This window comes from Osmerus mordax, chromosome 11 (genome assembly GCF_038355195.1).
Source record: "Osmerus mordax isolate fOsmMor3 chromosome 11, fOsmMor3.pri, whole genome shotgun sequence".
NCBI classification, from domain to species: Eukaryota; Metazoa; Chordata; class Actinopteri; order Osmeriformes; family Osmeridae; genus Osmerus; species Osmerus mordax.
In genome coordinates, this window is record NC_090060.1 from 15,025,475 (window position 1) to 15,167,240 (window position 141,766).

General features: G+C 46.1%; 8 protein-coding genes and 1 long non-coding RNA gene across 21 annotated transcripts in view; 5 read left to right on the top strand and 4 right to left on the bottom strand.

Annotated features, from left to right (window-relative positions):
• The window catches only part of aldoca (aldolase C, fructose-bisphosphate, a), a 2,426-nt gene extending 398 nt beyond the window's left edge, over positions 1-2,028 (top strand). Inside the window, exons 2-8 of the mRNA XM_067245959.1 lie at positions 122-333; positions 485-539; positions 660-820; positions 924-1,007; positions 1,094-1,268; positions 1,531-1,730; positions 1,942-2,028. Coding sequence (XP_067102060.1) covers positions 122-333; positions 485-539; positions 660-820; positions 924-1,007; positions 1,094-1,268; positions 1,531-1,730; positions 1,942-2,028 — 974 coding nt within the window. The remainder of the gene's footprint in view (positions 1-121; positions 334-484; positions 540-659; positions 821-923; positions 1,008-1,093; positions 1,269-1,530; positions 1,731-1,941) is intronic.
• Positions 2,029-3,654: 1,626 nt separating this feature from the next.
• On the top strand, positions 3,655-5,498 carry srsf1a (serine and arginine rich splicing factor 1a). Its single transcript, XM_067245973.1, has 4 exons — positions 3,655-4,042; positions 4,510-4,691; positions 4,899-5,071; positions 5,301-5,498. The coding sequence occupies exons 1-4, from the start codon at positions 3,852-3,854 to the stop codon at positions 5,496-5,498; spliced, it is 744 nt and encodes a 247-aa protein (XP_067102074.1). The 5' UTR covers positions 3,655-3,851.
• A 2,119-nt stretch (positions 5,499-7,617) lies between these two features.
• Positions 7,618-9,748, top strand: dynll2a (dynein, light chain, LC8-type 2a). Of its 3 annotated transcripts, none has more exons than XM_067245974.1 (3): positions 7,618-7,729; positions 8,485-8,624; positions 8,762-9,748. In XM_067245974.1, exons 1-3 carry the CDS (start codon positions 7,618-7,620, stop codon positions 8,897-8,899), a joined length of 390 nt encoding a protein of 129 aa, XP_067102075.1. In that variant the 3' UTR covers positions 8,900-9,748. The 3 variants fall into 3 exon arrangements, with proteins under 3 accessions (XP_067102075.1, XP_067102076.1, XP_067102078.1); XM_067245975.1 differs by having other exon boundaries at positions 8,488-8,624; XM_067245977.1 differs by lacking the exon at positions 7,618-7,729 and having other exon boundaries at positions 8,493-8,624.
• A 16,989-nt stretch (positions 9,749-26,737) lies between these two features.
• Positions 26,738-39,299, top strand: hnf1ba (HNF1 homeobox Ba). 3 transcript variants are annotated; one of them, XM_067246561.1, is made up of 10 exons: positions 26,738-27,253; positions 29,347-29,546; positions 29,865-30,135; positions 30,319-30,542; positions 34,605-34,759; positions 35,969-36,086; positions 36,340-36,507; positions 36,788-36,906; positions 37,420-37,464; positions 39,279-39,299. In XM_067246561.1, exons 1-10 carry the CDS (start codon positions 26,883-26,885, stop codon positions 39,297-39,299), a joined length of 1,692 nt encoding a protein of 563 aa, XP_067102662.1. In that variant the 5' UTR covers positions 26,738-26,882. The 3 variants fall into 3 exon arrangements, with proteins under 3 accessions (XP_067102662.1, XP_067102663.1, XP_067102664.1); XM_067246562.1 differs by lacking the exon at positions 37,420-37,464 and having other exon boundaries at positions 30,319-30,557; XM_067246563.1 differs by lacking the exon at positions 37,420-37,464 and having other exon boundaries at positions 26,895-27,253; positions 29,946-30,135; positions 30,319-30,557.
• A 6,739-nt stretch (positions 39,300-46,038) lies between these two features.
• Positions 46,039-76,200, top strand: synrg (synergin, gamma). Of its 7 annotated transcripts, none has more exons than XM_067245949.1 (24): positions 46,039-46,084; positions 50,435-50,475; positions 51,741-51,877; positions 52,447-52,574; positions 52,739-52,844; positions 53,143-53,254; positions 54,797-55,090; positions 56,143-56,415; positions 57,719-57,799; positions 57,969-58,165; positions 58,824-59,066; positions 59,154-59,296; positions 60,284-60,402; positions 60,571-60,633; positions 61,598-62,554; positions 66,541-67,101; positions 68,274-68,437; positions 68,676-68,729; positions 68,830-68,926; positions 69,485-69,633; positions 70,955-71,065; positions 71,196-71,234; positions 73,684-73,716; positions 74,960-76,200. In XM_067245949.1, exons 1-24 carry the CDS (start codon positions 46,050-46,052, stop codon positions 75,089-75,091), a joined length of 4,269 nt encoding a protein of 1,422 aa, XP_067102050.1. In that variant the 5' UTR covers positions 46,039-46,049; the 3' UTR covers positions 75,092-76,200. The 7 variants fall into 7 exon arrangements, with proteins under 7 accessions (XP_067102050.1, XP_067102051.1, XP_067102052.1 ...); XM_067245950.1 differs by having other exon boundaries at positions 57,722-57,799; XM_067245951.1 differs by lacking the exon at positions 73,684-73,716.
• A 4,421-nt stretch (positions 76,201-80,621) lies between these two features.
• dusp14 (dual specificity phosphatase 14) lies at positions 80,622-85,516 on the bottom strand. The gene is made up of 2 exons (XM_067246407.1): positions 85,473-85,516; positions 80,622-81,363 (listed from the first exon to the last, which is right to left on the bottom strand). The coding sequence occupies exon 2, from the start codon at positions 81,263-81,265 to the stop codon at positions 80,639-80,641; it is 627 nt and encodes a 208-aa protein (XP_067102508.1). The 5' UTR covers positions 81,266-81,363; positions 85,473-85,516; the 3' UTR covers positions 80,622-80,638.
• A 6,211-nt stretch (positions 85,517-91,727) lies between these two features.
• Positions 91,728-99,790, bottom strand: tada2a (transcriptional adaptor 2A). The gene is made up of 15 exons (XM_067246158.1): positions 99,679-99,790; positions 98,984-99,090; positions 98,837-98,896; positions 98,517-98,608; positions 98,235-98,392; positions 97,940-98,028; positions 97,504-97,576; positions 97,300-97,363; positions 96,390-96,433; positions 94,283-94,393; positions 93,742-93,813; positions 93,497-93,629; positions 93,172-93,215; positions 92,646-92,725; positions 91,728-92,338 (listed from the first exon to the last, which is right to left on the bottom strand). The coding sequence occupies exons 1-15, from the start codon at positions 99,701-99,703 to the stop codon at positions 92,153-92,155; spliced, it is 1,338 nt and encodes a 445-aa protein (XP_067102259.1). The 5' UTR covers positions 99,704-99,790; the 3' UTR covers positions 91,728-92,152.
• A 512-nt stretch (positions 99,791-100,302) lies between these two features.
• LOC136952162 (uncharacterized) lies at positions 100,303-102,966 on the bottom strand. Of its 3 annotated transcripts, XR_010877810.1 has the most exons (5): positions 102,462-102,966; positions 101,407-101,496; positions 101,038-101,142; positions 100,568-100,694; positions 100,303-100,411 (listed from the first exon to the last, which is right to left on the bottom strand). It is a non-coding gene; the product is annotated as an uncharacterized lncRNA (long non-coding RNA). The 3 variants fall into 3 exon arrangements; XR_010877809.1 differs by having other exon boundaries at positions 100,314-100,676; XR_010877808.1 differs by having other exon boundaries at positions 100,314-100,694.
• Positions 102,967-138,611: 35,645 nt separating this feature from the next.
• traf4a (tnf receptor-associated factor 4a) overlaps positions 138,612-141,766 on the bottom strand; it is a 30,252-nt gene continuing 27,097 nt past the window's right edge. Inside the window, exon 7 of the mRNA XM_067246996.1 lies at positions 138,612-141,036. Coding sequence (XP_067103097.1) covers positions 140,404-141,036 — 633 coding nt within the window. The 3' untranslated portion in view covers positions 138,612-140,403. The remainder of the gene's footprint in view (positions 141,037-141,766) is intronic.

The window sequence follows — 141,766 nt, forward strand, 5'->3', positions numbered from 1 at the left end:
GTCAGAACCTTTTCACGCAACAACCATAGGAAACATTCTCCTTTTCTCATGCACATTAGTTCAATCTGTTTTACTGCGTACATCCTGTGCATGTATGGTTTGTGAACAATGCCGGAAACAGGTAGTATTGCGAAGCGTCTGAGCCAGGTGGGCGTTGAGAACACGGAGGAGAACCGCCGCAGGTACCGCCAGATCCTCTTTAGCGCCGATGACCGCATCAACAGCTGTATCGGTGGCGTCATCTTCTTCCACGAGACGCTGTATCAGTACTCTGATGACGGTACCCCCTTCGTCAAAATGATTAAGGAAAGGGGCATCTTGATTGGAATTAAGGTGACTGATATCAGGAGTAATTGTCGAAATGTTTCTGGTTCAATGTCAGAAAGGAACAATCAGACACACAAAAGAGAGCCTTAAAAAACGAATGAAAATGTGTTAGAATTGGTGACATTTTGCACTCAGTTTTCACCTTTTACCCCTCCAGGTTGACAAGGGGGTTGTGCCCCTTCCAGGGACCAATGGGGAAACCACAACTCAGGGTGAGAGGGGCGGTACCTGTATTCACCTCCACTGAATTCACTGTTGATTTCACACACAGTTCATAAGAGATTGGATGGAGAAATATCTGTGTGCAACAATGACTGTTTGTTCTCCCGCAGGACTCGATGGCCTGTCTGAGCGTTGTGCTCAGTATAAAAAGGACGGAGCAGACTTTGCAAAGTGGCGTTGTGTCCTTAAGATCAGTGACACAAATCCTTCTAAACTGGCGATTGAAGAAAATGCCAATGTCCTGGCACGCTATTCAAGTATTTGTCAGCAGGTAATGACTCTTAGAAGCTATGAGGAAGTATTGTACCATCAAAGTGATTTGGCAGATCCTGTTCAGATGAAACGTACGATCACGTCATTTATCTGCCATGCAGCATGGCATTGTGCCAATCATCGAGCCAGAAATCTTACCAGATGGAGATCATGATCTAAAACGCTGTCAGTATGTCACAGAGAAGGTGAGACTTCTCTAACAGGTAACATGCGTGTGCTGTTGATGAAATAACTTGTTAGAGTGCCTAGCTGAACATGCTTTGTCATCTAGGTCCTTGCTGCGGTGTACAAGGCCATGTCAGACCATCATGTGTACCTGGAAGGCACTCTGGTTAAACCCAACATGGTAACCCCTGGCCATGGCTGCACCACCAAATGCAGCCCGGAGGAGGTTGCCATGGCCACAGTCACTGCCCTGCGCCGCACTGTCCCTCCTGCTGTGACTGGTTACGTTCACTGAATGGCTACTACCTTGCCTAGTGTTGAATGAATGAATGAATGAATGATAATGTACTCATTTAGCAGAAACTTTTTTCTAAAGCAGTGTGCAGTACGGGTGGGAGTTGAGTGGTCTAACCACTGAGCTACATCCCCTCCGATGTGTGAGTGAATGAATGACTGAATGAATGAACAGCATCAGCGAAGAAACTGAGACAGCACTGAGGATCCGCAACCACATAAACGACACTTTGGCTTCTTTGTCTACAGGGGTGACATTCCTTTCTGGTGGTCAGAGTGAGGAGGAGGCCTCCGTCCACCTAAATGCTATTAACAACTGCCCCCTGGTGAAGCCGTGGGCCCTCACATTCTCCTATGGCCGAGCCCTACAAGCCTCTGCACTCAAAACCTGGCGTGGGCATAAAGAAAACGAGAACGCTGCAACCGAGCAGTTCATCAAGAGAGCAGAGGCATGTCTACTTAGTAGAATTATCAGCCTGACTTTGTTAGACACAATCTTTCTGAAAATTTTCAACTCCAACATGGGTGGATGAGTCATGAATATTTTCTATTTTAAACCTGAAATGAATTGGATTTCTCAGCTGACAACAGTAAGTTTGTGCCTAACCTTTTTCTTTTTTGCATGTTTCCTCTCACCACACTCCTTTGCTGGGCCTTCAGGTCAATGGTCTGGCTGCTACGGGAAGGTACCTCCGTGGTGGCGATGAGGACGGCCTGCATGACTACGGACCCAGTCATGCATACTGAGCAGCCAGTGATGCCTACACATTCCAGTTTTTGCCCACCAATAGCAAGGTCCGATTCCAGTAACGGCTGAGCTCTCACACACAGTTTTATTCAGAGTCATAGCATGGTATATAGGTCATAACAATGTAGTGTACTGTAGTTAACGCTGTTGACTATTATGGGATAGAATTAGCCACTGGGAATGTGTATGAGTAGTTTTTCTGGCCTTGACTCTTTAGGACAATCAATAGATAGCCTTTGGGTATGCAAGTGTAATGTACAAGACGTGATATGGTTTCATTTGTAATGGCAGTTATTCAGTTAGGTCATATTTCACCTTTTTGTTTTTTACGTTATTCCGTGAAATAATTTAACAGCAGTGATGCAAGCGGTATGCTTACTTAAATTTTTATGGCAGTGATTCGATTGTTCTACTGCAATTCTTCTCTCCTATGATGATGCTTATTGTGTGCCATTTGAGGTTATTGATTCTTATGAGCTTCTGTGCTCTATCATCACACCTAGGTCACTGCAGGAGAGCACAGCAGCTGAGCCCATTATACATGCTGAAAATGTGTATTCTAGAACGTTTTTAATTCTCATGTTCTGAAAAATAAAAATTCTAGCAACAAATTATGTTTTTGTGTAAATCCACACTGTATGTCTGTGAAGACAATGTTTCTGGTTTCGCAAACTTTTTGTGTAAAGGCATTTCTTTCATAGTTGTGGGACCATGACATTTATATTAGTTAAATTACCATTGTACATCCACTGACAAAAAGGTGAAGAAAAAGAAAAATTACAGACTGTAGGCTCTAAATACTCATTGTTTGCACCATAGTCCTGGCACCACCTACTGGCATGTGTTAGTTCAGACTGTCGATAAAAAAAAATATTTCCACGTCAGTGTTCTGGTATTTGCACCTTGGCTAAATTTGATTTGAACTTAAAAATCATCATTTGAAACAAGGTTAAAAGTCAACATGTTAAACAATACATCTGATTTACAGTTTATTTATGAATCTTCTGTGTGGAATTATGTTGCATTGCTGTGCTTACAGAAACTGAACAGCTTAACTAATTACACAGTATTTTGCCATCTTAATACGAAATAATGTCGTGCACCTGTTCATGTATGAACTACTTTGTTTGGCGGACGTGGCGGCTTTTGTAGTCCCCAAGGGTTAATGGCCTTTCGGATCACAACTGAGAATGATTCATTTTCAGTTAATTCTGAAGATTCAAATCTGAGCCGTTCACTTTGCTGTTAGCTTCAAAGAAAAAGGTTTTTCGGAGGGAAAATGACCGTCAGTGTATTTTCCTGATGTGCAAGAATGTGTCGATTGTGTTTCATACAGAGTCATTACATCAATGGTTTTTCATGTTTGAATTTGCCCTGTTTTTTGTATAGGAGTGTAATTATGTGTAAAACGAGTCCAAATACAAACATTTCAGATTGTATTATATCGTTTTTCTAATAGTGATCACTTCGCTGTTAATTTTAGACTTTACATTGAAAGTATCATTCAATACCGTGTTCCATTTGGAAAAGTGACTCAAAACAATCGGTTCAGTGAAAAGATCCAATCACCAAGATATGCGCACATTTCCGGGACTCCCCAACCAAGAAGCGCGGTTCCTGAAGAAAACCCAGCGGAACACAGCACGGGGGTTGTTAGCTTGAGAGGGAAGGACAACTTTTGTGTGCTTGGACGTCGTTTGGTTGTTGTTTTAAACCAAGTTTTGTTTTTGTGGTATTGGGCAGTTTTTAGCGTTAACTGTTGAACTACCACGTCGCGTTTCAACCTTAGCCATAAGAAACAAACGTTGGCTTGCTAGCTACTATGTCGGGAGGTGTCGTGCGAGGCCCTGCTGGAAATAACGATTGCCGAATCTATGTCGGAAATCTACCCCCTGATATTCGCACCAAAGATGTTGAAGATGTGTTCTACAAATACGGGGCGATTCGGGATATCGATTTGAAGAATCGAAGAGGTGGACCTCCTTTTGCTTTTATCGAATTTGAGGATCCAAGGTAAATGCTAACACTTACCTAGCCAGCTAACTAGGCTATTAGCTAGCGCGATGGCGCTAGCTAGATAACGCGTGCGCTTCTCCGACTTCCAACGTTGGACAGTGAGTAATTCACGCGACCTCGTTGATCATTGTGATTGTCTAGCTATTCTCCAGCCTGAAATGTAACTATGCAAAATTTTCTACGTTTTATCCATGGTTACCTTAATGAAAAATTCAATTGACACGATTTATAAATTGAATGCATGGTTCATTTCAAGTTCAGATTGCAGTGTCTTTGTTTCCTGCAAGCCGTCGTTAGCTGACACGCTGGTTGGTTAGCAAACGTTAGCCGGCTAGCTACCTAACGTGGATTAACAGCGGGGAGCAATCTACTGTGCATGTTTGCATAATGCCTCACAAACTGCCTGTCACGTTAATGATTTATAGAAAAAAAAATCGGAATACCTAAACGTGATTGTATATTAGGGATGCAGACGATGCAGTGTATGGGCGGGATGGCTACGACTACGACGGCTACCGTCTGCGTGTTGAGTTCCCACGCAGCGGCAGGGGTTCAGGACGGGGTGGCTTCGGTGGAGGCATTGGTGCCCCAAGAGGGAGATACGGCCCCCCATCCAGACGCTCTGAGTACAGGGTCATTGTTTCAGGTGAGCCGATTACTCTTGCTGATTAACCTTGTCCGTAGCCATTAAGAATTACATTAAGCAGTACTAGCTTGCAATGTACAATGTAATGCAACCCACCACGTTTTGAAGGGGTGGCTTGCTACACTTGGTAGTTTTTCCATGAAGTTTCCTCCTATTGGGCAAACGTGCCTCTTGTTTCAATGTATCTGTTGTGATTCTCATTTGAAGGGCTTCCTCAAAGCGGCAGCTGGCAGGATCTGAAGGACCACATGCGCGAAGCTGGGGACGTTTGTTACGCGGATGTTTTCCGAGATGGAACTGGAGTCGTGGAGTTTGTGCGTAAAGAAGACATGACCTACGCAGTGCGAAAGCTGGATAACACCAAATTCCGATCACATGAGGTATGCTAACATTTGGAGTCATGTCATGGATAATTGTTTTAGAAACCACTCCCCCTCACCCTTCCCCTGCAAGGTGAGTATAGGGCTAGCATGATACTTGATGTGATGTTAGCGGTTGTCTTAATAACCCATCTTTGATTCCAACAGGTGCAGCTTTATTGCAATGGAAAGGAGGTGTGTGTGTGTATATGTCTTTTTTTTCAAAGTTGAGTTCTCTTGTGTCTACCAGGGAGAGACAGCGTACATTCGTGTGAAAGTAGACGGCCCCCGCAGCCCGAGCTACGGAAGATCACGATCCAGGAGCCGCAGCAGGAGCAGAAGCCGCAGCCGGAGCGCCGTCAGCCGCAGTCGCAGCAACTCCCGCACCCGTGGCAGAGGGTCTCCACGCTACTCTCCTCGTCATAGCCGCTCTCGTTCCCGTTCCTAAACTCTCAACCGTCACCGATGTGTTGCCGTGTTGGTGAATTCCTTGTGTACCACCTTTTTTTTTTGTTTTTACCTTTTTGTTTTTACCCTCCCGATGAGTTTCCTACCCCATTCCCCCCCTCCTCCTCCCATCCAAGCGTCAACTAGAGATTTTTGTTTTTGCATTTCATCTCCCGATGTCCTCGTGGATGATCTGTGTAGGTGTCTTCCCCCCCACCTGTCCTCCTCACACTATCCCTTTTGGTTTTTATCCACCCCCGTAAACTCATTTTAATTGATTTTGTGTTTCCTCCTCAATTTTTGCAACATTTGAATAGCACTGTGCTGAACTTCCAAAAGGTTGAGCTCCGACTGGTTAAACTTTTGGAAGTGTTGGAAAAATTGAGATCTTTTCATGGGATGGCTGGGGGCGGGGGATCACATTGCTTAACTGTATTTTACCCTTGTGTCTTCCTTTAGACATCTGAAGATAAGGATTAAAGAATGATTTGGAATAAACGATTGTGGAGCACATTTCATTTGTTTGATCAGGATAGGACATCTTATTGAGGAGGAGTCAGGTCAAGAGGCAATGGTATGCTTCAGTATCCATTTCTGTCAATGTGTAATGTGAGGACTTGGTGGTTGCAACAGGATGCATGATAAATCGTATGGGTTTAGCACAGTTCATTTCCTAAAGCTCCAGCTCCCATCTTTTGTTTTTGCAACTTATTAACTAAGAATTGCATGTCTTTGGCTCTGCCAGGACAATCGGTCCCTCTGAAGTGTACATTACTGGTATTGTTTTGTGTTTTTTTTCTTTGTGTTTTTTTTCTTTTCTAAATAGAAGCTGGTTGATATTAGACTGGGGCTCTGGGCTTTAGTACAAAGGTAGACAAATATCTGTAAAGTACAGGAATATTTTACTTTTCTGTAATCAAACTGCTGGCTTTTGGTCCTCAATGGCATTTTGATATCTAGCCACCTGTGATGAGTGCACTGAGTGAAAAATTGGGTTTGGCCCAAATATAACAATTCTAATGGTTTGCCTCTGATTTTTTTTCTGGTATTTCAAGGTTTTGATTGGAGGAGGGGCTCAGTGGATCCCAATCCTTGGAGCCGGATGAGTGGATCGTGTAGGGAAGGGATAGGCAAGGAATGGATGGATGCTTGGAACGGGATCCATTTTCCAGGAGTCAAATGAATTGATTCGGAACTAATTGGAGTCCCAGAGCAACTAGCCCATTTATATCTCAATTTTTAAGTGATAACGTGCGCAGTCAAAGGATATGGCTTGATTTACTTTTTTGGAAAAGAAAAACAGGACCAGGAAGTTGGATCAAAGGATGGAATCGTAGCAGTCTGGTAAATAAGGGAATTAAATTGGGGTGGTTGTTGATTACATTGGGTAGTTTGTATTCTTTGATTTAGGTTTCTCCAGCATTTTCAATAAAATCCTGAAAATATGTACCTGTTTTCTTAGTTATTCACTTAAAAGAGTTACATGTTATTTAAAGGGATATATGGTACACTGGGAAACACAAACATGTTGACCACTGCTTCCCTTCACAGGCTATAGGATAATAGTTTAACCCTTGTGCTGCCTTCGGGTCACATGACCCAAAGGTTCATAACGAACCATCGTTGTGTTTACCCAATACAAAAACATATAAAATAATTTTCTTTTAACCTTTGCAATGTGGGGGGTCTGAGACAGCCCAACGGTTAAAAGAAAATGCTTCACTTTGTTTTTGTATGCGGTAAAGTTGTCGCAATACGACGATGGGTCACAATGACTGATGGGTCAGAACGACCCGAAGATAATACAAGGGTTCCTAATCGACAAATTATATAGACATTGGCCAACAGACATTTTTGGTAAGCATGTGAAGAATCTTTAAGACCGAGGTGCGTCTTAGTCAAAGAATAGCAAGGGTAAAAAAGAAACACGATTTATTAATGGTATTCACAGTAAATCATTTGATATATCCGTAGACTCCATAATAGGCTACATCAAGTGTTTTATAATTTGCTCATCGCCGTCAGTTTCAGCTGCCAGGACAACCAGTCTACCTCTACCGTATTGACAACGATGCATTGTGGGACGAAATAAGATGCTGGTACAGAGTGGCTGCTAGAAAATGCCTGCAAGAACTATGAGCACTAGCCAATGGAATTGTATGTGGCGTGCAGCAGAGTCAAGGGCGGGGGAGGCAGGCTATTTCAGCGGGGCAGAGACCCACATTTTTTGCAGTGAGTAAATCTGATCAAATTACCAGTGTCCGCTAGAAAGCAAAACGGAAGACATCCAGCGAGGTGAAATACGCATTTTTCGAAGGCTTGAAGCGTTCACTGTCTCCCACAAAAAGGTGAGCGACAATACGGTATCTACTCGCACATGCATGTTTCATGATTGAAGTTATTTGCAAATGAGTTTCGATTGGTGTGCAAACAATTCACTTCATTCTATTTCGGCAAATATATTGGTGAACCAGTTATTGGGCCTGCCCATGTTGTGATTTAGGATCAATCACATTCTGCAATGCAATACATCCAATCTACCCTAGCTCAGAGTTGTGTCATTGTTTAACCATGTCAAGTTTGAGATGTCACTGCGCTGTGTTTTCCAAAGTGTAACGACTAGTATCCGAATTATCCGACCTTTCATCAAGTTTCTTTCAAATCTATGCCTAGAACACTTGGCCTGGGTTTGTCACTGAAGGCAAACCGGTCACAATAATTACCGAGAAAGGGTTGTAGTTCGGGGTATCAGCGTTGACCTGTTTAAGTTCTCAACTGTTGGCGCATAGTTTAATCAATTGGCAATTTGATCTCTATCACCTGAGTTGCAATAGTCTCACAAGTAGTTCAAGGCCTACATTGTTAAGCAGGCTAGTAGGCCTAAACCCTCAGTTGTTAAAAGGACTAGGTAACGTTCAAATGTTTAGTTTAAGATCGTTTTTGTACGATGTCGAGACCAAAGGGGTGGAATAAATCAATTTGTTTAGCAGGCATCATGACTGACAGAAAGGCTGTTATCAAGAATGCTGACATGTCTGAGGATATGCAGCAAGATGCTGTGGACTGTGCAACCCAGGCCATGGAGAAATACAACATAGAGAAAGACATTGCTGCCTACGTCAAGAAAGTAAGTGCAAAATAACTGCTATAGACCTGCATACCCTAAAGTCATGTCAATGAGTATTACATATGAATATTGGAACACTGCTTGTATGCAGAATTCACATACAGCAAACTGACCCTTCTTTTAACCCCTTTTTGTAGGAGTTTGACAAGAAGTATAATCCCACATGGCATTGCATAGTTGGGAGGAACTTCGGCAGCTACGTGACCCATGAGACCAAGCACTTCATTTACTTCTACCTGGGTCAAGTGGCCATCCTCCTCTTCAAGTCTGGCTGAGTTCCCTCAGTGAGGTTTTGAAAGCCTCTGATTATGAACTGCAATGCACTGGAGGCAGATGAAGCCTTCACACACACACTTAAATAACGTAAACATACCATAGAGATGCAAAATGGCTGTGTGCAACTGCATGGACTATGTACCTTATTATTGTGTATGTTACAGTCAAATTACTTTACAATAGTTGCCAGGAAAAATGCAACGTAAAGAGTTTTGTTAAACAGGCTCTTCATATTTTGTTATACTTCGTATTAAGTTGTAAATGCTTTAACGATGGCCCCTTGATTGTGTAATAAAGGCAAGCTAGAAGAAGTAGCTGTGCATCTGCTTGAGAAGTTGTTGTCTTTAGTGACTTGTGCTGCTACTCATGGCAGAACTTCTTCAGTTTGTTTTTTCAGTTAGTCGTTTATTGATGTGGATGACGGTGACAGAAATTGAAACGTCTCTTTTTGAAGGACAAGGGTTTTGGGTCCGTTTTGAGACTACTGTGAAAATATGATCACTTCCTGAATTACCTAGTCTGAAACTGTTTCGACCCAAACTCTACAGTTACTTTTAATAAAGCATAACTATGCTTTGTTAGGCAGAACTAGAGTTACTGTATAGGACTTTTAATTGAGCACCACATGAGGCACCAGAGCAAGCAAGGTCATCCAAACACTGATTTAGTTAAAATGTTTGGGTATTTTTCAGCCTTGTAAATTGTTTTTTGTTTGGAAATGTGAAATGTAGGTTACTTGGTACACACGTCTAGCTGTTTAGTTTTGGGGGCTTGGGTGCAGTTTACTTAAGACTATTGTGGCATTGTACAAAACTGTTAAACTTGCTCAATCAATAGAAAACATGAAATACTTGTGTCTTGTACTTCATTTCCTGTTGTGAGTGGTTCCATAACCTATTATTCAGTTAAGTTCCAGCTGGAAGCCATGATGGCTATAGTAGAGTGTCCATGTGCTTGATAGTATGACTTTACAGCTGTTGAATGAGTTTCACTGATTTTCTTCTGTTTCTGCTTCTGAGAGTTCCACTTGCATTTAAAGTTGTGAATAAATGCCAACTGGGTGAAGTTTCAGGCAGGAACCTAAGTCTATAGACCAGGGAGTAAGAAACTTTTCTGCAAATAGGAGGTTGCAGATTAAGGGAAAGTGGCTAATTAATTATTAGTGGGAGCAGAAGAAACTACTCTACAGTAGAGGATCTTATATTATCTGCACTAGACTTTCCCCTGTACTTGGGTAACAGAGAACTCTTAGCAAGGTTATACTTATGCTGTCTTTGTTCCCTTAGCACTGTGTAAGCAAATTACAGGTCTACAGAGCCTGCTTAAATCTCCAGAAACAAAGAGGTGTTTCCGCTGGGTTCAAAGTGTGTGGTTAGCTAACAGCCAGTTGATAGAAACATTCAGTACGGATACCTTATTGTGTAGAGGCCCCAAGGATTGAATAACTAAAGAGATACATGATATTCAGTACATTTCAGAGGGTAGCGCTTGACTCCTAGATAACCCAGGGCTGTAATATTTTGGATTATTCGGTGCTTCTCAATTGCTTCATTTAAATTTTTGTATTGTTTGTTATGGATTTTTTAGTTGTTTTCATCTACAACGGCGATTCCCAACCTATGGGCCGCGGTCGGCCCACTAGTGGTCCATTAGGGTAATGCAGATTGCCCCCAAACCAATGCAAACTAAAATATGAAAAATACATATCAAAATATAACAAATATATACTATTGGTAAATTATAAAAAATCTTAATTTTTTCATCATGACCAAAACGCCAATTTTACGCTTGGAACGTTGTCAGTAACCCAACTGGCATACGCCCACTTCGATGTTTTAGTCATTTTTAGATATTTGTTGTTATCAAAATAAATCTTACAAATGCCTTATAATTCCATCACATATACACATTTTCCCCTGAGCTAATACAGTAAAGAGTGCTTACATACAGATACATACAGTAGAACGCGAAAAAATATAATGACAAATAAAATTCATCGAATAATACAAAACAGAAGCAAACAACAAACTAATCCATTTACCCTCCTTTATGGGGTCCAGTCAACCAATTTATGCACGCATCACTTCCGCATATTGCGTGAGTCAGGTCAATCACTTCCGGTGGCTAGCATTATCTTCCCAAAAGGACAATTAGCGATGTACATGGGATTCTATGTTGCTGCCCTTCAAGCAAGGTCAAGCGGGTTCAAGTTGTATGTTTCAAGTTACATCAACAATTTTTAAGGTAAGGTCTAACTCACACAGTAAAAGTAGCTAGCTGACACTAGCTATCCTCAACGGATTTGAGCAGCAATGTTAGCTAGGCTAGCTAACAATTTGTAGCTACGTTATAATTGAGCCTACTCAATTATCTGATTGTCAGCTTGCTTGCTAGTTGTCAATGTTAACACATAAATAATTGATCTGTCATATTTGTTCCCTACGGATAATGTAATGTAACATGTATTTCTCTGTTTTTAACAACAAGCTGGAAAGAGATCTCCATGAAGGCGATATTAATGAAAGGACACTGTGGCGCTGAAGGACACATTGTCTTCTTTGATCGCTCAAATAAATGTAGCTCTGAAAGCAAACTGTTTGGCTCCCGTGGTGGGAGCTATGCAAGTGGTCTGCAAAGTGGAAAAGGTTGGGAATGGCTGCTCTATGATGCATCCTATAAGGCCAGTGATCTTTTCCTCTTATTTCATGACAGAGGGCGGCCTCATTCCATAACTGACCTTGTTCACCACCATCTCAGTGTCCCTGCCACTGGGCTCTGTCAGACAAACTCAGCATCATCCTCTGTGGTCCTGCTTGCCTTCTCACATTCACATCCTTGCACCACAGGGTTATGTAATCTATCTCTCTGTCTATCTGTCTCTCTCATACTCTTGTCTTTCTGAAAACATGCACTGGCTCCTCAGGCAAACTTTTAGGCTTTGACTTAGTGGTTCTTGCTTGTGGATCTAGTTTAAACACCACATGGTCATGCTTTGGGGACTATTTTCATGACTAGGATGAGCAGGCAGATACTGTTTACCGTAGGAACTCATTCTGGATCATGTGGAAGGTGTGGGATGATTCCCATGCTATTTGTATAGTTGTCCACAAGAGGGGCACCTTCTCCTACAGTTGTAATACCATGCAAGGGAAACATAGGCTTTTGGATCCAAATTATGTGCTGTCTGAAGGACAACAACAATTTGTATTAAGATCGGATAAATAGGATTAAATGTAATTGAACTTTGAACCTCGGACTGGAGACAGGCCTACTAAGATTCAATATAAAAATAAAAATAAATGTGCCATTTAGTTTTTTTTGTGAAGAATGTCATACATACACATACACACATTCACACAAATTCCTTACAAAAAGCTACCAAGTACTAAATATGACTCAGTCATGGTAATGATAAGAATGTTCTTCTGTCCAAATAATAATGCTCATTCATTCGAAGTTACTACTTCTAAACAGTTAATCTGATGAGTTTACTCGACCAAACTATTTAATTTATGTGTTTGCCCTCTTTTCAAGACACCATTAACCCCAGAATATAATCATCTCAATTGTGATACTGATCAGGTCTGTAGAACAGTCTTTGGATTCCTTTTACAGCTCACAGAGCGTGATAAGATGTGCTTTGCGGTTCTCCTCCTTTTACAGCTTTTGTAGATATGCATGTTCATTCGCTTTGCAGAGTAAAAAGCGTAGGAGTGTCTCTTTCCCTCAAACTAAGGCCAAAGACTGGTGTCAGTCCAGACAGTCTTCTAGTTTGTCTGGCTTAGTAGATTTTCCCACTATAATCCAATGTTGTGCTTCTCAGAATTACTGGCCATTCATACCAGTCTCCCGGTAACAAATACTATTAGGAAAACTTTCAAGTCAAGTTTCAAATAAATTAGCTCCCCAACATTTCCACATTTCCCAAAATGTCATGGAAGAATGGACAAATGGCCCTATGGTTACCAGGAAGTAACGTAAACGAAAAATTATTGTGCTTCTCAGCAATGCAGGGATTTCCCTAGACTGTACAGTGAGAGAGTTAACGATTATCCCATTGCACCTATTAATACTGGCTGATGCCTCTTCTTGAGGGAGTGAGAGGAAGAGACAGAAGGGGAGAACAGACCGAGAGCAGTGGTTAGACCTTTGGTACAGTATGTAAGATGATAAAAAAAAAAAAATCCTCCTAGACTGATATGCCATTACGTCGATGGAAGGGCCCTAGTGTCCCTCACCTGTCATGCACTATTTCTGAAGGTGTGTGGACTTGGTTTGTCCTTGCACACAGGGGACTGAGGGGTGATTAAGTTTCTAAAAGTCATGACCGGTCTGCTGTATTGCCCCCGAGAGCAGTTTGTTCTAATGGCTTCCTCCAAATGGACTGGGCGGCTATGAAGCTGAGCAACACAATGCAGGAAGTCTCTGGGGCAGTCACGCTGTGCGGGTTCACTGTGGCCCAGTCTGGCTCATGTGCCACTGTCTCATTAATATACCCATTTAGAATAATGAAAAAGCAAACATTAGACCTCAGAGGGGGGCAGCGTTTCTCATGGCGGTGATATGGACGAGCCAGAGGATATCTAGAGAAACAGACACACTGTGCATCATCGAGGGATCTGTACGGAGTAATCTTCTGTTTGAGAATCATCTGGTTGCTTTTTAAGTGTAGCTCATGTCATGTCCGTTTCCATTGGTTGATCCTGTTTTACAACACATAGTATATATGAGTAAACCTGCATAAGGGTCATGACACAAATCTACAAAGGAGAAAAGAAAGAACTTTGAAACATTCAGTAAGAGAAACCCCTGTTGTAATCTGACATACGGTATAAAAAGGTGGAAAGCAGGTTAAAGGTTGAAATTCCGGTCTTTCATTGCCCGCAAGTTTTGTAACCCCAGACACTCGCACACACACACGCCCTCACACACACACACACACACACACAAAAACAAACCAGGTTGGATACTCTGGCAAAATCCTATGGGTTATTTAAACAGGTTGTGTCAAAATGTGATCCTTTTCTTGTTCGTCAATAAGAAAACATGGTTGCTATTGACCAAAATTCGATCACCGGCTCTCCCTGTCACTACTACGTACCCACCTCCAGTCTTAACCACATCTGTTTATGGTCCTGCAGCTTGTAACCCTGCCACTTTATTGCCTTTTGCGGCTGTCAAGGATAAGGCAATCAGCTTGTCATAAAGACATGATTTATAGAAGCTGAGCAACAATTGCATCTGAGAGCTTCACGGACCTTCTTTAAGAGAAATATACCTGTCTGTGGTGGTCAACAGTAGCCTACAGAGTTCCACATGGATCTGTACTGGTCGTCTCTAGTGGTATAGTGGTCTGTTGTGGTCTGTGAGGGGCTTTTCTAGTCTGTAGCCGTCTTAGGTTATCTGTGGGGGTCTGTTGTGGTCAGTAATGATCTGCGGTGGTCTGTAGGGGTCTATGGAGTGGAGACGGCAGAGAGTGTGTGAAAACAGCAGAGGGAGTAGGTGAAAAGCGTAGAGAGAGCTTGGCATTTGACTCTGGTCTTATCTCAGGTCGTATCCAGCCAGAAGAGGCATGTGATGTTGTGCAACGGGGTCATAAAGCGATGCAATGCTTTATGAGAGTCCCAGTGAAACTCCACTCTGCTTTCTCCTCCTTGTCTTCCTTCTCCTCCTTCTCATCCTTCTCCTTCTTCTCCTCCTTCTCTTCCTTCTCCTCCTTCTCTTCCTTCTCTAACTTCTCTGCCTTCTCTTCCTTTTCCTCCTTCTCATCCTTCTCCTTCTCTTCCTTCTCCTTCTCTTCCTTCTCTTCCTTCTCTGCCTTCTCTTCCTTCTCCTCCTTCTCTTCCTTCTTTTCCTTCTCGTCCTTCTCTACCTTCTCCTCCTTCTCTTCCTTCTCCTTCTTCTCTGCCTTCTCTTGCTTCTTTTCCTTCTCTTCCTTCTTTTCCTTCTCCTCCTTCTCTACCTTCTCCTTCTCTTCCTTCTCCTTCTTCTCCTCCTTCTCCTTATCTTCCTTTTCCACCTCCTTCTCCTTGTTCTCCTTCACGTTCTTCTCATCTTCTTCATCTTCATCCTCTGCTTTGTTTTATTTCTCCACCTTCACTGCTTCATCTGCCACTCAGACAAAGTTGGAGCCAGTGTTGCTCACTGCCACAGGCCACACTCACAGATTCATGCACCCTGAAGTTTACAAATATCTATTATGTATAGCATGTGTCGAAATGAACTGAAACATAAGAATATAGGGCTACTGGGTTCAATATTTTGTAGGCCTGTTCTCCCAATAGAGGCATAAAGCACTCCCAAAAGTGGATTGAATTTAGTCTCAAGACAATATAAGTGTTGCCAGATATAATTTAAGAGGTCTTCATTGCTCTCTTAGAATTTTAAAGGTGCTATAAACAGGATCTTTTATCTAATATGAGCTGTTATAGGGCTTTACCTGGCCCTGACTCTCCTCAAGGTCTATTTGAGCATGCAGACCAGCCAAGGATTAAGGAGAGGAAGGGAGGGGGGTGGAGGGTGGACTGGGTGGGTAGAGGGACCGAGGGTCATGCAGGGGGTCGGGGGAGTCAGAGGGATGAGGAAGTCCCACAGGTAGGGGGTACTCATACAGTTGGTGGGTCGGGGCAGCCACCATGTCTCAATCTACAACCCAGCCCTGCATGACTAGTCCAGGACATGAGCTAATGACCTCCCAAATAGATTTTCTCTGTCCTCCAGATAGCAGCCAATGTAGCGTGACCCAGTGCAATGACTTAGGCCCTCAGGATGGAAATAATGGAGATGGACTGCTATTCCATGATGGGTGCATGATATCAGAGAGATCTTGGAGATATCCATGTATTATCTTCCCACTGGGGGGGGGGGGGGGGGGGGTTCCTCATACGCAGGCCTCAGTGAAGTCACGGAGAGCCTGTGAGCAATGAGCTGGCATTAGAGCTCTGTTAAAATGCGGATGAAGCAAGTCCAAAGTGAGGGGTTGGAGGAGGAGGAGGGGGGGGGGGGGGGGGCTGGAGAGGTCAAACTGATGTAGCACTGAGGGACATATTTTCCAGGAGGATGCCTCCCGTGGCCAGGGTTAATGTGGTGTTGGAGAGACAGAGATGTGCGGATGAATTCATTTAAGGGAAGAGCAGAGGAGCGTGAAGAGACGGGGGGCCATAGTCCAGTTGGGGGGAGGGGGGGAGGGATGAGCCAGGCGGGTGAGTTTGAGGAGGGGACGGATCTGGGCACTGGTATTGGCACCTTCGCACAACTCGATCACGTCTCTCTGTCCTGCCTGCACTCTAGCCTCAGTGATTGTCACTGCCTTGAACACTTGACTGGAGAGTTTTGGAGCCAAAAATAACAAAAAGAAATGCACAGAGAAAAACCAATAACCAACAGAGAAGTGACAGACTTGGGTACTTATTGACCTGCCTCAAATCTGCCTCAGCTATTCCCCCTGCACATCAGAGTCTCCTGATGTTCTGCCTTTAACTGTTCTCACAACATGTATAATAAACAACTGTAAAACTCATATTTAACCATGAAGACGTGTTTGCCATTATTTAGCAGTTTGTCACACGTCGTCAGTCATCAATTGATATCAGAATACAGATCTTCATCTTGAATGACACAGAAGGCATCAGATGACTAACATGTCATTGTGTCAGAGCAGGGTGAAGTGGATGGGCTGGGCCTGAGCTAAGAGTCCTGCCTGGTGAAAGCAGCTCACTGGAAGCTGTGGCCTGGTACTGCTTGAGAGGGACTAGACAGACGCCACGGTTGATTGAGTGTGAAGTTTTTCTCTTTACTCATGATCTAATAGATAACTTTGGTTTCACATTAGGTGGCATGGGGCCAGAGAAGTATTTGTTTTAGTTGGAAACCAACTTAAACAAACATGGTAGAACCAGGCAGCTCTTGAGTTGCATAAAACTTAAAATCAAAACCAGTGTTTTGTGCAAACAAATAGTAATAAACTTCAGAGAGAACACAGTGGCTACCACCCTGCTTTATCTTGTGATCAAGTGGCCCGGGTGCGTCTAGATCACCATAACTTCATTCCAGGATGACAGACCTACACTGACTGTGTTTACCTGGCCCATGTACCCCACTGTTGATCTGCGGTCTAAAATGACACATTCATCATCTCTGTTTCCCTCTCCATATGAAGTTATTATTTTGTAACCGTACAGATGCCTTTCAATTTTATTTCTGTGCTTCGCTGTCACACAAGTTGGAACATCCGCACAGAGGATGCTAAGTGAGTTACGCAATTCTTCTCATTGAATTATAGGGCTTACAATCGAATACTGCCTCAAATCTTGGGCAGGGTGTTTATTTTCTGTGACAGGATGGATGAGGTACAGTAAACACACCCAACAAAGATCCCATTTAGCCTTGGCTCCATGAGGCCACACAGACATCGATTGGTGTCTGAGGAAAAGGGAAATGTGCTGATTCCTCACACATTTAGTTATACATTAACACTTAACAAAAAAGAGAAATAAAAAGAGCTCATAGACTGGAAGAGATAACCTGCTACTGTGGCTGTCAGAGCAAGGAAATAAATTGCTGACTGAAAAAGATTCTTGACACTAAAGGTCATTTTTGCTACTGTCACATTTTCAGGTTATTGCCCTGTTTATTGGCATCCTTCACAGGTTGTAAGATTCTGATGATGGAACAAGCAAAAACTCCTAAGCGACAGTATATATACTAATATATCGGTGTGTGGGGCCTTTAAAAAAAGGTTCTTGATTGCCTGTGCCTTTTGTGCTAGGTGTTCTCAGTCTGTGTATGTGTGTGTGTGCTTGCCTGCCTGCCTGCCAATGTTTGTTCTGCAGGGTCTTAGTCAGAACATTCCACTTCTTGTGGCGGCTAACGGCAGGTGTACGTGCCTCTGCATTAATGAGGGTGCTGTGAACCGGCTTTAATCGCAGAGGAAGCCAAGCAGGTAATTACCTCTGAATCTTTAGTTGTGCAGAGGAGGAGAGAGGGAAACAGGGTGGTGGTGGTGGTGGTGGTGGGGGTGGGGGTGGTGGTGGTGGTGGTGGGGGTGGTGGTGGGGGTGGTGGTGGTGGTGGTGGTGGTGGAGGTGGTGGTGGTGGAGGTGGTGGTGGTGGGGGTGGGGGTGGTGGGGGTGGTGGTGGTGGTGGTGGTGGGGGTGGTGGGGGGTGGTGGTGGTGGTGGGGGTGGTGGTGGTGGGGGTGGTGGTGGTGGTGGTGGTGGTGGTGGTGGAGGTGGTGGTGGGGGTGGGGGTGGTGGGGGTGGGGGTGGTGGGGGTGGTGGTGGGGGTGGTGGGGGTGGGGGTGGTGGGGGTGGTGGTGGTGGAGGTGGTGGTGGTGGGGGTGGTGGTGGTGGTGGAGGTGGTGGTGGTGGTGGTGGTGGAGGTGGTGGTGGAGGTGGTGGTGGTGGAGCAGAAGAGGTGGAGGACTGAGAGGGATCAAAGTCGCATGATCTCCTGACGCCCGGCCAAACATCAACCCGATGCTGGTATACCAGCTCTGGCCAGGACAGCTGAGGGTCACGGAAAGTCACGGAGAAGAGCCCGACACGCTCCACACCGTCCCAGGATGGGGACAGCGGTCAGGAGGGTCTGTGGGGCGGCACTCATGCGGAGCAGTGGGGGATTTAAACTCAGGAAATCCACTTGTGTTTGAATCAGTTCTGGGAGAGTAACCCCCCCACCCCTGCACCGCACCCCAATAGGCCCCCTGCTCCCCTACACACCTTCTTACGTAATGGCTTCATGCAAATCCAACGAAGACAGGAAATTGGATTCCACGTGTTGATTGGGTTGAGAGTAATATAAGTTTTCTTTAGCAGTTTCCATCAGTCTATCTCAGTCAATAGTAAACGTAATGCTGTCTGGGAACATTTCCAAGGCTGTCGGCTGTTTGCTGTGGGCATGTGTCAAAAGTCAGACTAAACTACAAATATATTTTTTTAATAAAACGAAAAATTTTTCGTTTCATCACATGCTGGTTGCACGTTGGTATTTCTAACCACTGAGTGGGTGCAAATGAGTTGTCTGTCATCTAGAATCTCTCTAGTGTGTGTATAGGTTTCACTTAGACAATGCATTACAAATGAACACATCTAAGCCTGGAACTGTCAAACATGGGCTGTCTAATCAATTTGGGGTTAGTGTGTTTGTGCATATTGTGTTCTGGGAGTGTTTGGCTCTTTATTGGTGTGTGTGTTTGGGGTCTGTGTGGTTCTTTGCTTGTGTGTGTGTGTGTTTGTGTGTGTGTGTGTGTGACTGACCATGTATACTGTGCGCTTACTTTCCACTAGGTGGCAGCAATGAGGTCAACAATTGTATCAAGGCACAGCCAGATCCGACACTATACCTACATATGCAGTTACAGTGCATGAACAAAGGAAGCTTTGAGTTATTTTGAAGGGTTTCAGAGCCACATGTGTCATGGATCATTGGTTTGAAACCCACAGATACCATCATGACACTGTGGAGGGCTTGAGCCAGCGACAAACATGCAAAAACAATTTTGGTTTTACCAGTTCAGCATCAGTGATGTATAACTACATCACAGGGGAGTCAGGTGGCTGAGCGGTGAGGGAATCGGGCTAGTAATCCGAAGGTTGCCAGTTCGATTCCCGGTCATGCAAACTGATGTTGTGTCCTTGGGCAAGGACACAACGGGGGAATGTCCCTGTACTTACTGTAAGTCGCTCTGGATAAGAGCGTCTGCTAAATGACTAAATGTAAATGTAAACTAGGGAAAGAGGTTGCCATTCTATCATGGGGATGGGGAAATTGTCTATCTTCATGCTTTCCAGTTTGTGTGACTTGCATCAATCACTCAATCAACTTTATTTATATAGCACATTTAAAAAACCACAGGGGAAGCCAAAGTGCTTTACATTGATACATAAAAATACATAAAATAAATAGATATAGAAAACGCAAACAAACAAGCTCATTGCAAGAGATTTCTAGGGAATGACGGAACATTTAAGGTAAGTTAAAAGCAAGGGAGTAAAAGTGCATTTTTAAAAGAGATTTAAAAACAGGGAGCGAGGAGGCCTGTCTGATATTAAACGGCAGCGTATTCCAAATTTTGGGTGCAGCAGCGGCAAATGCTCTCTCACCTCTGAGTTTCAGCCTTATGGTTTCCTTTTCAGAACACAGGTGGAAAATAAATTAATAAATTATTATTTAAATGAATTTCTGTATGTCCTAGCGAACTTTTGGAATATATCAAGAGGCCAGTGTATGTTTAGACTTTATGGCCTTCAAACAAACAGGAAAAAGGAGACAGAGTTTGCAGTTTGGATTCAACTGGATAGGGATGGATGCAGTGTGTGTGTGTGTGTGTGTGGGGGGGGGGGGGAGTTGGCACTAGACTCCAGTGAAGGTGTGAGATCTACTTAGTGAATTGTCTCCATGTCTGTTTTAGTCATCCATAGCAAACAGAGCACAAGAGCCAAGCTGACACATTTATCTAATTTGACCTTTCACTCAGCTCTGGGACTCCTCTAGTTTCACCTGAGGAAAAAAAAAAGAGTTTTGGTTGTCCCGGTGGTGGGCCTAACACTTACCTTGAAGTTTTCTTTGTCATGCGTCTGTGTGCATGTGTGTTTTTTAGCCTCATTTATTCTCCCTGAGTCACTCCGTTTGATGCTGGGACTGTTATGTCAGAGACCTGGTTTTATTGGCCAGCATAAGATGGTACGAGGCAAAGGTACGGGGCAAAGGTAGGGATTTTTAAAAAGTGTTACACTGACAAAATAACATATATTTTAAGCAAACCATGACTTGACTGAGCTTATTAGCCAAAGTAACTCCATCAGGATTGAGACGGTGTGTGAGGAAACCTGCTCAAGATGGCCAGCCATGTTGTCTTTTCACCTGGAGTCATAGAGATACTGTCTCCGGGCCCCTATACTCTGACAAAGTGGCTGTTGCTTCAATCCCTGAGTCAATATTGACAGCCAGCAGGCCGGCCAGCCAGAGAAACAGCAGCAGGTTGCAGCTGGGGTGGATGGAGAGGGAGGGAGGCTGGGGTGGGTGGAGAGGGAGGGAGGCTGGGGTGGGTGGAGAGGGAGGGAGGCTGGGGTGGATGGAGAGGGAGGGAGGCTGGGGTGGATGGAGAGGGAGGGAGGCTGGGGTGGGTGGGTGGGTGGAGAGGGAGGGAGGGAGGCTGGGGTGGGTGGGTGGAGACGGAGGGAGGCTGGGGTGGGTGGAGAGGGAGGGAGGCTGGGGTGGGTGGAGAGGGAGGGAGGCTGGAGTGGATGGAGAGGGATGGAGGGAGGCTGGGGTGGGTGGAGAGGGAGGGAGGCTGGGGTGGATGGAGAGGGAGGGAGGCTGGGGTGGGTGGAGAGGGAGGGAGGCTGGAGTGGGTGGAGAAGGAGGGAGGAAGGGAGACTGGGGTGGAAGGAGAGGGAAGGGAGGATGGAAATCCTCTGGTCTCTGCCACACAGAAAGGTTCCTGACAATCTCAACCCCACCAGAGAAGACAAACTTTGTTTGGCAAATGTTATCAGCTGTTCCAATAATTGTAAAATGATGTTGGATGCGTATTAAAATGACAGGGTGGAAATCTATAAAGGCACAAACCAAGCAGTTGTTTTGAATAAGAGTTTGATGATGTTGGGAGGCTCCGTGTCTAGGCTGCCTCTGTTCCCCGGAACTCCAGTGAATGCCTCTGCGAGGGCCAGGCTTGCTGAAGGCTGGAGGCTTAAGGCTGACAGAATGAATCAGTGCTGTGGTGAGCTGCCTGTCTCGGCTGGTGCCGGGAGCAGACCGCGCCTGCAGCTGTGAGGTGGGCGTAGGATGCCAGGGGTCGCACTGCCCCGACAGGCAGGCTACTTCACGCTACCTCACGGCTAAATCCTTTATGTCCAGTAGATCAGATGCAGGGGAGATGTCTACCTCCTGCACACCTCACATTTCAGTCAGACTGAGGGAGGAAGAAAAAGACAGAGAGAGTGAGAGAGGGAAAAAGAGAAGAGATGGTCTGGGAAACGGATGACATTTAGGGAGAGATAGAGACCAGGAAGTGAGAGCAAAAGGAACAGGGAGAGCAGGAACAGTGTACTCTGCAGCTTAGCTGATGAATGGCCGTGTAACCTCAAAGCTTCTGTGATCTGACAGGATTGAACAAAAGGAAAAGAAGGGGAAAAACTCAAATCTCTGACCACACACACCTCTTGCACTCATGAGAGCAAACACAGTGAAAAGACTTTCAAGTCTTGGACCGGGTTCAAGAAAAACCCACAGAAACGCACGCCCTCGAGGGTGTGTTGACAGAGCCAACACGGTCCCTGTCAGACCTGCACTGTGGGCCACAGCCTTGCAGCCTGAGCCTCTCGCTCTCTCGCTCTCTCTCCCAGGCAAGGATCAGACACAGGTCATGTTTAAGAAGAAGGAGGAGCAGATAACACGTTTTGTCATCTTCAGTGTCTTCCTGAATAACTGAATTTGCGGGTTGATGAACTGTGTATCTGTGGGTTTGTGTGTGTGTGTGGTGTGTATGTCTTGTGTGTGTGTGTGTGTGTGTGTGTGGGGGGTCATCCCTGTGATCCTGGCAATAACATCCCATTACAGAAGCTTCCACATCCTACATAGAAACCAATCTACATAGAAACCACTGTGAAGCAATCACAGTACTTCAATCAATCAGTCAGTCAATCAAACCACTGATGGATTTATGACAGATAGCTTTAGCTTTCCGTAATCATGAAATCCTCCAAAGCCAATTGATTACAGGAAGACTTATCTGGGCAGAGGGGGTCAGCCAGGCAAAGGTAATACAGCCAGAAAAGACGATCTTAGCACAACAACAGACACGCAGCCTTGTTTTCCTCCCAGATAGTCAATGTAGAAGTGAGTCTTACATTTACATTTAGTCATTTAGCAGACGCTCTTATGCAGAGCGACTTACAGTAAGTACAGGGACATTCCCCCGAGGCAAGTAGGGTGAAGTGGACACAACGTCAGTTGGCATGACCGGGAATCGAACTAGCAACCTTCGGATTACTAGCCCGATTCCCTCACCGCTCAGCCACCTGTGGCACATCCTGGATTAATAAAAAGGTCCCATCAGCATGTTCACTTGGCAGATTTGTATGTAGCGTACAGCGGTAATCAAACTGTATTTCAAGCATGTGAACCGCTCCTCCGTTCATGTTTTATTAAACTTTCCCTTTGTTTGTGTAGGTGTGAATAGTTGCTCCCTTTCATTTGCCCTGAGCCACGGTAGATAGCAAACACATATAAAATGATATCGATTTAAACGATGCTATTGTTGAAATGGTTAGGACTGAGGCGACCTTTGTCAACATTCTTTCCAAAGTTGGAAATATAACTTTGTTGGCGTAGGTACAACAAAAGTAAATGCGTTTCCAAACGTGGAATAATGTTGAAATGGTGTTGCTTTAAAGAGGCAGGGTAGAAGGACAGGAAGGATCCTTGTCCTGTGTGTCACAAGGAGATTCTGACGGTGGTCAGGGAGGGCAGAGTGAGGGTAAGGTCCAGGTTACTCTTCGGAACAGGACATGGTCTCTGGTTCCCCAGTCTCACGCACATGCCATGCAGCTCATGCCCTTTTCAGTCAGTCAGTTTCCAAACGTTCCGCTCTCTGCCCTGAACTGGAGTGTGTGTGTGTGTCTGGAAGAGGGGTGTGTGTGTGTGTGGGGGGGGGGGGGGGGGTAAGGGGAGAGAGGTCACTGACGACCTGAGTGGCAGTTAGAAACAGGTTGGTTCATCACCTATACTCATCATACCTTTCATAACCCTTGGAATGATTACATGCCATGAAAAGTCACAACAGTTAGGCCTGGACTGGATGTACACCCCTTCTCTGCCCTCTCACACTACGGCATGTCTCTCTCATATAAGCCACACATTGTACTCACACACTTTAAGTGAATACGTTGCTGTCTTTTCCCCTCCCCAGTCATTCTTTTTCATTTCACGACTGGGGAAATAATCATAATAAATATAACTGTCAGAAGAGACACTCATATTGTCTGTGACGCAGGTAAGGAAGTTTGGTTGACTTTGACCAAGTGAAAGACAACAGTGTAGTCTAGGCAAAAAGGCTGGACACCTGGACACGGGCATGAGCAAGGGATTTGCATAAACTTTAGTGGTCTTCTTGTTTTGCCCTGAGTACATTTTAATATTCTACTGGACATCCAACAAATAAGTAACAGTCTAATCAGAAAATAGTTCTAGAATGTGAAGCTCCATTCCTACATTCTCATCCTGGCCCGCAGTCCAGCTGTCATATAGTGTCTCTGTCATAATCAGAAGCCTAACGACGGTGGACGGAACCATAGATATATATATATATCTATGGACGGAACTGTGGACGTGTCACAGGGGACACTCTGAACGGGACTCTTGGAGCCTCATGTCAAACTCTAGGTGCAGCTGTGGCGTTTGAGCTGAGGGGGCCACGGGACTTGCAGGTACTTGGGCCTCCAAAGGTCCCTGTCAGGATGCTCACTGTCCCTGTTGCCCAACCCTCCCTGTGTCACTAACTCATGTGAGAATGCAGTGGTTGTTCCGTGTTCCTTGCTACGCTCCAATGCTCGGTGCTGCTTTCACAACAGGCCTTGTGGCCTGTGTTCTGGATAAACAGTTTTTTGTGGTTTGTTATTATATTTTGTTAATGGTTTACAGATATCTAGATGAGGGCTTGTGAAAATGGAAGGATTAAGAATGAGCCCAGTCATCTTCTAAACATACATCTCTAGGCTACCATTTTTGATTTTCTTATGCCCCATTGTCACATCAATGTTATTTAAAATATAAAACTTAGCAGAGCCTTGATTCATTAATTTCTCACATAGGAAAAATACATGCACATGTTGTTTGATGTACAGGGATTTCTTGATTGACAAGTGTCCTGGATGGTGGCCTCTGGTTTAATAATAACATTTCACAAAATGCTGCAAATTGACCTGCTATTCTCTAGTCTGCCACCACTAAAATCTTGATATAGGCCATACACAAAGTCTAATTTATGTTTTCATAGGCTTTACCCAACCCACATGTTGTCTAATTAGGTTTACTTTTATCCAGGCTATTACTTTAATACCTAACTCTGTATTAACTTGATTTGAAATTATATTTAATTTATCTCACGTGAGATAAAATACAAAATCCAGTTTCCTTAGACGTTGGTCTATACATTTGACACGAAAAACTATCATTCCTATCAGCCGAACTTGTCATTTGAAGGGAGGGTCTGTGGACAGTGTGTGATTTAGCTGTAACCCAATTACTTAGCTCAGCGTCGGGTTATCAACTCCACCCGCAGTACAATATCGATGTCATTTTACACCAGTTCGAAGTGCAGGTAGAAAGGTGTGCATCTTAGACAAGCTTTACAAGACAGCGGCACTGAGAACAATGGGAGAGATAAGAGCCAGATCGATTGAATTAGGCTACATTAGTATTTCTTGTAAGATCACGAAAGCCAACTCCTGAAGTACAACTACGACGACATAAGTGTCTCATCAACGACGCCTTATAAAGTTCAAATATAAGATACTGCCGTAGCCATGGAGTAAACATGGGGGCGAAATCTGCTGGGGAGTCTAAGGGTTCCCTCCTGAGAACATTTTACGTTTAGTTATGAATATGATTACATTTGTTATGATAATTTCGGACAGCGTGCGTGGTTGCCTATCGTAGCGTAGCACGTTTATATTTTATGTATATTTTTATATCAATATATTGGGGGGGACATTTTGAGCAGATTTGAATATTGTGATATAAAAATATTGTGACGTGTCCCCAATATATATTATGATTACGGCCCTGCTGCTGAGTATGGTAGACCTGAAGCCATGAACGACCTTAGGCCATTCACAGAAGCGTACCTATTCGTTAACTATCCCGCGGCGTCCATAGGCCTAATGATCAACTACATTGATACTACACTGAAAGTTAGACTTAAAGTAGCCTACTCAATAATTATTGGCAGGCGCAACGTTATGCCTCAGTAAATACTAATTAAACATGCATTCAACATGTATTTAACCCCAATATCCATGGGAAATATAGCTACACAATAGGCTAGTTCCTTATGATAAGGAACTACGTGCAATACTTTCATGTTTACTCACTTTGTTTTGCTCTCCAGGAGGTCATCGAACCTGCCCAATAATATTGGTTCAGAAATGCAGCAGCGACGGCACCTGCTGCTTGCATCAAGTTTTCGTGCGTTAAGGCGCAGCTACCACAGTCAAAGCAAATTTAGGTTTGGACGGTATAGGCTATGCATTAAGTATTTGTTTTATTTTTTACTGTGTTGAAATAAATAAATAAATACAATCTTTAATTTATTTATTTTATTCTATTGTTTCTCTGTTGAAGTCTATGTTTGGCAAGTAAAACCCAATTCAAAACAGAAAATTAATGAACAGGTTGTCAATCAACCTCTTCCTTATACAGGCATATTTGATATACATTGAGCATATATGCCTCTACGAGAAATGTGAATTAGGCCTACAATTATTGTTGTGAAAATCTTAGGATAAAGACAACGACGAAAAAAAACTTAACAATATATGCCTAATAGCCTAATTATCAATCTGTAACAGAACAGTCTATCCCCTTTCACCAAACTCTTTAGCATATAGTCTACGACAGAGTCCAAAGTTCATAAAAGTTTTGCTGATAACAGAACCCAATAAAAGCAACTGCGCTGCAGTGTAAACACATGTCTACCTGCCTCGCTGTCAGAGCGGCCTTCTTCTAAGGATTTGCATAAAGGCCCCATCAGCCAGCCCACTAATTACCATGTTTTATATTCCCTGCCCTCCAAAAGCATCATGGCAAATGATATCACTCTCCTCTACAGGGAAGTGAACCAGCCCCTCCGAGCAGGTGTCAGCAGTGGATAATTCACATCAACACTGGACAGGAGAGGAAGAGAGATTTTTTTCTCCTCTCTTTCTTCTCCACCAACTTCCCTTCCCTTTAGTTAGATTATTTGTTAATTTAATTTTTTTTTTATGTTCTCGAAAATGGTTTCAAAATTGACCTCCCTTCAGCAGGAGCTCCTCAGCGCCTTGTTAGATTCCGGAGTTTCCAAAGATGTCCTAATCCAAGCCCTGGACGACATGGACCCTAGCCCGAACGGCTTTGGAGTTAAATTGGAGAACCTACAGATGTCTCCCCCAAACTCAAAAATGAACGGAAACGATTCGGATTCAAAGCCGATATTTCATCAACTGACAAATGGTCACGGAACGGGTAAATTGTCTGGAGACGAGGGATCCGAGGACGGGGATGAGTTCGACACTCCGCCTATATTGAAAGAATTACAGTCGATGAACACGGAGGAAGCTGTGGAACAGCGAGCAGAAATTGACCGCATGCTAGCGTAAGTGACAAAAATGTCTTTAAATGTGAAGTGTTCTGTCGAATATTGTAGGATAACTAAATCCAACAGACTTCATCCAGGTTTAACTGTTTCGGGGTTAGGCTATTAGTTTTCTGGACTGAGTTTATAGCTGTAGATTTGTAGTTTATTAAATCTGACTTGGTTGTAGCCCATTTCAAATAGAATAGGCCTACATAAATAGGCCTTTTATGGCATAATTTGCGTATAATAATCAGTTGTTCACAAAATATAACTATAGGCCTACTGTGTAAATATTTGAGAATTCTAAATTAGGATAAACTAAAACGAAAAAAGAGAAAAGCCATGCCTGTGTTTACAAATTTGAAACATCGCGCCAGTAGCTAATTTTCTGGTTACTAATTATCAACACGGGTTATTATTTCTTTGAGCTTTGCAAAATTCTGCGTAACACGCTCTATTTATTATTAACTCACTCCACCTCTCGCAAAGATAAACACTGTAATAGCCTACAAGAAGAGAAAGTGAATTATTTGTTAAAAGGCAGACCTTGTTTTGTCTGTTGTCAACATATTGGTTAGTAAATGCCATCCTCATAATAATATAGCATATCATGTCAATTTGTGATAGTAGTCTAAATAGGATATGGCCTGCCAATATAGCCAAGGCTACATAAATAATATCAATACGTTGACATGAATATGCCAAATAATAAAATGCCACGTAGTCTCATATAGCCTAGACCAAATAGCCTACGCTTTTTGGCTACGCTAGGCCTATCGAAAAGAAACATGGCCTACAAGTTTCAAATGTTCTTACCTATAGCCTTCCCATGTACAAACAATTTTTCAAAAGTTCATTCATAATTCCAAAACCGGAAGAAAATCAAAACTAACCCACGTGTAGTTAAGTTATTATTAATTTTATTCTATAAATCATCAACTGAAAGATACACAGTGGCGTATGATTAGACTGAATGGAGATCTGGTTATTCATTGTCGAAAGTTATAAACCAACATATCTTAACCCACAGATTTAAAAGGCATTCTCCAAAACAAACAACAGTAGATTTGTGAAGTCAATAGTCGTTTTAATCTCAGATTAGTAGGCTATGTGATGGTAAGTGTGAATTTTACTGTAATATTTTAGAACAAGAATACAGATCATTCCGAAGAGCTTGTTTGGTTTTTCGACTGAATGGCTCAACATTTATTCATGTACTTTTATTTAGAACAATCTTTTGTCTTAAACCTGAATTTGCTAATCATAGGCCTATACTTTCTTTGAGGTTATTTCTATTAAAAATTAAACTTCTGATTGATTGCCGTTCTTCCTACGATTAGGCCTCCTGAAATTAAATCCGACAACCTTGATTCGCCTCTATTTACGTAATCTCATGTAATTTTGTTAAATGGAATAAATGATAAATTGGAACTTTTCGAATGTCTCGAGAAATTATCCAAATTAATAAGCGGAGAAAGGGTATTGGCTACGCTAAATGGCAACAACTCGTCTGTAGCCTAAATCAAACGTTTTCCTTTGACCGTGTCCGAACCATCAGCCAATTTTATATTATGATTAACATAGGCTATGTGGCTTATTTGTTAAATTACATTGCTAGAGATTGTTGGTGCCTATAGCCCAGTACAATCCTAGCATATATTATAGCCTAGGCAAATTGTGTTTGAAATGGAATAATACGTAGGCCGGACAGTCAATCAGTGTTTATGCAGTATTTTCGAGTTTCAGAACTTTGTTCGGAAATCTCCTAGTTGGATTGCACCAGCTCAATCAGTTGGTCTAACCTTTGAAAGTATTTACAGCCCATTGAATACAATGATTAACGGTCGTTTATTAGGGTGCTTAACAGTTGCTCCTACAAGTCTTTAAACTTGGGGCCTTACGAAACAGAAAAAAACTTAACTCCGAAATCACAGAGGAAAACATGGAGCTGTTTTCCATTAGGAAAATAGTGCATTAGGCTACGTGCATCGGGTTGCAGTTTAACATTTAGACTAGTATTATTATCAGGAATAGGCATAGTAACCGTAATGCTAGGTTGGTATGCTATGTCATATCTGATATTAAACGTATTTCCTTTATGTTACACCCAGTGAGGACCCATGGCGTGCAGCCCGAACGATCAAAGGCTACATGCAGCAGCATAACATCCCTCAGCGCGAGGTAGTGGATGTAACGGGACTGAACCAGTCTCACCTCTCGCAGCACCTCAACAAAGGCACACCGATGAAAACTCAGAAAAGAATGGCACTCTACACCTGGTACGTCAGGAAACAGCGGGAAATTCTCAGACGTAAGTAAATATTTTTCTCACACAACTTTCGATATGGTTTAAGTTTGAGGTTCTTAACAATTCATTAATTACAATTAATCAATACCCTTTCAAGATCAAATTATAATTATTTGGATATACTTATACATATAGGCCTACTTATGCACAGCAAAGGCTTATAAACCATAACCTAAAATGTTGGTAGCCAGTTGCATATAAGATCTTTATATATTTTATGGACACAAGTCAAGTCAATGATGCATATCTGTATTATTTAATTGTGTACATGGTCCGAGTATGTATTCTATACCATCAAATGTGCCCTGTCTTATTTTTCAGAATTCAACCAGGCAGTGCAAGGTTCTGGCAGCAATATGACAGACAAAGGCAATCAGGATCAGGTGATGTTTTTCTTCCCAGAGTTTAACCCACCTGGTCAGAATATGGGACAGTCCAGTGACGAAGTGGGCTCTGAACCATCCTGCAAGAAAATGAGACGCAACCGTTTCAAATGGGGGCCTGCATCCCAGCAAATCCTGTACCAGGCTTACGAACGCCAGAAGAACCCCAGCAAAGAGGAGAGGGAAGCCCTGGTGGAAGAATGCAACAGGTACGAGGGAACACCTTAACGGTCGCCCATTAATCCACTCATAATTGAATACGAACACTACACAATTATTACGTCACACTGACTACACTCAGCACGGTTGTCTCTATTAGTGTTTCGATGACTCTATTATTCATTAAATTCATTCATGAAAATAACTAACAATATTTACATGTGTTCTTCCAGGGCTGAGTGCCTTCAGAGAGGCGTGTCTCCCTCTAAGGCCCACGGCCTGGGCTCAAACCTGGTTACCGAGGTGCGTGTTTACAACTGGTTCGCCAACCGGCGGAAAGAGGAGGCTTTCCGGCAGAAGCTTGCGATGGATGCTTACAGTGGGCCGACCCACGGCCTCAACCCCCTCATGGCCCACAGCTCTCCACACCACCCGCAGAATAGCGCTTCTCCACCCAGTAAGATGCTAGGTAGCGTCACCACACACTGGAACCCGCCCCAGTCACATGACATTTCCCTATTCACATGTGCTTTTGCATTCTTCCTGTACAGAAATGAGGATCAAGCAGATCATTTAGTTTTATAATTTTATGGTGCTGGGATTCAATCTGCCATGGTCCTAGCAGAACATTGTCAAAATAACAATTTTCTCCTAATGCGTCAGTTAGAAGAGAATTGAGCAGCACAGTTGACGAGATGAGAGAAAGGAGAGTGAGGCTGGGTGATCAATGAGAGTGAGTGTTGTGAGAGAGCTGAGCAAATGCCATTGTTATTCTGATCTTTGAAGACACACTGAGAACAATCCACATTGTACCTGCAATCTCCACTCCAAAGTCAGCAGGCAGAAACGTGGCACAAAGCGCAGCAGTCTTGTGACAGGCTAGGGTCAGCGTGAGGTCAGGGAGGTCTGGCCCTATGGCCCCACCGATCTTGTTCAGCTCCACCATGGCCTCACTCAGTTCAGGTAGGCCACTGTTGACTTTCTTCACAATCTCAAAGTTACTGAACCCAGAACAAGGAAATGCAGCATCCAAGTGTTCTGATCTTTTGACCTCAAATTGTTGTTTCCTGAAACTGTTGTGTTTGAGCAAACTATCTTGAGCATTCTACATAAAACCAAGCAGGTACTTGGACATAGCACTATCCACCCACCACCATAAAATTAATGATTTGGGAGACTAAATCAAAGTCAATTGTTGTCCTTTCATGTCAGACCACGAGGTCAACCTTGCAGAGACAACCAACCATTTGTCGTGACTCTACTAGTTACTGTTGGATATAGTGGTCCCATTAGTGGATGGTCTGTTTGCTTGTGTTTTTTCCCCAACACACCTGACCAGGCAACGACCTCAGGTTGGAAAGCCAGGAAGGTCGCCAATTGGCTTGTTACGGCGGAGAGGGAGGGAAGTTGATTGTGAGGCTATGGGGTCAGGCAGAAGATACTCTGCTCTCCATGGAACCGGGTTTCCCTGCTTACAAGGTGTCCTGCTGGCAACATCAGCTGTTTTTCAGTGTCGGCCTCTGGCCTGACAATAACCTCTCAGTGGGCCCTCCATCAGGTTGCCAGGGCACGGCCTGTATTATGCATGGTTAATGGACAATTAAAATCCCTGGCAGCTACATCTCCACAGTCTTTGATAAGGAGCTCCCCTGACTTCTCCTCTCTATAGCCCTGCCTGGAGGGGGGCCTTATTGTCTGTGGTGTATTAGAAGACTGCAGTGACTGTAGCCTAGGTTCATTTATCTCCGCTGGGGCTTGGGGAGGGACTGTTTTTTAAAGCCTCCCCCCCCCCCCCCCCCCCTCACCTTTATGGCCGTCAGTATTGTGGCGGAGGCTGGGCGCAGACCCCACCAGCAGGAGCTGTCCTGTGGTATTGGTTCTTTTCTGGCCAGACAGGACTGATGAGGCCCTCTGTGCTGCCGGTGTATAGAGAACAGGGGAACCCCCTTCACAGCCTCGCTGGCCTGGGTATGTGACGAGGTCAGTGCTGGGTCAGGGTCTCTCTCATTCCATACATTTGTATCGATCGAGGTTTGGTTGGTTCATCACTACTGCAGAGATAGGCAGCGGTTGTTTTGGAATAGGGTAACTTGATGGATGCCTTTAAATCAGATAGGAGGCAAACCGAAATGAAAAGCTAAAAACTAAATTGTTTTGTAATTTTTCAGTTGCTGAGGGATTGCTTCTATTTGTGAGTAAATTAATGTGCTGAGCCAAGTGTTTTAATGGAAAAGATAAGAGGTGGGCACTTGAATTCAGCAAACAAGCAGCCAATGTGACGTACGTGTGTGTTTATGAGCAGGTTCGCAGACAGAAAAAAAATTCTCATTGGAGAAATGAGGGCAGTGCCAGACAGAGTATGTTGTGTTGGTTAATCTCAAAACACAGCATGGTAGAACTGGTTACTTGATCTTACACTGAACATAAGGGATGGTATCTTTTATTGTTGCCTTTAATCAATGTATTGAATATTTATGTTGACTTTCTTTGCATTGCAAGCACAATTTTATTTACGGTTTCATGCATCAAAGCGGAAAAGCAACCTTGATAGCGACGCCAATCAGCAAAGATAATCCAGACAGAGTAACATCTTTTATTTTACCAAAAGTACCAACAAATTAAATTCAATGCCTGATAAACCACACTTCTGATTGGTGGTTTTCCAGATACAAAGGTGCTGATTTAGTGAGTGTGTAAGCAGGGTGGTGTTTCCCTGTGTCAGCCCTGTGTGCTGCTCTCTGCAAGGCCCTGACAGGCACAATGGGCCAGATACGTCCTGTAGAGACCCTGGAGGTCTTACATATGCACCATGGTCACAATGAGCACTGCCTGGGGATGGGGAGAGAAGCTTTGATTTTACATGGCTCTCACAGAGAGCTGAGGCCTTTTCAAAACCTGCTGCACTCTACAGCTACCACTCCCCTTCCAAAGTTCTCGCCCTCCCCCTTTCTCTTAAAGAACCCTGCTCCTGTTAAAAGTTCAAACGAACTCGCTGTCACACGACATCGGAAGCCTGTGTGCCAGATTGATTCTGTGAATCAACTTCATGGATTTACATTTTAGGATAATCCCCAACGTCAAGTATTTGATGATGAGCTGTGAATCGCTACTCCAACCCTCCTACGTTGTGGGGACACTCGGGTTGTTATACGAACCCTTCTTCCTCGCTACAGTTGGCCTAGATATGGCCCCCTCCCCGTCCCAGCTTCAGACGAGACGGCAGAGGGCTTCCTGGCTGACAGTGGGGTTCCCTGCAGCCAGAGTTACTGCTGGCCACTGGGAGACTGTCCTAAATAGCATCCCTCTCCCCTTGACACTTTTAGAGGTGGCCCAGCTCAGGGATTACTGCCTGTTTATGAGTTCTCAGCCATTGTTTGGCTGTGGGGGTCATAGGTCCGGGTGGAGTGTTTTATTGTTTTGTACCAGTGTTTACAAGGCGCGGTGGAGTGCTATGGGGTTGCTAGTATGTTGCTGAATACAATTTGAGGTCTGTAGTCCTCTTGTGGTCTTGGCAGGCTGGATGATATGCGGTCAGTGGATGAAATACGTATCTCTGTCTTTCTCGGCTTTAGATCTGCAACAATCAATGTACTAGTCGTTTTCAAACTGATCGTGTATTTGCTCAGGGTCAACTGAAATCCTGCTTACAATACTGTATTTTAATTCAATTATAATTGTTGTTCAGAGTGGACCCGGTACCAGCTCCCCCTGTTGTTTATTTAATCACAAACGGAGCGCTGTGTCAGTGTCCGCTGTGACCGTTGCAGAGCCCTCGGTGTGACATGTGTGGGTCAGGGACAGAGAGCTCTGATCTGAGCTCTGACGATCTCAGATCTGAGAGCAAACAGAGCCTGTCTCCCCACGGCCAGGACAATCCAGGGAGCCAGGGACCCTCTACAGACCCTCTGTGAAGGGCTGAGGTGACAGGATAAGAATGTGTTTGACATTGTTTGTAATTGTGTAATGTTTGCACTGTCGGTATCAGAAGGGGGCTAGGATGGGCAAACATGCATTTGATAGGTGGTAGACAGGCATTCCTGAGCTTCAGCAGTGAGAGAGGAGAGACAGCACAGGGGTCTAGACACACTGAGTGTGGGCTCTTTAGTGATGTCACAGAATGCATTGTCAGGAGAGACCAGGCGCTGGATGTAACGGCTGGATGTCTGGTGCTGGTGCTGGCCCACCAACACAGCCCCCGTGAGCTCAGAAAGTCTGGACGGGGACGGGGGGGACGGGGGGTGGTGGCGTTGTGTTGTGTGTGTGTGTACACACCGGGTGGCCTTGGCTGGGCTGTCCCGATAGCAGCGGTGGAGGGGTCAGTGTTTGTGTTTACTCTGGTTTCCAGTCAAAGAGCAGGTGAATCTGACGGCTCAGAGCGACGCAACCACTGTCCTGCCCGCCCATCTTCCTGCCCTATCAACTATACCCCCATGACAGTTGTTGTTAGCCACGAAAAACATCCCAGAATCTAATCTTTCTCTCTCTTTTTCCCCCCCACTTCCTACTTCTTGCCCTCCAGTGCGTTACAGCCAGGGACCTGGTGAGGTCAGTTCCTCGACGACCATCAGTCACCACGGCAGCAACTCCATGGCAACCAGTCAATCCGTGTTACAGCAGGTGTCTCCGGCTGGCTTGGACCCCAGCCACAGTCTGCTGTCACCTGACGCCAAGATGGTGAGTGAGCACACCTGGGCCCTCCCTGGCCTCAGATTAGATAAGGCCCAGGGCCTGCGTTTATCCTAGACATACAAAGCAAGTTCCAGAGCCATGCTCCCATGCTCCTGTCAGCAGGGTTCAACAATTAGAGCATTGTGCTTCCCTGTGTGGACGGTGGAGGAAGGTGGTGAGGAGGCCTTGGTTTAGCACACAGCTGGGCCCGAAGTTCAGCCTTTGCCAGCATGGGCCCGGCTCGTCAACAGTTTTGCCAATAAACCTGACAAAGAAACATTCTACTCTTATTGATTAAATGCCCTGTAACAAGGGGCGGAGGGTGGAGGGCGGAGCGGAGAGTTCAAGCTGCTCTGCCAGGTATATGACGACAACCGGCGCTAATGCTAAAGGGGGTTTGTCTGCCTTCAGCAAAGGGAACAACCTTCTCCCCTCTGCCCTGATTCAATATTTGATCAGTGAAAGCGAAACTTGCGTGCAGGGATAATCAAATTCAGAATTACTCTTTAGCTTAGTCAAGTAAAGTAGTCGTGAGTATTCTGGTGGTTGAGAGGGAGGTAGCTTGTGGTGTGGAGCAGGACTGGCAGGGTTTTATCTCTCGGTCCAGATGAGAGCCTACCCAGTCCCTCGTCTCTGACCAGGCTGTAGTCAAATAGATCCCATGAGGATTCCCATCAAGATACCCATTAGATCAGACCGCACCCGTTGAACTGTAGAAACATTTAGTTTCTACAGTCTGCTGAGGGAACATGGATGTGTGCACCTGCAGGCACTGTGCATACTGTACTGTGTGTGTGTGTGTGGGGGGGGAGGGGGGGGGGGGGTGTTCAGCTTGTGCACTTGCACGGGCATGAAAACACACACTGGCAGACAAAGCTGCACTCAATGTATGTTTTATCGCTTTCTGATTTTTTCTTCCGTATCAGTATTTGCTAGTGTAGATGACTGTAGTAACACAAGCACAATATCACACAAAAGCCACATTGCTGAGTCAACATTCATGTTGTGACCTGCTTTGCTGAGAACATGTAGTTTCACTTCCAAAATACAATTTGGCATCTACATGCGACTCCATGCCCGGACTTAAGAGTTAATGTTGAAAGCCCAGAGTTAATATTGATATTATATAAGCCTACTGCTATTTCTACAAAACCAGCTCAATATCTACGTTTTACCACTAAATATATTGATGTTTCTCTCTTTCTCTCTCTCCAGATCTCAGTGTCGGGTGGAGGTTTGCCACCAGTGAGCACGCTGACAAACATCCACAGTTCTCACCACTCCCACCAGCAGACACAGAACCTCATCATGCCCCTCATGGCCATAGCACAAAGTGAGTCGGCCATTTTACTTCCTGTTTCGGGCCCAGCTGTTTGATGTCCGAACAGCCATTTTATATCCCATGCTCAGTGGGAGAGCAACATTCAAGTGATGTTCACTTTACACCCGAAGTCACATATAAAATGACAATACCAGGGCATTGTTTGTGTTTTGTGATGTTCTCATTGTCAGCTATTATCCTGCCTACATATGATTTTCATGTTAGCGATGTGACTTGAACTAACGGACGTCCGCCTGTCCCCCAGGTATGAACACGTCGCAGTCCCAGTCGGTGCCGGTGATCAACAGTGTGGCGGGAAGCCTTGCGGCGCTGCAGCCAATCCAGTACAGCCCGCACCAGCAGGGCCTCATGCAGCAGTCTCCAAGCCACATGAGTCAGCAGCCCTTCATGGCCACCGTCACACACTCACACAGTCAGTACCATCACTGTCTCTCTTCCTGAAACCGTACCACCGTCCTGTCTGCTCAGCCTCTCTCCCCGACGCTGTTCCCCTTGAGCTACTGTAGTCTGAGTAGGAATGGGGGGTCAGAGGAGTTATAAGGGCTCTCATATCATTACATGTGAATGGTTAACACTCTGGAAGCCGTATTCATATATGTTGTTAATGCGTGGACGGGATACTGCATTTTTTCGGTACATTTGACACCGTGAATCATTAAGCATCCACTGACGGTGTGTGTGTGTGTCTGCAGTGTACCCTCACAAGCAGGAGCCTCCACAGTACTCCCACCCGTCTCGGTTCTCCTCAGCCATGGTGGTCACGGACGCCAACAGCCTCAGCACCCTCAGCTCCATGTCCTCCAGCAAACAGGTGAGTGAAGCCCCCCCCCCCCCCCCCCCCCCCCCGCACGCTCTCCTAACTCGGGCCTGGAGCCCCCTGCATCTCTGGTGATTTTTTCTCTGCCTTTCCGGCCGCCTGCACTGCTGTGGTAGCTGTAGTAACAGGTGATGTGTTGTTTAGGCATCAGATGGCATCCACTATCTTAACTGGGTGATTTTGAACAGCATTGAACAGCTGCAGTTTAACAAACACAAGCTTTTAGTAGACCCTGTATTTTGTAGTTAGCGCTTTACACTGCACTGTTTTTGGAGAAGATCTCCTATGAGAGATTAATATATTGAGATCAATCCATTTGTACTTAATCTACTAACACACTGCATCTTTCACAACTCAATCATCCTATTCACAGAAATACAATCTGAGCACACTCTAACTTTATGATAAGATCAGGACAGAAAGACAGATAGACAGGTGTGTGTATGTGTGTCTGTGTGGGTGTGTGTTCTGACTGTGTGTTGACCTGTTTAATCCCTGTCGCATTAGGATTCTGCAGTAAACAAGATGGTGCAACTAGGGGGGCTCTCCTGGGTAAATACGACTTTATTAGTATCAGTTATTACAGTCACTTAGTTTGGCATTGTGAGTGACCTTCACATGCACCACAAATGGTCAAATACAATCTTTCCATGTACATGCGTGCCAATCTGTTTTCCATAGACATCAAAAACATTCAGTTGATATCATGGTCTCATGCAGCAGTGTGTGGCATAATAAACATACTTGGCAGACGGAATTACAACAGAAGATTTCATAGATTTAATATTGATAGGTTTTAACAGCTGGCTTTTTCGGTTTACTCTTGGTGCTCAGTTTGACCCTACACATCCCAAATGCTTTTGTCAGAGCATGTGGACCGCAAATCTCAATCAGTGGGCCAAGCGGGTGTATGGATACTCCTCTGAATTCCTATTTCCTTTGAAAGACCCAACCAATCAATCACCTGTGCCCTCAGCCAGAACGGTACTTGATTAACGATGCCTCCTTTCGCTTTCCTCTCCCTGGTGAGAGAGTGGCTCTCCCTGGCTTGGCAGATCAGGAAATGAACCCCACTGTTAATCAAAGTTGTGGAAGCTCGTGTCCTGCTACTCAGGCTTGCTTCCTTGATTCCGATGAGGGTGGGGTGAGGGTGGAGTTTACAGTAATTACAGCTCTTCCCCTATTCCACTTCTCCCTACTCTCGGTGATCGCTCTAGCCTGAAATGCTGTCCTGCTCGCTGCTTTCACACGCTCAACTTCCCACGCTGAGAGACAGGGCTCTCACACCACGACATTGTCGCTGAACGGCTGACCGGCTGACCGGCTGAGGCGCTTAAAAAAACCCTCCTCGGAATAGCTGGCCCAGTTTTATTGCTTTTGTTACCTCTCAGATCAGGATTGACTCTATAGATTGTGTAAATAGATATAGGTGGATTACTGCTTACTTTTTTGTTGTGGTATCGTAAACACAAGCCTCTCCTTGCTATTCTAGTTCGAGTCCATTTTCTCAGGTTATGACTGGGGCTTTATAGAAAGGCATGTTGTGAAAAGCCAGCGTTTAGAGAGTAATTAGCCAACAGGCTCTCCTAGTCTCTATCTTATCAGGCCTCTGTTTGGCCTAGGTAGTGTAGACAGAAGGCAGGGGGGTCTTCTCATGACACAACCGACATGGCCAGGCTTTATAACAGTCTTGTTTACTGAAGACCCCCCCCTCAACACACACACACACACAACCACCACCGCCCCTGCCCCCACAAGCACCCCCCCAGTGCCAACCACCACCGCCCCTGCCCCCACAAGCACCCCCCCCAGTGCCAACCACCACCGCCCCTGCCCCCACAAGCACCCCCCCCAGTGCCAACCACCACCGCCCCTGCCCCCACAAGCACCTCCCCAGTGCTAACCACCACCGCCCCCATTTAAAACCCACCTCCATTTAGAGCCCTGTGTCTAATGACTGGGGTCTTAGCAGCTCCACCTTTATCAGGTGAGGCTGTTTGCTGTCCGCGGGGTCGTTCCAAGGTCAGTGGCCTCCACCCCTTCTGAGAAAGGGAAAAATAAATTCCACAAACATTTTGAAAAAGGCTGTTTCTATGGCAACACGGCCCTCCAGAGAGAGCGGAACGAGGATAAGGAATGTATTTGGTCAGGTGTGGCACACAAAGGTGCAGGGAGGACTCGTTTAGAGTTGGTGATTTTAGACAATCTCACACCTAGAGGAAATGCTTCTCAGTGTCACACAACAATGCATCTTCACAAGCAGCAGTTACAATGTTTCCCCTGTTTCCTGTTTTGTTTGACTAAGTGGTTTGTTTGTTTGAGTGACGTTGTCTCTCTGACGTGGTCCTCTCTCTCTCCTTCTGCAGTGTCCTCTTCAAGCCTGGTGAGGTTGCACACCTGACTTCTTTGGTGCCTAGCAACAGGAGCTCCCTTTTCCACCCTCTCTCTGTGGTAACCGTGACAACTCCTAATAACTACCCACTGGACGATGAGTCAATAAATCAAGCGTGGTGGCGGAGGGCAGAAAACTGCCGGCAAAGAGACAGAGAAACGAACCCTGCAGGTCTGCAATAAGTGGGAAGGAGACACAGCAGGAGTTACTCTCATAAACACAGATGATCAACAAGGATATGATTTATTTTTTAAACACAATCTTTGAAAACAGTATTCATTGCTCTACCTTTCATTGAAAATTGTACATAAATGACATTCCTCGTTTTTCTTTTTTTTTTTTTTTTTGCCACGGCCAATCATTTGTGACTATCACCACAGAACAAACCAAATGATGCTGTGTCTCTGCCCTGTGTACTGCGGGGTTCGTCATGCGAGGACGGGAGCAGAGGCCCTGGTAGACAGTGATACTATGTGATTAAGAGACAAAGTTGCACAGAAGCTGAGCTGATCTACTACTGTCTGTCTGTGTATGGCAGGACTCTGTTACAGGCAGTGGGATCGCCTCTTGCCAAGTGCCTGGACTCATGGCCAGATGTTTCTTGTCTTCAGCAGCCACTGAAATTATGATCCACATTTTTAACTGTCTTATCAATAGCCGAGCACACTAGCAGAACTGTTTGACAATCATATTTACCTTGTTCGAAAACAACTTTATTGATTTTGTAGATAGATATTTCATATAAATGTTCTGTTTCAAGTCTTCCATTTGTTGTTTTTTATATATATATATATTTCTTTTCTGTACAGCATATCGTGCTGTTTTATAGTCTGAAGGATTTGTCACAAAATGTTTGTAATGTCTTGTGTAAACTGTGATTGAGACATTTGACAATCTTTGGAATACATTGAAGGATTATGAAATGTGACTGGACTGGCCATTTCAGACCAAACCCTGTAAATATCTCCAGAAATGACCGACTGTTGTCAGAGCAGCCTACCACATCAGGGTGATTACGAATACACTACAGCATGTACACAAGCTTGAGTAAACCCACTTACACCTGTTTCTCATACTCTTTTTCAAGGTACATAATTCAAAGTCTGCCATGTTTCACAAACTAACTTCACCTTGTAAAATAACTGTCACATCGTCCTTGTGTGCCTTGAAACCCAGTCCTAATCCCAGGACGCAGGTCCGGACTACTGTCCCAGCAAGCCCTGCTCAGTTAAGATGGATTCCTCACCTCCCACATCCTCAATATCCTCAGAAGTCCAATATGTCAGAGTAAAGATAAAAGATGAAATTGTGAAATAATTTGATTTCTTTTCTTAATACTCTCATAATAAATCATTGAGGGACCCCCCCCCCCCACCACCACCTGTCATAGTGAAAATATTTACAAGTATTTGTAAGAAAAACATTGATATTAGTCTGGAATCTTGTTAAGGGGTTGAGAGAAGGAGGAGGACCTTGTTGTGACAGCGGCTGTTGTAATCAGGCTGGATTCCACGGATGTTGGGAAAGGTTTGGGAGAGAATCCCACAACCAGGGTTGGACACCCTAGCAAACAGTCTCAGACACTCATTATGCAGCCTGGGTTTGCTTGGTTGTGGGATCAGGGCGTGGTGCTATGGGTACTAGACATTTCACATAAGACATTTTGTAACTGCATTGTCAGTATATGTATTTGTCTTGAAGACTGATTGATTTAGCTTGATTGTCAAACATTCCAAACTTAAGCTGTACCATCTTGCTTGTGTTCTTATCACGGCTTCAGGCTTTTTTCAAACTCCTTTCCAATAGGTCATTATATTATTGTTGTTTTGTTATTATTTTTGTCAGTCTGTTATAAATATACCCACTGCTGACTGAATAGAGAACAGGCAGAACTTTCCATAATTCAGACTTCTAGAGGACCAGATGGCAGTGAATGTGATTTTCTCTTTGTGTATTATTTTTGTATAAAATGGAAATCAATCTTTTAAATCATTATTTATACTTTCTGAGAAAATGTTGATATTTCAAGTAAAGCTTTTTTCCAAAACAATGAAGTTTGGTCAAAACTTTTGTGTTGTTATTGCTAGCATATAACATTTTAAATATTCTTTGTGAATGCAAAGTGTTTAACCTTCGCAATATGAGCTTCCTAACAATTCAAACACCTCTAAATTATCCTTGCGGTCCCTGAAGGTAAATTCCTCCTAACTCAAAACAAACCTTCTAATGTGATACAGGAAGTCCATAATGTAACCTTCAGACCTGACTAGTTCCTTATGACGAGTGTGACAGGAATGTACTTCTATTGACCAGATGACCACACACCCCTCCATGCCTTTCCATGGATGTTTATTTAGCCTATCTGATGGACACACCGCATACCCAGGGGAACAAAGGGGTGTGTGTGTGTGTGTATGAAATAGAATGAAAAAAGAGGGAGAGAGAAATAAAGAATAAGTGTGTGTGAGTGAGTGAGTGAGTGAGTGAGTGTGTGTGTGTGTGTGTGTGTGTGTGTGTGTGTGTGAGTGAGTTCGTGTTTGTGTGTGTTTACTTGTCAGATGGAACAATGTACAACACGATGCACATAACCCTGAAAGTATAGTGAAAGTGTTTATGGCCCTCTGCAAAGATTTGTGGTATTGCTGTGTGATAAGAGAATATTTCCTTTGAAGTTTATGGATATAAAGGTCTGTTTCCGTCATAAGTCACCTGGGCTGAGCAGGCAACCCTTGTTGCAATACAGTGTGTTTAAAATAAAGGTTTATTGAACCCTATTGTGTCAGACACCAGTACAGCAGAACAAATCAACATGGTGTGACCAAAGATGTAGAAGGCGAGGGAATTAAGATTGGAGTCACCCCGTCTACGTTTGATTAAAGCACTACCAGATGGGTCAAAGTTGTGTTGTAGGTTGTTCTGCACAGTTGGCAGGTGAAGTCTTTGCTCATTATTCCTTAGGTTCACGCAGTAATATCTCAACATGTGTCCTAGAAAGAACATTGTGTATGACAACACATAATCCTGGTAAATTTTTTCACACTCTAAAAGGGAGGTTGTAGGAGTTTTGGAGCTTCGTCAGAATAATGCAGTAGTGAGGTTATATCATGAAGATGCATGAATCTATGATTATAACAATAGTCATTGGGATGTAACTGGTATATGACCGGTAACACTGTGGCCCAGCCTCTCCATGCTGGCCCTGCAGGACCTGGAAGACCGCCCCCGATAGCAATTGAAGGGAGATCCTGCTGAGGGTACCCTTGTAATCCAATGATGTTGCTCTGTTTGCTTATCAATGAGGCCTTTGATATTGGGCCCAGGGAGCCTCTAAAGATCTTACCTCTACTTTTTTTACTACTGTTCTCTGAAAGAACCACGAGCCGTGAAAGAAACACTGCTTAGCTAATTTGCATCTGTTTGGAAGCCATTTCACAGTGACATAGAGTAGTTTATTCCTCTAACATGTTTACTGGGTTGAAATGGATTGAAATTTCAACCCATAAACTACACATTCACCCAGATGATCTATTAGCTTTGAATTGTTGGTGTGGATTTTTGAATGATTGAATCAACAACAATGTTTGCATTTTGACTCTGTAAAGAAAAGACTAATTGGAAAAAAATGTATGGTTATATAATCCTCCACATCCCTCAACCATCATGTCTGAATTATACCTTAATTTTAGAAATAAATTATATATTACTGGGATTTTTCTTCATGTTGTCATTCTGTGCCAATGTTTTATGTCTATTTGATTTACATTCATCCACTTGACAAATGGAGTCATATTAAATCCTTTTATAGCACTGACTTTGTCCCTTTTGTGTCCCTGTCTGTTGCAGCCAAGCCATTACAAGTTTATGACCCTCACAGATTTGTACTATTCATCCGATTGTTTGGCAACAAAAAGGAAAACAGAGAAAAGAGATAGACCACTTATCAAGTATGACTTATGGATATCTAGCACTTCCACTGGCATGACATGGCCGACATTTTCATGTCAATATGGGTATCGGTAGTTGTAAAACATTAGGGATTGAGATTGGGGTCAGGATTTAGCGTGAGGGAATGTTCCGTGTTAATCCACTGTGATAGATGGATAGCAGTGTATCCCCATCTTCAGAGGGACTTCCAGAGGTCAGTAAGAGGACCGAACGGGACACGCGGGCAACAGAGGGGACTGACAAAGGGACAGAAAGTGGAAGCTGCAGGGTGAATGTGGCCGTGTGTTTAGCAGTCCGAGGAGAATGGGTACTACATCAACTCCAGCTGGGGCCCAAGGGGTTAATGGGTAAGGCTGCCCAGCAGGGGTCAGAGGTCAGGAGGCCATTCTGCCAGGACTAATTGGTTACTGCAAAAAGAGATCGGGCCAACCTTCTACGGAGAAACACATACACATGTATGGAGCTGCTTTGATAGAAGAGTCCTCCATCATAGGCCTTGATCTCAGAGAGGTCTTCTGTTGTGCCTGGGTTTAACAATCGCCTCCCTTCACTGTACGTTGGCTGCATTAACACCAACAGTGTTTCTTGTGGTAAAGACCAGATAGGTGGGCTTTGATTTGAAAAGGCAGCTATCATAACGGTTTTTGACCTCCCTTTAATCTGATATTTTCATACTTTTAGTCCACATTTAGTTATTTGACTGACTAAAGGGATAGCCAAAGATTAACGTCAGAAGAAGAGATAGTTTACTAATTGTGTTACTTTAATGGCTTCAGTGTACACGTTTATTTACCAGTGTACCATACTAAATGAAAAAGCAATTTGAGAGGTCAACACAGTGGGCTCAATTATCACATCCAACCAATATGAATAGTCTAGAACAAATCATAATTCAACACAGACAATGACAGTTGTTTGTAATGAGAACATGGGTGACAAAAGTCAGAAACTAAAAACACACAGAAAATACATACGAATACAAGAGTATTAATTCGTATTATTCAATGGGTCATAAATTATCCGATGTGATAGATGACTTTTGTAAAGCCTAAATGAGTAGTCAAATGGGGTCTCCTTTCACTGTCCAGGGGAATCAATCTTACGAGCAGACCATCAGAGGAATAAGGCAGAATGAGAAAGAAGCTCCTATTTGGCCATTGTTCCTAAATGGGAGTAAATGAGATGTGGGTCTTCTTGTCCTTTAACATAGGATACTGATCATACCCAGTACAGAGGAATCTTGACAGATTGCTGTTGCCATGCTGATGCTGTCACTGACCTGGTGCTGAAGGGGTTAATGATTTATGGAAGGTGGTGGGATGCCCAGAGTGTCGACTTGGGTTAATGTTCACCTCTGTGCCTGGGCCACCTCTGGGGCCTGCCCACCATCAGGCAAGAGCAACCATCGGGGGACCTGGCCCACTCAGCGGGCCCCCAGCCAAACTCATCTCCCCCAGCAGGGTGGGAGACCCACGCTCTTCAAGAGCCCTGAATGGATTCAAAGGGATCTGGAGGAGGGACTGGGAGACTGATGAGGGCTTCTGGCCATTTAGGAGCTGCAAAACCACATAACTTTCAATCTTACTAATAGATAGAACAGCTGAATTTGGAGAGTTACAGAACAATTGTGTCAGTGTACTGCTATTGCAGTAAAATGTATTAATTTAAATAATACTAATTATAATGTACCACACTGAAGACATGTGTACTCTTCTAATAGACAGCACAACTGCAATGAACAAACATCCTATTATAATTTTGTCATCCCTGTCTATGTAGCCTACTGGACGAATTGTTCACATTGATAATGAAATGCATATGCAGTGATTCCTGGCTGGTGGTCAAGACTCTAATGGTAATGGAGCGCTGAATGTCTCACTTGACCAGATTTGGGATTGGTATGGGGTGCAGGGCAGTCCAGGTGATGGATAGCAGAGAGCCTGTCATACACTACCCTCATTAAGCTGTAAATCCTTCACAACACCACCCACTGAACAATAGGAGAAGGACTCATCTTTGTAACTCCACCTTGTCACTGGCACAACAATGAAGCTGCCATGCTGAATCAGTTTATGTGGGGTGCAACACAAAGGCCTCAGTACCTCTGTTGGCCTGTAAAAATGTTTGACAGATATACAGAGAAATGCAGATAATATGAAATAAAATAAACAATTACAAAACATTGATTTTGTTATTGTTTAATTAATGGGTACACAGTATAATGGACAGCGAAGCCTTAATAATGTAAGGCATTGATTATATATACAATTTGATCATTGCTTCCAAAAGCACTGGCATAATTCATGTATTTGCCACAAATGTAAAATTAATTGTAATCCAGATTAATAGAGTAGTCAGTACATTGTGCGTGAGTGGAAAGTAAGACTACTGGCTGTGTAAAACTATTATTCATGTACTGAAGCAACAATTACTTATAGTAGTCATTTACAAGATACCTGAAGTGCACTACAAAGATTAAACATTTGTACTTTTACAACACAACCGGAAGAAAACATGTCTTGTGAGAGTTACAACAGTAGCCTATATTTGGAAACTAAAGACATTGTTTGGTTTATTATTCTGCATTTGACGCGACATTAGACTTTTATTACAATGTGACGTATAACTGATGATCCCAAAAAGAAACCTAAATATCTTATCAAAAAGGATTGTTTTATGCTTTATTTCGCAAAGCACAACAGCGCCATCTTGTGGATAATAAATGGAGGGATCCGGAAGGTTCTGAACACATCGTCATTACCGACGACATCTTTCTGTCACTGAACTGCTAGCTGTCGAGATGGCTCTTCGGCCAGGATCTGGGGGAGGTGGCAGGTATTTTGACAATTAAACCAAACATTATTAAATCATTTATATGATTTAGTATACTCTACACTCTCAGTAATGACTGCTGTTAACATTGATATGAGTTAAATCTGGCATAGCAAGGAAAATAAGTCAGTATGGCTAAGAGGGTGGTGACGAGATGGGTAGCTAGCTAGCGAGCTATCTATCTACTGTATAGCTGGCTTATCCTTGACCAGCTAGCTATCCAACACAACAGCTGGCTTTTGTTGTGTCAAGTAAATGTGTATACTGTACCAGGCAGTTGTTGTGTACCAGTAGACAGATTTGTCTTGTTTTTGCACGGGACTGAAGACCAGCTATTGGTTACAGTTGGCTAGATATAATTAACTAGCTAGTTTAGACGGACATTTAACTATATGCTAAATAGCCCCAAAGAAGGAGTAAAATAGGCACTGACAATCAGGAAGCCATGATGACGTTGGTTAGCTATAATATTTCTATATTCTTTGTCATTTTTACATGGTCCTAACGTGTGAGGGTATTATTTGAGCTAGTAATGTAGGAGCTAGCTAGCTCTAGCTAGGTAGCATGTGTGGCATTAGATCTGACGTTACAGTGGTCCAGATTTAGCTAATAGGAAGCTATATGGCACAAAGAAATTAGATTTAAAGGATTGATATCGTACATTGCATTTAATAGTCAACGGTAATAGTTAACAAAGTTAGTTAGCAGGGTGGATATTTAGCAGGGTGGATATTTAGCCAGCTATCCAACCGACACTGCCAATGGACCAGGCTCTTTAAACTACGTCAAACTTCGCCTTAATCACATATTAGAATAGGTGCATGCTTTAAAATAAATAATGGAGGGCACGTAACGTTTAAGTATTACAGTAGTGGATACTACAAGCTAGCATGGATGCCCTCATTTGTCAAAGCAGGCTTGAATTGCGCTGATGCTCATCACTGTACAATACTTTTTTTTAAATTGTATTTTCCTTTATATATCGGAGACCCAATTGATGTCAAACTCCTGGTGAAATTCATATATATATTTATTTATTTATTGAGGGGGGGGGGGGGGGTCGCTGTTCTCTAGTCAAACTGTTATGGTTAGTTTATTTTACCCTTCCCTCTTGGAGTCAGTGGATTGCACAAATGGATGATGTTCTTTATTTGTATCCCTTTTTCTTAAGGACCAGTGTAGGGGTTTGTTTTAATCTGTCAATTTTTTATCTACTTGACTCTACTTGAGTTTCACTTTAGCCTGTTGATGTTGATAATGCAGCCAGGCCTACTGTGAAGATGAAAAGACCAGGCTTATGACTTTTTCATGAGCAATTCCTCAGCCTGAGCTGAGAGGTCTGAATAATGAATGTGTGACAGATCTGCTCCCCTGGACAAGCCTACCAGGTGATACCGATACTGCCAGTGAAACCAAATACCTCAGTATTTTGGAGAGGGCTTTGCTCAAGCCACTGTAACACTGTAGCCAGTGTTGCTACTGTCTCAGAAACTGTTGGTTTCTGGTGAACATACATATTCCTCCTTGTTCTGAGATGAACGAGTTAAGTCGTATGGCGGTGTAATACCTCCTTTGTCCAAAGTCTGACGTGGGTATTTTTTAATAGATCATTCTACGGCAGAACCTTGAGACTTGTCAGATCACACAGCATATTAATCAGTGTGTTTGTGCACACGAGTGTGTGTGTGTGTGTGTGTGTGTGTGTGTGCTGGACATGCCTCTGATGACTGGCTCTGACACAACCTTGCTGGAAAAATAACAGACAACATGGATATAGGCCCACTGAAACCCATGTCAGCATATCAGCCTTTCCACACGAGCCAGAAGGTCATGCCTCCTCTGGTCCTCCTGCATATGTCTGACCCACCAGGGACTGGGCACAGGGGGGCCGAGACAGCAGGGCAATAGCAACAGGTTTTGCAATGTTTTCTACTGCTGTTGCTATTAAATGGAGCCTTGAATGTGGCATTACTCTTGATTAAAAGTGCCTGGATAGGACTGGAGATGTGGGCTGTGTGACTATCAATCTAGCCTGGGCAAATTGTTATTTAATAGTTTCATAGTTTAGGAGTGTATTAATGTTTCAAAGCCAAGCTGCTTAGGGTAATCAGTGTACATGACTTAGATGAATGAGAGGGGACTCTAATGTGCCAACCGGTCCTGCCATATTTAGATTTAAACATGGCCATTATTCATTTTGTCAACACTTGCACGACAGTATGAAATGTGTGAACCATGGGTTACTTGAGGTCACATCCCTTATGTTAGCAAATCCACCATTGAATATAGCCCACCTACTCATAAATGCATTCAAGATGAAGTATCAAAGAGTTGTTGAAGAGGTGCATCAATGTTTAATGAGAAGTGTGTCTGTTTACTCTTGTTTACCGAGTCTGTGGGAGAGAAAGATCCAAACATGAAACTCGGCTGCACAGAACCACTTTTCATCACTACAATCTAGTCATTTCGTTAGATCTGGAGGAAGAAAAAAACAAAACAGGGTGGTGGTTTGTTTCTGGTGAGGACCCCTGTTAAATATGGTTCCATAATGTTAATAAACTGCATGGCTGTCAAATTAGCTTGACAATCGTAGTTTTATCAGAGCAGAAACAGTGCGCTGAGCCTGTAGCTCCCAGCTGCTAACACTGCTGATCCTAGTCTGGTTTAATCTGCACTGCTAATCCTGGGCTCAGCACAGCCTGCATGGCTGCTCTGGTGCTCCTGTGAGAGCTAGCTGTCCAGCTGCCACTCTGGGGCTGAACAGGCGAGAGACCCAATCTTTCCACGTCCCACCGGCCTTATAGGGCATAGCTGGAATCCAATCAAAAGGCATCTGCATCTTCATCTGCATAGTTTAATACCCATGGTACGCAATGAAGTGAGCGCAAAAGTCGTATTTTATTGTAAGTCGTGCTATTCAGCCATTAGGGAAAGGATTGCTTTAGATGGCTTTGAGTGTACAAGTACCATTTGGTAGGATTAGTGTTGGGATTTGCTTGAAACTACGGAGCCCGAAGAGACTGCAGATTGGAGAGGTAGCAGGCTGCATGTATGGGAGGATTTTTAAAAAGCAGCGCGCTGATGGCCTTGCACTGCCGTGCCTGTGTTGAAGCTCAGCCGAGAGGCCGACGCAGAGCGAAAGATGCCGCCGCCTCTGCCGTCTCCTGTTGCTGCTCCGTGTGACCGGCGAGCCACAGGAGGAGCGGCACAGACGTGGGGAGAGAAAGGAGCCGCCTGCGTCACCGGCTGCTTTGTGACCGCAGTCACGTCGGTCTGTTACCGTGATCACTGACGTGGCCCCGTCTCCCATGGATACGCTTTGGTGTGTCGGTTGGTGACGTGGATCCCTCGTCTGTTTCCATTTTTAACGGGGAGAAAAATCTTTTGAAATCCCATATGAAAGACCCAGTGAGGTGCCATGCCCCTTAAAATCGCAGTGTCTCGATAATATTATTTATAGGAAAACACGATGGTAGCGTTTCATTAAGACTGCTGTCAAAGAAGCTCGTTGGCCGATCGATAAATGTTGCTCTGAGCAACAGCAAAGTGTTATTGAATCAATTCTTTTTCCTGCCTGTCAGATTTAGTGCTGGCGGTCAATGCAATATTTATTCATGTGTTCCCTGGAAAGCAGTGAGCTAGAACAATAAGGGGCTCACTGCAGTGTGATGCTGGCTGGTGAAACAACACAGAAGTGTCTGGGAAGAAAAATCAAACTACCAGGCTAGTGTTCTAGGTTAGTGTTCTAGGTTAGTGTTCTAGGCTAGTGTTCTAGGTTAGTGTTCCAGGCTAGTGTTCCAGGCTAGTGTTCCAGGTTAGTGTTCCAGGTTAGTGTTCCAGGATAGTGGTCCAGGCTAGTGTTCCAGGCTAGTGTTCCAGGTTAGTGTTCTAGGCTAGGTGGCAGGATTTGTACTACGGTAGGTACTGGGATAGGTACCCCGTATTGTAAGAGAACCACATGAGGTGTTACTATGCTAGGTAGGTACCAGGGGAGGTACTAGGCTAGGTACCAGGTTAGGGTGCCAGGATACCGTAAACATGCAGCATTATTAGGTCTATTACCATTCATATTATTGCAATCGTTTATCTTGAATGCTAATTAGCTCTGGGTGTGAAATGACTGACTAGTAACTACAGTGAAAATCAATGCTGTTGTATTGTTGAATATCTCACAATGGCATGCTGTTCCCCTGAGCTGGTATTATCAACCCTTGAATGATTTCCTAATGAATAACTTGATTCATACCAACAGGCTCACTGTGGCTGGGAGCCTGCCTGTTGAATGGCTTTGAGCTGACAGTGTCTCATTAGCTGTCTGGTGGTGACTTTCTCCTTTCTCCTTCTCTCCTGCAGTTTTATTTATCCTGTCGGAGGGGGCCTGGGCCCACCACAAGGTGAGTCATCCTTCAGTCGACATCACATCTCTGGCAGCAGCCCCCCAGGGGGCTCCCTCCCCTCCGGCTGTTCTGGTTCCCCGAGCCGTGTGGACTCAGTGAGCAGGGCTTGTGTGTGACCCAAACCCTCCAGAGAGTAGATCATCTAGAGTAGGGCTCTCCAACCCTGGGTCCTGAGAGACATCTTCCTGTAGGTTTGCTCTCAAACCCTAATCTAGCCCAGTGGATTATTAGGATTGGTTTGAATGGCGTGTTGAATCAGGTTGTTTACAACAGGGATTAGAGCAAAAACACTTTCAAGATGGTAGTTCTCCATGAACAGGGTTGAAGACTTCTTATCTAGAGAATATAGATGATGAATTTGTCACCAGCAGTCGATACTACAGCTCAATGTCCTAGTGTTGCGGTCATCTCACATTACCATGGAAACTTCTGCCACGTATGTAATCAGTTAGGCTAGAGAAGTCCACAATGGTGTAGCTCACAAGCTCAAGTCACCCTACCCAACTCATGGCCCCTACACGACAGGCCCGATGGTCGACTTGACAATGCCACTTCTCAAACAGACACAAACGCTAATTGTGGTGCGTTCCTCAGGAGGGGCCCATACACGCTGCCATAGGCTCTGCTGTTGATGACACTTCAGAGGGAGTGACCAGACACCGGGGCCTCTGAACGAGCCATTTATTCAGCCTGGTTCTGTTCTAAACTGGGATCTTAATCCAGCAGGTCTGCGGCTCTGAGCTTTGGCTGGAAGATAGAGCATCTGTGAGAACACACACACACACACACACACACACACCCTTTCTCTGTTTTTCGCCCTCCATCCCCCTTGTGTTTTTTTTGCTCCGAGCTGTCACAGCAGTCACACTCAGGAACAGATTGGATGGCGCTGAGCCCGGCTCCTTTTGGTCGTCCAGGAAATGAGCTAGCGATAGCATCCCATCCCTCAAGTCTGAGGGATTTCATACTTCACTCGCCCCGCTTCCCGGGTCTGTCCGCGTGTGTCTCTGACCGCCAGCCTCCGTCTCTGGCCTTGTAAGCCAGCGTTGTCTTGGGGAGTCAGATGGCTGAGCGGTTAGGGAATCGGGCTATTAATCAGAAGGTTGCCGGATCGATTCCCCGGCGTGCAAATGACGTTGTGTCCTTGGGCAAGGCACTTCACCCTACTTGCCTCGGAGGGGAATGTCCCTGTACTTACTGTAAGTCGCTCTGGATAAGAGCGTCAGCTAAATGACTAAAATGTAAATGTCTTCCCTCCCCAGGCATGCTGCCCATGCAGCAACAGCAGCAGCAGCAACAACAGGGCTTCCCCATGGTCCAGGTGATGCAGCCCAACATGCAAGGCATGATGGGAATGAACTACGGAGGCCAGATGCCCCCCGGTGCCATGCCGATGCAGGTGTGTTGTCTCTGTCTGTGTATGATGTCGTTTCGCTTCACGGACTTCTCTGGTCATCTGAGGATTTAGACCAGATAAAAAGATACGATCCTCTCTGCTTTAATGATGCTGCTCTTTGTGAGAGAGCAGACTCTGCCTGGAGCTAGCTCTCACCTTTTTAGAACAGGCTCCAAAGAGCACTTTGCAGACCGTTGCCTCATACTTCCTGCTCAAATGTTGATACTCAGTCTTTACCAGCGTCTCATCTTAACTTACTTTCATCAGTTCCCGTCTGTTTGGGACACTGACTGAAACGAGCCTTCGGATCAAAATAAATCAATCGCTGGTGGTGTTTAACTGCAGTTAGTTCTGTTTCTAGACCTGGTTATTGCAGGGTGATTAGTGTTGGTCTAACAACCACCACGCCTGTTTATAGGCTTCTGTAAACGCTGATGTATGGCAGGACACAAAGGCGCTCCGCTCACCGCTAACGAGGAACTCTGTTACAATCACACTCTGCTGGAATGTGCCATTCGTTATTGAATGAGACGAGGCATGCTAAGAATGTTGATGTGCTTGTGTGCTTCCAGGGCGGGATGGCCATGGGGATGCAGGGCCCGGGGATGCAGTTCATGGGCCAGCCACAGTTCATGGGCATGAGGGCCCCGGGACCCCAGTACACAGCAGACATGCAGAAACAGATGGCAGAAGAACACCAGTAAGGCCTCCCGTCTGTCTTCTGTGACCCATGCTGCTACAGTGCGTGTGCGTGTGTGTGTTACCATCTGTGAGTGTGTGGGATGGGATGGGTGTGACTGGGCGTCTGTGTGTATACGTGAGCACGTGTGGTCCCAGGCCTCACCTCACCTCTTCCTCACCCAGGAAGCGTCTGGAGCAGCAGCAGCGGATGCTGGAGGAGGACAGGAAGAGGAGGCAGTTTGAGGAGCAGAAACAGAAGCTGAGGCTGCTAAGCAGCGTCAAACCCAAGGTGGGCCTCGCCGCCCCTGGTCCTTCACCTGACCCGCTCTCACATACACGACCCCTGACCCCCTCCTGACCCACTCCTGGCCCACTCCCCCTGTCTCAGCCCCAGTCCAGTACTACGTTGTTCTATCCCCTCTTCCCCTCGCACTTTTCTAGCCCTACACCTGCTAAGTTTGTCCTACTTCTGCCCTAGCACCAGGACTAGCTTCAGGCCTCCATCTCACCTTCCCTTCTGCCATCCTAGTTGACCCAGACTGAGAGCAGCCGTCTCCTTCCTGACTGCTCTGTTGTGCTCTGCTCAGACAGGAGAGAAGAGTCGCGACGATGCGCTGGAGGCCATCAAAGGCAACCTGGACGGCTTCAGCCGCGACGCCAAGATGCACCCCACGCCGTCCTCGCAGTCCAAGAAGCCAGGTAGCACGCACGCACTCTGCCGTTGTCTAACCAGGGTGCCGTCGGCGGGACGCCGTGGCCAGATCCTACCGCCCTGGCCCCCCTCCTCCAAGGACCGTGACCGCCATTACCCCATCAGTCATTCCTCTAGAGGGTTGGGTCTCTGAAACACTCCTAGAGGGCTGGGTCTATCTGAACACTCCTCTAGAGGGCTGGGTCTCTGAAACACTCCTCTAGGGGGCTGGGTCTCTCTGAAACACTCCTCTAGAGGGATGGGTCTCTGAAACACTCCTCTAGGGGGCTGGGTCTCTCTGAACACTCCTCTAGAGGGCTGGGTCTCTGAAACACTCCTCTAGAGGGCTGGGTCTCTGAAACACTCCTCTAGGGGGCTGGGTCTCTCTGAACACTCCTCTAGAGGGCTGGGTCTCTGAAACACTCCTCTAGAGGGCTGGGTCTCTCTGAAACACTCCTCTAGAGGGATGGGTCTCTCTGAACACTCCTCTAGAGGGCCGGGTCTCTCTGAAACACTCCTCTAGAGGGCTGGGTCTCTGAAACACTCCTCTAGGGGGCTGGGTCTCTCTGAACACTCCTCTAGAGGGCTGGGTCTCTGAAACACTCCTCTAGAGGGCTGGGTCTCTGAAACACTCCTCTAGGGGGCTGGGTCTCTCTGAACACTCCTCTAGAGGGCTGGGTCTCTGAAACACTCCTCTAGAGGGCTGGGTCTCTCTGAAACACTCCTCTAGAGGGATGGGTCTCTCTGAACACTCCTCTAGAGGGCCGGGTCTCTCTGAAACACTCCTCTAGAGGGCTGGGTCTCTCTGAAACACTCCTCTAGAGGGCCGGGTCTCTCTGAAACACTCCTAGAGGGCTGGGTCTCTCTGAAACACTCCTCTAGAGGGCTGGGTCTCTCTGAAACACTCCCACACTCTTTTCCTTTACTGTCTGAGAGAGAAACAAATATCAGTCCTCATTATGTCCACTGTCTGCTTTTACACATGCTGCTTTTAAGGAACTTGTCCGTTTTTTGTTTTGCTTATTTAGCTGCCAGGGTGTTAATCAGAATCAGAATCAGAATCAGAAAGGGATTTATTCGCCATGAAAGTTTGCACAGACAAGGAATTTGCTTTGGCAGGAAGGTGCATACAATAAACATATACCTAAAATTTAAATATGTGGACTAACTATACTAAGGGTACATAAACTAGCAGTACTAAGTGGGATAAATATAAGTTGCCGTTATGTTCAGTTTATGTTTGTTGCAGTTTTTCATGTCAGTAATCTTTTCACCGGATTGCATAATTTGTGGTTCACTGCTATTTGTTTTTGTGCTTCACAGAAAGTTTTACATTTGTAGCACTGTAAGACTAATCAATACTGAATACTCAAATTGATTAATGTACGGACCGTATCGTAATGGCTTATCTTTTTACGATGTCCAAGCACTATATTTTCTGCCCTGCACAAAATAGTCTGTCTGTTGTATTTTGGTGCACTTCTATTCACCTTCCACCCTAGCTCTGCATTGTGTGTTGTACCATCATCCTTATTTCTTCATTTTTACAGACTCATCGCCATCACACCACCCCTCTGTCGCCCCCCCCTCCCTCCCCCCCGCTGTCCCCGAGGACGATGACGAATTTAGCGACTTTATTCAGGGGCCTGTAGACGGCTCCTCCTCCTCCTCCTCTTCCTTCCCGCTGTCCTCCCAGGCCCCGCCCTCCTCTCCCCGGGCAGGTCTGTCTGCCCCCCCCTCCGCTCCCCTCACCCCCTCCCCGCTATCTCTGACTCTCCCAGCCTCTGAGTCCATTCCTACTGCCACCCAACACTCTACTGTCAACTCCAGTTCCCAATTTCAAGGTAACTCCTCTCTTTCATCTTTTGTATTTTTTTATTTATTTATTTTTATTTGTATTTTTTTTACCATCATCATCTTACGTTAGTCTTCATAAGATCATAATAACACAGCATTGCTACCAGCAGTGGAGGCATGTTTGTAAGGGGTTCTTGCTGATGTGTTAGTGATGCCGGAAACTTCCCTCCCCTCCCCCCGTCTCCACCTTGGTTCTTCCACCTTGGTGCAGACAGCAGATTGTGGCATTTCTGGATTCTGAGCCTTTTAAGTGAATGCTCAAAACACCATTTGGCAAAACGGTGAAAGCAAAGCACCATATCTAACAAGCAACTCTGCCCCCCCCCCCCCCCCCCCCCACCACCACCTCACCATTTCAAACAGAAAACACTACTGTTAGAGCAATAGCTGGTATTTGCAGAATGCCCTCTCGTCGTCTTGAGGCTAGATCCTGATGAGCAGATTTCTGTGAGGAAGTGGTGGGAGGTGAGCACCGGGAGGCTTTCAGGGTCTTTTTGTCTCCTGTCCTGTGAACTAGCGGATCAGTAGCTCGCCTGGGGCTTGACGGGTGTCCCTCCCGGTCTGCAGAGTTCCAGCTATAGGGGTCACATAGTTAGACAGCCCCAGCAGGAGGTCAGGCTCCACACATTCCTCCCTCGCCACGGTCAGAGCTGTTTTTATCTCCAGTCCTTTCAGGAGTTTTGTGACCTAGTTGTCTCTCGACTGCAATAAGCCACTTAGATGGCACCAGCATGCTAGCTCTTGGATGCTCTGCCCCTGACCTGACCTGGAAAGTGATATCTGTCGAAACGTCATAAGCAGCCTCCTAGTCTCACCTAGGTGTAGCGGTTGAAATGTTAACATGTCATGTGTGAAGCGGAGAAAACACCATGTCTTTAAAATACAGCCCCAGCTTTCGGATGGGTAGACTGAATCCCATCCAGACCAACGACACACACAGGGTTCATGCTTAGTAACAGGCTCCTCCTACTTGAACCTACCAGGGAGGGGCTGCAGGTGTTGTGTCGTGAGGTGAACCCGCTGTGCTCCTCGTGTCTAGGCCCGTCCCTGGAAGAGAAGCTCTTCTCCTCGTGCGACCTCACAGCTGCTAAGAAGGCCCAGGTTAGCTTCAGGTCCCAGCAGCCCCTGGCTGAGAGGGGCCCCAGGGCCAGGGTCTCCACCCAGTTTCACTCCAGCACCAGGGCCCGGGACTGGGCCCACCCCCCCGGGGATCTGAGTTCTGTCTTCACCGTAGAAACTCCGTCCAAGGCTCCACCCACACCAGCGCCGGCCGCCGGCCCCCGCCCTCCTCCTCAGACCAGTAGCGACTGGGGTGAGAAGAAGTCGTTTGTTATCGCCAAGTCTCTTCCCTTTCTCTACGACTTAACTCATCACCAATCAGCTGGGGGCCGCTTGCCTCTGTCCTGCTTACTAACCTTTTGGAAGTACTCTGAATTCAATCCTAAATCTTTGGTTGGATTTGGACATTTTGAGACTATGTCTGAATGTGATTGAACTCTGCCTCTCTCTGATTCCTCTCTGATGAACTGAGAATCAGAACTAACACCACCTGGCCTGAACCCTCTTCAGTGCAGACACACTTTCTTTTCTGTTTGTTTTTGTGATTCACTCCCAGAGTCTATGCCCCGGTCTTTCTACTTCTCCCTGGGTAAGTAACTGCAAAGCGACCCCTCTGAATGGAGGTTCTGTGTGGGCCTCTGTGGGTTGTCCCTTTTCTCTTCCAAGTTTACGTCTCAACACCTCAAGACAAACTCGATTGAGGAGACCCTCTCATCGACCCCTTCGACCACACACCGGGGAAATCACTGTCTCGGGGGGGGGGGGGGGGGTTCTGGAGAAATACCTTCCGACTCGACAAGCCTCCCTTCGGCTCCTCCCCTGTCTAACACCCTCTCAGAGACCGACCTCTGGCGCATGCTGATTGGCTGGGTTTAACGAGGATGCCCGCGCACGCATTGGCCCGCGCAGCCGGTGGCTCCGCATCCGGCGTCCTGATTCTGTATGCTGCTCCGCTCCTCCTGCTTGCTCCGGCTTGTTTGTCTTTATCCTCGCTGTCATCCTGGGAAATGTAGCAGCTCATTGCCGAGACCTGTGCGGCGTAATAGACTCATTTAAGTGTCGATGGAGCCCGATGAGAGGATTATGTGTAGAGGAGCTACCCGAGTCAACATGCATTATCCAGACGAGAGGTGTCAGGCGAGGCGCTGCGTCTTCCTTATCCTAATGTACGCGCCTGTTTAAGGCTGTTTTAAAGCTGCTGAATCAGTAGCTCATCTCTCCAGTACGTTAAGTTGGGCGGGGGGGGGGGGGAGACAGGCCACTGTCAGAGCGTATTCAAGAGAGATACTCATTGGTTTGCTTTACAACCCAAATCGCCCCCTGGCCCTCAGGTGCTGTCAGAATGGCTGGTTAGGGCCCAAGGACAGAGTAATGGATGTGTGAGGCTGCAGGAGGCTCAGGGAATCAGCGCAGAGAAGCAGTACATCAGTACCGAGGCCTCCAGGGCTACAGGTGCAGAATACTCCATGAGCTGTGTGTCCTGGAGACTGTGAACAGTGTGCCAGGATCCAGTAAGCCTGTAAGCCAACTCTTCCGTGTGTGTGTGTGTGCGTCAGCAGGGGTTGGAGCTTATCCACAGCAGGAGCAGATCCAGCCCATGGTGCCTGGCTGGTTGTACAACGACAGTCTCATCCCAGGTAAACACAGATCGCACACATTCCACGTGTGAATGCTCATCCAAGCATCGGGTTCATTTCTGTCCGACGATAGTTTCTGTGTCTGTTCTCATTTTTTTTTTTTTATGAAGCTTATGTCTATGTGGCTTGGAGTGGCTGACTTTTCTTTGATCCTCATGTTTCTCCACAGAGATGTTCAAGAAGGTTCTGGAGTTCACCATGACGCCTTCAGGGATTGACACGGCCAAGCTCTACCCCATCCTGATGTCCTCAGGCCTTCCCAGAGAGGCCCTCGGCCAGATCTGGGCCTCGGCCAATAGGACCACACCTGGCATGCTGACCAAGGAGGAGCTGTACACAGTGCTGGCCCTCATTGGTGTAGCACAGGTATGCTGTATGCAAATGACTTCCTCACATTCTAAGGGTAGGTGTCATTAGCTGTTGACGGAGCTGCAGACAGTTTTGGAAGTGTGTGTGTGTGCAGATGGTTGGTCTGTTGGGACACCAAGTGAGTGTGACTGAGCTCCCCTAGACCGACAGCAGCGCCTGTTATCGCCCCCTTACCCCCAGCCAGCCTGCCAGCCAGCCTGCCTGCCACTGTCACAGCCACTCCTGGGAGAACGCAGATTCACCAGCGGTGGCAGGCGCCACTCAGCTCATTCTGCATGCCACAGCTGCAGTCGCCGGGAATAATAAACCTCCTTTTGTTATGTAAATACAGAAGCATTCGGGGAGGCTTTTGTGTTGCCGTGTAATACAAATAAAACTGATAGCAGCTACCGCAATGGAAGTTGACTAATGAAGGGTTTAGGTGGAGTTAGACGTGTGCATCCTGCTGGAGGGATGACTGAGAGCACTGGGGTTAGAGGACGAGGCTCTCAGCTGTGTGTCTCCGGTTCAATGATTCATATAAATTTGGCGAGTCGGATGCATTCAAGTCTGCATTTCATGCACATTTCTCCTCTCAGAGTAGTCTGTTTGTTCCCTGTCATTGTTGACCAATCCCACGGCACCAACCCTCTCATCTCCTGTCTCCTCGTCTCAGAGCGGTCTACCAGCCATGAGCGTGGACATCCTGAGTCAGTTCCCCTCTCCGCCCGTGCCCAACCTGCCTGCTCTGGCCATGGCTATGGCCCCGGTCATGCCCCAGCACCAGCAGCCCATGATGACCCAGCCTCCGGTCTCCATGGCGATGCCCGCCCCGCCCGCAGCCGTCATGGCCATGCCGACCCCAGCTCCTGCCGCCCAGCCCCCCGCTAACTTCATCCCTAACTTCCCACCTGTGCAGGTAAGGGAGGGATCGTTCTGTTTGTCTAATGCTCGACCGTCCCTGGTCGAGGCAAACGCATCCACTTTCTGTCGTCTCTGCTTTCAGGGGACCAAGACGGACGACGACGACTTCCAGGACTTCCAGGAGGCCCCCAAGGCCGGAGGGGCTGGAGAGCAGTCCTTCACCGATTTCCAGGGAGAGTCTGGGGGAAGCTTTCCTGGCGCAACCCCCTCTCAGCCCCAGAACAGGTAATGTTATGAAAGTATTACAATAAGTGACTGTTTGTAAAGGTATCACTGGGAATAATATGGTGATAGTCTTTGAAAGTATTGAATCTTACACAGTTCCTTTTATAGCCTGTAATACGCTCCCGTGCATTACGATGATTCAAGGCATCGTCCTAATGAATTCATTTCAACGGACAGTAGATAAGCTCCCTTCTTTACATTTACATTTACATTTAGTCATTTAGCAGACGCTCTTATCCAGAGCGACTTACAGTAAGTACAGGGACATTCCCCCGAGGCAAGTAGGGTGAAGTGCCTTGCCCAAGGACACAACGTCAGTTGGCATGACCGGGAATCGAACTGGCAACCTTCGGATTACTAGTCCGACTCCCTCACCGCTCAGCCACCTGACTCCCTCCTTCTTTACATTCTTATACCTGAGAGGAAGAAAGCCTGTCCCCTCCCATGGAAAGAGAGCCGCGAGGCAATTATCTTTTAAGAAAGACAAAGGGAACGGCAAAAATAAAGGAGCTCACATCTGAGTGGCGTAGTCTCTTTACAATCCAGTCCCCCGCCCCCCTCTCTATTTCACGCACAAAAAAACACACACAGCCGAACAGGCCTGTTTGTTTCAGCTCCTCATCTCACATCCTCCAGAGACTCAGATCACTGTCTAATTAAAATGAAAAGTGAAAACGCCCGTGGCTGGTCGTCAACAAGCGCTGGCAGGTGTTACCCTGGCGACGGGGGGCGGCTTTGAAGAAGATGGCGTTGGGTGGATGGAGGGGGGGGGGGGGCGGCTTCTTCCTTCCTCATCCTCGTCCCTGCCTCTTATCTGTGGCCCAGTCTGGTGTAAAGCTCTGTGGGATTCCAGGGTTGTAAGTGTCCAATCAGCTCAGGCAGCTTAGGCGGATTAAGCGTAGGAGATGGAGGGAGGAGGTGTGTGTGTGTGGGGAGTGGGGGTTAGTATTGGCCTTCCTGGTCAAACATGGCTGTTTGTCTTTGCAGCGCTGCCTCCTTGCTGACTCCAGTCCTGGGCTCTGGCTCCTCTTCGGCCTCGGACAAGTACGCCGTCTTCAAGCAGCTGTCTGTGGAGCAGCCGGCAGAGCCCGCCCCCCCCGCCCCAGGTACCTCCTGCGTGTCCCCCCTACTCCCACCCCCCACCAGACACATTCATCCACACACACAATCTGAAAAGACAGCCGAAATATCTCACTTCTTTGATCCCTGTCCTGTCTGTCAGCTACCATGTACACAGCCTGCTTTAAACTTGTTTCTGTTTGTGTTTGACCCAGACTCTGGAGACAAATACAGTGTGTTCAGACAGCTTGAACCACCTGCAGACCGGAAACCAGTAGGTAAGGAAAACTCCCTCCTCCTTGGCACAGAGCTGGGACACACACACACACACACAAACTCCTACCCAACTAAACGCCACCAGTTTAGTAGCTTCACCACAGGGAACACTTCACTATTAGTGACGCATCCTTTATGGCTCCCTATTTTTTTTTTTTTGGAAAAAAAAGGTTCCTACCTTATATTTTGAATTGGATAATTTAACTGGAAATTGACTGAAAAAGGTGTATGTCATATTGACAAAAGAAACCGTGTGCTAGAAGTTTTGTGCTATGAAACTATGTTTACTTGCGCACACCTTTTGGAGGGCACTCGCCCAGTGTTTATGCAGTTTCTGTGTCCTGCCCCCGTTTCCCTAGAACAGTTTCGGTTGGGGACAGCTCACGTGACTCCAGTAAGTCCTGCTTGCGGTGACCTTTACTCTCTGTCTGCAGGCCCGGCCTCTATACAGAGCCCGTTTCTCTAGAGGTGTCTGTAGCTCTTCCTGGAAATAAATACAGTGGTTTGAGTAGGGGAAAATAATCATTTGTTGTGAGATCACAGCCCTACAAAGAGTCTGGAGATTACACTGGGAGTACTTTCAACCTGAAATATGGCTTCATCATTTCCTGTCCCGATACGGGTCTGACAGCCCCAGCGCATGTTGTGGTTGTGTGTGTGTCCCTGTAGACTTCCTCATCTTTGTGCAGTGAGGTGTGCTGTGCTCTCGAAGCAGTGTGATTTCTGGACAGGCTCGTACAACGAAGTCTGCTAGATGGCTTGGAATTCACTGCGAGCGTCCGCGATGTGACGAAGCCATAACTAATCCTGCCAGCTCCTTCTTGTAGGATTGCGAAATGAGCAAATCCAAGCCGAGCGGGGCTCTGCTATTTAGTGTCATGCCAATGTCCTCCCTGTCTGGCGGCTGTGTCGAAGGCGGGTTTTCAATGCCCTCCCCAATTGTTTTGTTTTGTTCTGTGTTCGCAGGGGACGGATTTGCCGATTTCAAGTCTGTCAGCGTTGATGATGGCTTCACAGACTTTAAAACCGCCGACAGCATCTCTCCACTAGACCCCTCAGACCAGGCCAAGATCTTTCAGCCCTCTTTCCCTCCTCCTTTCCCTCATTCTCAGTCTTCACAACAGCAACAAACACCAGCAGCAGTCTCTCTCCCTCAGCCTAAAAATCCTCTCAATATGGCCGACCTGGACCTGTTCTCCTCTCTGGCCCCCTCTGGCCCCGCCCCAGCTGAGGCCAAGGCCAGCCCCTTCCCCCCCGTGCCCCACCCTGCTCTAGTGCTTCCTCCGGGGGGGGGCAAGCACCCTGGGGGAGGAGCAGCAGACGACTTTGGCGACTTCGCCCTCTTCGGCTCCTCCTCCTCCGAGGCGGCCCCCGGCCCCGCGGCGGGAGGGGGCGCGGCCACGCCCCAGGACGACTTTGCGGACTTCATGGCGTTTGGGAGCTCCGGGGGCGAGCACAAGGGCATCGGCGTCGTGGGGGGGCGAGGGGAGGGGCCATCTCAACAGAGACCCCTGCAGGCCTCCAACAAGTACGACGCCTTTAAACAGCTGTCCCTGGAAGGGGGCGGGGCCTACGACGACGCCAAGGAGAGCGGCGGTGGCTCCTTCTCCTCCCTCAAGAGCGACACGGACGACTTTGCCGACTTCCAGTCCTCCAAGTTCTGCACGGCGCTGGGGGCCTCGGAGAAGAGCCTGGTGGACAAGGTGGCGGCCTTCAAGCAAGGCAAGGAGGACTCGGCCTCCGTCAAGTCCCTGGACCTCCCGTCCATCGGGGGCAGCAGCGTGGGGAAGGAGGACTCTGAGGACGCCCTCTCAGTGCAGCTGGACATGAAGCTGTCCGACATGGGCGGAGACCTGAAGCATGTGATGTCGGACAGCTCTCTGGACCTGCCCGGCCTCTCCGCCCACCAGCCCCCCGCCGCAGGTGAGGAACTAGTGCGCTTGCTCTGGTGAGGCCACGCCCAGTCACACACAGGACCAATCCCAGGCCTGGCTGTGGCTTAGTATCCGCCCCCCTCAGTGCCCTACAGCTCCCGCTAAAACATGGGGTCAAAGGGCAGGCAGTAAGCTCCAGGGCTGCACCACATGCACTCACACAGACCTCACAGCACTACATCATCATAACCATTATGGCCTCAAACCCAACACTGTCATTCATCTCTATCCCATGTCATATTCCACCAGTTTACGTATAGATTTATTTATTCATTCGACTATTATTATGGTGATTTCGGTAAGTATGTTTTGAGTTATGTGTTTTTCCATTCATCGATTCCTGGTCCCTGCCTCCACCTCCGCTCACTCACTTAGACCCCCAGGCTCTGTGTGGGTGTGTGTGTGTGTGTGTGTGCGCACGCGCATGTGCGCGTTTGTGTGTTTGTGTTGATGAATGCAGCTGAATATAAAGTATGCAGGAGCATGGCTGTGTTTATGAGCTGTAGGGAAGGAGTTTGTTCATTCAGGTCACTGACTGATCCTCAGTGTCACTGTCTGCTGTAGGCTTATGGAGATTCCCTTCTCCACTGGCAACATTTACTTATATTTGCTGTTTGGCACTTAAGGCCTAAGTAGATAATTGGGTATTGATTGTAGATTCGTTGTAAGGTTTTTTTAAGGAGAAACTATATTTTGGAACTGATGGGGGGGGAAAGGGGAAAAAAAATTGTATTTATGGCCGAAACTGTGTATGTCTCAGTCAGTATTCCTGTTGCAGACATCATAGTCTTTCTAGTGTTCATTGTTAAATATTAGATCTCCATTGGAGCTTCTCCACCTCAAATACATTATTGGTTGGATGCCCTCCAGTGTACATCAGTACTGGCAAGTCAAAGGTCAGCTATTCAATCAGATGAGCCTGAGAGCACAGTCCCTTTTAGACTGCACAGAGAGTTTTTGCCTTGGGCTCTTCACCCCCATGTCCAGTCCTTTTCCATAACAGCCAGCGCTCATCATTTATTCACCTGGCATCTCATCTTCCATGCCATGTCTCATATTCAACCTTGTATGTACAAGGACCTTTGCAAGTACGTGCACCCTGAACATAGTCAGTGCGAGTCGGCACAAGCTTTCAGACCCTCATCCCCCGAAATGTTGACATGACTAGCAATCACATACACACTCAGATGAACAACACCAGCCAGCATGTCAGTCACTTAAGTTCAGGCTAGGTGGGGCCTTGATCTCGTTTCAACTTCCAAATAAACCCAGATGTTGTTGAAATGACCAATATTAAAGAGCCCTACTTGCCTTATTTTCAATTACAACATCACATAATTTAGTAGGCCCAGTTTACCCAAGCTGGGCTTCTGTACTAGTAGGAAGACAAATCTAGTTATCACTGCAGACCCTGGAGCCGCAACAAAGCGCTAGATGTGATCTGTACGACCCAGTCAAGCGCTCACACATTCCCCAGAAGCTGTTCATTGCTGCTTTTTCTTGGTGACCCACATCCATCTATAGTGTTATCCTTAGAACTCATCTCTGAGGGGGAAAAATATTTTATCCGACAGACCTCTGAGTGTGTGAACCTCACCACGCTCGCACCATGTTCCTGGACGTCTTTACCTGTTAAAGAGACAGTACCTCTTTTCCTGGTTTGGGGGCTTTCTGGGCCTCGAGGCTCCAAATGAAGGCGGTTTATTTCATGTGTCCATGGTTTTCAGGTATGTTTTTATCATGTGTGGGTCTGTGAACGGGCTTTCTGAGAACACAGTCTTGTTAGTTCCCCCCGCCCCCCCCCCCTCCTGCCTTGCTTTATGCTGCAGTGTGCCTGCTAAATCAATTTGTGAAATTGACAAGAACATATTTGAGAATGCCATTTTTTGCATATCAGTATTACATGTTTTTATCAAAGAAAGAAAAAAGAATATGTATTCATACAGATTTAATAGTGTATTTTTATTACAGGAAAATTTACTCATATTTATTTTGGAACTAGTTAGACTTCCTGGTATTGTTTTAATGTGTTAACTATTTGAAGATGAAATGTATTTATTAGGATATTTATTGAACATATTTTAGGTCAAGGATTTAATGTTGTCTTGATAAATCCTGTCCTGCTCTTGTTGAATGGGTCCTAAGAGCTTGTGCACACAAGTCTATCACAAAGGTAGCAAGAGAAAAAAAAGATACTGTCTCTTTAAATCTTTTTAAGCACCTGTAATTGGACATGATGAAGGCTCTGTCTAAGGTGTTGATGTCTGGTAGACCTCTTTGTTTTCTTTAACCCTTTGAGTGCCCCAAAAAGCGGTTACAAAATAATTTGGATGCATAGATCACTCTTTTTGTGATCAAACGTAAGGACCTCTGGTCCTTACAAATGCAACATAGGCATTGTCCTCCTCGGACTCCTGCAATATGGATTTTAAATTACAGCAGCCTGATTTAAATCGGGTCTCAAAAGACTTTCGAGTTTCTGTCGTATAAGTATTTCTGAGACATTCGGGTCCTCAAAGGGTTAACAGCACCTGCCTTGAAACCTGTCCTTCTGAAACCTGTCTTTCTGAATGAACTTGGCTTTTCAAGTGTTCTCTGTTCTCTTCGGGGGGGAAATCCCTGTTGCTTTCTCCACCCTCGTTAGTGACTAGGCCCGTCTCCTCCTGAGACTTCCTCATTTTAGTCTGTGAATGTGCCTTCTCATACTGGGTCTCTTTTACACTGCTTCTTCTATATCCTACACTTGTTTTCTCTTCTTTCTCTTGACGCTTTTCCACTGTTTTCTTTGTTTTCCTTTCTGAATTTCTGCATGCCGTTGTATCCTGAATGATTAAAATACCCTTTTACAAGTGTTAGTTATCTCTTGTATCTCCAGACCCTTCCTCACAGTATTTTGTGGTCTTTCTCTTCTTTCTCTCCCTCCCCATGTTGTGGTAATAAATCTGACTGTTGGTATGGCTGAAACGCGTACCGTCTTATTTTCCTCCTGTCCTGTTTCTCAGCGCTCGTGTTTGGATCTAGCTCCCGCGAACTTACCGCGCTAGCTCCTTGTCAATTTCACAAATTGTTGATGACTGCTGTGGTTCTGTTCAGTGGTGTGTTGAGCGGTGACTAAGCTCTGTGTGTGTGTGTGTGTGTGTGTGTGTGTGTGTGCGTACGTGCACAGCTGTGTGTTAGTGTGTTTCAGATAGCCCACTCATGTCATTGATTTCTCATGGACATTTGCTACACATGTACAACACAGTTCGATGGGAACAGAATCGATACAAAGCGAATGGTTTCACCACCGACGTTGCCATGACAATCTGTTCTGAGGCGAGCACCTCCCGCCGGTCAAGTTTCCATTCAGCATTGTTACCAAGGCTGTCTGTACGCCGCTAATAAGCAGCTTCGTGTCGTTAGCACACATGGGGCAGGTGCCAAGCAGCTCTGAATAGAGAGGAAGGACATCTCTAAAATTGGACAGTAGTTTTATGTAAACATTGCACAGATGTCAAGCGAAATATTGTACCCTAGATATTGATTTGTTAGCATTTGCCTCTATTCTTAGTCCGGCCGTTTGAGCTTCACAACACCCTGACTCCTGGACGGTGGTGGGCAGGGATCGTTTAGGACCATCCGGAGTCTTGCCTCGTGTGTCTGCTAACCTACAGCCGTGCTACTCAGGAAACCTTTTAGACTCCATCATCTCCACGTCACAGTGGGTGGCTGAGGAGAACGAGCCAACCAATCACTTGTCACGACAGCTTCAAAAGGCTCGACACTGACACATTTTTGATTCCCAGCGTCGCTGTAGCCTTTGAACGTGAAACCCCGCTATGCGACCGAACAGTTTGAAAAAGATTCAGCATCATAAAAACCAGCTTAGCCAATCTTGTTTTTAAATAACTTGTTCGCCTTGTCCAGGCTGGGTAATAAGTACATTTCAGCTGCTACTGTACAGTATGCCACAGGTATTCTGTGTTGTCATTACAGAAGGAGAGGACATGAAGTTTGACCCCTTTGGAGCGTCAACGGTCAGCAGTCTGGCCAGCTTCGACTGGTCAGACAGGGAGGAGTGTCCGTCGGCCCCAGCCAGGAAGCCCCTAGGCCAGGAGGGGGGCGTGCCTGGGGCCCTGCCCTCCCCCCCCACAGCCCACAGGACGGAGACGCTGTTTGGCAGCGCCGATAACGTCAGCAACGCCTCCGCGGCCCAGTTCACCGCCTTCGCCGCCGACGACTCGGCGTCCGCGGACGATAAGTTTGAGGCGTTCGCCGACTTTGGCTCGAGCGAGCAGGGAGGTCCGGATGAGGACGACGACTTTGGGGACTTCGCCAGCACGGTGTCGGAGAAGTCGGACTCCCCCGCCGCCACGCACGGCGAGGCCGGCTCCGAAGGCGTCCCGGGCGAGGCCACAGACGAGTTTGGGGCCTTTCAGGGGGACAAGCCCAAATTTGGCAAGTCTGACTTCCTGAAGGCCAGCTCTCAGACCAAGGTCAAATCCAGCGAAGAGATGATCAAAAACGAACTGGCGACCTTTGACCTCTCCGTACAAGGTGAGTCGAAATCTCTTTTTCCCCCTCCTCGAGTTATGTCAGCCAGTTGTTATTGGCTGTGTGATCTTCTGTCAGTAGATTAGATCAACGCTCTCCAGCGTTGATGGATGTGTGGATGGGTGTCTGCTGTCATGTGACACTCATCACCTTAAAGCACGTGGTCCCTAAGGCAGCCTGCTGCAGTACCGCTGAAGGTCAACAGATGGCAGTGTTGTGACTACAGCTGGCCCCTCCTCTCTCTCTTAGGACAAGGGGAGATTAATTAACGCAGCTCTGCAAAAATCCATAAACAGGAATTAACCACATCCACTTCGAGGGTATTCATTTTTTTTACCACTGTTTTCTGGTGTTATGTTTCTCGCTTAATTTATCATCGGTCCCTTCCTCCAGTGTGATAAAAAGCTAATTTGCCTTGCATAGATTTTTTTCTCCCAGTGTTGAATGTAATTTGTGTGAATGAGAGGGTTGTACTTATTCCCTCTGCCCAATGGGGACTGTAATGTGTGTGTGTGTGTGTGTGTGAGTGTGTGTGTGTGTGTGTGGGTGTGTGTGTTATTAGAGCTGTCCTGGTGTTGTGAGGAAGGTGCAGGTCCCAACAGGGGGCTAGATTACCTGTCTCAGACCAACACACTCCACCAGGCGCCTGCCCTTCTCCTCGTCCAGACTCTGCTCCTGTGTGTGTGTGTGTGTGTGTTTGTGTGCGCGTTGAGGGGCCTCCTCTTTGCTCTGTGAGCCCCCTCATGAATTATTCCTACCTGCTTGGCATGGCACTGTTTTGTACATAATTATCGCTTGTCGCAAATTAAGTGTTTGTTTTCTGCTGTCCTTGTCCGGAAGGAATTAGACACAGAATGGGATCTCGGTGAAAACCCCAATTACCATCTAGCAAACAACAGGTGCATATCTCTGGAGTAAGCCATCAGCAAGGCTACTAAAAGTGGTCATTAAACGGACCATTGGAATAATGGATAGATGTGTGTATGTATATTCATGCTTGCAGGTTCATGAGGGTCTCTCTCTCTCTCTCTCTCTCTCTCTCTCTCTCTGTCTCTCTCTCTCTCTCTGTCTCCCCCCCCCCCCCCTTGCAAAGAAGAGTAGCTTGCATCTTCGACAACGAGCTCATGGAACATCAACATAAACGGCTAACCCTCTCCCCTGTGCCTTCCCCTCAGGCTCCCACAAGCGCAGCCACAGTTTGGGGGAGAAGGAGATCGGGCGCTCGCCTCCCTCCCCGGCGCCAGAGCAGCACTTCAGGGACCGCTCAAACACCCTGAGCGAGAAGCCCGCCCTGCCCGTCATCAGGGACAAGTACAAGGACCTGACCGGCGAGGTGGAGGTGAGCAGGGCCTCTGTTCCCTCGCTCGCAGCCCAGTCACGTACTCACTTCCCAGTGGCTGTTAATAGCTACCAAATGCTTAGTGGTTGTTTTGTTATTGCAAATGTGTGGGTGCTGATAACACTTGAGCATGCAGGATTATTCAATTGGAACCTCCCCCCCCCCCCCCCCCCCGGTTCTGCTGTCCGCTTGGCCTTCTGTGTTGGTGCCCGTTGTAAAACCTGCTATGTCTTCATAGGAGAGTGAACGCTACGCCTATGAGTGGCAGAGGTGTCTGGAGAGTGCCCTGCAGGTATGTTACTGTGTGTGTGTGTGTGTGTGTGTGTGTGTGTGTGTGTGTGTGTGTGTGTGTGTACGTCCGACTCATCCTGGTGTGTGTGCTGTCCTTTCAGGTCATCACCAAAGCCAACAACACCCTGAACGGCATCAGCAGCTCCGCTGTCTGCACCGAGGTGATCCAGTCCGCCCAGGGCATGGAGTACCTGCTGGGTGAGATCCACACACACACACCTACACAACAACAGGGAGGTCCACAGCTTGTTAGGTAAGGCTCGCAGCCCGCAGGCAGGAGCCCCAACCCCCCAGGTCTCAGCCCTTCAGAGAGAGAGAGAGGCCTGTGGACGCTAGCCGACCAAGGTGTGAAGGTTTATCTCTGCCTGCCTGCTAGCGTCTGTAGCTCCGACCAGACAGCAGTGTCTGGTTTTAATGAGCTACAAGTGACACGCATGCCACAGTGAGGACGCTCGCAGAGGGAACACAATGTGCTTGTCCGTAGCCACAGCCATAAAAGATCTTTTGATCTCTCGACTTACCCCTGGCCGGCTCAACCTTGAATCAATCACCGTTCCCCCTTTTCAACTGGGAATAGCTGCCCAGAGTTACAGCTGTGACCGCAGAAGATGGGTTTTAGAGGTTTTATTTTATTAGCATTGTTTGACACCAGAGGACTCCCTACTGTATCTGGCTCATGTTGGTGAAGGAGACTTTGCTGGTCTGTGGCTTGACTGCGCTTGTGTGTGTGTGTGTGTGTGTGTGTGTGTGTGACAGGCGTGGTGGAGGTGTACCGTGTCACCAAGCGCGTGGAGCTGGGCGTCAAGGCGACGGCGGTGTGCTGTGAGAAGCTGCAGCAGCTGCTGAAGGACATCAGCAGAGTGTGGAACAACCTGATGGGCTTCATGTCCCTGAGCAACCTGGCGGTAAGACACACACACTGTCACACACACACACACACTGTCACACACACACACACACACACTGTCACACACACACACACACACACACTGTCACACACACACACACACTGTCACACACACACACACTGTCACACACACACACACACACTGTCACACACACACACACACACTGTCACACACACACACTGTCACACACATATACGAACACACACTGTCACATACACCCACACACACATACATCCACACACAGTCACACACATGCGCGCAAACACACACACACTGTCACATACACCCACACACAGTCACACACATGCGCGCAAACACACACACACTGTCACATACACCCACACACAGTCACACACACATACACTCCTTCACACACACACACTCGGTCATACACAAATTCCCTCTCTCACACACACAAACACACAGGTCGTTAACCCACAAAGTCTCATTCGCTGGCATAAGCCAGAATCGCTTTTCAATATACCAAGGGTAACCTCACCATAATGATCACAGGATATTACATACTGAACATAACACCGAATCAATAGTTGACCAAGTGTGATCTCATCAAACTACCATAACACTAAAAGTCTATCTCAACTACTGTATGACCAGCTGTATCACCGTGAGTCGGCACCAAGCATGAATCAGTCCCAGTATGGTTATCAGAGTAGTGTTTCCAGCTGCAGTGTTGTAGCCTGTGTTTAGTGTGTGTGTGTGACAGAGAGGTCGGGGGTGTGGCTTAGTCTCCAGTCTGCTAGCTCTACAGCAGCAGAGCAGAGGAGGGTGGACTGGCCTCATCCCTGCAGCCAGCCTGCCAGCCAGCCTGCCAGCCAGCCTGCCAGCCAGCCTGCCAGCCAGCCTGCCCTGGGAAGAATATGACTTCTCAGCTGATAATGCTGCTGACTGGACGTCTCGAGTTGAGATAATGTCAGTTTGGAGAGGGTGGTGAGGGAGGGGGAGAGAGAGAGGAAAAAGAGGGGGAGAAGGGGAGGGGGAGGAGACAAGGGTGATGAGATGGAGAGCAAGATAGGGAGAGATACACAGACAGGCAGGAGGGATTGAGAAAAGGGGGTGTGAAAGTTGGGAGTGAGGAGCAGCACAACCGTAGAGATCTGCCCGGAGATAAACAAACGACATTTCCTGTAATGTAGAGATGAATGCTGACATATTCATTCCCCCCTCTAAGATACTAACCTGCAGCTAGGCTATGTGACTGTTGATGAAGAGATTGATCAAATAATACACCAACCTTTTTGCGCGTGTTTGCCTGTGTGTGTGCGTGGGTGTGTGTGCGTGTGTGTGTGTGTGTGTACAGCCTGATGAAAGCTCCCTGGACTTCACGTCCTGCATCCTAAGACACGGCATCAAGAACGCCAAGGAGCTGGCGTGTGGCGTGTGCCTGCTCAACGTGGACTCACGCAGCAAGGTTTGACACACACACACACACACACACACACAACGTCTCACAAGCAAATCATTCACACTATTCTTTTCTTACCGCAGACGTTCTGCACTTAATAAATTCCCGTTTCTTTGACTTCTTTGGCATTTTGCAGAAAAAAGAAGACAATGCTATTGGACGCCTGTTTAAACGAGTACGAGACAGCCAAGTGAACTGTTAACTAAATCTCAATTCCCTCTTTCCTACCGGGGCAATTCTCTGCTTCTAGACAGACACAGTGGGGTGCCAGACTGACAGGATCCTCTCCTTCTTAGTGTTCTCTGGGCTCATGCGGCTGCTCCCTGCTCCGTCACAGAGGAGGCTGCAGGCAGACCGCTCCATAGATATATATAAACACTAGATGTCTCGTCCGCGTTGCCGGACAACAGAGTCGAACGTCCGCACATGGCGGCCATCTTGCTTTCAAAATTCAAAATCGGTTGAAAATTTAGCAAGTTATGGTCATTTAAAAAGTACATGTAGATTCAACACAATGTTATGGGTGAGCGAGTTGACTGTAGCAAGATGGCTGCCACGTGCGGACGTTCTAGACTCCGCCGTAAGACATCTAGTGTTTATATCTATCTATGGACCGCTCAGCCACACGCTCCTGCGTCCCAGGCCATCTTCATTAATGCCAAGAATAAGAGAAGCGTCATGAAATAATCATGACGGGATAACAGTAACGATGATAACTTGGACTGTTAGCCATGGAAGGGGGGAGTCGGGGGAGGTAGTGGAAATAATTTAGACGGATGAAAGCAAATTGGCAAGAAAAGAAGGTGAGAGGAGAGCTGTTACTTTGGCACCTCAGATTGGGCTGTTGCATTCTGGGAGTGGTTTCCTAAGGGTCCAAGCGGTGTCATGCTTCACCTAGAGAGAGAGAGGGAGAGAGAGTCATTGTTTTTCTGCTTGTTTCTCTGCTTGATGCCTGTTTTTATCTCGTCTCTCACTTCCACTAACACCAATCAACGCTCACCTGCAGCTCCCCTCAAAAGCAGGGCTGCGTTATTTTAAGTCTCATCACTGGAGCCTGGGCTTCGTTTGACTCCGTGGTCCAAGCAGTGACCATTCCCTCTTGTCAGCTCCGGGTAATTAGTAACCACGAGTCACCTTGAGGGCCTCATTTAGAGCAAGGCTTGACTTTCTGGTGCCAAGGGCACGGTGGCTGTGATTGTTTCCTCTGGTCCGTACGTGGTGGAGCGGGGGGGCCAGATTGATGGGGGGGTTGGGAGGGGGGGGGCGGGGCGGGGGCGGGGGGGGACTCTGGGATGGGAGCAGATGTCTCTTGCTTAGCAGGCAGAGAACGCAGGCGCCAAAAGATCTGCGAAGTGTCTCCATCTCTCGCTCTCTGTCTCCCTTTCCTGTTGGCTTACTTTACCTTTCTTGGTTACTTTCTGTTCTGTGTCTCTCTTGATCTCTTTATCAAACTCTTCCTGTTTTGCTCTCTTGCGCTCTTTCTCCTCTTTTCTTCTTTCTCTCTCCCTCTCTCTCTCTCCCCGCTAGCTTGAAATAAAAAATGTTTTACTACTATGCCCCTGACTTCAGATTAACAACCCACCTTTTAATTACATTTTCGGCAGAGGCGCATTCGTAAGAAAGCATAAAAGTCAAGTGGGGAATAGCATTCCCTCACAGTGTAGTGCAGGGTCAGATGGCTGAGCGGTTAGGGAGTCGGACTGGTTATCTGAAGGTTGCCAGTTCGATTCCCGGCCGTGCCAAATGACGTTGTGTCCTTGGGCAAGGCACTTCACCCTACTTGCCTCGGGGGAGAATGTCCCTGTACTTACTGTAAGTCGCTCTGGATAAGAGCGTCTGCTAAATGTAATGTAATGTAAATATCAGTCTAAAGAAAGCTATAACGCTGCAGTCTAGGGGACTGTTTACCTTCAGACGACGAGGGGAGAGGGCTGCTTTCTATCTTTGAACCTGGTGAAGGATAGAGGTGGGGAGTGAAGGAGAAGGTATGGTGGTTTCAGCAGGCCTCTGACTCACCCCTTTGCTCTCACCAAAAGGGAAGGATTGGTGACTCTAACCCTGGCCTCCAGACCCCCACACAGCCATGCTCAGGGATGGGCAGCAATCTGTATCATCCACTGTTTATCTCTGACATTTTCAGCTCCCAGAGTAAACTTTTAATTTTAATAACAGCAACAGTGCTTGTTAAATGCTAATGAATGCAATCAATGCACTGGAAAGCTTAAATACGAATTTATCAGTAGGATACATATTTATACTCATAAATGTCATATTTGGAATGAACTATGTTGTTACAAGGTTAGTTTTCAGCAGACATCTATTAGGCAATGGCAGTGCATCTTGTAATGGTTGGTTAGCTTGGTAATATCTTTGTAATATCTTCCAAAGTGCACAGCCTGGAGATCTGTGGTACAGCAGCCCATCCCTGAGTTACTGCATCAGTGTCGGGGTGGAGGAGAGGATGATGAGACCAGGGGTTCTCTCACTGTAGGCAGCTTGGATGCTTCTGGAAAGGGATGATGTCTGTCAGTACGGGCTGTCACTCCTCTGCCCAAATACCAGTTTGCTAACTCAGGATGCTAAATACAACCAGAATATGCTGACTCATTTTATGTTACTTTCAGGCACTGGCTAAAGAAAATGACCCAAGGTTGAGGGTAAGGCTAATATGTTTCACTATTTTTTGCCTCCCGGTATTCCTCACTAGGGAGCTCATGTAGACGTTAGTTCCCTCTCTTAGTTCCCTGCTTCTGGCTTTAACAGATGGGGGCCTCCTGTCGTGGCTGGGGATCATTAGCACTTCTGGATATGTTCGTGCACGTCACCGACCTTGAAATACTTTAGCATAGGTCGTGGGGGATTGATGTTGCTGACCTTTTACGTTTCCTCCAATCTCGTTGAGTGTGACTCGAGCTCACATCGTTTGCAGCTCCCGGACGTTCTATTGGTTTCTGCTCCCCTAAAGTCTGGCTCAGGCTGTTCATGGCTTTGTGCCGGTTGATGGTAAAATTGCACTTGATCACGGCTATGCAGGAAGAGAATTTAGGTTGAGGGCGCGAGAGGGAGTGTAGGGATGAGGTGGAGGGAGGGAGGGAGGGTGGAGGAGGTGGGGGCATCTCTTTGTTTTCTCTTTCTTTTTGCTCTCTCTCTCCCCAGCACAGCGAGCCTTGGCAGTCTAAGTGCAGGTTTGAAGGAGAGAAGTGGGTTGAGGCACAAAGGAACTGAAAGAGAATACATTTAGTCTGTGAAATAGAAGTGTGTGAGAAAAAGGGAGGGTGTATTTTCAGTCGTTGTGCAAAAGCCTCAACAGGTGTCCCTCTGTATTGTAAACTGACCGTGAGCAGGTCATTAGTCAGCAGGTTTGTGTGTTTGTAGGGGTTTTGGGTTCTTGTGTGTGTGTATGTGTGAGAAAGTGCGCATGCATTTCTCCATCTGTGTGTGGGTGGATATGATTCACCACACATGACTCCTTTCTGTCTCTAGCTTCAGTTTCACTGGGAATGCAAACTCTTAAACTGCATAACACACACATTAGCATCACCTTATCTCCAGCTCCAGGCTGCAGCTGGTGCCCCGTCTAAATGCATGCTCACATCACAGCACTTCTCCCAGCCCAAATCACCAAGTTCATTTTCCCAGCTATATACAGATGTAGGATGAGACGGGCAGCGCTGGGCCGTCTCAATAGAAATGTGTCGAGATGATAGTCGCTGAACACAGTCTTATTTAAGTCTTCCCGCGTCAGATCTTCACAGCCGGGGTGTCGCGCTGACCTCTGTTGGTGCTTCTTAGCGAGGAGACTCCTCCAGTCTCCTCACCAGCCCAGATATCTTCACCCAGCCCGGTTTCATTCCTTGACTCACTCCGGCGTTGACCTTTTGCGCCCTTTTCTCCCTTCAGGCTTTCAACTCGGAGACGGACAACTTCAAGCTGCTGTACGGGGGCCACCAGTACCACGCCAGCTGTGCCAACTTCTGGATCAACTGCGTGGAGCCCAAACCGCCGGGCCTCATCCTGCCTGACCTGCTCTGAACGCCTCCTCGCCGCTGCCACGGCAACGGGCGCACATGAATCACTGTCGAGGAGGCGAAGCAGACTCCCTGACCGCCACGCGACCTCTCGACCTCTCACCTTAGAAGGCCGGAGAACACAGCCGCTCCCCCGAGGGCTCTGGAGTCACTGGAATACCTCTATTTATTTATCTAATATTCTCTGTCCTTCCTTCTCTGTCAGGAGCCCATTTGCTCCAGCGATTTGAAGTACGTGGGGCGGGGAAAGTGATGAAGTAGAAAAAGTATATTTGTACAAATTCAAGGGCAAGATGAAAGCCTCATCTGTAACTTAATGTGTTATTAATAAAATCATGTATGTGACGCGTTATTCCTGGGTGGTCCCGGGAGTTGACATGGATATTTATGGAGCTTCTTATTAAGATAACTTTTAACAGTATTGGAATATAACATGGAAAAGTCAAACAAAAACAAAAAACAGTGGAGTAGAGTGGCACAGAATGTTAAGTTATTGTGCAAAACTAGATTGCTCTTTCAATACAGTCAGACTTATTACTGTGCAATGTAGTATACACTGAGGTTGGGGATCCAGAGACTGAATGAAATTGAACGCCGTCTTTAGTTTTCCCTCCCATCTCCGGTTACTTTGTTTTTGTTTCATGCTGGAGCTCAGTAAAGAAAGAGACTTTGTTCTTGCCTTTTCTACTTTGGTTTCTATTTAATCTGGGCTGTAGTATCATATTGCTGGAATCACTTTAATGGCCGGGTCTTTAAAAGGATATTCTATGGCTGATAACATTCTTCATCGATTATTTTTTCAAAGACTTTAATTAAACTTTAAAAGCTTCAGTGCTGTGTTGAAAGGCAGTCATATATACCATTTTAAGGATTGTGTGACTAACTGCTTTAGAATGTCCTTTGCACTGTTTAATCATATTTCTTAACAATGATTATTGGTTGTAGGTTTGTCTTGTTGTGTCTGTGTAGCTCTGAAGGGAATGTTTATGAAGTCAACTCTGAATTTTATTGCATCAGCACTTTGTGTTCATTACAGTATGGTACTGTAGACTTGTAATGTGAAGTGACATGTACATAAACAAATCAGTAAAATTTTGAAATTCCATCAGTCAAGGAACTCTCATATGTTGTTTTTATGTGTCATCTTTCTCAAAATGCAGGGTGTGTCTGAATTACCATAGAAATTGTGGGGGCAGGAGGAAGCGAGTCATCTAATATGACCGCAGAGGGTTTCTGGACCAGCCTGTTCAGAGCCTAATGCAGGAATGTCACACAAGTGTACCCTTCCAAGGCCCACTTCCAAATGGACCTAGATTGTCTCTCATTTTCTCTTGTTATTTTGCCCAGTAGCATGCCATTGCTGAGGCCAAGGAGACCTCATCTCCCTCACTTGTTGACAAAATGGAATAAATTGTCCACAGAGGAGCCTGCTGGGCCTTAGCTGGTGGATGTGTGGGGAAGAGCCAATCAGACAAGCCGTCTGTAGGTTCCACGGAACTAGTCTCATTACCATTGTCTCTCCCCATGCTCAGGTGTGTGGTCTCCAACATTCATTTTATATCTCACCACTCCCTAATTGAACATCCCGCTGAAAATGATTTCCTTTCTCCTCACTGAGAGCTCTGGGATTGTAGAAAATTACAAACGCTCAAATCAATTACTGAATAGGGCTGCGTACATTTGAAATGCAGGCCATCGCTGCACCCTACTACCCCCCCTCCCTCCCATATGCCAGTCTTGATGTGTAATTTTCATGCTTATCGTCAGCAGTGCCATGAATCAAATGATCAGCCCACAAGAATAGCAGCAGAGATTAACGTGATGGTGCTGCCATATTGATTGGTTTGCTTCAGCCCTGGGGCCTTTCATATCTCATGCCTCTTGTCAATCACTTTATCGATTTAAGACAACTATTTCACTTCTGAAGGTACAAATAATTGCCTTTACCCTCATTCTCAAGTGAGTATCTCACAACTGATGTTTGCAAAAAATCCTCTGAATGTATGTCTGGAGTTCAGACAAGCATAACCGATACGTTAGCCATGAAAGCAAGTATGCTTCCACGCTTATTTGAGGCTAACCTGTAGTTTTACAGACCCAGCCCGGTCGCTAGAGAAGACCGGAGTGAAGTCCTCTGAGAGGAATTCAAAGGAGAGTAGCCTACAAGACCTGCTGCTTTGAAGAAAACCACACAACCATTAGCATTTCATCATTTCTCTCCACAGAAGCCTGGTCAAATGTGAGCGTTTGAAGACAGCGCTGGCTAGATTGGGTCTACACTTTCACCATCCATCCTGAGGAGCGCTCTCTGATTTAATGATGATCCCTCTGACAGTTTAATGACCTGCTTGAATTCATTAGAAAATCCTCACTGTGTAATTATTCATTATAAAACAGAAGACAACAACAATTGCTTCCAGTGTTCCGCATCAGAGTCCTGTCTTTATCCGGACTGACAGAAGGGTCCGTGCATTTGCATCCAATCACTGTGAAGGAATGATGGGGACAGATGAGTCAGAGGATGACCACAGGAAATGAAACAAACAACGAGTGAGAGTCATTCAACCCCTCACTGAAAGACAATCATTTATTTTGTTTAATTGCCATTTTTTTGCACTGCAACACACGTCACTGTTCTCTCTCCTCTCTGTTGACAAAAGTCACCTTTGATTTTATGCAGAAACGTAGAATGACTGAGATCTCTTGGTTTGGGAATTGTCATTATTGAAATTCTTCTAAATAAGCACTCTGCACATACAGCTTGTCATCTCAGAGATTACTGCGGCAATTTGTCCAGGGCATTGATTCAGTCACTGTTCATTAGCGACAACTCATGAGATGTGTTCAACAATAAGAACACATTGGCCCTCACTGACTGTTACCAAGGTTACTGTAGCTTTCATTTCCTGTCAAGGTGTCGCCCTACAGAGTGCATCCTCACCCTCTGCCTGCTTGAGTGCCCGTTTGATAACACAACATACCTATTCAAATTGTTGTATTGTGAAATATACTTTGTAGGCACCAGAGATGGGAAGTAACGAAGTACTTTGTTACTGTACTTAGTTGATTTTTCTTGGATCAGTACTTTACTTCACTATTTATTTTTCTGACCACTTTTGACTTTCACTCAAGTTTATTTACACAAATATCTCTACTTCATACATTTTCAAACCAAGCTCTTTACTTTATTCTGTATTTGGTGGCATGATCAATATTATTTATTGTCATTGCATGCCTTTTTTCATTTCTGCCATCACACACAACAAACAAAAGCTTGTAGTTATTATGTTGTTATCACTGTTTTTACACTGTTATGTTGCTATTACACTGTTGTTACACTGTTGTTACACTGTTATGTTATTACACTGTTGTTACACTGTTATTATGTTGTTGTTACACTGTTATTATGTTGTTATTACACTGTTGTAACACTGTTTTTATGTTGTTATTACACTGTTGTTATACTGTTATTATGTTGTTATTACACTGTTGTGACATTGTTATTATGTTATTATGAGTCTTTTTAAACATGAGTACCTGTACTGTCAACTTGAGTGAGAGATGTGTGTACTTTTGCCATCTCTGTCTCTGATACCGGGCACAGATTAGTCAGCACCAGGCTGTGCCTCTGTCTGCTTCCTGTTGAGTTGAAGATTCCTAATGATGTCTCCTCCAAGTTCATCACAACACTTTGTTCTGCACGGCCTGAACCCTGAACACTCAGGAGGATGTAAATCACCCTGCTCACTGGCATGGACATGAATGTTGATATCCTGCTGCAGGTGAATGATGTGTTCACCAACACACACACACAAACACACACACACACACACACACTGTGTAGTCAGACTACACCGTGGGATGGTGACAGGCAGACATACGCACACAGCTTCAGTTCAGTCTAGGAAGATGTAGCAGAAGGTGTCATTTGGTTCAATCCCTTTTGCATTTCTATCATGCTTGGCCTGTCATCAGAGGAAGCCGGTGCTTGTGGGTAATAGTGTTTATTGTGTAAGCTATTCTGGACATCCTTCACCAGGCTTAGCAGAAGACCGATAGCAGTCATCACTGTCAGCCTGCTGCTTTGTGGCCTCACCAAATGAAAAAGAATGATAGAATTCTGCGTTGACATCTGAAGACATCTCTTTGGCAAATGGCTCTGTGAAACATCAGACCTTTTTGTGGAATTTACTGTGCGACCTCTCTCTCCGCAAAACATGTCTCCTAGCGAACTGACAAAGAAAGCCAGCCCGAGAGAGATATTGCCTTGCATGAGACAATACGGTGACATCTTCAAGTATCAATATCACTGATTCACAACTATATATACAGTATTCTGGTAAATGTTAGGTATTGACTGACAAAAAATATATATTAGTCAACTGTTTTATTTTTTTTACGGGTTTTCAACACAAACAGTAGCATGGGCTAACTTATTACATTGGAATATCATTGCCGTAGGGCAAAAAAAAGCTTGGCTTGGCTTACTGCTGAAAATGCCTTTGCCATGGACAGGGTTATCTGCTACAGTCATATTTGCCATATTAGAAAAGCTTTGTGTCTGCAAAGTAGGAGAATTTCAGACAACCTCTTGCCCCCAAATGGTTGTACAGAGAGTACACAGGATATGAAATTCTTGCTTGAATTCGTTTTTTTCAGAACTTGATTCACTAAGACATCATCTAGACGAGGCAAGATAGGGTCATAAAAATGATGTCCCCCTGTGGCTGTTGACACACCATTGTCCTCAAGCTTGAGGAAGACATCTCTCTAAACAGCACAAAGCAAATAATAGCAAACTCCTGCACAGTCTTCTTTCAAACTTAATATCTAGTTTAAAACCTTTAATATAGTCATCTTTTTTATATATCTTAAAGTGTACTAGAACACCTCACCCTATTTTTTCTATTTTACCCATATTTGTATTTCATGACTTTATATAACTTTTATGAGAATAAGTCAAAATGTTTCTTTTTTATGTACAGTTGTAAGTATTGTAAATGCTACCATAAATTGAGACAGACTTCCGCCCCTTACATCAAAGACAACAGCAAAACTGGCACAATACCATCACATGACGTTACGTCAGGAAAAAGGACTTCTTTAAGGAGTCTTTAAGCCCCGCCCACACCTTCCCAGAAATGCTCCTCCTAACTGGGGTCCAAGCACGGCTGCCATCATCACAGTCTGGGTACTTGATCTCGGTGCCAGGCATCTCTGTGATCCGGGCGCTGCTTTGGTCCACGCGACACTTAGCTTGAGGTGGCCTTGTCTCCCAGACAGAAGGGTGGGCTGGGTGCAGTGCAGAGTGGTAGCACCAGTAACCAGTCTGCAGTGCCGTGACTGATCTGCCTTCCTCCATCCAAAAGCACCAGAACTCATTAATTAAGCTTCACAAAGACAGACACTCACACTTTGCATCTCTGGCTGGGGGAACATGCATGAACCTGCAGCCTTGACAGACAACACAGTCGACCACAGCTCTCTCTCCCTCCCTCCTCTGCCTCTCTCCCTGGGGCGAGGACGATGGGGGGGGGGGGGGGGGGTACGCCTACAGACCCCAGTAGGGCACCAGGTTCCTACGATCCCGGTCGTAGACGTCAGGTATCACCCCGTAGGGCGTCTGCACCATCTTTACAGAGTTCCTGCCGAACAGCTTCCGCTCGTATTCAATGAGCTGCCGCCAGAAGCCGCCGTTGGGCCGTATGACGGGGCGGCGGGCCTTGACCCAGGCGTGGGCCTCGGCCAGGGACACGCGGTGGTACTTCATGAGGTAGGCCAGGCACAGGGAGGCGGAGCGGCTCACCCCGGCGGCACAGTGCACCAGCACGGCCCCCCGCTTGCGCCCCACGCTGTGGATCTTGTCGGCCACGCTGTCGAAGTACAGGGAGAGGGGCGAGTGGGGCATGTCGGCCAGGGGCACCTTCACATACTCCACGTGGGGCCAGTTGAAGTTGGGCAGCTCGATGGTGGCGTTCACCACGCAGGTGATGCCCTTGGACAGGAGCAGGCTGCGGTTGGACGCCACGTTGCCCCGACTCAGGAAGAGATTGGGCGTGATCTGGGCGATGCCTCCCAGCAGGCTGCTGCTCTCCTGGAGGAGCCTGGGCATGGCCGTTGGCACCACGGAGCTGCGGTGGGGGTGGTGGTGGAAGAAGCCTTGGCTGCGGGACCCCATTGAAGAAGAGAGGGCTGGAGAGAGGGTATGGAACAGACAGGAAGACGAACAGGATGTTCTTCAATAGCCTGAAGTCATCGTGCAACAGGAAATTATACCTGAAACAAATCAGGGACAGATTCCAATTTCAGATAGAATATGGTAAGCAACTGAACACAATTTAACAATGAGCTCTCTCCCAATTATATAATTTGGGAGAGTGCCATCAAAGCTATTTGCAGTGAGTCAACAAATAATGGCATTAGATTCCTTTTGGATGGCATTGTGCTGCGACAGTTGTGTCTGGCAAATATAATACCATGTTATCCATCTGCCAGCCCAGGGAGACTGCTGTATGTCTGGCAGGGCTTGGCTTTAGGCTCAGGCCTGATTAATCAAACCCAGTCTGTCCAGGACCATGATGAAACACAGCTGCAGAGAATCTACAGTCTCTTTGATGATGGTATGTATACTCCATCTTCAGCATTAAGGGGAAACGAAGGTGAATCAAATGGTACACCATCCTATCTCCATGAACACAACTAAGGATGAAAAGAACACAGTGTATCTTTCCACTAATTGTAATGGGACATAAAATACGTTTGGCCGCGTTTAATTTGACACCTTGTTTTCCTAACCATACCCAAGACTCCACAGCACGAGGGAGCAGAGCATTACCCCACAGTCATGTCTACAGCAGCCTGTGATCTGACACCCTCTGCCACAGTAGGGGGTCAGATGGCTGAGTGGTGAGGGAATCGGGCTATTAATCAGAAGGTTGTTGGTTCGTTTCCCGGCCGTGCAAAATGATGTTGTGTCCTTGGGCAAGGCACTTCACCCTACTTGCCTCGAGGAGAATGTCCCTGTACTTATTGTAAGTCTCTCTGGATAAGAGCGTCTGCTTAACGTCTAAATGTAAATTACACACACAGATACTCGCTCCGTCACCCACAGCGCACGCACACTTCCTGCTGGGTTCATCTACTCTCTTCTTTCAGTGATAGTCTGGATGTCTCATCCATTTGCATTAGGACAGCACACTCGTGGGAGACCCTGGAGCTTCAAGGCACCAGCTCCCACTTTTGGTGCACTCCTCGTACGTCATCCACACCCTTCTGACTGGCTCCCGGGGGCAGTCTCTCTACCTCGCTGTCACAGTCTGGTTAACAAGCCACACACATCAAATGAAACGCATTAATTATGAATTAAATCTGCGTCTGTGTAGACACCTGCGTACCCAGTGTGGTCCTAAAGCCCTGGCTGATTCCTGAGGCACTGTGGGGCACGCACACTGTGTCACACTGGAAAAATACAGGTAGAGCTTGATTTTTCTTCTTTTTTCGCAGAGAGCTTAGCTTTTAATGACGGCCAGAAAACATCTCCTTGTGCTTCGGTGAACAGGAATGTCAGTCTCTCCCCTGGGTCTAAGGTTGCCTTTCCATCAATAAGCCCATCCTGCCCCAGATGTAGCAAGTTGTCCATCTCTCTCATCCCAGCCTTTCTCCACAGCACTGAATACAGCTTGCCATTCCCTGTGGATGCAAGGTGCAAAGAAATCTATCCCCACATATCCTCCCAGCCCAGACAGGAAGTCCCTTAGTTCCCAGGCTGCCAATCACTGAGCACCTTGCCTGTTCAGACATGAAATGGTTGCCATGGAACACACTTAGATGCAGCTGACTCCACATTCTCCTTCTCCAGTGTGTTGCCGTTGGTGATAAAAAACAGAAACACCTGCAGTGAGTGAGCAACAAGGAGATTGTCAATAAATGCAGACACCTGCTGCGCTGTCATTTTCAAACTGACATCTAAAGAGGAAATGATAAAGCGATGAAATTCTCTTCTGATTCTTTTCTTCTTATTTTTTTTGCTTAGACAAACACAAACTGCACCCTTGATGTATCGACCTGCTGGACAGTGTTGGACAGCGATGCCCGTCACAGCAGGGTAGCGACGGGAGCAGCGCAGAACAGGGGCGAAGCTAAAACCCCTCTACCAAAGTGCTGAGGTGACATGGCTCCATCTTTGCTGACACTCGCTGCGTCCACGCGGCTATTTATACCCGACCTGGACAGAGAAAGACAAGGAGAGCATGGAGAGTAGAGGAGGAGGAGGAGGGAAAGAGGGCATGTACGCAGAGCCTGTCACCTACAAATCGACTATAGGCGTAGGCAATATTTCCCAGTCAATTGACCAGCTCTGCAGGTTATTTCTGTAGGATCATCACGACGAGATTGGAAAAAGGCTGGCTCGACGTGATAGAAAGCGTGCCAATGCTCTCGCCATGCTCAAGCCCAGCAATGGGGCTTGGCCCATCTGTACTGTGCGTCTGCAAGGCAAACACGAGGGCTCATCACTCAGAGTGCATGTCTGTGCCCTGTCATCACATAGACCTTCATCACAGACCCTCCGAGGCATAGCTCCGCTCCTCTCTATCTGCCCGGGGAGATTCCGCAGGGCTCCGGTTCCTCCTCTGCTAGCTGGAACCGGGAACGTGAGCCACCTGCGGAGAAACCGGAGCAGCCGAACGCAGCCGCTCTATCCCACTCCTAATGTGGAAGCTGGACACCCCATCCGGGGTTATGCTCGTGAGGCAGGCTTAGCAGCTCATTGATACGCACACCACTTACAAACGTGTGTGTGTTTTGAAAACACGGAAAATGCCAGAATCAACAAGTGTTGGTCCAATTGAAACAGAGAAGGGTGTAAGCTTTGCACTCTGTTGAACAATTTGCTCTCTAGTAAACTATCACTCCGATGCAGCGGTGTTGAAAGGAACTGTTCGCATGGCCGAATTCCCACAGAAATAGATCTGTAGACAGGACACACAATGTCGGTGCTGAAACAGTGGCACAATTGAGAGCCATCTGTTTAGTATCTATTTTAATAACACTGTATAACCCCTGAGAATACTGTGTAGAACTACCCTGACCTACAAAATACTTTGTAAACCTAGCTCATAAATGTCCTGGACTTAAATGTGCACATTGAAAAAGCTTGCATACTAGCATAAACTAGTTCCAGAGAAACAAGTTTCAGTTATGATACAGAACAGCCTTACAATGAAATTAGTTATAAAGTGGGGATGACAAATTCTGCATGCTGACAGAAAAGGGCTAGGTCCCTGCATGTGTTTGTTCAGAGTGGCATCTCCCTGTTAGACCAATGACCAGGTGCTAGCTAGTCACACTGACCGTGTTGCACCTCACTGCGGACGCCAGTGGGTGACTGTATCTCACACAGTCCAACCCTCTGGCACTGCTTGGGTAAGAGCAGCTTGCTTACTTACCTAGCCAGCAGCACAACATTCACTGATGGAGAAAAAAATAAAATAAAAGGCTGGTATAGTCTCCAAAATGTGTATTTCGTTTTTTGTTTTTTTACATATTTACTTCTATACTGGGATTTTATGTGGAGACAGTCCTGCTACATAAGCAGTGTAGCAGAACTGTCTGCAGAAAACATTTCTTCCTGAGCTGTTAGTGTAACAGGTAGCTTTTAATATGTGACATGGAAAACGGTGCCATAATCTGTAGACTGCTCAAATGAACCTAAAATGAGTTGTTTTTATGCTATTTTTTATGCCTCTTCACACAATTGATGTGATTCATTCATCATATGCATGTTGAATGTTGTGTTGTGTCTGCTAAAAAAGATAAGAAAAACAGGGTGGTCTATTTCATAGATGGTTGGTTAGTATTGTATGTGCTCCCCTGCCTGTCTCATACATTATAATTACTTATGAATGAATATACTCTTTCTCATCATTCTTCCCCCCCCCCCCCTCTCTCTTTCTGTGTATCAATCATCAAAAGCAGGCTTGTCATAATAGGCTATTCAATCTAATAAGGTAGCCTACATAAACGAAGGTAATTATTACCTGCTAGATCACATATTATTTTATAAAGGTTATCCTACGTGTAGGCTTGAACATCTCATCAACAAATTCGCTTGCTACAATGTGATACAAAAAATATTAGTTTAAGTAACATACAGTCTTATGTTGAATTAGCCAAATACTGCACATCACTTGCTGCATGCGCTGTCTGTTCGAAGCACTTTACAGTGAGCTTTAGCCTATACATTACTATCGCCTGTCCTCTTTCATAAACACAGTAGTGTCGATGCTACTTTTTCCAAAAGTAACCAACCAATCTTGAAGATCTGATAAACATTGTACACACAATCAAATACCATATCCACTCTAAACTATGAGAACATAACTTACCAAACCTCACTTCACTTTGGCTGAGGTGGTGATTTTCCAAGCGCGTTACTACGCACACACCACTCCGGGCATGTGGTTGCTAAGTCAAACCCCAAACAATTATACTAATAAAAGATTGGTGGTCAACAAGACCTAGCATATAACATACAATTTGAAAGACAAAGCGACAGAAAGCTAATATTATTACTGCCGAAAGAGCGGGAGAATTCCACGCGCATCCGTCCGCTCTCCAGCAACGGTGTAGCGAAGGAACATATTCGGTACAGAGGCTAGAACCTACGTTCTGAAGCACCTCCCCTCTAAACACAACCCATGAGTAGCCTACTGTCAGACAGAGATGCTGCACAATGTGTACATTCGCATGATATTACTCAATCGCAAGCTACAGTCTTTCTTGATGTGAATGTTAGCAAAACGTTAATGATGCCGATTATCAAGTAAACTGATAATATGGTAAAGGGTAGTCTGTGTTTAGAGAACTCGTTCCTGTTGTCAGATTATGTTTATGTCTGCCCCTCAGAATTTCATAAACGTTTGGTAAGACTAATTTCTATCATCTTTATAGCTCTTCACATAGTGTGTTTTTAGTATTTGGCTCGGTCAAAGAGGTATGTAAAAAAGAAAACGGTGGTATGAAAAGAAAGACCTTAACTGTTGCCTCCCATCACACCATGTCACTGCTGCAGGTCAGTATCGGGCCACGCATTAAAGGCAACAGAGAGCAAAAATATTTTTTATGCCCTGCTGTATCATGCAGGGTCACACAATGGCCTGGTGTTCTCCAGTACAGTGACTGGCTGTGGCCCACAGAGTTTCAAAAGAAACAAAGTCCAAGAAGGTCAGAGGAACACCTGATACCGTGGACAGGAATCAGTATGGGATGACTATGAATGGTGCTGGAGCGAACCTCCACCCTCCACCTCCACCCCCCCCCCCCCCATCACCCCACTCCTCCAACCCCCAGAAGGGTAGGCATGTGCTCAAATTACAGGTCTTTAACTTATCAAACCCAGAGAGATGGAACAAGAAACAATGGTCAGGATGACAAAGAGCTGTGTCAATGCATCGCATGTCCTACAGATAGTTCCTCAGACATTGTATAGAGGGAATCTAGCATAACACCTAACACCACAACACCTTATGCAGCTTCAACACGAGGCAACACACCAACAAGAAAAACAAAAAAAAGTTTATATTCATGTCACTGAGAAGGACAGTAACATGCCACTAGTTATATTGGCTTGCATTCAGCACACCTCTGAGTTCCCTGCCTGTGAGTAAGCTGTTTGATTTACTGCCCGAGTTCATACTGTGCTAAGACCGTCGCAGGGATATGTTGACCATACATGACCCCTGGCAGCCCTTCCCCAGCAACAAGCACAGAACTCATGGAGAACAGCTGAATTAAATGCACTAAATCCGCATTAAAACCCCTGTGACGTACGGTGTCCAAACACAGCCATTGTCAAAGCATTCTGCTAAAGTTAGTACCATTCAAAAGAGATCCTGCAGGGTAGGATATTATCATATCGACCAAACATCTAGTCCCAGGCCTGAATCGCTGCTAATTATATTCCACGATAATAAGCACCAAATTCAATCATGTGGAAACAAATTGGGGCCTACCTAGCTGTGCTACAGCAACACTCCACACACCTGTGGAGACACATGACCATATAGATCAGGGCCCGAGGCAGGGAGACAGAAAATGGAGAACCCATCATCGTTCTGGTATCTGTACATTTCCTGTGTAGAATGTCTTTATGTGTCATATTTCTCCATGCAGGATATGTTGTTGAGACAGGTATGTAATCTTATGCCACACAGTATGTGTCACTGTTGGTCACAAATCGCTGGTTGAATTCTTAGGAAGAAGGCCGAAGGGGGTGTCAATGGAGCACACTGTAATGTCAGACAACAGAGCAGAGATGAATGGCAAAGTGAAATGCAATGGAGAGGGGAAGCAGGGGGAGAAATAGAGAGAGAATGAAAGACGTTGAACCTCAGACAGAGAGAGAGAGAGAGAGAGAGAGAGAGAGAGAGAGAGAGAGAGAGAGAGAGAGAGAGAGAGAGAGAGAGAGAGAGAGAGAGAGAGAGAGAGAGAGAGAGAGAGAGAGAGAGAGAGAGAGAGAGAGAGAAGCTGCAGGTAACAGGGACTGAAGTGAGTCTGAAATGTCAGATGACTCAGAAGCCTTCCCAGTGAAATGCTGCTGTTTAATAGGGTTCTACGGTCTGCAAGGGCGGCTTAAAATACATGTGCAGTTACGCTGTCACCCACACAACTACACAGCTCACCTGTAGCCTCATTCCTGCTGCCCCGACTGTGTGGGTGGCAACCGCAGCACACGACCCAGACGGTTCGCTCAAGACCATCCTGGGTCAGATGGCTGAGCGGTTAGGGAATCGGGCTATTAATCATAAGGTTGTTGGTTCGATTCTTGGCCGCGTCAAATGACGTTGTGTCCTTGGGCAAGGCGCTTCACCCTACTTGCCTCGGGGGGGAATGTTCCTGTACTTACTGTAAGTCACCCTGGATAAGAGCATTTGCTAAATGACTAAACGTAAATGTAAGACGATGCTCTGTTTATCGCAGATGAGGTTCACAGGCATATTTTCTTAAGGGGGTACTGTAACCGGCTTTCAGTGACCGTGTGAATATTGGTTGTGAATGGTACTCTGGCTGTGAATGCTAATGCGTGGCTAGTCGATGAAGACGAGAAATCTTTCTAACTAATAAATCAAGAATGCAATCCATGGCATTAGGGCTAGGTTCTATCTAATTAAACTATTCATGGAGGAATGTTGAACATGACAGCTAACCCATTTCAGAGTCCTGGTGCGAGAGCTTCATCAGAAATAGAAGGACTGGTACAAGAGGCTTTAGTGCAGGCTGAGTAAGACCTGTTCCTCCAGAGGTATTTCTCCTGTTCTCGACCTCCCCCTCCCCTCCCTCCCTCCTCACACACACACACACACACACACACACACACATTCCAGGCTGCCATGGCTTCTCCACACTGATAGTACTCTGATTGCTGATTATTCCTTGTGAAATTGAATGAAGTCAGATGAAGCCGTATAAATCTCCTGGCAGATCTACCCCCCCACACCCTCGTCACCCAGCCTTGCAACCCCTGCCTGAACTTGAGCGAGCCACTGCAGATTGTTCTGGCGTTCATGTTAGGGGGGGGGGGGGGTGCATCGATGCGATCCGCCCTTTGGCATGGAGGTGGCAAGACGAGGCATGTGGAAAGTGTTTTGTGGTCAGTGATGGAGAATGGAGGTGCAGGTCCTGGGGTTTCAGGGGGTGGGGGGGTGCTAAATAAAGCACTGCCACTGATCCTGCAGGCTCCTCCTTCCCTCCAGCTGTGACAGCAGTAAATAGACCTGGGATCTGAGTGTTTGCTGTAGCAACATGTGAGGGGGGCGGGCGGGCTTGTGCTCCGCATGGAGTCTCCTTGTCACTCTGATCCAGACAACTCCCACATCAAACAAACACATTTGCTGCTTCGCAAGAACAGTGGACCTGCCGGGGCAGCTTTAAACAGCCACAGTGAAGGTCGCATCTTTCAATGTCATGCTTAGTCTTTGGCTGGGTTTTTCCTGTAAAGAAAATAATTTTAGTGAAAAAAAAAAAGAAGAAGATTTTTGACAATAGTCCATGTGCTGAGCAAACGTACTGAGTGATAGATGTGTCTCATTGTGTGTAGAATGGAATGCAACAGCCTGCTCTTGTGCATGAGCTGTTCAGTGAGGAGAAGCACGTACAAGGATAGATGGGAGGAGGGGGGGGGGAGGATGGGAGGAAAGGGAGGTCAGCGCTACAGCAGACTTCAATTCTGCGCTCTGCTCTGGTTAGTCACGACTCCTCTGCCCGGCAGATGAGCATGAGCAACAGGGTGAGGAGGAGTGTGTGTGTGTGTGTGTGTGTGTGTGCATGCGCCTGTGCGTTGCTCTCGGCTCCCCCCTTTGCCCCTCCTCTAGACGGCCAATCCTCTTTTCAGACTTCAGCTCCAGAATGCCAGAGACCTGGTTGCCAAGGAAACCCAGCGTGTTGACAATGGAAGACAGGTTCACCTCTGTGTTAATCACTGCCTGGCAATAATGGCTGAGGAGACAGGGAGGAGGGAATGCCAATGGCTTGTGTTAGTGGCGGAGCAGGACACTACAGACAGGAGCTGTGGGAGAAATGCCAAGCATGGGTTTGTTTACCCAGCCAACTGGAAGGAAATTTATTTTTCCCTTTTCATTGAGAAACACTTAGGTTGAAAATCAATACACTGAAAAGTGTCTGCTTTTAAACCAATAGTTTCCCTTAGGAAACTACTTGTACTTTAAATAGTTCTGTGTAACCATAGAAATCGCAGCAAACAACCCAATTGAAAGGTTGACTTGACATTTTACAACGTCTCTGTGTGCTATCATCCGATGAACTGTATTTATAGATTCACAAACATAAGAAATATGTGCGTGTGCGTGTGTGTGTGTAGCACATGGAGTGGCACGGCCACGTAGTCCAACAAACCAAAATGTAAAGTATCAGTAATGCAAATAGTCTTCAAATTAGGTTTCCAATCCATCCACTGCCACTACCCTATCGTGGCACTTAAATAAATTAACACAGGTCGAGTTTCCTTCACAGGAAGTCTGTCTCATTCACCTTCATAGGGAGCTGCAGCAGGAGAGAGAGGTGGGGAAAAAGGGAGGTTCAAGTGCGTCTGAGCGGATAGCGTGTGGGTGAGGTGAGAAGTGGCACTCGCCTACCCACATGCAGAGCACTGACACCAACATCTGCTCTGTCTGCTCACTCTGCCTTAATAGCCGAGCCCAGACTGACAAAGAGAGGGGGGCGTGCCACTACATGTGTTGGTGGTTAGGGGTCACCGTGCGGGGAACTGGGTATGTGGGTGAGTGGTTGTACATATGCGTACATCAACAGTGTTTGTTGACCATCAGCAAAGTGCTTTTTCCATCATTGGTCTCAGAAAACGAACACAGTAAAAAAACATATATATTCCCACTTCATTAGACAGATAAAAAACAATCCAGGCTTCATATGTCCTGATACTGTAAACGCCTTCCTGACTTCCCTCCCATGACAACTAGCTGAAGCTCTCACCTCATCGTCACTCCTCCATCTTCTCACCAGAAGGTGGCCTTCGAATCTCTGCTGGAGACCGACTCACGTGTCCCCGTGGCAACGAGATCTGCAGCTCCGATCAGCCCCTCACACGTCAGACGCAGCCCCTCGCAGGGAAACAACTCAACAGTTGAACCCTCACATCCACAACCTCACAAGTTGTCTTGTGGGGTAATGGGTTTACAATGTTTTGCTACGTCCTGAATAGTATGGGGTCATAGTCTATTTTTATTGAATCAGGATCTGTATAATGGAGCAATGATAAATTCATATTCAAGACCCAGACATTACCAAGGGGGAGGGATTAAACTTTAGCAAGGGACTAAACAAATTGTATGTATAGTAAGCCCATCAGTAAGCAAAACACAAATAATATGTTTATATATTATAATATATTTGTATAAAATGTTCTTCTAGTACCACAAAAACAAGATCCTTCACAAGGTAAAACATAACATGAATTTCTGGCTTCCCCATCCCCGTGTGAAAAGAGCACATTCCAGACCTGAGCCCTCTTCCCCGGCTCCCAGCCTCCTCCAATGCCGTCTTCCCCTTATCATCAAACGTGGGATCTGGAGCTCTCATCAGGCTGTTAGCAACGGCTGATGCTGCTGCTCCACGGCGCTCTGATAAGCCTGTCTGAGGCCAGTGGCTGCCTGCCTGCCTGCCTGCTTTGGGATTAGTCATAGCTCTCCCGCGTCACGCCAGCTTCATCAACGGAGATGGCAGAGAAGGGAAAGGTGAGGAAAGAGAGGGGTAGGGATGGAAAGGGGGGAGAGGGGAAGGGTAGGGAGAGAGCAGAGGCTTGGAGAGATGGGGAGAAAGAGAGGGGTAAGGGGGGAGGGTTGGAAAGAGAAGAATGAGTAAGGAGAGAGGGGTTGAGAGAGGGAGATAAGAGAGAGATAGAAGGAGGGGAGAGAGACAGAGCACCTGAAGCTAAACAAGATGCCTGTAATGGCTATTTGGAAATGCTGACATGGTCAACTCAGCATTGACATTCATGATGAGATTGACCCTTGCCACTCCCTACATCACTCGTCTCCATGGTTTCATATTTGTGGTGTGACAGCTTACTAAAGTCCAAGGACAGATATTTAGTGACTATAAACGAAATGTAAACATATACACACACGTTTTATTTACTGCAGTTATGCATTTGCATGTTATTCATCCTTCTGTGACTTAATTGGATACCAATTTTCCACCAGTAACTTGTCTAAAATATATTGAGTCAAGCACTTTACACAAACATTTTATTGCTGGAGAAATAAATACATCCTCTTTTCACATTGGCTCCAGAGTAACTGACAACCAGGGGCTGTACAGAGTCAACTGCTTGTCAGTTCCAACAAAACAAATATACAAGGCAAGACGTGACACCTGAATTGACACCGTAAACGGACGACGACTGGCAACGCTCCTCACACACACACACACACACACACACACACACGCATGTTTCCACCATGTCCAGATGGGCATAAAACACAGCGGTGGTGAGCAGGCCGATCGGCCCTGCCGTGCCCCCCTGGTACGCCCGCTAGGCCTTGTTGATGTAGCCCTCCTTGATCAGGAAGTCGTAGATCTTCCGCGTCTTGTTCACGTCGATCTTGATGAGCGCCCGGGCCTGAGCCAGCCGTAGGCCTCCCTGCCGCCGGCACTCGTTCAGCAGGGCCTGCTTGTACTCCAGGTACGCCCCTGGCACCAGGCGTACCACCTGACACAGCTGCGGGCACACAGACACTATCACACACTCAAACTCTCATGGTAGCAAACTAACTCGGGAAGGGAGTCAGGTGGCTGAGCGGTTAGGGCTAGTAATCTGAAGGTTGCCAGTTCGATTCCCGGCCGTGCCAAATGACGTTGTGTCCTTGGGCAAGGCACTTCACCCTACTTGCCTCGGGGGGGAATGTCCCTGTACTTACTGTAAGTCGCTCTGGATAAGAGCGTCTGCTAAATGACTAAATGTAAATGTAACTCGGCGACCCCCCAAGGGCTTTCGTTGTCCTCTGTGCGGTCCCTGAGTACCGTACCTCCTTCTCCCTGTCGTTGAGCTTCTCTGTCCCGGGCAGGCCAGTCAGGTTGAGGGGAGGGGCGCTTCTCCTACCTGTGGCTGAGGAAGAGCCAGCACACTGGGTGTTAACAGCTGTTAACAGGGTGCTCGGAAAGACATACTGAAACTGATTGACGGACTACATAGCTTGACGAAATCCTCTTTATCCTTTTGTCGAGGTAGACCAATATTTACAAAGGGAAAATTGTGTGAATATGGCGATTTTGGACCGTGTTTACAGTGTCCTGTTACAATCGATGTTAAGGAATGGCACAGAGTACAAGGAAGAAAAGGCCAGACATAAATATGCATGGCGGTTCTGTTTGTTGAGAATATTTATGGAAGAGCATCTCTTCGAATATATTAACTTGACTGTGCCTCAGGCTATGCCAAGAAAAGAGAGAATGGAGGGAGAGGAGAGCAGAGGGAAGGCAGGAGAAGGGAAGGGCGTCTAGAGGGAGGGAACGAGTGAGAGGAGGGAAAGGAGAGGTCCAGAGAAGCCTTACCTGACGTGGTGATGGTCGTGACAACAGGAGTGATGCCAGCGTCACTGTGTGACAAACAACAGTTAGTGTCACTAGAGGAACACACACACACTAGTTAATCACTTTGAGATCTCAGTCTACAGAGAGGGTGAATCATCAAACAAGCCCGGATTTAGTCTTTTCAAGGGGAATAATTAGAACTAAAAAACACCAAGCATCAGAAATAGGAGGGGAGGGGGGGGGACTAATAAGGGAGGCTCTACATCAAAAAAGGAGAGGTCTGCGTGACTGGCTTGGTTAGGCCAAGGGTGCTGGAGGGTCTCACGGGCCCGAGGCGGGGTCTTACATGGCGGCCTGTTTGCTGAGCCACTGCTGGCAGGCACGTCCGTCCTGGATGTACTGCAGCACGTCACACAGCATGGTCCTCTTCCTGCGCTCCTCCTCCCGTACGCGCTTCACCCGCTCGTACACTTTGGCACCTGCGGGGGGGGGGGTGACACGAGGGCCGTTGGAAAGGGCGTCAGGCTGGCTCAGTAAACGGAGTGGGCTGTGGCAGTGACAGGGTTGTACGACAAGGCAGGCCAGACTCACTGCAGAAGGACTGGATCCCTGCTCTCCTGTACTCCTGGAGCCTGCGGATCTCTCTCCTCAGCTCAAACTCCACTGGAAGAGAGAAGGCGCTGCGTTAAAGAAGGACGAGACCGACCGATCTCTGGCGAGGACAAGCAGGCGGACAGGAGAGAACTCTCCCGGCTCTTTAGATCAGTGCTTCCCAATGTCGAAGCCGAACATCAGACACTAGCTCAGCAGTGACAACTGAAAAGCCTTATCGGAGCACCTGCCCAAAGTGCCAGGTCTTTGACAAAACGTGTCTTCCTCTCTCCCATTTCCAGAACGCACGCAGACACACAGAGGAGCGCGGTCACGTGATCTTCTGCATCGGGAGTTCGGCAGCTAATCTGACAGACTAATTACCACGGCGATGAGATTACCGTTACTCAAAATACCCAAAAGCACGTTCTCGCGCGTGGCCGCTTTATGGAATGTACCGGACCAGGACGGGATGAACGTCACGTGTTGTGAGAAGAGTCCGTGTACGCCTGTATGCCTGTGCACAAGACAAAACACTCACATGCGTGACTCTCGATGAACTTGTCGTGCTCCATGGGCCCCACGACCCTGGCAAAGCGCCTCATAGAATCATACAGGTCCTGTACCTTCTTTGGATAGCGCCGTTCTAGAACTAAAACAGACACACACACACACACACAATTGAACAGAAAGCATGAGGAAGGAGAGCCATTAGATAACATGAAAGCTGTATCATAACATGAGACATTTTATAATTAGATAACATGAAGGCTGTATCATAACATGAGACATTTTATAATTAGATAACATGAGAGCTGTATTATAACACGAGACATGTTATAATTAGATAACATGAGAGCTGTATTATAACACGAGACATGTTATAATTAGATAACATGAGAGCTGTATTATAACACAAGACATGTTATAATTAGATAACATGAGAGCTGTATTATATAACCCATGTAAGTGCGGATAGGAACAGAACTGGGTGGGGATTAAAAAGTGCCTGGAAATATTTGAAAAAGTCGCCTATCTAACCCAACCAACAGAGACATCCTGCTGTGGCTGGTAACTGGGTAAAAGAGCCTACGTTGGGCATTTCACCAGAACTTAACTCATTCACTCCCCCCAAACCCCCCCCTTCAGTGCGTCTCCACCCCCCATGAGTCTGTGCTAGCTCGTGCCTCAAAGCATCGCCACTGTTGCTGAGTAACAGGCAGTGTGTCAGATCCAACATGGAAAGCTGTCACGGGGGTGTGAGGGGAGAGGTTCTACGCCTCAGCCAAACTCCCTAGATGCCACCCATGAAAGATGAGTTCATTTTGTTCGGGTACACGGATGTCTGTCTTGTAATTTCTGTAGCTGTCTGCATAATCCATAGCACATCGTTTCCAAAAAGGCAACATTTAAAAAGGTAAGGTAGAGTGACAGTTTAAAATATAGACTGAATGTTTGGTCCTGCACATGGCTACCTTAGTGTGTAAGTGTGAAGGCCTAACAGCCCACTGATGAAACACAAATAGATCAGCAGCAAAAAAAAAAAAAAAGGAGGAGGAGGAAGAGGAGGAAAAACAAACAAAAAAAGACTTTGGAGTTAATCTCCTCCTGAACAGAGCAGAAGACTATGTCAATGTGACAGCGATGGACTGCAGCCGGTGGTCTCGAGATGGGCCGATGCCCTACAAGGGAAATGGAAATGTTGGTCCAACTGCCTTTGGCAATAACATCAGTCAAGGCACGACACTGAGCCACCCAGGCTTGGACACGGCTTCCATTATCATGTGACATGCGGACAAAATACACACACACACACACACACACACACATTCAGCAGTCTCCATGACAACAAGGCTGCAGCTCCGCTGGCAACTCTGGGTTCTCTTTTGTCTTGAAAGACTAGAGAGAGACAGATAAGGGGATGGAGGTTGGTGGATGGATAAATAAAACATAAGGGTGTCCTTTTCCACCCCCCGAAACATAGCCTATTCCACATAGCTACACCTGGTGATAGCACCCAGCGCTGGTGATAGCACCCAGCGCTGGTGATAGCACCCAGCGCTGGTGATAGCACCCAGCGCTGGTGATAGCACCCAGCGCTGGTGATAGCACCCAGCGCTGGTGATAGCACCCAGCGCTGGTGATAGCACCCAGCGCTGGTGATAGCACCCAGCGCTGGTGATAGCACCCAGCGCTGGTGATAGCACCCAGCGCTGGTGATAGCACCCAGCGGTCAGAGAAGAAGAGGGAACCAATTTGGGGAACACATTTGAAGAGTTTCTGGCTTTCGAACCAGCTAGAATAAAACAAAGGCATTGTAGAGATTACATTAACAGTCTTGATAAAACCTGACCCAGAAGGAGAGGACTGGATCAATAAAAACTCAAATCTCCAATCTATTTGGTCATTAAACCTGCAGTGTTCTTTTCGCAGGGGTCTATTCATATTGAAGTGATTATGCAGGGCCACGCAAGCTGGGCCACTGGGCTATTTTGGGCCTCCATCGTAAATATAAGGTCAGTCACCACACTCCAGTCCCCCTGGAATCACATAGGTCACTGGTGATGATTATTGCTTATGAAACCATGGAAACACTACATTCATATCCAGTCTGGTGGTGGAATGCCATGGCTCTGGATCACACTCACTCTGAAACTTGCGCAGGTTAATCAGTCCATGGTCCCGGATTACCCTGCAAAACACACACAGCATTAGACTCGGACTGGACCGAGCAGTTAACTACTCCACAGTCCTTAATACAAGACTACATGCAACCAACGAGGATCAGCTCATAGGTTCTGTCCTCTATAAGCCCCTCCCCCCCGGATACCTGCCAGCAGAGATAGATGGCAAATTAGATTCAGTGAAAATGAAAGGGAGGGGGGGTGAAAGGGAGGGGGGGTGAAACCACACGCCTTGACACAGTGGCGGTGAAACAGAGCAAATGGTGTTTGTGGCCACCTGTGAACCTGGTGCCCTCCAGGGCAGTCCAAGGGAGTCTTGCTCTGGGCCTCAGCCCATGTTACCATCTTGGGGGGCATCTTGACAGGTAGCATGCCAAAAGAAGGCCCAGAGGGGTGGGGGATGGGGGGACCGGGGTATTAGTGGGGTGAGCCAGCTAACATAGCACAGCTGCACTACATGCCATACCAGAGAGTTCTGGGAGCGACAACTCGTTAATGGTGATTTACTGATGGATGGGTTTCCACAGAAACTGGGGATAGCATTCTCAAGAACTCTCATAGACTGACAGAACTCTCATAGACTGACAGAACTCTCATAGACTGACAGAACTCTCATAGACTGACAGCACTACCATAGACTAAGGAGGTAGAGGGGAATAAGATGAGTGGAATGACATATTTGGGTGACAGCAGTTCCACAAAAAGTGTCCATCTAACAGAAATACTAATATCTATACCTCTATTGATTTAGACTTGTCCTAGATAAAAAGCGAATTCCAAGCTAAACCTGTAGAAGACGGCAATCGTAAATAAGATAACATCTGAGGCCATCTAGTGATGAACTAAAGCCATTACATTACAATGATCAACTTACTTCTTCCTGCGTTGTCGCTCCTTTAACCTTGAATGATATATATCCACAACTGCAATCTTAAGAGCTAGATTAAACCAGAGAAAATATGTTATTATGTATTTCCTAGGTCAAAAGTACAGTGCACAAAATGTTTTCCTGTTAGCCTGCATGCACATAATGTTTTCCTGTTAGCCTGCATTCTTTCCCTGGGAAGATCAAACTCACCGTGCAACACATCTGAGTCATCGTCCACAAAGTCGATGTCTTTCAGATCCCATTCAGCATAGTTGTCAAACTCCTGGATGGGGGCAATGGAGAACAGGAGTGAATGAGTCACTGAGAGAGCACCGGATTCAAGTGTTTCATCAGGTATTACAGGGACAGGGAGACTTCAGAAGATGTTGTCTGATTTTCCTGGGGCCTCCCCGTGTCGAATGGGAGTCAGGGAGTCAGGTGGCTGAGCGGTTAGGGAATCGGGCTAGGAATCAGAAGGTTGCCAGATCGATTCCCGGCCGTGCAAAAGGACATTGTGTCCTTGGGCAAGGCACTTCACCCTACTTGCCTCGGGGGAATGTCCCTGTACTTACTGTAAGTCGCTCTGGATAAGAGCATCTGCTAAATGACTAAATGTAATGTGAATGAATGTTACAGCTCTCCTCACCTCCATGAAGTCTGCTCTGGCAGGCATGTAGCCAGCCATGTCTCGAGACAGCAGGGAGTCAAACGTGGGTCTGGGGGGATCATCCGTGGCTAGGATGAAAGACAGACAAATAGTATATTGTCCTGTGTGCATAGGCCAGGTATGATCCCTTCCTCCGCCGTGTATTAGCAGAACAGGGCGAATTAATTTAGCATGTATTGTATTTTGATGAAGCCATCATCCCAGGAAGTGAACGCTTCAGGGTCTCATCAGTGGGCAGTTCTCAAGTGGAGAGATGCTGGGCGTGCGTACTGACGTTTAAAAGGGATGGCGCTGTCGGCCGTGCGCGCCTCCTCCATCTGTCTGAGGCTGAGCAGCGTGGAGGAGAACAGGGGGTTGTTGATGAAGTTCTTCATGTAGTGGCCCTCGCATTCCTCCTTCCCTTTGGTTCGCATCTGATACGCCACGTCCTGCCTGGGTAGTCAGAATCCCCAAATAATATTTGGTTTCAATCTGAGAAGAATCTAGAAAGTGTTTACAAATACCAATAGGTTACATTGCTCAACAGGTATGCGTGTGTGTGTGTGCCCTTATTTACCAATTGCCAAAACCACAGTCCATGACTGCTTCCAGCAGGGACATCTCCTCCAGTGCTGTCCAGCCAGGTTCCAACACAGGGAAGTCAGAGGTCTATATGGAGAAACATCATGTCAGCGGTACACCGTTGTGGAAGTCTGGTTATCCACAATTGATTTAGCTAAAATATCTACAATGCAAGAATGCATGAAAATAAAGATGCACTATAACAATCACAACACATCTACTAGTGGGAGACATGAAATGTAATACTGTACTCTAAATTAGAGCAGAAAATATATAAATGGGACCTTGTCTTATGAATAGCATGCTTCCTCCTACCATGATTTCATACTTGTGATCACTCTGGTGCTTCTTGTACTCAAATCCTCGGGTGAAACACTGAAATTCATAATTTAATAAACAATTAAAGTAAAGAGATTCGGACAAGCAGCAAGATTGCTGGGATCAAAAAGTTAGCCAACCGACCTGAAGACAGAGTAGAAACGGTGATGGTCCACATTCTGCACACTTGACGTAAGGCTCAGTGAGGTAGGATGAGCAGCCTCGACAAGACGGCTTGTCAAATGGATCATCTTAAGGAAGATTGTAAAAATATGAATTGGCTATTTACAAACTCATGATGGCTTAGTGAATGACTGTAACTGTATAGTAAAATGGAAAAAGATCATAAGATTTCATACTTGATAAGATACAGTTACTGACAAACAATAAACCAACCATGACGTTATTCACATACTGTAACTAGTCAGCTACAACACTATTGCAACAGCACAAGCAATAACCATAACAAGGCAAGCTGAATGAACAACTATTGCACTGATTATAAAGCTAGTAAGCTGGCTAGCATAGCTACCACAAATATTCGTGATCTTGTTGAACTGGCGGCATGGCACGGGTGCTCTCGTCGGATGCAATAGAATAAGCAAGCTTCGGAGAAACTTTGAGTTACCAGTAGCCAAAATCTGATATCTAGTTAGGCTAACTAGCTAGCTTGCTAAACGCATAGAAGTGTTCGCTAGCCACTCACTACCAGCTAATTCACTGAAAGAGGTAGAGCTAGCTAGCTAGGAATGTCGCTTCACACTTACTACTTTTATTATTTTATGGTAGTTTTTATTCTATTTTGAATATGTCTCTTTTGCAATCTCACGTGTACTTACTTCCAAAGGATGCCAAACGGTCCATAAGAAAAATTAGTAGCTAGATACTACAGTAATCAGGTTTAAGAGATGGACAACAATCTGGAGGCTCTTGTTGATATGCAGTCAGTTACTGTAGCTAGCCTAGCCTCTTCTTTTCTTCTTCTTTCCAGTGTAATGGCATTGAGAGGTGCATTACCGGCACATACTGTTCGGGAGTGGGATTCCGTCGGTCTAAGGTTTAATTTAAATTTTTTGTTCAGTTAGCACTTGTTCTGTATAAAGGCCTATTTATGTATTTTTTACTACAGCTTTTGAACTGAAGAAAAACCAAACCAAAAGAAGCATCTTATATAATGTTTTCCCCACTAACACACATGATGGCAGGACAGACCCTTTGCATGTTAGGGGAAGGGGTACACATTATATCAGGTGAAAACCTGACCCCCGACTGGTAAGTAACTTGTACAGCTGAGCTAACTACTTATGTGGGATTTGCTAGAGCTAACCAGACGGGCGAAAATACAGGGTGTTGAAAAACCGCAATGCAAATTTGACCACAAAGGTCAAACATTTCTTGATAGATGGCAGTAAACATGTCAGTGAATTCGAATCCTTTCATAAAACAAACCAATCAACATAATATATGCATAAAAACAAATAAATACGTTTATTATTAGACATTGAACAGGAAAAAAACTGTCTCTTCATAGTTGAAACAAGTAGGACAAAACTGGAAAAGTTTGCAAGTCTTCTGAAAAATGCCAGAAACAGAAAAAGTAGGTAAACTCACAGGCTATAGTATGCAGTCATCAGTAGAATCCATTTAAAGGGCTTCATTGATAATCAAACTATGACAACAATTGTGTAGTTTTACGAGCAGCAAAACCTGTTTGGAATGTGCACTGACTTGTTAAATTAGCAACTGGCTTGGACCATCACTGGTGCGGTTGAGGTAAAGCACAGGTTCCTTCGTTGTGAGATAGAAGATGGCCCTGATTTGTCCCTGGGACGGCCCTCTGGAGATGTTGGTTGTTCTAAAGAGGAAATGGATTTGAAAGCATGGTTATATTTATTAGAATTTGATGAAGAGCAAACCCCTAAGCATACAGCAGACACTGAAGTTCTGAGAAGCCAATTCAAAATGTACCTTTAACCTAGCCTACTCCAAATAACCTAAGGATCTGACACAAGCACTTCTGAGATCTCACTTGAAGCTGTTTTTTAGATATTTGCTTCCAGGTACCCAAGAAAGCACACCCGATATAGAAACCCAGTTTGGTTAGGGTCATGCTTTTGTTTACCTCTACATAGGTCATATGGTCAGTTTCTATGTGCAAGTAATTTCAGTCATGTAAATTGTCAAAACTTTACAGGTACCCAAGTGGTCGAAGAGGGTGAGGGTGAGGGTTGGTGGTTGTAGAGCATCATCATAGACAACCTCAAACTCCGGGATCTCTCTAATGGCCTTACACTGGACAGTGTCTGCAACAAAAGAATATCCATATATTATCTTTGAAGTGAGTTAAATATAAATATCTAGGTCTATGTAAATATAAAGAGATTGACCGAATTATGTTGTCACAACAATCAGACAAAGCCCCACACTAGAGCCCACATGACAAGCTGACAAGGTAGCTTTTGGTGGCATCATATCACAATTTTGTGATCTTGCTCTATGTGTCTGCTTACTGCTTGGTGCCTGCCTGCCTAATACCAATGTGTTTACAATAGGCAATTCAAAACTACCGTAGATGTTGGTGCGTGTGCATGGTGTAGGCCATCAGACACAACCCAATATTCTCTTGGCTCTCGATTATCCTCACACTGGATAGGTTTCTGCAACAGAATGAAGTATAGTTATTAAAGTACAGTTGTATCAAGGAGTAGTTATCATACTGTGTGTGTGTGTGTGTGTGTGTGTGTGTGTGTGTGTGTGTGTGTGTGGGGGGGGGGGGGGGGGTACACAAAGTGATTGCCGATTGCACAAGGGCAGGGCAGAGATAAGAGATTGATACAGATTATATAATTGTTTTAATTAAATGGGACCTGATGGTCACCTACCTGATGGTCTCACCCAGCTGTGAGATGTTTAAACTAACTACACTTTACTCCACCTGGTCTTTTTTGATGAGACAGTGATAAAGTGATAATTAGACTACCACTGACCCCCTCTGCGGAGGGTAGCATTTAGCAACTGGCTAATACAACGTGTGTCTGAATAGAAAACGTTTCACAACTGCAGAATCCGAAGGAGAGATTTACATGTGGTGTGTGCCATGTCACCGATAACATTAGAAATGGGAAGTACCACTGTTTACTACTATCCTTCATGGAATGCTATGCTTAACTTTGCCTACTATACATTTCGTGCAACCGAAGAAGTATTTCACATGGTGTGTCACACTGGGTAGTTGGACCTGTTATTGGTCATGTACGTCGATGAGCACAAGAAGTCCTTAGTTTAATATTTTGAAAAACTAAGCATTACTGTACCTTTGATTTCTTTGGCAAACACGTTCCCATGTTGAATGCGTATGATATTGGCTAGTTCTTAAATGGCGCAGTTTATTTGCGTCACGTGTCATAGCTTTAGCCACTCCTTTCCTACTTCTGTCGAAGTTATTTTTAAGTAAACTATCTTAAAACTAAAAGTTTTGTCTAAACTGAGTAAAACTGTGGTGCTGAAGACATGTAGGCCTATGTTTTCATCACTGGCGACCTAACAAAATGATTTACTTTTACTTTTATTTATATTTTATAATATTTTACACAGCATTTTAGAAGTAATCACAATTTCTTACCGTGTCAAGTTTGTGAAGTTCAGTTCTGGCTTAGTCCTCACAAAGATCTTCTGCCATGTTCAGTCACCAACCCCAATATCCTAAACTATCCTAGTTTTTAAATCAAAGTCAAAGACAGATGAAGTCTTTGGTTCAGAAGTACAGTACTTCTGAGCAGGAAGGACTGTGAAGTCTCTTGCCTTGCAGGGTGTGTTTATATTATAAACAGGAAGATCCAACCCAGTGTCCTAATGCTTATGTAACTACTTCCTTCAGTAGAAGAAGAGGGTTGAGCTTGTTCTCCTGTGCAGCAGGGAGTTGTTCTTGCCTACGCGTCCCACCTGCTCGGGTGCCGTCTCCACCCGGTTTCAAGGTTGTTTCTGAAAATGAAGAGATAGAGACACAAAATACAGCCTTTTTCCCACACTCTGTGGTCGAAACTCGTCTGGATTGTTCCTCTTTCTCCGCCCGCACCCCTGACTCCCCCCGCCCTGTGTGAGACACAATGTTTAAGCCTGAGCACACTCCTAAGTTCATAAGACAGAACTTTAATAAGCACAATGCATAACTTTAATAAGAACAATATAGTATATATAGGCATCTCTGCCGTTGATAACAAACCAAACCGTTTAAAAATCGGTTGATAATTGAGCAAGTTATGGTCATTTAAAAAGTACATGTAGCATCAACACAATGTTATGGGTGAGCGAAGATGGCCGCCATGTGCGGACGTTCTAGACACCGCTGTAAGACATCTAGTCTTTATATAGGCTATATCTATGATGTAGGCTATCAAACGCTTCGAAAAAGCGTCACGCTGTTTTCTAGCCTACTAAATAGTAAGATAATCAATACAATAATAATGGAACATAATCAAATACAACCCTCGTGGCCGACCCCTCCCACCCTGGTCACTCCCTGTTCCAGCTACTCCCCTCTGGCAGAAGGCTGCGGTCCATCAGGACCAAAACCTCACGCCATAAGAACAGTTTCTTTCCATCTGCTACTGGCCTCTTCAACAAGGCCAAGGACTCCCATTGACATTCATTCACTTATTTAACTATTATAAGTCCATCTAATGGCAATTCAGTATGCATAAGCCACTTTATCTCAGTATCCGATTGCACTATGTTGACCATTCACGCTGCTCATTCTATTCTTATTTTTATATATATTTTATTTTATATTTAAATTATTGTATTCTTAGATTGTTTAGTTCTTAGAAATAGTTAAACTTTTGTACTTTTACTTAATTTAAGATCTGTATATGTTTAGTGTTTTGCACCTCCCTGCCACAGTAAATTCCGTGTTTGTATAACATACATGGCGAATAAACCTGATTCTGATTCAAAACATACCTTGGGAGCAACTAGGCGCCTAACGCACCGGAGCTCGTAAACAAAACTCAAAGTAATTGATAAATCTTCTTCCTATATTCACCAAAACTAAAGTGCTGTGCCAAAAACAAACAAACGGTTTGGGGGTTCCTGACTTCAGGCTGTCATTGACTGCAAAGGATTTGCAACCAAGTATTAAAAGTGACAATTAGATTTATGATTGTTAGTTTGTCCAATTACTTTTGGTCCCTTAAAAAGGGGGGGGGCACATATAAAATGTATTGTAATTCCTACACCGTTCACCTGATTTGGATGTAAATACCCTGAAATTAAAGCTGAAAGTCTGCACTTAAAGCACATCTTGATTACATTTACATGTATTCATTTGGCAGACGCTTTTATCCAAAGCGACTTCCAAGAGAGAGCTTTACAAAGTGCATAGGTCACTGATCATAACAACAAGATAGCCACAAAACATTGCGAGTAGCCAAAACATGAAGCACACATTGTGACCAACCAAAATAAGTGCCAAAGGGAAGAACCATAAGATCATGTAGTTAAACAAGTTACAATTAAACAACATGAACCGCTATAAGTGCAAGTGTACCTGTGGAAAAAGCAAGCAACAATAATAAAAACAATATATCACAGCGAGTACAAAACTTTAAGTCAGTTACCACTAACCACAAGAGCAACAAGTCTCTAAGCAAGAGTCATTGTGATCCTTGAGGAAACTAACATCGGGTCAAGGGAACCGTTCCTAAGTACCGTTGTACTCCCGGAACAAGTGCGTCTTGAGCCTTTTCTTGAAGGTGGAGAGACAGTCAGTGTCTCTGATGGAGGTGGGGAGTTGATTCCACCACTGGGGGGCCAGACAGGAGAAGAGCTTGTGTTGGGACCGGGCGGTCTTGAGCGGTGGGACCACCAGGCGGTTGTCTGAAGAAGACCGTAGGTGACGGGTGGGGGTGTAAGGCTGCAGGAGAGACTTGATGTAGACGGGTGCAGTCCCGTTCACTGCTCGGAAGGTCAATACCAGGGTCTTGAATCTGATACGGGCCATGATAGGTAGCCAGTGGAGAGAGACGAGGAGCGGGGTAACATGGGAGCGTCTGGGTAGATTGTAGACCAGGCGGGCCGCCGCGTTCTGAATCCTCTGAAGAGGGCGGATTTTGAGGCGGATTCTTGATTGTTTCATTTCAAATCCATTGTGGTGGTATACAGAGCCAAAATGATGAAAATGGTGTCAATGTCCAAATACTTATGGACCTAACTGTATGTTTTTCAGATATTTGCATCCAGGTACCCAAAGAAGGCACTCTCCAAATATAGAAACCCAGTTTGGTTAGGGTCATGCTTATGTTTACCTCTATAGAGGTTATAGGTCATATGGTTGATTTCTATGTGCAAATAATTTCAAACACTTTATGGTTACTTCCTGTTTAAAATAATCTGACAGCTCAGTCATGTAAATTGTCAAAACTTTACAGGTACCCAAGTGGTCGAAGAGGGTGTGGTATTGCTGTATTTGTCTACTTACTGCTTGGTGCCTGCCTGCCTAATACCAATGTGTTTACAATAGGCAATTCAAAACTACCGTAGATGTTGGTGCGTGTGCATGGTGTAGGCCATCAGACACAACCCAATATTCTCTTGGCTCTCGATTATCCTCACACTGGATAGGTTTCTGCAACAGAATGAAGTATAGTTATTAAAGTACAATTGTATCAAGTAGCAGTTATCATACTGCAGGGTTTCCCGCAGAAAATGTGTTAGTTAAGGTGATAGGGTGGGGTTTGCCGGCAAATATGCGTTCTGTAGAAAAGCGAAACGGTTTGGGAACCAGGAGAAAACAGGACGTTTTCTTTCAGGACGTAACACGTTTTATTTGACAACCTAGTTAACGCTGTAGGCGTGTGTTGCCTAGGCGGCCGCCTTACCTGCAAAGTGCTGCGGGAATAGTACCCTGTACTGTGTGTGTGTGTGTGTGGGGGGGGATACACAAAGTGATTGTCAGGGCAGAGAGATAAGAGATTGATTCAGATTATATATATTTTTTTTTTTATGGGAACTGATGGTTTACATTTCGTTCAACAGAAGAAGTATTTCACATGGTGTGTCACACTGGGTAGTTGGACCTGTTATTGGTCATGTACGTTGATGAGCACAAGAAGTCCTTAGTCTAATATTTTGAAAAAATAAGCATTACCTCTGATTTCTTCGACAAGCACGTTCCCATGTTGAATGCGTCTGATATTGGCAAAATGGCGCTGTTTATTTGCGTCACTACCGTCATAGCCTTAGCCACTCCTTTCTTTCTTCTGTCGAAGTTATTTTTAAGTAAACTATCTTAAAACTAAATGTTTAGTCTAAACTGAGTAAAACTGAGGAGTCAGGTGGCTGAGCGGTTAAGAAATCGGCTGGTAATCTGAAGGTTGCCAGTTCAATTCCCGGCCGTGCAAAATGACGTTGTGTCCTTGGGCAAGGCACTTCACCCTACTTGCCTCGGGGGAATGTCCCTGTACTTACTGTAAGTCTCTCTGGATAAGAGCGTCTGCTAAATGACTAAATGTAAATGTAAAGTAATGTAAAACTGTGGTGCTGAAGACATGTAGGCCTATGTTTTCTTCACTGGCGACCTAACAAAATTGAATATTTTACATAGAATTTTAGAAGTAATCACAATTTCTTACCGTGTCAAGTTTGTGAAGTTCAGTTCTGGCTTAGTCCTCACAAAGATCTTCTGCCATGTTCAGTCACCAACCCCAATATCCTAAACTATCCTAGTTTTTAATCCAAGTCAAAGACAGATGAAGTCTTTGGTTCAGAAGTACAGTACTTCCGAGCAGGAACGTCTGTGAAGTGAAGTCTCTTGCCTTGCAGGGTGTGTTAATATTAAACAGGAAGAATCAACCCAGTGTCCTAATGCTTATGTTATTACTCACTTCAGTTTTTTCTCTAGTCTCATACCAGTGCATCTGCTGTGTGCATTATGACTGATTCCCTTCCTGTTTTGTAAACTGGCCATTTTGCAACTGCACCAGCTTATTGTCTTTTAAAATACAAAAACCCAGAAGGTAAAGATGAATTGCCCACTATTTATATTCTGTAGAACAGGAGTAAAGCTCTAATCTCATGTCCAGTTGTCCATATCAATTAGCATGCTATCAACAAAGATTCCCTTGGGGTCAGCAGAGCCATTCTGTGCATGTGCATCAAGCCTCAATTCCCAATTATGCCACTTGATGGAGATCTAACATCAATCCTGAATTAGAATGTAAAAACCTGACATTTATGCATGACGAGGACACACGCAAAATAAATATTATACAAATGAGAATGACAAAGATAAATTATTGGTTTATTTACAATATATACAATTTGTTGTACACTAAGAGAAGAAGACAAATGTTGGTTCCCCTCCTGTCATGTGTGTCACTACATGGTCAGAGAATAGTCAAAGTCAGAGTCTTCTTTTTCATCTTCCTCTTCGTCTAAATTCTCGTTGTCCTCTGGTCCATCTGTGTAAGTATTGACTCCAACGCACTCTATGTCCACTGTGGAATACAATGGTTTGAGTTTTATTAAACTCAGGTTGCTTAATATGATAAAAAGACGGACGTTCTTTTTGTATGTATTTACTGTTGTGAAACTGTGGGTAGTAAGGCTATCACAATGGTACTGCACCATGAAATTAAGTGTTGTGTATGTCTTATCGCAGTTATTACACGCTATTCTTGAGTCAAATAGATAAAAATGCAACGTAGGCTACACTGTACGTGTAAAAAAAACGTTGGAAAAAACGTTATCCAACCTCCACTTAACATTCATACACAAATAAACGCATATTTATTTTCTTTAGAAATCTGAGAGCAAACGGCAAGAACTGGGTATTGTAGTTTCAATGACTAAGATGACAGCCTCAACTGTACCATTAGGCTACAAACAAACTATATAGGCTAGTTACAAGTCGGTAAATAAGATTCAAAAATAGTAGCAGAGTACCAAAATGCACAGACAGCTAGATTAATTTAGACTTTAGACGTAATCGATGTTACGGCGCATGATAAAGTTCAAGGTTGTATCTCCAGTTGTACTGCCCTCTCCCATTTTTTTGTCATTTAGCAGACGCTCTGGATGACTTACAGTAAGTACAGGGACATTCCCAAGTAGGGTGTATTGCCTTGCCCAAGGACACAACGTCATTTGGCACGGACCGGCAACCTTCTGATTTTATATCCCGATTCCCTAACCTCAGCCGTCTGATCCCTACATAGACTCATACATTTCTTACCATTATGGAAGTCGCTCATGTCAGGAAAAGCCTGGTTGGTTTGTGGCACAGTGTCCAGAAGTGGATCCATGTCCCCTAAAGAGTACCAATAAACAAATTGTTGAAACATACATCACAGTGATGGTAAACTTTGAAAGATACTGATATCTCATGGATATATTATAGGGATGATTAGTACTGAACAAACAATACTGTCACACAACAGAGTCCAGACTCACCATCATCCTCAGTTGAAATTGCAACACTGCTTGTCCTGAAAAGGTCAGTTGTATTATTAACAGTGCTAGTATATGATTGTGATTCATAGACTTATATAATACTTGACACTGCAAAATGTGCTTCATAGGGAGAGGTGCCCCCCTAGTTCCTGTGTCTTTCTGGGTAACCTTGGGACTTTCCGTAGTTGGGGGGTGGGGGGGGGTCAAACATTAAGATTTTAGATTTAAATGTATTAATTTAGTAGATGCTTGTATCCAAAGTGACATACTAGTGCATATAGACAGTGCAGGAGATGATCAAAGAACAGATGTATTATAAATAGTATAATAGTTGTATTGAAGTGTAGTAGTGAGGGGAAACTTAACACTGAAATGTTTTTCATTGTTACTCCATACACCCAGTTTTGCAAATATCCATTTCAAGTCCAAAACAGTTTCTGCCCTCACATTTCTAACAAACAGATTCCATGCTACATGAAACTGGGCATAATTTCCTGAAGTGTTTTGTATATTATAATCTTTTCTGAAAATACAATTTGCTGGAAACTCACACTGCTTGTCTGAGAACTGGAGAACCAACTAAAGGAAAGGACCACTCTCCCCAAGCAATCACTTCTTGGCCCGCAAAGCCAAAAACTTCCCATTCACACATCTGTAGCAGTAGGAAACATAAAGCAAACTAGATCATTTAAAATGGAAACCGCATTTGATAACACATCATGCTAAGCTAATTAGCCCTACCTCTCAGTTTGGGTAAGTTTAGGAAGGCTGTACATGCAGCCAATATTAAATTCCTATTAGCGCATGATTCATATTCACCACAAAAATGTTTAATTTAATTCAAATGACAGTTTTAGTGCTTAACTTCAACATAGGCTTACCTTCACATATTCGGATTGACATTCGTAGCTCTCAGTATCATACACAACCATAAAATGGTTAGGGTATGCATTGTCTTCACATTGGACAGCGGTCTAGGGTATAATATAATCTCTCATCAGTTATTAGAGCTATCAAAGTATTATGTGGAAGGGCTATTGAAAACAGGTAATCAAGTTCATAAATGGTAGCCATGCTTAGGGGTAAAGCACAAATCCAGCACAATGGACATTTTATTTATTCTCAAGTATGTGTTTGAGCAGTAGGACAACATTGTAGTTTATTTTGGTTTAAGACAGCATATCATGTAATTAAGTGTACGTTAAGTGTTCATATATGATTGTGCAGGAATTCTGCATCGTGTATACATGTTTACCTTTTATCAATAGTAACTTGTGATATGGACTAAGGTAAACTTCCTAGTCTAACACTGTAAACTTGTTACCACTGTCCAATATTAATACAATTAACTTGAAGGCGAAATTTACAGCTACTGTCGGTAGCATTTTTGTTGTAGGCTATCTCAAGCTCTAACCAAGCTCTAACCGAGTAGATTTCTCAACATCAGAGCAGAAAATAACTGTGAACTGACAAACTCTAGATGTGGCTAAAATACCTATTAAAGGCCTACTTAATGTTTTTTTATAAAGTTGGCAACTTGTGCCACCTTTTCCATTGAACCAAATTAGTAAATGTCCAAATGAAATAATTCTGGACTGACCTGTGTATGCTGCTGTCCCTCCATCTTGATATTTGCCAAGAAAAATCCCAAACAGCCGACTACGCAGACACACAAACACATCACGTCATGACGTTGCACGCCAGGGTCACTCCACTTTATTAATAGGATATTTGTATCTAGTGTACATTTATAGAAGTATATGTGTTATATAGTAACATAGACTTAAAATGATATAATTGCTTTGAGGTGAAATTCAGTTGTGAAATGAATGCTGAAGATAAAATGTACAAGCAGTTCTCCTACCATAGCATATTGTCCTTGAGTTACTGTCCTCTTGTCAGTGCCAAAATGTTTAGTTGTTTTGTACTGACCTTTACCAAAAGTTATGATCATGTTTGTGAAAGTTTGGTGGTAATCTTCCTTCTCAGCTGTGTACCGATTAATCCACAGGTTCGTAATTCTTAACATTTTGTCTACACACACATACGTTGTCAGGGAGTATCTGGAACAGGAAGTGAAGTGAGTTAACAAAGAGGATGATGTGTACAAATAGATTAGAATGCACTATTGGACTTGGTCCAATTGCCTGCACCTCCCTACTGCCTGTATAAATATCCCCAACATGTAGGACTACAGCGTTTTGTCTGTGCCATATGACCATCAAACGTTATGATTCATGACTGGAATAAAAATTTTGTTGTATTGTATTATTCTCAAATGTTCAAATGTAGTTGCGAAACAAAAGTAAGGAAGTGCCTTATAAGGTACTTCTCATTCTTACCACATGGTGTTGATCTTGCACCAGGCATTAAAGAGAATGGGAGAGCAGTGAACACACCCAATACATCTGACACACACACACACACACACACACAAGTTACAGTCTGGAGAACCTTACTTCAGTTGGAGCCCTAATCCCTGAAACATGGATGCAGTGTGCCTACCAGGCAGTAGGAAACAAAGAGGAACCCAAGACCCAGGGAGAGATGCTCCCCTGCTCCCCCAAGACCCAGGGAGAGATGCTCCCCTGCTCCCCAGCATGGGGAGACACTGAGTCAGGGAGGGCTCGCACTGATGCGTGAGTCCCAGAGCCCCCTTCACCCTTGTAACTGCTCCCCTGGGGTTTATGCAAATCTGTGGAGAGAGAGACTAAATCGTCGTCCCAGCTGCTGCTACGGGACTCGAGTGCTCTGGGCCATTCATGTCAATCACCAAGGAAAAGGGCGGGTTCTCAAAAGACGGAGAACAATAGAGGAACAATAGAACTTTCACTGTCTCTGGGTCACCCTGCTTCCTGTCCTTCCACAGGTTGGTCTAACAACCCAGGTTTGTCTAAAAAGACGATCGAGACATGTGCTGAAGACCTTGTCATTGGTGCTGTCTGACACATAGAACCACAGAGAGCAGAAACCAGGTCAAGCCCAAATTTGACTGAATGTAACTGAGGAGAGTGTGTTGATATTGTGTAGGGAGTATTGTACTTATGCCGAGGTTCGCAAATGCAGAGGCACATGAAATCCCATCTTGTCAGTGAGCACACATTGGGCCCATTACATTTACATATGTAGCAGATGCTCTTATCCAGAGCGACTTACAGTAAGTACAGGGACATTCTCCCGAGGCAAGTAGGGTGAAGTGCCTTGCCCAAGGACACAACGTCATTTGACACGGCCGGGAATCGAACCGGCGACCTTCTGATTACTAGCCCGATTCTCTACCCGCTCAGCCACCTGACTCCCATTAACCAAGGAGGCTAACAAAGGGGAAAGATGTGAGCATCAGACAGGCAGACACGTGTGCTCTCACACGGCCCCCGCCGCACCCTCTCTGCCTGTGGGCAGCCAACCTGCCCTTTCCTGCCCCGTACCCCCCCACCCAGATGCCTGCTTGCCTCGAGGTAGGCCTGACAGACCCAAGCGAGCCCCCTCCAAAGCATTGGATCAAAAGCTCAGAGCTGTGGGGTGCCTCTGTATACAAGTGTGCCCGATTATGCACTACGGCCAACACAAATGCCCTCCCCCCCCCCCCCCCCCCCCCCACACACACACACACTCCCCAGCTGCTGTCATTTGAATATGAGGGGCCCGGGAGTTGAAAGGGGGGCATCTGCCACACGCCTTCAGGGCTGTTCTCTCCATGAGGCACACATTTAAAGAGCCTCTCTCATGGTGATATACTGTAACAAGATTAGACCCTTTGAAAAAGGAACCAAGGGGCTGGAAGGGGACGCACGCTCGTCAACTGCAGCCTGGCCTCGAGGTTGGAGATGGTACGAAAAAGACGCCTGGATGATGTCATGGTCATGTTAGTGAAATGAGAAAGTCAATGGCTAAGATGCATGGAGCCATTTGGAGACTAGCCAATCAGGAGATAAAAAAGAGTACCTGAACTTCCTCAAGATCTGAGCGCTGAATACGGAGTCTGGACCGGACTGGAGCCAACGCTGTACTATCCTTTATATACATTCTGACAGTAAAGTTGATGTTCAATCATTAATTCACTTTCCTTAGTCATGATCTCATTGTTTCTCCTCTCTCAAGAGGACCATTAAGCATCTCTGCTTTAGATGTCTCTTACAGCGAGGCCGTCCCCTGATGATGATGACAGCGTCAGCATTATGACCTCATCACCAAAACACCGGAGAGAACCACGGCTAAATCTGTATCTGATGCTAATGATGTGTGTGTTTTAAAGGCCATATTAACATTCGATTAAAGAAAACGTACACTATATTTTTCGTGTGTTTGAGATACGGCAGTGAATCAGGGGTCGTTGAAACCCACCAGGAGTAGTGGAATGAGCAGTACGAGTTGAACATGAACCTCTTTGTCCTCCTTTCTTTAATTGGGGAGTAAGCATTAGACGTCAGCAGAAATTGCATAATCACTCTGTAAAGGCTGTTTTAACTTCTGATTAATTAAGCTACCTGCCCCCATCTGGCCACTGGCGCTAACGAACACGTGGCAGCCTAACGAACGCGAGCGGAGGGAAGGGTATAGCTCTCTCTTCATCTGCGCATTCCCCCTATTCCATACAGCAGAGCAGCAGAGCACATCTGCTCTAACTGACACGCAACGACCAACCAGAAACAGTCTGTTTGTTTGCACGCTGGACCTGTATACCTTTTATAATACACATCATGACAGCACACACTCTACTGAATATACAGTTAAGTTGGGAAGCTTTGAGGATAGTGTGACATTGTACAGGGTCATAGTGTATATTTTCAAATATTAACAATTGATTCATAAGTAATCTACAAAGCGTCATTGTTTTTTGGATTAATCACAAGGGTAGTGCAACCACAAACATGCACATCTCCACCCGCTTGTGTTTTATAAACCCATGATGGTTGTGTTAATCACATGTCAACCCTCTCAAGTCAGAGACGTTTTTATGGCGCAGAACTAAAGAGGTCAAAGAGAAATGGAGAGAAGCAGACATTCCAACATTGACCCCTTCGCTTTGTAGAGAGCTGGCCATCTCATGCAGCTTTCACATGCTGTTCAGTGGTCTCTGGGGTGTGCTGTGTCTCTAAACATAGACGCTGTGTGTTTGAAGCCAACCGGGGGGGGGGGGGGGGGGGGGGGGGGGGTTACTCTTTCGCTGTTTCCTCATCGAGAGTCTTTCCTGTAGTTTAACTTCCTGTTTCACATGTTTGCTTTCATCGACATTTCCTATCGATACAGTGCAAGAGTGCGGGGTTTGCCCGCGGGGGAAGTGGGACGTGGGAATTGTTTAACAAGTACTTGACTTAATAGCATATGTCACTTGGCAGCACTAATTACTGCCTGAACAAAGCCTGCGAGGTGTTTGAAGCCGCTGTTATGTTGCGACCATTCGTTCATTAATACAATCAAGACAAATTGAGTCTAAGGGTCCTTGAGGCATTGTTACACCGGTGCAATATTAACACCATCAGGGATGTGCCCCGTCTTCACCTCCTCGAACGCCCCACAGAGACGCCGCGAGGATTAGGATACCGTAAGGCGGAGACATCCAATCCCATCATGCCTCTCGTAAAACGCAATGCTGCAGGTTGGCTCTGCCGGCTGTGGCTCCACCCCTACACGTGGGACCCCGAGAGCTGAGTGGGCATCCTCTCCCTGTGGGCCCGAAAGAGCCTGCTCAGCGAGAGGGAGAGTTCAGGAAGGTCAACAAGTGGGTGTGGAATGTACGCCTTTCCCACGCAGTTCACCTCCACACAGGCTCTGAGGACCCGTGTGTGTCTGGCCCCAGCAGAGCAGAGGGGAATGCCGGGGGCTGTCCCAGATCCTCGGCCAAGTGTTTGAGGAGAGGCTGGGTTAAGACAAATACTCTGGAGAGAGCAACAGGATGAATCCTGGAGCCCGGGAGGAAGGGAGAACATTTGGAGGGTTGAGGGAATGTATGTGTGTGTATCTGGAATGACGCAAACACACTGCCCACCGTGCTGAAGCCGGGCCGAGCACTGGGGGAACTGAGAGCTCGCCGTGTGAAGTCCTGCGTTTCCACACTTCCCTCTCGGGGCAGAGTGACTCTGCCACAACACTGTCAGAGCGCATCAGCAGACAGGGAGGGGGGGGGCTGACACCTCCCAGCGGTGTCCTGGGGCGACTGCCTCCAGCCCCCCTGCCCCCCGGCCCACAGCTCGACAGAGTCTGTGCCTGTTGCCTTAGCCCCTTCTCTCCAGCCCATTCAGCTTCTCTGGGCTACAGCACACAAGGCAGGGTTCCCTAACACAATATCCCCCTGGCCTAATCTGGGGGAAGAATGGCCATGTGTGCATTAGGTATTAACACAATGGAGTCAGACAGAACACACAGTAATAACAAGGCCTGGTCGGACAGGACAATGTCAAGAGCTTCTTTTTTTCTTCTTACATTTACATTTAGTCATTTGGCAGACGCTCTTATCCAGAGCGCCTTATAGTAAGTACAGGTGGACATTCCCCCCAAGGCAAGTAGGGTGAAGTGCCTTGCCCAAGGACACAACGTCATTTTGCACAGCCGGGAATCGAACCAACAACCTTCTGATTAATAGCCCGACTCCCTAACCACTCAGCCATCTGACCGCTCTGCCATCCTTCTAAAGACTGAACTGTTGCAGTGAGCTGGGAGACTGGTGTACTCTCTATTTGAAGCCTTGTTAAAGGAATGACCTCATTTGAAAACATGGAGGGCCTCCCTGAAATCAACAATGATTTCTTCCCCTACTGGCGGAGAATTGTTCTCAGTCATGTCATCACTCTGTGTTGCATCCCGGCGGCGAGCAGCGTTTCAACAGATCAGGAGTATTCTAGGTTTCCACCTGCTCTGTGAAAGTGTAGAGTACTGAGGACCAGGAATGAGTAATGACAGTCTCTTAAAAGGCTAGAATGTAACCACAGTTATGCCACTCAGCACGGTCGCACACACACACACACACACACACACCAGCTGGGAGGAACAGGCAGAAACTCTTGCCCATCCACACAGCCCCACCAGTCAGGGGTCATGAACTGTTCAGCCAATCACTTTCTACCACACAGCAGATCGGCGCCACACCACCAAGGCAAGCGTCTCACTAGTGGTCATAGTGGGCTTAGTAGAGGTCGAGGGTGCATCCTTGGACGGGGGGTGGGGGGGTGGGGGGGTGCAGCAGCCCCCCCCACCCCCCCACCCCGGTTGACAGTTCACTACAGTACAGAGTGTGCTATTAACATACTGTCAGCAATCGTTGAGTCCTGCCCAGGCAGTACATTAGAGTAGTTCAAACTGAGAGTTGATCAATGTCCTGGCCGAACATTACAGCCGACACACTGTCACCAACTCGTTGTGCAGACGTCTCAGTCCAGACAGGCTGACCGGTGGGGGAGGGGGGCGGGGGACAGGCAGGTTAGCCAATGAGGTGTGAGAAGCCAGCAGAGTTATTCAAGCTTGTTCATTTTGGATTTGAGGAAAACAATTATTCTGACTAGATATTCTAATTATCTACTCGATGATATTCCTGTTCTTGAGCTAGACACTTTAATAACACTGTGTATAAAGTCAGCATGTCAGTCACTGAGGATTCCAATCCGTGTGTAGCTCAAGGTAAACAAGGTTGACACTGAGGAAGAGATCGGAATATTCTGCATTGTAGAAATGCTGATGAAATCCGAATTGTAGATAGTGGCTCTCTACTGGTCCATCTGTTGCAGCGGAAATGTGTCTTTTGCCTTGCTCTGACAGCAGCTGGCAGAGAGGAAGACGCAATGTGGGATAAAGAGATGAGCGGAGAGAGAGAGAGACATATTTGCTGCGTGAGAAGCAGGCTGTGAATCCTGAACAGATTTAGATTCGGCATGCCCAGTCTCGCGCTCACGTACTGGATTTGGCAGCGTTAAATAAAAGTACGGTGAGCCGCAGATTTGCCCCCTTTCTTCTTCTGTTGACGGAACGATCATGCCTTGGAGAGAGGGGGAGGAGTCACATGCAAACGCCGTGAACTATCACAATATTCCTTCTGATGGATGAACATCGGAAAAAGCTGCTAGATACAAGATCCTGTCATAGTTCCATGTCTCTCTCTCTCTCTATCTCCCTCTCTGTCTCTCTCTCTGTCTCTCTCTGTTTCTCTCTCTCTGTCTCTCTCTCTGTCTCTCTGTTTCTCTCTCTCTGTCTCTCTCTCTGTCTCTCTCTGTCTCTCTCTGTCTCTCTCTCTGTCTCTGTTTCTCTCTCTCTGTCTCTCTCTCTCTCTCTGTTTCTCTCTCTCTGTTTCTCTCTCTCTGTCTCTCTCTCTGTCTCTCTCTGTTTCTCTCTCTCTGTCTCTCTCTGTTTTTCTCTCTCTGTCTCTGTCTGTCTCTCTCTGTCTCTCTCTCTGTCTCTCTCTGTTTCTCTCTCTGTTTCTCTCTCTCTGTCTCTCTGTCCATCCCTATCTCACTCTGTTCTTTCCCTCTTTTCCTCTGCGTCTTCCTCGCTCTTTCTCTTTATCAGTCTCTCGTCCTGTCGGCTTTCCATGCCTTGTTATTAAGCCACATCTGCCCCCCCCCCCCCCCCCCCCTCGAAGCATTTACAGACAAGGGAGTCTCTAAACTACGACCAGTATAATCCAGCCACAAAAATAAACCATGTCTATGAGGGTCAAGCTTAGCTTTACAACGTGAATGTACTGTATGTATAGGCATTGTTTGATCTTGGGAACAGGAATCCCACAGGACGGCACAGGCCAGTAAACAGCCATTGGTATTGGTCCATTTTGGGTTGAGATGGGCATATGGTTCTGATTGGCAAAGTACAGTGGAGAGAATAATCATTGTGCATTGGTGCTTTAACTGGCCCCAGCCTCTCACATGAGCAGATTAGAAACACATGTTCCAGTGTGATTGTGTCGGAGGGGCCGTAAAGACGAAAATGCTGGCTGCGGAACACCGCGCCTCTGAGTCACAGAACCACACAGGAACCCTCTCTGCACGTTCTAGAACGGCTGACGCAACACATGGATCTTATTTGCCTGACTAAGGGGTTTGAATTCAGATTTAGTGTACAGTGCTGTTGTTGTGGTTAATGGAAATAGTGCCTTGTTTCAGCCAGTGTTCCAAACCCTATGAAAACTATAGCGTGTGCCAATAGCTAGCTCAAGGCGATACTGCACAGTCACTATATGTGATGAGAATAGTGTATTGTGAGTATAGTGAAATATTGTACGCTTCAGTAAAAACTGGCAGGCGGATATTGTATTCTCTATGCCAGTGAAATGGAATCTGGAGGGCGTGAGGGGTCAAAGGGTCAGTGTTTTCACACTGGTGTTAATGTGTTGGTAGTGAGGTAGACTGTCCTCCTAGCCGCGCCACAGCTGTGTCTGGCAGGCCACAGAGAAAGTCCCTGGTCCGTGCTATATTTACGATTTAATCCTGGGCTTCAAAAGGCAATGTGATACAACAGACAGCCAAGGTATGCCCCTGCCCTAGGAAACCCCAGTGTTGTGGTGTGAACAGGGTCATAGGCAGCCAGGGATTGAAAGTCAATCAATAGACTGCAGCTTCCTTGGAGAGCCTCTTCACAGCTGTCACACTGTGAAGTGGTGCCTTACTTGGCAGACAGGCTGGGTATTCTGTGTTTGTACAGTTAATCATTTTACATTTCACTTTGTTTTTAACTTTGTTTTCTAATGATTCCAGCTGGGGAAAATCAGGCGTTGTCTGTAATACAGACAGGTATTGTGAACATGATTCTCACCCTCAATCATAGATTTACAAACACAAAAGAATGTTCTGAAGCCTCTTTTACGCTGGCATTTTAGGTTTGTTAAAGAAATGGCTGTAAACAGACATTGCATGGTTCCTGTAGAGTAAGATGTACAGTATGTTACTTTTTATGGAACTGAATACGGTATATACAATGCTGGCAAACACTCCATCCAGTCTGTATGGTCCTCTTGAGTATCTGCCACATCAGCAGGTTTCGAATGTCTGATTGAGGGGATGCTAACAGGCTTATCTCCCTGAAACAGAGCTTGTTACAAGCCCCACTTCCTACCCTCACATGCTGCAGTGCGAACAGGCATGATGCCACCTACATCCAGCTTCCCTCTCCCCTCCTTTCCACTCCCACCCAAATTAATTAACTCTTGAATTAATTATGAATAATCCATTCTCTAAACATTCGAGAGGGGCTTCCTGCTACAGCATTCCTACGATTTGGAATGAAATTTCAAAAAACAGATTTTTTCCCTTTTACCCAATAATCATCATGATGGTGTGTGTGTATGTGTGTGTGAGGGGGGGGGGGTAAGCATGTCTCATTTGCCTACCAATGTGCTACATCAACTCTACTGGCTATACAATATGTGAACACAGTATTACCAAGAGGTACTGTACTGTAGCTAAATATTCCATATTATTCTAATCTAGAATTCTGTATTTCTTACTGCTCCATAGACCTTGACCCCTTTTCTCACCACCAGTATTTTACAAATGATTTTTCAGGGTCCAGAGACTAGCTAGGAACAGTGCTGATGATGCTTTAACTCGCCAGGGATAAGCACTTTTGGACACTGAGGAAAAGGTGGTCCAGACAGAGGCTGTTCCGGCCCCGATCACAGGGAATGTGAGGAATGTCAGGTTCTCAGTTGGCGGTGCCCCTCTGTGGCAGGTGCGTGGAACAGCCAGCAAGCTCTTCTGTCAGCCCCAGACACATGTGGCAGCACCTGTCACTCCACTGGTCGGCACAAGTGGCCATGGTCCATGACCCAGGGACCACCATGGTCTGGGAAACTCCTCTGGGAAACGGCCCTGTCGGCAGGATTCTCTATCTGGGCCTGTAGTCAAGTTTGTAAATCTAACCCCCTTTTACTGAGTTGCGGTCCATCAAAACCGTGAGATTTGAGTGGGTCAGAGCAATGCTGCCTCGTAAACAAGGTGTTCTTTCCTGTGTATGACGAGTGATTTAGATTCAGTTTTAAAACAAAATCAGTAAAGAAAAGAAAACATCATGTTGACTTTTACTTCCAGCAAGAAGCAAAAGGAAATCCCTATATTTATGAAGGGCTGTTTAATTTTTCACTACATGAATCAACAAGCTTTAGACCCACTCCAAACCACAATCATCTCTCTTACATGGAGCCAAATTAACTGACCCGGTCTAACCACAGTAACACTTCCTCTTGTCGAAACTCTTAACTGCCAGGTGATCATGTGCCTGAGAGTGTGAGGAAGGGCTTGACTACATCCTCCCCCACCAGCAGATTGCCTGTAATCCATCATCCACTTCCTGTTCCCCATCCCAGCTCAGATTACCCACTTCCTGTGTGCGCAGTAGGACTTCCTGCTTGGCCCCCTGGCAGCACGGAGGCGGTGAACAACACATTTATCTCACTCAGCATACGGCAAGGCACTCTCACTTCTATAGGTTATTGAGTTCCGTTTTGCCTCTTGCACGTGTACATACTCCTGAATTGGAAATGTGAGTTATGACACAATATGCAAGGTGAACATGAGTATCAAAGTCCCTCCCTCCCCCTCTTTCTCTCTGTCTCTCTCTGTCTCTCTCTCTCACACACGCACGCATGCACACACACACACAGATTGTATTGTAGGTCTACAGTATGTGTGTTTTGAATTGAGCAGCCGTGGGATCCCGGATGCTGTAAACTCAGAGTACATTTACATTTAGTCATTTAGCAGATGCTCTTATCCAGAGCGACTTACAGTAAGTACAGGGACATTCCCCCAAGGCAAGTAGGGTGAAGTGCCTTGCCCAAGGACACAACGTCAGTTGGCATGACCGGGAAACGAACTGGCAACCTTCGGATTACTAGCCCGATTCCCTCACCGCTCAGCCACCTGACTCAGAGGGATTCACTACAGAGCTCTGCTAGATGAGCTCATTAGCCGTTCTGTTCTCTGGCAACGAGAGAAGCCTTCTCCAGACACCTAACCCTTCTCCAAATGCTCTTGAGGCAGCCTGCCCAACACAGCTTCCCAGAACCTCTTCCATTGGCCAGACCGTGGAGATGACACAGAACATGGCATGGTTCCCCAAGTGCTGTAACCTTGTGATACTGGTGGTAGGTGGTTCGGTTGGTCATCTTCACAGCACTGTTCGTACCCGTGTGTTTTCAAATGGAAATGTAATGATGCGGTGCTTTGGCGCTTTAATTAGTTTCTCCGCAGTGCTTCTCTGTTGCCTCACAAAGCCTGCAAGGACAAACCACAGAAGAAAAAACAACAAAACAGGAAACTCAGCTGTTTGTTCTCAGAGCCCGCTAGGCTCTGCTCATCCTCCAGCCCACTCCCCCGCTTCACACACACACACACACCCCTACCTCCACCCTTACCACTTGTATTTGATCAGTGGTGGTCTAAGAGTTCCCAGGTCTAGTGGTGACAGTGACATATCACCTTTGTGATGACAGCCCCCATCTCCAGCCACAGGACGCTGGCTGGTTCATCACCCTCCTCTTCCTCCCCTAGCCACAGTGATGATCTGACCCTCTATGTAGAGCAGAGCCTTCCAGACCTCCCCTGTGGGGCCTCAGGAAAGACTTACCTGCCAACCCCACTGTACCTCCATCAGCGGCTCCATAAACTTTGGCTAACTCACGGTGCGGGGGGGTGGGGGGGTGGTAGAGAGTAATCTAATATGTGGTGGAAAAAATGCTGATCCAAAATGTAAAAAAAAAAAGAAGGGAAGTGCTGAGGTTGCTCTTAAGCCCAGATTTAGTTTGAAATGAACCCAGGGATGCAGTGCTGGTATGGAGGTTCATAAAGACTGTGAAACGGCTGCGGCGAGGCGGATGTGAGAGCAAACCTAATGCTAACTTGCTGTGCTCTGATGGCAGCTACAGTGTTTGTGGCCTCAGCTGGTCTCTCAGTGCTAAAGATAATGAAGTAACTCTCTCTCTGGGCTTCAGTGGCTCCGTTTTTTTTTTTGTATTCATGAGAAGGTGACGACTCTCAACAGGGCTTTGCTTATGTCTGTGTTTCGGTTCAACCTGCACCACTCTGACAGGCTCCCTCGTCCACTCGTATCAACCCTGTCCACCTCAATTATTCAGCACCGCTTGCTTGACGACATAAGTAGGGTGCAGAAAAGCCTTTCAGGAACAGCACAAAATGTTGATGGATCCCAAAATAAAGAGCAAAAGGGCAGTTGGTCCCAGCTCATAGGATTAGGTGTAAACGCTAGCTACTGACACTTAGCTACTCTTTCTCACCACGTCTGCTTGGTTCTCTGGGAGCTCTGCGCCACTCTGTCCAAGTGCATGTGAAGTGGTGCTTCATTTAGAGAGGCTGTCTGCCTGCTCACTGTCTTCCCCTAATACTCAGAGATTATCAAAGTACACTCTCTGGGGGCACAGCCACAGCCAGCCTATGAATCACCGGCCATGAAGGGACCTTTTGGTACGACTCCCTGCACACGAGGAATTAGTTGGGGGTTAGCGATGCATAATGAATCCATTAGTGTCAACTAGGTTGTGGAGGGATGGGATATTTGTTGGAGCAAATATGATGAAGTTCATCAGGTTCTTAATTACGCAAGGGAGGAAGAAAAAACGATGTACTGTGGGTTCTATGTGGTACGATGGTGGCCTGGGCCCGTTTTAACCTGCTTAACATCTGAACAAGATTTGCAGTGATTCCAGTACATACATCACAAGCCGGGAAGTGGAGGGGGCATCAGGGGTAGGTAATTACCCACAGGGACACTATCTCTTCCATTCCCGAAAGGGCATTGAATATTTCACCTGCACATTAGAGAGCCATGGTGAAGTAAATCCAAAGGAATAACCGCTGGTGAGGTAAATCCAGAGAGATTACTCTAGAACTGGGATCTGGGGATCACAGCAACACGACCACTGGCTGCCGTTACGTAAGTCTGACCTGCTTGTGGCAGATGTTGTGAAGCTCTGTAGACTCAACCTTGAGTCCAGATTCAGTAGGGCTTTCCAGTAAAGTGTTTGACCAGCTAGCAGATGAAGGCGAGTGTGTTGCCTGTGTGACAGGGATGTTGTAAAGACAGATGGTCGTTCTCCCTGGTCAGGGGACTGGTTCCTCATGTTGTCTAAACAGCGGCGAGGCAGCAGCAGGGGGCCTGCCCCCCAGAAGGTGCGTCCTGTCAGGGTGAAAGGTCAGGGCCCCCCCCCCCCCCCGCCTGCCGGAAAGGGGCGTTGTTGACAAAGCACTCCGTCCATCTGCGAGATAATGAAATCAATCCACCAACAGGCTGCAGAGAAGAGGAGCTTCAGTTACGGCTCCTCCTCTCGCTCCCTCCTCTAGAACGACAGTTCAAACATGGCTCGCTTGGAGAGCTGAGCGAGCCCTGTGATCAGTGAGACAAGCTCCATCCCCCCCCCCCCCCCCCCCCCCCGATCTCTTTTGTCTGAGAGAAAGAGATCTTTTTGGGTGGATCCTCCTGGTACTGTATGTGCACTCTAGGTGTTATTGTATTGTGTGGAGGAGGCCTGGTCGTCATACAATACCTGTCCCATTGTAAATGAGGGGGGGAGCAGAGCTGCTGGCTGGATGGATGGATAGGTGGGAGGTTCAGAGGACTGAGTCACCTCTTCACCCTTCATCCATCTTTATTTCCTCTGTGACCACAAGACGCATGAAGACAGGTCATGACCCCACAACCCTGACTCTGTCATCCTTTGCTGTCTGCAGAAGGCCCTTCTCTAAGCTAGATGCCCCGCCACGCCTGCAATTTATGCCCGCTCAAGGCCATTTGTAGTGTTATTACCTCATTTCTCAAATCCTCCTGACGTTTTACTTATCTTGTTGACCGCTAAGCAGTAAAGGAGAACGCGGGGGACCTGGGAGGTCGTCTTCTTCTTCCGTAACCCTGTCTGCAGGATCATCGTCTACTGGGTTGAAGTTGGAGAGCCTGTCCAGTTCCTCAGTAGAACAACTGTGTTTCCGTGGATGAATCTCTTTATTTTTCCTCACAGAAACCCAAATCCTTTCTCACAAGGAAGTGCTTTAACCCTTGTGTTATCTTCGGGTCATTCTGACCCATCAGTCATTGTGACCCACCGTCGTATTGCGACAACTTTACCGCATACAAAAACAAAGTTAAGCATTTTCTTTTAACCGTTGGGCTGTCTCAGACCCCCCACATTGCGAATGTTAAAAGAAAATTATTTTTATTTGTTTTTGTATTGGGTAAAGTTGGGTAAACACAACGATGGTTCGTTATGAACCTTTGGGTCATGTGACCCGAAGGGTTAATCTGCACAGTGCCCTTGGACTAAGGATGATTACAGTTGGTAGACAGATTAATTCTTGTGTGAAGAGAGCTAGAAGAAGGTTGGTATGAATGAGAGAAACACAGGGAAGGCTGTTGGGAAAACATGACCATGTGAGAATGTAGTAAAGGGTATTGTGAAAGGTATTGTATTTCTTTTCCCAGTAATTGAAGCTTCCAGAATTATCCGCCCTGTCAGTTCATCCGGCCTTTATAAATCAATAAAAATGCAAATAATTTCAATTTTTGGATTGGCTGGTTGAGAATAGACAGTTGACAGTACTGGGTTGTACAATTACACAGAATTTTTATTCCTCATCTATTGTACACACACATGCACTCACACACACATACACACAGATTAACTGTGGCTTTGTAGAATTTAACCCCTTTTACTATGCTGTTTTGCTCCTGATTTGCAATGTTCTCCCCCTCTAGGGACACGCTCTTAACTGAAAACCGCAGTTACAGAAATGAATCAGCATAGAAAGCTTCGTTTTGCTCATAAAATGGAACGGTTTGGATTTCTCTTTTTGATATCCCTCCAAAATGCATTTTATGAGCCTATGGGTCCAAGAACCTCCTGAATAAAACAATTTCTTAATTTCATTCCCAGTGTAAGTTGTAACGATACCCTTACCTTATGAAGAGTGAGAAGATGGGCATTAATTACACATTGTTTTACTAGCCTTAAGATGGTACCAAAGTTACAGAGCACCATGGTGTGACTAACTGAATTAATTAGATTTAATTGCAGCTCAACAATTTTTTGCCTCTGTACTCGATCTGCGACTGTGGAACCCTGAAGACGTGCATCAATAATCAACCATGGGATCAATAAACCAGCCCATTCATTTCTCATGCTAAACAGAGCCTGAAACGAACCCATTGTTGCCGAAGTAAATGTGAGAGAAAGAAAGTGTGACCTCATCCCCCCCACTCCACGTGTCTGGATAAAGATAAGGGTTGAGTCAGTCATTACAAATCTCCAGTGGCCCACGCCATCTTGCCAGCTAGCTGTGTCCTCCCACACACACACATACACACACACAACACACACCCCTTCGCTCTGAACACTGGATAGACTGTGGGGCGAATGAGACCTGACGGAGAACGAAGGCAGACGTGCTCGTGTTATTATCCAGCGGTGGGCAGAACTTCCGGCGTTCTCACCCACCTTCCCCTCTGGAGCTCCATTTTTCCATACGTCCTCGCCGAGGTGCCAGTCACGACTCGCATTACGCATCATTATCTTTTTGGAGCAGGCTTTATGTGAGCAAGTCTATCATTATGCATTCAGAGCGGAGATGCAGGGGAGCGCAGGGGGCAGTAGGCTGGGATCTGTGTAGGCAGGGAGAGGTGACAGAGACACTGTGCTGGGTGGGGCGGTGGAATCTGCTCGGCCTCAGGTGAGATCACCAGACTGTCATCTCATTCTGCCAGTGATTACAGACAGGGGTGACGGGAGCAGGCTGCCTGATATAATTGCACACTTTGTCACCAAGGTCTTTCCATTCTCCCTCCCTCCCTCCCTCCCTCCCTCCCTCCCTCCCTCCCTCCCTCCCTCCCTCCCTCCCTCCCTCCCTCCCTCCCTCCCCCCCCCCCCCCCCCTCCCTCCCTCCCCATGAATGCTGCCCTCCTCTCTGTATGTTAATGACAGCAGGGCAGACTCGTAGCGTCTTTCCCGACAAGATCAGGGTAGGAGCTCCTCACAGAATTCACCACACAGCTCCCTCCACCCGAGTACGTCCCCGAGGCTAAGACTGGGCTGAGCTGCACACTGATTACAGCATGAAATTGAACACCTAGCGCTGCTCTGTGAGCTCTGGGTCGGAGCACAAAGGCTTCTCCCACGCAGGCCCGGCTCCTGTTCTGAGGAACCCAGGGAACAGGTGGGTCCGCCTGGGTGAGCTCAGCAGGACTCCTGTCTGATCCAAACCCGTCGTTTGACTTCACGGTGCCCCGGTAAAGTGGGGGTGCTCCGACTCGCTGAACGTGCCAGGAAACATGAAGGTGCTGGGACCGAGTGGCAAGCAGTCTTATAAAAGGGGAGGAAGTCACTGATGTAATGATATGCCTGGATCGTTCTCAGGGCACGACCGGTGGGAAATATCCTACCTCCCCGCCCTGTTGTTTGACATGGTTTAATGTTTGACTGTTCCCCTGCTTTAAAAGTCAGAGTCCACCTGCATGGAATGTGTAAATCAAGGTGAGCTGGCTGTGACAAGGGATACTGAGGTCATTGTGGAATGAGCGAGAGAAATGTGTTCCTGGGAAGAGTCCAAGTTGGCGGACACACCCCAGCAATTCTCCTTTCCCCCCGACCCCACAATCAACAGATGATATGCTGTACGTACTTGAGTAATGTAGTAACGTGTTGGAGCGCTCATCTCTCCCATAACCTCTCTCGCCTCCCTAGCTGTGTCAATGGCAGCTCGCTCGGGAATAGGAGGACACTTGAGTGTTATTCAATTAGGCGGGAGGAGAGGGAGTGTTGTTGATACAGAGAGGCCAACCAGGCTGTTACAGGACAGGAAACAGATGGGATTTTATACTTAACTAGCAGGAACACAATGAGGAGTTTCAGCCTCTGCTGATGTCCACAGCTGGAGACTTGGTGGAGGTTTGACACCAGGGTCGGACTGGTCGTCGGGAGAGTCGGGAGATTTCACGATTTCCCAAACGGCCGCGGCATAATGCAAAAAATATATAATAATAATACACGGCTGTGGGCCGGGGCCGTTTTTCAGGCCCAGTCCAGACCAGTTTGACACTATGCGACTAACCAGTCACATAGGGAAAACGAAAATGCAATCAATTAAAGGCTGTTTACCCCTAACGGAATAACACATCGTCACGAGTGACATTCCGGTCACATTCCTCGACCTGCTAACTGACTTTACGACACGAGTTTCAGTTGTGGTAAACCTCGGCTGTCTTGCAGCAACAAGTCTTAAATGTAGCCTGTGTTTGTAGAGAAAACAAAAGGAGACCTCCAGGCACTGGGAGACTGGCTCGACCAGTGTCGCTGCGCTCGCTTGGTGTGCTGGGGGGGGGGGGGGGGACGCCCTGTTAGCATCACAGATAATGTTCTCCATGTGCCTGAAACCCGACACACAGCGCCCAAGCGGAGGCACAACAGGACGGGGAGCCATGGTGATGATGGAGGGCTCCCTGGTGCCCCATCAGCCCGGAGCAGCGCTGCCTAACTGCCCTGTCTCTCCTCCGTCCCGCCCCTCCCCCAGCCTTGTCTCCTCCGGGGCCCGCCACCCCAGGCCCATAAACCCCAGGTCCAGGGGGGCCACTCTGCAGAGCCTAGAGCCTGTCTGCTGCTCTACCACAGGCACATTAACCAGAGATTACGGGGGGGGGGGGGGGGGGGGGGCGGGGGGGGCTTCTTCACCTCGTTGGGGCTTCTGCTGTGTGCTCTCCCTGAGTTTGGTTGGGGGGGGGGCCTGAACAATGGGGGACAGTATCTGTGATCCTGAAGAGGCTTGTGGGACACGTGAGACATATCTTCCTCATCATTGTGCGTTTCCTACCCCAGCAGGCAACGTCTCTCCTCTTAGTGTAATTGCTTTTGTAACTCAAAAGCTGACAAGCAGAGGCCGAGGCCTGGCGCTCGGCCAGCAGGACGCCGTTTTGTTTCCGTGGCGGCTCCGTTTTATTTTGTGGATTCAGCGGCGTGTCGAATAGAAACTTCTGAAAGTGTCCATCTATTTACATTTACATTTATCTCTTATCCAGAGCGACTTACAGTAAGTACAGGGACATTCCCCCCGAGGCAAGTAGGGTGAAGTGCCTTGCCCAAGGACACAACGTCATTTTTCACAGCCTGAATCGAACCGACAACCTTCTGATTCCTAGCCCGATTCCCTAACCATTCAGCCATCTGACCCCCTACTATGTACTGTTAACGTCTGTTCACCTCCAGAAGCAAAACAACTTCAGTACTAATTCGTCAGCTCTCTTTGCCATAATATGTGTCTGTACAATAGGCCAAATTCAGCAAAAGTCAAAGCTCTGAGAAAGAGAGGGAGATTGAGGGAGGGAGGTTTCAGTCCATCCAGACAAGGGTGTTGAAGACAGAGATCCAGCCTGCCTGTGCTATCGGAGGTTCACGTGGCTGCATGTTAATCTGGAGCAGACACTGGATCAGATCCCATATGGGGAACAGGAACGGATTATAAAAGCTGTGAACAATTAACACGCATGTGGGTCTGACTAGCCTCAGAGACAGAGGAATGCTATCTGCTTTTCTTCATTTCTCTGGATTAAACTAAGCAGCTTTCAAAAGGACACTTCTGGGGGGTTTTTCTCCTAAGAGGGAGGGAGCCTGTGTGTTTTATTGTTTAAATAAAAATTGGCCATTGGGTGAACAAGAATGTTCCAGACAAAATCTAAAGACTGCTATACCCATGCATAATGAACAAGGTGTTGAATATCAAAACAGAGTAACAGCAGCTCGACCAGTCACTACAGTGCAGCGTGTGCGCGTACGCTTGTGTACGTGTGTACGTCCGTGTGCATGTGAATGTCTATTGCGTTAGTGTTTCCGTGGCGCTGGTTTAGAGCAGGCCCTGGCGCCGGGCTGGCCCCCACGGCCCCATCTCCAGATGTGCCGTGTCTCTCTGAGAACGTCAGCTCCGCAACGGGGGGATGGAGGACAGGAGGAGGAGAGCCATGAAAACAAAACGGATGCAGGGAGAAAAGAGAAGGAGGAACAGGGAGTCAGGTGGCTGAGCGGTTGGGGAAGCGGGCTAGTAATCTGAAGGTTACAGGTTCGATTCCCGGCTGTGCCGAATGACGTTGTGTCCTTGGGCAAGGCTCTTCACCCTACTCGCCTCGGGGAAAATGTCCCTGTACTTACTGTAAGTCGCTCTGGATAAGAGCGTCTGCTAAATAAATGACTAAATGTAAAAAACTGAGATGTGACCTCCTCCCTGCATCCCATCGACCTTCCTCCACCACAGCGTGACACAGAACTGGAAGATGTAACGTGAAGCTGTTAAACCCGAGACATTTAGTCATTTATTTTACATTTAGTCATTTAGCAGACGCTCTTACGTTAGGATTAGCTCTGTAAATCTCACCTCGATGAAGCCCCGTAAAATCATCACTGGCTTTTGAAAACAGGGTGATGTATGTGGCAATCAGACCAATTGGAACACAGATTACTTTCCTGCACGCCGTTCCTGCACGCTAAGCACCACAGAAAGGTCTGAGTTATTGGAGGGCGTCCTGTTTGACATTAACTCTCCCCCCTCGTTAAGGCCAAATACTGTTAATTTACATATGCAATTAGCAAAGCCAAGGGGGCGGATTTCAGTCGGCCTATTGTTGTCATGGACCAACAGAGTAATGCAATTAGAGCCCTTTGTCTAAGCCCGTCTGCCAAATTCAATTACTCGTGCGCAGCTGACGATTACTGGCTGGCAGTTTGAGATTCAGGCCTCACAGATGACATTAGGACGGCCCGATGCCATCTTGTACCAGAGCACAGTTGAATTGCCTCTGTCATGTTGATCTGAAGAAGAAAAAAGAAAAAAACACTCTATCGAAAGTCAATTAAGCTTGCATGAGGACAACTGTCATGTGTGTAGAGACGATCATCACGTTAAAGTAATCACGTAAAGAAACGACAAGACCTTTGAGGATTGAGATTCCCTGCCTGATAGTCATGTCCACGTCGTTCCCTGTCAATCAGAAGGAGATGGCAGAGAGCCTGGGAGAGGAACAAAGGCATGAGACCTTTGGTGCTGCTAATCTTTGATGCTCTTCTGACGTCAGCCTGCATGTTTCAGCATAGAGCTTCGTAAACCCATGTGAGAGATGAATGTAAACCCTGTCTGAAGTTTTCCATGTAAAGCAGACATCTAAGCCTTGCTGTACGTTTTTGGCTTGCTTTCAATCCAATAAAGTTACAGAAGATGCAGTAAAAAAATCCAAAAGAGAACATGCTGATAGAATAACTCAGCTGATGTTGCTTTCCATCAGTTTTGAACTACTGGAGTTTTCCCTGGTTTGCCAGGCTTACCTTCAAATAGCAAGGAGTCAAAAAAGGTCACTATTATCCTTTTGTTTTTGAAACGGAAGACGCAGCCCTGCGTGTGACGTGATGGTGATTCAATAAAATATGTAAAAAGAGCCTGGGTCCCATGTTCCAAACCAAAACATTACGTGATTTAGTCGACGTCGGCTATTCTTTGTTTGAAAGGGTGGTTTGCATCTGTTTCATGAGCACGTCTGGATTAGACCACGCTCTAGTTAAATCTGTTCTAAATGCCACAATCTCGTCTTTATGCTAACATTAGCTTCTTTTGTGTGGTGTTTCAGAGCCCTGCTTTACTCTATTCAACCGATATTACTGCAGACTGTAGGCTTACACATTTAATAATCAGATTAATGACACTGGCAGCTGGCAGCAATTAGCACATTTTGGTCTCTGTTGATTGGTTACAATGAGCAGTGCCGCCATGTTGGCACCCGGTGAAGAGGGTCCAGTGTCCTTTACTCTGCTACATGGCAGCACAGTGCTGTGCAACAGGAGATGAGAGGCAGAGGAAACTATTGAATATTTCAGAGCTATATACAGGAGCATTGAGAGTATGTTATAAATGTATCTGAATGGTGAATGTCTTGAAAGGATTCCTCATCCTTAGAAAGACAGACTGATGCAAAGGAATGTATTTTCTTTAATTAGATCAGGTTCAGTAATGAAAGGAGGTATAATCTGAGGAAGTGAGTCAATTCATTAAAGCTTCATATAAAAAGAAGTGCAAAAGCAAAATGATTGTAAAGAGACAGACTGAGGTTGGCAGAGTGCTGGCGGAGTAAAGAGTTCAACAAATGGGCACAATAGCCAGCCATTTTCTTGAAGTGTCACCTTTTTAAACCTGAAGGCCAGCCCTCTTGCCAATAAATGTCAGCTTTGTGTTGGGACAGCCTGGCCCGGCAACAAAACACCAATTGTTTCCAATTGGTGGGATTCCTTTCCCTCAGTAGCAGCCCCGGCCTATCAGAGAACAGCTTGGTGGAACAGAGTATATTCACCCTGGCAACCACTCCGCTCTACCTATTCTCCACTGCCTGGTTCTCACACTATCCGTTCCGTCTTTCAGCCAGTCAAAATCACAAGTAGTCAATAGAAACGGGTCATCGCAGCGACACAGGAAGTGGTGAATCCCTACTGAAGTTTGAAGCGTCCCAGGAGGCAGGCCTAGCTATTTACATGTAGTCATTTAGCAGACGCTCTTATCCAGAGCGACTTACAGTAAGTTCATTTACATTTAGTCATTTAGCAGACGCTCTTATCCAGAGCGACTTACAGTAAGTACATTTACATGTAGTCATTTAGCAGACGCTCTTATCCAGAGCGACTTACAGTAAGTACAGGGACATTCCCCCCCGAGGCAAGTAGAGTGAAGTGCCTTGCCCAAGGACACAACGTCATTTTGCACGGCCGGGAATCGAACTGGCAACCTCCTGATTACTAGCCCGACTCCCTCACCACTCAGCCACCTGACACCCCTAGCTATAGAGGGATCAGGACACAGATTCACATGGGGACGAACTGAAATGTGTTTAGATAAACTGGTGGATGTTTCAGTGTACTCCATCGGCATTTGTGCTGATGTTTCACGTTCAAAGATTTCTTTGACCTGATTTCTCTGATCTCTAAATTCAGACTGAAAGTTATTTGATTTATCACCTCCCCAAGTCCCCCGAACATTTATTATAATCCCATATTTTTCCTGGAAGATTCTATTTTGGGCTTGAGGAGGACTCGGGGCTTGGTCTGAGATGACAGGAGATTAGACAAACTTTAGAGTCGGATATGTGTAAGGCTTGGGCTGGGCTGTGTGCTTCTGGCTGAGCTTGATGCCTGGTTGGTGGGGGTGTGGGGTGATATTTGAGCCATGACACAGATGTGGGAAAACTGCTCAAGACAAGTGTGGGCGGTGCCGTGTTTCAATACAGCAGGGTATGGGAGGGAGATCAAAACACAAATAACTATTACTTCAGCTGGCACTCCCTGCTACACACAGCCACACACACACCCACCCATCCACACACAGCCACACATACACACACAGCCCCCCCCCCCCACACACACACACACACACAGCCCCACACACACACACACACACACACACACAGCCCCACACACACACACACAGCCCCACACACACACACACACACACACACAGCCCCACACACACACACACACAGCCCCACACACACACACACAGCCACAAACAGGCCACCAGGTAATGCGTAAATGGCTGTAGATGCTACTGTAAACGCCTAACACCACCTATTATGCAAGGTGTTCATTCCCTGGCAGTGAGTGGGCTAGAGTGGGTCTTTCCTCTTGTCTCTCCCTCTGTGGTATCTACATACTCCCCTACATCTCTAAATGACTGTGCTGCCATTGTGCTCAGAGAGGCCGGCCCACCACGTTTGGAAGATAATCTCACTCTGACCATCTGGTCAAGATTTTCCCTCTCGTCTACGTTTCGGGTTTCTTCCTCTTTTTCCGCCACCGAACCGAAATCAAACGTCCTTCCTTTGTGTAATCCCTCCGAGCAAATCAAAGGCATTTCCTCACATGGATCAGACCGCCCCCTTTGTCTGGGCACTGGCCGAAAACCAAACATTTCAGCGGATTAACTAGAAGAGAGTGATTAAGGCAGAGAGGTAACAGGTATGATATAGCTCTCAGATGCAGCAGAGCCACGCTCAGCATATCAGGTTCCCCCTGGCTCAGTTCTCAGTAGAACGAGAGGGAGCCATCTACTAACCTGCCACGCTGTCTACAGCAACGTCTTATCGATGCTCTACGTTACTGTAAACACATCTACCTCTTCTCCAAACGCCTCGCTCCAGGCCCTGTGTGTGAGAGGATCAAACAGGGAAATCTAATCTAGATGTTTTGGTTATGATGAAAGTGAATGTAATAGGATTGACTCAAGCTTGGCAGAGGGGATGTAATACAGTTGGCTATAGTGCACCAGTCCCTTAGAATGACAACACTAGGAATTAGCACCAAGCCAGGCTACTGTGTGTGTGTGTGTGTGTGTGTGTGTGTGTGTGTGTGTGTGTGTGTGTGTGTGTGTGTGTGTGGGTGTGTGTATGTGTGTGTGTGTGTGTGGGGGGGGGGGTTGTGAGTCAGTCCCCCGACGATTCATTTGAGGGGAGAAACGTAGGGATTCAGCAGTATTTAAAAGGGTTGCCAGTGGGTGTGTCTCGGTTGTCTTGAGGACAGGGGCACCTGTGGTGTCCTGGCAACGCTGCGGTCTGTCTACAGCACTTGACCTTAATTGACTGATTAGACTAAAGGTCTGTCTCCAGGATTACAGGATCACAGTAATGAACAGAGACATGAGATAGTACTGATGCTTACAAGACATTACTGTTTGATCCACAGTGCCACCCGTTCAAACACACACGTGCATTTTAAATCATATAAATGAAGGATGCCAGGCAAAGGAGATACATGTTTTATTTTTGGGGTGTAAAATATCCTTGCTTTGTTGTCTCTCCTCACATACAGTATCTTCCATTTGGCCTGTCTCATAAAGACAGATTATAGGTTGGAAGGTCACAACCACACCCCTCTCTTAGGAGCTAAAGTCTGCTGTCAAGATTAAACTTCTACCACAAGAGATTTGGATTCTAGCGTGACATTGGTAAAACCCAAACATAAAGATTACACACGCACACACATACACACACAGAGACGTATGCTGGTGAATGAGCAATCCAAGGTCTTCCAAGGCAGTCACAGCAAACCGTTGAGCCACATTAAACATACACACTGGGTCAGAATACAGCTGGGTTAGAACAGGTTGATCAGGAAGTCCCTAAGAGGCATATCACCTTCAGACATCTCCAGCTCAACACACTCATGCTGTGAACTGACGTGTGCTGCAGAGAGCAGACACAACATCACTCGCCCGAGCTACGATGCTGACTCTACCCCCCACCCCCCTCGCCCCTCGCCCCCCACCCCTCCCTCCCCACCACCCCTTGTCTCTCATCTCAATGTCAAGCTACAGTTTAGCGCACATCCTCAAAGCTCTCTTCCCTGAATGTAAGATGGCTCCCCGCTGACCTCATGCAGTCCCCTGGCCAAACATTTCCTGGCTCAAGAGGAATGGCTGTCTGTTTAACATGGAGGAGGGTTTTAATCATACAGCCAGCATGGAGGCAGTGGCACTAAGAGATTATTTTCCACAAGCTCCCATTAGGTGCTTAGACTGCTGGGCTGGAAAAGTAGCAATGCAGTGCAAGAATTCAATGAAATTCAATCCCACCATCTAGGCCTAGGTTTTTCGTCATTTCTTTTCGTTGCATACAGTATGTTCCAGTAGAACACAGTTGATAGCTTGGCGGCCTGAAGCTATTATTCATTCTGTGAGTTCTGTATTTTTTAGGGAGACAGCTTTGCCTGTCACCCTATTTGCAGGAGGAGCTGGAGGGCTCTCGTAGATCTTGTGGTGGTCCTGACACTCATGCAGCTGTCTCTTTCCAAGCTGTGCTGTGTCGTTTGTGGCTGACAGTTCTGCTCCACAAGTCTCTCTGCAGAGATGAAGTCTTTCTCTCGAGTGCAATAATCTAGACCTCCCTGACTCGCACAGGCTTGAATATGTGAACTGGCATTCACACACGTACTGTAAGGGCACACGCACACACAGACACAAAGACAGCCCCTCTGTCAACAGCTTACTGACAGTCCTTTCACATCATTTTAATCTGCCCAATTTTTTTTGCCTCACATGATTTATTTTTCTGTGTTCACTGATGTGAGACTCTATCCCACCATGTGCAGATCACTTATTTCTGATTAACTTTACAGTATTAAATGACATTTTACTGATTAAAAATGTGAAATCTGAAATGAGAGAGGCTGTCAGTTGGGCAGAATACAGTACACAGCTGACGAATGGATCTTGGTCGGTCATAATTGTAACACTCCTTCTCTTAGATATCAGATTTAAAAACAAGCCCAAAACCATAAATCATTCTCACGACCAACTCAGCATGACACTGTTTAACCACAGCTCGCTCTTTTTTCTCTCCTGGTCCTGTTTCCAAACCCACATCCCAGGGTCTCTCCCAAGTCACATGGTTTAGGGCTTGTTTGTGCCCAAGCCTCAGGGAAATTCTCACAGACGTGTCAAATACTGGTCCTTCTGACCAGTACACAGGAGGGAGAGAAAGAAGGGGGAGAAAGGAGGGGGAGAGAAATAAAGAAAGAGTGATCCTGAGAGGCCTTTACAAGGATTTTTTCTGCGCTCAGTAGTAACGCCCAGTATCTGAAAGTTCCTAATCCACTTTGCATGGGCAGGCAAACCAGGTCTCATTCACACACAGTGTGTGTCGTGCCTTTGTTCTGTGTTTTCTTAGAGAGCAAGTGAGAAAGGAGGAACACAAGTAATTTGTGTTAGTGTGTCCAAATAGGGCGAGAACTGCAGTAATCTTAAACATAACAGTTTGGTGTGAGGTCAAGAGGACAGATATGTGAGATGCTGACACATGGCTAATACTATCCAGCAATATTCCTCCCAGCAGATTTCCTGTCCCAATATTACCAAATGCAGATAGTCCTGAAAAATACACAAAGCTGTAGAAAAGCTGCAACAATGAACACAAATAAACATTCCATCGATAACAATCCCACTCTGCTAGTCACACACTGTAACATGCCTTCCTTACGAGCGCCTTTCTGTGTGAAGTTTGCATGTTCTCCCTGTGCTCACATGGGTTTCCTCCCAAAAGACTTCCAATATACAAACACGCAGAACTCATCGCTCTCCTGCCCATGACCCTGGTCAGGACATGAGTGAGCACTTGGATTTGGCTCCGGGTCGCCTTGATATGGCTGCTCCTTGCTCCCGACTGCCCTCAGAGGAAGGACAATATGATGGGAGAAAAGCAGAGAGGGAATTTCATCAGTAGAAACTTGAGCATGTGTGTGTGTGTTGGTGTTGCCACAGACTGCACACGCATGTGTGTGTCATGGCACGCGCAGAAGTGCATATGTGAAGCCCTATGTGACGTTGCGTGTAAAAAGGACAATACAAAAAAGACTTTTAATTGCATGATCAATAAAGGTTCCTTTCCTTCTTATTTTTACAATGCTGGTTTAACAGTAGTTCATCCTACCAGTGAATCCCAATGCTTACTGATGCTGCAGGTCAACAACACAATTGGTACCTTTTTTATTGCCATCAGCAGGAGAATCCATTGACGTGTGGGTGTAAATAGGAAGGATCAGTGCTTTCCTTACCCCCCACTCCCACCTCCACCTCCACCCCCATGAGTATAGCACACCCGTCCTTGATCCAGCCTGGATAGACTGTGCTGGTGCTGGGTTAGAGGCCGTCACGCAGGCCCTGGCCTTTGGCTCCAGGTCAGTGCCTCGGGTCCTGCTCCACTGACTACGTCTGAGAGCCCTTCAGCCTCTCATTGGCTGGTTGTGTGTCACAGGGGAGATCAATAGCTCAGAGACTACTGTTCCCCACGCCCACATCCAGGGAGCATGGCGGCCTAAACGATTTAACCATCCAGACTCCCATCTCCGGGGCCCCCATCCTCCTACCCAAACTCCCCCAAGTCAGGGGGAGCGCAGATGGTAAGGTCATCTGACAGAGTGTGGTCAGGCACGACCATGACCCTGATCAGGGTGTTCAATGGGGCGAGTAGACCTTCTCATGTCCATTATAGTTCCTCTAGATAAGATCTCAAAAAGCAACATCACAAGTGATCTCTGTAGCACAGAGTAAAGTTAGGACGTGTATGGTTTAACGTAGCATGGGATTAAACCAGAGGGAATGAGCAGTCTATTCTGGTACCCAAGGCTATGCAGCTACAGATGTAAAGAGAATGAGAGATCTGATTGGTCCTCCAGAGCCCCTGGTCTCTGATCTGTCTTTGGGAAACAGCCGGTGCTAATGAGTCGAGTCAGCCACCACACTCCACATCACGGCTTTAACACCTTGGAGAGCAAGTTTAGACACCAAGGTCAATGAATAATAAAGAACAATGTCTGAATATTCTTTGTGATATACTGTAGGGCAACTGTATGTATCTGACAATATGCCATCTTCTCTGTAGTACAGGCCAGGAAGTGGAACAGACGCTTTTTGGATAAGCAGAAATGTTGGATCAGGTGGTTGTGAGAGGCAGTGAGAGAGGCAGGTTGTTGGTCAGGAGCTCTGGCGGAGGCGAGAGTGGGGGGCTGGGCCGGGCTGGGCTGGGCCGGGCTGGGCCGGGCCCTGCCTGGCTGGGCTGTCTCCACAGCTCAGATGTGGATTGCTCAGGGGACGTGTTCTCCCAGCGCTGAAGGACAAGCAGGGCGTCCCCCACACACACACACCCAGCTCCCCCTCCCTCCTCAGTCATTAATGTTGTGTTTGACTTCAACATGAGGGACGACAGCATGGCACCGCCACGTTAACCACAGTCGGCTCTCTTTGATGTGTTTTATGGGAGAGGAAAGCCTTTTGGGCAGGGTCCTCCTCTCCTCCTCCTCCTCCTCCTCGTGTGACCCAGCTGCCAAACCGTCTCTCTTACACTCCTTCGTTTGCTCATGTTGACTGAAGGTTGGGTGTGTGTGGTTTGCACAAACACTGTATGTGTGTGTGTGTGAGTACAGGTGGGTGAGTACCTACCTGGTTGCTCATTTACCTACTTATGTGGCATATGAAAGAGGGCGATGCTGGAGGGCAAGACTGTATGCTGGGGGGTGTGGTCGGGTGGGGGGGGGGGGGGGGTTGATGCACGTGACCGTTGCTCTCGCTCTGCATGGGAAACACAAAGCTAACATGTAATTAGCTGTTACTATTTTCATGCACCCTCCAGAGCTGCACAAGGCTGCTGTTTGAACCCCCAGTGCCAGGAAACTTTGAGGCTGTCAGTGCGGTTTTTGGTTATTATGCTTCACTTTAGCTCCTAAGCTAGACAGTGGAAAAGCGTAAGTCTGGGGACAGAGAGGGTACTGTCCTGGCTTGGCCTGGGAGACCCCTCCCAGGGGAGAAGGGTCCCACTCTACACCCACAGCAGAAATAAACTGTTTGGTCAAGAGTGAAAAATGTGCTTTAAAGTCAAAAACACTAGTAATACCTAAAGTATGCAGTAAAGTGCGGTTGTGAAGACTGTACTACTACTACTAGGGTCAAAATGTGAGAATGGAGTGTGATTATAAACCACAAAAGAAGTCTTAGACTGATTATAACTTCACCTAAAATCACCTCAATAGACTAAGGTTAACTTTGTCGACAGCGGAACTTTTTGGGGAAAGTTTCTGGCACTTATTAGTGATGAATATAAGCAAGAAATATAGAAATGCTTCCTGAGATGCTATGCACTGTGTGGCTAGTCAACACTTACCAAGCAATGTCTTTCCTGACGTTTGATTTGGACATTTGTGTAAGTTTGAGGCAAAAGCAAATTTCCCTTCCCTAAACCCTGCATTCAACATCATTCAAGCTGAGGGCTGGCAAACTCCTGGCATCACATCAAAGCAGTGCAAATGTCTGCCTCACTTCCTCTGCCCCCCTCTCCTCTGTTCTCCCCGAGCCTTGAGGCGTCAGCAGAGGCGACAGGGAGAGGAGGCTTAACGTCTTCCTGTCATACAAGACTTCTTCTCCAGAGACAGTTGTAGAAGTCAATTGGGTATCGGCGCAGGGGCAAGCTCGGTGAAAAACACAATGGTAAAACGGCTCGTTGAGAAACTTGGAATTGCTGAAAAGCGTTGAAGGAAGAGGGAAACTAACTTCACAGTAGTCTTTAAAGAATGTTGTCTTTGAATAGGTTCATGTTGAGCTTTGCTACTACTTATTTGATATCTGATGTTAGCAACAGAACTCCCCTAAATATAATCAGCAAATATTTGCGCAGGGTGAAGACTTATTTGACACCTGAGATCTAATGTGAGATGTTAGCAACACAACTCCCCTAAATATAATCAGCATATATATAGCAATATAGCAATATTTGCACAGGGAAAAATTAATGCAGAGAAATGTGTATAAAAACACCGTAGATGCTGAAATGCCACAAAGATGTTCTATATAGCATTTAATTTCAAATTAAGAAATTGACAACAAGCACTCATTAATCAACATATTATAACGTTTGCGCCATCAATTCAGTAAAGCTTACATAATGGCCCCTTAAAATAAATACTTTAAAAAGAAACAATACAGACAGACTGATGTGAGATCTAGACCAACCAAACCCATAGTTCTGCTGTTAGATGTGAAACCTGAAAATGTTCCACAGAATTTCCAAGCTCTACCCACGGTTCTCCAACCCAAAAGTATTGTATAAACATTTAAGTACTTTGCAAAATACAGAATCTTACAAAAAGTTTTTTTTCTTTTTTTTTTTACTTCTTAAAATCACTGTAAAATATTGGCTGGTATAGTAATAAGAAGAACAACAGACCAGGAATTTTCCATGTAGAATAAAAAGTCAGAGAATGTGCTTCTGCATTTTCTACATCTCTATTCACATACATCATGAGCGCGTCATCTGAGTGTTGGACAGGTGTATTGCACAAGGCTGTTCTTCTTCTGACGATCGACTCGCTCGTGTGTGGAGGTGAAGATGCGTGTCAGTAACCCCACGGTTAAAACGCCCATCCAGAGGCTCCTGGGTCATTGAGACGGTCTCTGGGCTAAGCTTAAAAACAATGCACTTCACAGAGTTCAGGATCCATCCTGTGTTTCATCTAGGACGTTATTATTTCAAACAACGTTGCTCACATTTTTCACGTATAAAAGAATTTGGTTCCATTGAACAGTTCTTCCACTTCCAAAAAAAAAAAAAAAAAAAAGGAAACAAAAGCCCTCAAGGGAATATTTCAAGAATACAGGTTACAGTACAAAAACGTGGTCCAAGTTGTATCACATGACACGTGCATGACATATTTATGTTGTCTTCCAGGAACCCCCTGCAGAGACCCAGACGTGTAAACAAATCTAGGCCTCATGGCTTTTCCTTCAACCTTAAGTGCACATGTACCACGTGAAAACGGAGACAGCTCACAGCTCTCCTACTCGGCTCGACACAAGCACTTTCCACCATCAAAGCTTTCTGAGGTCTCAACAGTATCCGTGAATCCATCTCTTGCGATCACTAACACAGTTCTTTTTTTATTATTTGGACATCAGGATCGTCTAATTATATGCAAAAGACTTTGTGAAACTACTGTATACAAGTTAGACCAGCAACAACAGTGTTTGTAGAAGATACTTCTACTGTAGTTTCGGTGGTTCATCTGTTTATTAACCCAAGGACTTGCATTCATTAAAGGACAAGTGGGTGATACTGTAAAAGGATGTCAAAGGATGTCACTAAAGGCATTCGGGGTTGAGCTACGTATGTGTGATGAGCTAATCACTCTCAGACTAGCATAATCAAACAGGAAGTACCAGACCAAATTCCAACTACTGCCAGTGCAAAGGCTTGACAAAGCCTCGCACTCACATTTCCAATCCTCGATCAATATGTACATTTGAGGTGCAGAAAAAAAAACGCAATGGGAAAAAAATTGAACTTAAAATAAATTCTCTAGGCACTGTTGATTTCCAAGGCTTATTTGTAGCAGATTGTGAAAAACGGTTAGAAAACAAATATAAAAACTGAATCACAGAGTGATGGTTCTGCCAACCAAACACTTTTTCCTACATTCCAGTATCCTCCAGTCAGCCCACACAACTAAACAGACTCGCTCCAAGTTCTACAATGGAGAGACCAGCAAGTGTCGAAAGGATAAGTGTGAAGTTGAAGTCTTTAAGGTTAAGCATCTGTTTTCTTAAACCTGGCTTACACCCTTTCACGTTTTTCAACCTGACCCTTCAGGCCATGATCTTCTGGGGGATCTCTATGGAAGCTTTGAGGAAGACAGAGTTGTCTCGAATGTAGTTCCTCTTCTTAATCTCTTCGTGGGAGATGAACTTGGGGTAGCCAAACCCCAGGGTGCTCTCGTCCAGCGAGTTGCGGGTGCTGCAGGGTTTCTGGAAGTTCTTCCAGTTGGGGTCCGGGTTGAAGGTCTCCGTGATGTGCTGGGCCTTGGACAGCGACGGGTCGCTCTGGTCCAGGATGGAGAAGGTCACCTTGTAGGAGAAGGGCCATTCCAGAAGGTTGTCGTACTCCCCTGGGAGCACGCGGATGTAGATGGACAGGTGGGAACCTTCCCCGCTGCCATTACCGTTCAGGAAGGCCGACACCTGCAGCTTGTAGCCATAGCGATGGGTGTAGAAGGGTGGGCTGAAGAACTCGTGGTTGTTCCGGAGCTTGGCCTCCTGGAGTTTGCGGGAGTAGTCGCTGAGCTTCCAGATGAGGACTCCGTCGTGGCTGACGGACAGCTCCTCCATCTCCCTCCTCATCTCCAGGATCTCCTGGCGTTGGCGGCCCACCAGGTTGCACATCATGGTCAGATGGGACTTGGTGGTGTCTTCCAGGTGGCGGCCGATCGCCAGCTTGGGGCACTGCCAGGAAGGAGAGGAAGCTGGTTAGGAGGAGTGTGTGGGAGGAAGGGGGAAGGCAGGGAACTGTTTCACACCCACTGTACACTAAAAGCGTCTTCACACTGACACTGAATATGATTTCTGATCAGCTGGTCTGTTGTGCGCCTGCCTTACATATTTATGTTTTTCTCGTCTGAACATCTGTACCCAAGCTTTGACACCTTCCCCACCGGAGGGAGAGACAGCTATGCATTTTGTCAGACCATCTGCATTAAAAACAGCAAACAAGCCCAGAGCCTGAAAGCCGTCTGCTCCTCCGTGCTAAGCGCTCGTCCGCATTTCTTTATGCTGACGTCAGTTTCAAAAATAAATAAACAGAAATGTGCTGTCAGACTGAGTGTGACTCATTAATATTAAGCCTACAGGCTCAGCGTTGCGTGTTCAAGACAATCATTGCTGTGGACGTATCTACATGCAAATCGGAGCTGAAAACACAGCATCAAAAACAAGTAGAGAGGGTACAATTTCTGGGGAAATTGTAGGGTGTGCTTGCTTGCGTCGGTTGCACAGGGGTCCGTTTTTTAATGACATTTTTACAACTGATATTTCTGTATATTTTATATAAAAATGTATAGGGCCTACTTATTATTTATAAAGATTACATAGATTTAAAAGCATCTTTTTTTTGCTGCTCAGGTTGTCTATGTAGTCCAAATATTGACTGATCCTTAGGGGGGCGAAAATAAACAAT

Bases quoted from the DNA above. Each gene is read 5' to 3' on its own strand.
- dusp14 (XM_067246407.1), bottom strand. From the start codon at position 81,265: ATGGGGTCCCGCAGCCAAGGCTTCTTCCACCACCACCCCCACCGCAGC.
- hnf1ba (XM_067246561.1), top strand. From the start codon at position 26,883: ATGTTCTCGAAAATGGTTTCAAAATTGACCTCCCTTCAGCAGGAGCTC. The intron at 30,136-30,318 runs GTACGAGGGAAC...GTGTTCTTCCAG, and splicing joins CTGGTGGAAGAATGCAACAG to GGCTGAGTGCCTTCAGAGAG. The intron at 36,907-37,419 runs GTGAGTGAAGCC...CTGTCGCATTAG, and splicing joins CCATGTCCTCCAGCAAACAG to GATTCTGCAGTAAACAAGAT.
- synrg (XM_067245949.1), top strand. From the start codon at position 46,050: ATGGCTCTTCGGCCAGGATCTGGGGGAGGTGGCAG. The intron at 56,416-57,718 runs GTGAGAAGAAGT...TGTGTGCGTCAG, and splicing joins TCAGACCAGTAGCGACTGGG to CAGGGGTTGGAGCTTATCCA. The intron at 60,403-60,570 runs GTACCTCCTGCG...TGTTTGACCCAG, and splicing joins GCCCGCCCCCCCCGCCCCAG to ACTCTGGAGACAAATACAGT.
- dynll2a (XM_067245974.1), top strand. From the start codon at position 7,618: ATGCCTGCAAGAACTATGAGCACTAGCCAATGGAATTGTATGTGGCGT. The intron at 7,730-8,484 runs GTGAGTAAATCT...CAATTTGTTTAG, and splicing joins AGAGACCCACATTTTTTGCA to CAGGCATCATGACTGACAGA. The intron at 8,625-8,761 runs GTAAGTGCAAAA...CCCTTTTTGTAG, and splicing joins TTGCTGCCTACGTCAAGAAA to GAGTTTGACAAGAAGTATAA.
- tada2a (XM_067246158.1), bottom strand. From the start codon at position 99,703: ATGGACCGTTTGGCATCCTTTGGAA. The intron at 99,091-99,678 runs GTAAGTACACGT...ATCTTCCTTAAG, and splicing joins CCGTTTGGCATCCTTTGGAA to ATGATCCATTTGACAAGCCG. The intron at 94,394-96,389 runs GTGAGTGTGATC...TGTCTGTTTTAG, and splicing joins TAACCTGCGCAAGTTTCAGA to TTCTAGAACGGCGCTATCCA.
- srsf1a (XM_067245973.1), top strand. From the start codon at position 3,852: ATGTCGGGAGGTGTCGTGCGAGGCCCTGCTGGAAATAACGATTGCCGA. The intron at 4,043-4,509 runs GTAAATGCTAAC...ATTGTATATTAG, and splicing joins ATCGAATTTGAGGATCCAAG to GGATGCAGACGATGCAGTGT. The intron at 5,072-5,300 runs GTATGCTAACAT...TGTGTCTACCAG, and splicing joins CCAAATTCCGATCACATGAG to GGAGAGACAGCGTACATTCG.